The 104170-nt window shown below is 37.2% G+C and overlaps 8 protein-coding genes across 17 annotated transcripts; 5 read left to right on the top strand and 3 right to left on the bottom strand.

Moving 5' to 3' along the window:
* Nucleotides 1-2235: 2235 nt before the first annotated feature.
* On the top strand, nt 2236-6998 carry LOC306859249 (ras-related C3 botulinum toxin substrate 3-like). Its single transcript, XM_079400191.1, has 6 exons — nt 2236-2385; nt 3947-4018; nt 4112-4229; nt 5075-5137; nt 5244-5403; nt 5729-6998. Exons 1-6 carry the CDS (start codon nt 2351-2353, stop codon nt 5857-5859), a joined length of 579 nt encoding a protein of 192 aa, XP_079256317.1. The 5' UTR covers nt 2236-2350; the 3' UTR covers nt 5860-6998.
* Nucleotides 6999-7634: 636 nt separating this feature from the next.
* Nucleotides 7635-17189, top strand: LOC306857144 (COP9 signalosome complex subunit 1-like). Of its 4 annotated transcripts, none has more exons than XM_079396879.1 (15): nt 7635-7871; nt 8690-8882; nt 9090-9182; nt 10048-10229; nt 10345-10509; nt 10605-10740; nt 12230-12307; nt 12402-12462; nt 13074-13159; nt 13280-13374; nt 13488-13593; nt 13723-13803; nt 14228-14365; nt 14650-14784; nt 16200-17188. In XM_079396879.1, exons 1-15 carry the CDS (start codon nt 7690-7692, stop codon nt 16272-16274), a joined length of 1806 nt encoding a protein of 601 aa, XP_079253005.1. In that variant the 5' UTR covers nt 7635-7689; the 3' UTR covers nt 16275-17188. The 4 variants fall into 4 exon arrangements, with proteins under 4 accessions (XP_079253005.1, XP_079253007.1, XP_079253008.1 ...); XM_079396880.1 differs by lacking the exon at nt 7635-7871 and adding an exon at nt 8011-8140; XM_079396881.1 differs by lacking the exon at nt 8690-8882 and having other exon boundaries at nt 7767-7871; nt 16200-17189.
* Nucleotides 16942-24027, bottom strand: LOC306857170 (tRNA-dihydrouridine(16/17) synthase [NAD(P)(+)]-like). Of its 5 annotated transcripts, none has more exons than XM_079396918.1 (14): nt 23880-24027; nt 23023-23321; nt 22833-22941; nt 21419-21469; nt 21225-21337; nt 20900-20982; nt 20714-20817; nt 20459-20606; nt 19807-19903; nt 19612-19697; nt 19224-19387; nt 18631-18668; nt 18409-18484; nt 16942-18101 (listed from the first exon to the last, which is right to left on the bottom strand). In XM_079396918.1, the coding sequence occupies exons 2-14, from the start codon at nt 23257-23259 to the stop codon at nt 17989-17991; spliced, it is 1419 nt and encodes a 472-aa protein (XP_079253044.1). In that variant the 5' UTR covers nt 23260-23321; nt 23880-24027; the 3' UTR covers nt 16942-17988. The 5 variants fall into 5 exon arrangements, with proteins under 5 accessions (XP_079253044.1, XP_079253042.1, XP_079253043.1 ...); XM_079396916.1 differs by having other exon boundaries at nt 23892-23944; XM_079396917.1 differs by having other exon boundaries at nt 23023-23264; nt 23861-23933.
* A 3848-nt stretch (nt 24028-27875) lies between these two features.
* On the top strand, nt 27876-54344 carry LOC306853181 (casein kinase I). 2 transcript variants are annotated; one of them, XM_079390395.1, is made up of 10 exons: nt 27876-28363; nt 39765-39875; nt 43532-43680; nt 44023-44251; nt 44422-44592; nt 45042-45190; nt 45306-45477; nt 46142-46254; nt 47450-47518; nt 52329-54286. In XM_079390395.1, the coding sequence occupies exons 1-9, from the start codon at nt 28288-28290 to the stop codon at nt 47480-47482; spliced, it is 1203 nt and encodes a 400-aa protein (XP_079246521.1). In that variant the 5' UTR covers nt 27876-28287; the 3' UTR covers nt 47483-47518; nt 52329-54286. The 2 variants fall into 2 exon arrangements, with proteins under 2 accessions (XP_079246521.1, XP_079246520.1); XM_079390394.1 differs by lacking the exon at nt 47450-47518 and having other exon boundaries at nt 52329-54344.
* Nucleotides 54345-55426: 1082 nt separating this feature from the next.
* On the bottom strand, nt 55427-62480 carry LOC306850746 (monocarboxylate transporter 4-like). Its single transcript, XM_079386587.1, has 5 exons — nt 62374-62480; nt 60643-60879; nt 60074-60217; nt 59202-59990; nt 55427-58076 (listed from the first exon to the last, which is right to left on the bottom strand). Exons 2-5 carry the CDS (start codon nt 60863-60865, stop codon nt 57772-57774), a joined length of 1461 nt encoding a protein of 486 aa, XP_079242713.1. The 5' UTR covers nt 60866-60879; nt 62374-62480; the 3' UTR covers nt 55427-57771.
* A 2880-nt stretch (nt 62481-65360) lies between these two features.
* Nucleotides 65361-77623, top strand: LOC306845123 (cytosolic endo-beta-N-acetylglucosaminidase). 2 transcript variants are annotated; one of them, XM_079377719.1, is made up of 14 exons: nt 65361-65572; nt 67229-67305; nt 67386-67587; nt 67689-67837; nt 72182-72336; nt 72424-72572; nt 72681-72852; nt 73435-73538; nt 73673-73784; nt 74352-74536; nt 74608-74750; nt 74857-74956; nt 75776-75893; nt 76594-77623. In XM_079377719.1, exons 1-14 carry the CDS (start codon nt 65472-65474, stop codon nt 77002-77004), a joined length of 2178 nt encoding a protein of 725 aa, XP_079233845.1. In that variant the 5' UTR covers nt 65361-65471; the 3' UTR covers nt 77005-77623. The 2 variants fall into 2 exon arrangements, with proteins under 2 accessions (XP_079233845.1, XP_079233844.1); XM_079377718.1 differs by having other exon boundaries at nt 65363-65572; nt 67193-67305.
* LOC306845137 (retinoid-inducible serine carboxypeptidase-like) lies at nt 77506-82274 on the bottom strand. The gene is made up of 13 exons (XM_079377739.1): nt 82074-82274; nt 81175-81314; nt 80902-80991; nt 80553-80708; nt 80395-80469; nt 80159-80231; nt 79839-79876; nt 79178-79306; nt 78977-79064; nt 78781-78894; nt 78567-78704; nt 77961-78124; nt 77506-77763 (listed from the first exon to the last, which is right to left on the bottom strand). Exons 1-13 carry the CDS (start codon nt 82132-82134, stop codon nt 77701-77703), a joined length of 1329 nt encoding a protein of 442 aa, XP_079233865.1. The 5' UTR covers nt 82135-82274; the 3' UTR covers nt 77506-77700.
* Nucleotides 82275-82338: 64 nt separating this feature from the next.
* LOC306848364 (coilin-like) lies at nt 82339-87574 on the top strand. The gene is made up of 7 exons (XM_079382867.1): nt 82339-82644; nt 82742-83759; nt 84341-84430; nt 84564-84611; nt 84688-84757; nt 84898-84986; nt 86812-87574. The coding sequence occupies exons 1-7, from the start codon at nt 82394-82396 to the stop codon at nt 86869-86871; spliced, it is 1626 nt and encodes a 541-aa protein (XP_079238993.1). The 5' UTR covers nt 82339-82393; the 3' UTR covers nt 86872-87574.
* Nucleotides 87575-104170: the final 16596 nt, after the last annotated feature.

Here is a 104170-nt window from a genome sequence, read left to right as displayed (position 1 = left end):
TAATTTATTTAGACTTGAAGCTCAAGTAATTAAGAGTTTATTTAACTGAACTGTCCCAAAATTGCTATGTTAATTAAAGAAAGGCGCAAGTGAACTGACCTAGATTTTGTTTTTATCTTCAATATTTGACTTTGACCTACTGACCACATGGAGGAATTGTTTTCTTTTTACTCTCTGACACTTGATTTAAGAGCCTTACTGCATTGCCACTGCAGTTGTCTGGGAAAAGATGCTCATTCATTGATTCTGCCCCTTTTAGACTGGATTATAATTTCAGAATCAGTCAAATCTTGGTGCTGTAGCTTTAAAGACACAATCTGCACCCTTAACGATATGTAAAGAGTAGCCTTTGATTAACCGTTCGACTGTCTTTTCTCTGAGTGGTTTATGCCTTATGATGGGGTTGAATAAATAAACATGTTGAAGTTATTTATATAGTCCCTAATGTTAACTGTGACACCATTTGTTGGGCATAAAATGCTAAATGGTGTACTTGTTATTGCTCATATATGTATTGCTTTGTTCATTTAACTTCATTTGGCAGTGCAGAATTGCTCAAATGAACCATAAATATTTCCCTGTTTTCTGTCAAATGCATAATTTAAACTTTATTGTAATTCTCTCCCTTTTATGAATAATTAAGTGATTTGTTCCACTGCTAATGAAGTTTTCTGCTTACTTTTATTATGATTTATTAACAACTTCAGGCCCTGTTTCTTGAAGAACATTCATTGATACACTAGAAGTGTGTTTGTATTACCGCCCTCAACCTTTTTTTTTTTTTCTTTCAAGTTTGCTTTTCATTCCCTGGTTGTGACTGCCAATGGTGTTTTCTTCTGAGGTCTTCAGTGAAATTGTGTTCTAGTATGTACAGAGGAATTGATATATTTGCTCATAGGCTTTGTCATCAAGGCTTAGAGACTCATGTTCACCCATTCTTCAGTTTGTTAAGCCCTCAGCACAGAGAGTTATAAAATGTCAGAGGACCATTTTTCTATTATTCTTTTTCTATAACTGTATACGGTTTGATTTCATTGGATGTGCTCAAGTTGTAAACCTTTTGGTATAGATTGTCCCAATGGCAGGTCAAGCAATAAAATGATTAATTCTTGAATATGCAAGTGTCTTGTGTTTCCTGTACTGTAGAGTATTTCTCTCAAGGACTACAGATTCAAATATTAATTCTACTTGCGGCCTGTAATACATGGTTTTTGGGTTACATATTTTGACATAAAATACATTGAATTAATCATACTGGATCAAACGTAAATCCTGGATCATTTACTTTTTAATTCCATAAACCACAGTACATCCCCAATAAATAGGCTACTAAAAGGTGTCCTTGTTACTGTGTAATTATACATTTAAGACTGAGTAATATTAATTAACTACATGTACTTATATGATTAGGGTTTGGTTTAGGGTTACTTTGCATAATTATTTGTTATTATAAAAGTAAGTACATGTAACAAGGACACCTTAAAATAAAGTGTCACCATAATATATGTATACAGTGAAATTACAGCAATAATTCATTGGTAACACTTTATTTTAATGGTGTCCTTAATGGTGTTAATAGCAATTAATTATGCATAATTATATGCAAGTAACCCTAAGCCACACCATAATCCTAACCCTAACCATATAATATTACTCAAATAATATTACTCGGTACTTAAATGTTTAATTATACTGTAACAAGGACACCTTAAAATAAAGTGTAAGCTTGTAATTAAAAAAACAAACAAAACATTTCTAAGAGGCTATTTTGCAGAAATATCGATTGGATAACATCTCACTGTTAAAATGGCTGTAAGGTAGGCTATATTGATTTTGACAACTGTTATTTAAGGACTCTTCATATTATCTACCCCCAGGGAGTTGACTCTTCCCAAAATACTTGTAGTCATGTACATAAATGGCATTTTTGTATCATTTTGCCCCACCCCTCCACACCCAATACAACAACTGTCTGGCACTGGAATGACAGTTGTTCCTGTAAAATAAATCTCAGTTCCGTTCACTACCTCTTGTTTCATTAAATATGTTAACCTGTTTTGTTGTTTTTAATTTCAACGTGCAGTGTTTACTTCTTTAACTATGAAATTAATGTTATTTTCACAGGCGCATGCATCCTACTGTGACATGGAATGAAAGGGAAGCAGGCAGACTCACGAGATCTCCGAAAGCGTACGAACCTCGCGTTCGTCTTTTTCCGGAAATACCCCCGACTGCCACCGACCGCTGCTGCTGCTGCAGCTGGACTGCAATCGTACCAACCCACCTTAACATCACATTTCAGGCTATTTCTTTAGATTCTCGCTCGTCGGATACTACTCGTGCACTGCAAATGCAAGCCATTAAGTGTGTCGTTGTGGGCGACGGGTAAGATGTTGAAGAATAAATGCTAAAATTGCTTATTTTTGTACGGGGGTTTTCTTTTGGGCAAAAGCAATTGTTGCGAGGAGCTGGGGAGTGGGGATTGTGGTTTGGCTCAGCTGATGAGCGAGATCTGCTCAGACAGAATTGAGGGTTTTATAACTATTAAACATTTATATATATTACCGTGTCATTCTCCGAAACACCGTAGTTGATATCATTATGGTTTAAAATGAGATTGTAATGAGCATAGGCTCTGTTTAGTGATGGCTGTTTTGTTAAATGAATGCTCAGGCGTTTACAATTGTGTGCATTTGTTTATTTCAATTTTAAATGAATCGATTTCGCTTTAAAGCACTGTGGCAATGATAACATGTAAACCGTGCAAAGATTAAACGCATCTCGTGCAGTGTAGAAATGAGATGCGCGTGGACGATGGAATAGCTATGTAATGATGTCATGTTTTCACACCTACATCAGTGGAAATTATCGTGTGCTCGTGAGCCTGAACTTTATCGTTAACCTTTTCATAATTCATTCTTTTTTATCAGAGTGCATCATAAAATCAGCCTAATCCTTCCTAAAAATCCTTCCTAAATTCTTAAAACGGTATTTTTCCCCGCGATGATAAACATGGAAACAAATATTTGCATTGTAATTGGTATGCATTTGGTAGATATCAACTAGCACTTGTTTTTATGATCTTTTAATTACCCATTACCGGTTATTTTTAACATTACAGTGTCACATAACCACTATTAATCAGTTTTTGATTTTTTTTTTAAATAACCACTACACAATTATTAGACTACAACAGTAGAATGTAATATGCACTATGAAATTTTAACAATAATAATACTAGTACTATTTTATCTTAAAATACATGTCAAGCAGAAAAATATATTGGCCAAACCGTTTATTATCTCTATAGTATTTGGTTTGATTTGTACTTATTTCATGGTATTAGTTAAATGTACGTACTTTATTCATAGTTTCTTGTAGACCTTTGAGAATTAATATTAGCTGTTTCATGGTAACCATTTAAGGTTTATCCCCTGTCTCATGGTACACACTTTCTGTCATTTGCCATGTGAAACTTCATTTCACAGCCTACTGATCTAATGACAGTCTGGAATACAAATTCTCAAACATACTCGCTATTTTTGTCTGCTTACTTTGCTTTTTCTTTTTACCCCTTTTATTATCAGACTTCCTCACTATTACCCTTCCTTTTCTAATTTTTTTTATCAATTTTCACCCCGCCACTGCATTTCCTGTCGATGCTCTTTACTCCTCTTTCTATGTAAGTGCATGCAGTGTGTGTTTTTCATGACAAGAAGCTGTCACCCTGTATTCACTCCTCATCCAGCAGGGCAGTGCATTTGGGAACAGAGCTGTGAATTAGTGACTGCCAGTGTGCCATCGAGCCCAAGACTGAATGTAATGCCTGAATGAATAACCACAGGCCTTTCTGCCTGCTTTCCACAATTGTTTCCTTGATGTGCTGTGTATGTGCAGTCCTCAGTACTGCAGTCACCCTTACCACTCGGCCTCTTTTGTATTTCAGTGCCGTGGGTAAGACATGCCTGCTCATCAGCTACACCACTAATGCCTTCCCAGGAGAGTATATTCCCACAGTGTGAGTACAGAAATGGGAATTATTCCTGTGTGTGTCAGTTTACCTCTGTGGATGTGTTTCTGAAATGTTCTGAAAAATCTGTGTGACCCTCAGATTTGACAACTACTCTGCCAATGTTATGGTGGATGGCAAACCTGTCAACTTAGGCCTCTGGGATACAGCAGGACAAGAGGACTATGATCGCCTTAGACCACTCTCCTATCCCCAAACGGTGCGTACATATCTCCGTGATTTGATCTGTAATCCGGAGTTGAAAACTTTTTCTTTTTACAATTTTGACAGTGTTTTTTGTTTAGTCAAGATGCTTATTTTTTTTTCTTTTACTCATTAATAGACTTAATTAATTACAATTTTTGAACTCACTCATGCATTATTATAACCAGTAATATATTTTGTTACAGAGACTAGTTTTGTCTGTAGTTGGATCTTATTTCTTTTGAGCACTGGGCAGGGATTTGGGCATGTAGCCAAATTAATTATTTGTTTGTTCAAATATATACAATAGTTTTGAAAAATATGAGTCCCCCGACCTTTCCGCTGTTCTTCATTAAGATTTTTTCAAATACTTTCATTCAGCAAGGACTCGTTTAACTGATCAAAAGTGTCAGTAATGACATTTATAATGTTACAAAACATTTCTGTTTCAAATAGATGCTGTTCTTAACTTATTATTCATCAAAGAATCCTGAAAAAATGTATCACTGTTTCAACAAAACAAATTCAGCTATGCCATTACAGGAATAAGTTACATTTTAAAATATTAAAACAGTTATTTTAAGTTGTAATAATATATCTCAATATAACTGTATTTTGGATTAAATGAATGCAGCCTTGATGAGCTTGTTTTAGTGCATTAATAAATCGTACAGACTCCAAACAGTTGAGCGGTAGTGTGTTTTCTTCAAATGATAAATTATTTAAAAAGGTTATAAAAAGTTACAAAAAAACATTATTCTTCCGTTTTCTGACAACCTCAGCATTATATAACGCAGTATAATCAGAAATGAATAATTGATGACATTGATTTTTACAAAGAGTCTCCTTTGCTTTCTACAGGATGTGTTTTTAATTTGCTTCTCACTGGTGAGCCCTGCCTCCTTTGAGAATGTAAGAGCAAAGGTTAGTATCCACTGAAGAATAAGAAATGTATCTTGAACATTTGGATTCCTTAACAAGATCCACAAGCTGTTAGGGCGCCTTGTGTTAATCTGATTTCTCTTTGTAGTGGTACCCAGAGGTTCGCCATCACTGTCCAAACACCCCCATCATACTTGTGGGCACTAAACTTGATCTGCGAGATGACAAAGACACGATTGAACGTCTGCGGGATAAGAAACTAGCTCCCATCACTTATCCACAAGGGCTTGCTATGGCTAGAGAGATTGGTAAGAACGTTTTGTTATATGTATATTGTTTATTTCCTTTTTTGAAAACACACCCACACTGAAAAAAATTGGTGTAGAAACAATTTTCATTAAAAAATTGCTAGTAAATTTTAGTGCAATTAATTAAACGTGAAAATTCAAAGTACAAAAACTGAAATATATATGTATAAATCATGCTTAAATAGTCTTTGTTTACAACTTTTAAAAATGTATATTTTTTACAGTTTAGAACTTTTTCAGGTGTGCTATAATTGTGTTTATTATAGCATTGCCATGGGGAATTGTACCATGTACAGTTGGCTCACTGAAATCTTTGGCTTTGTAGGTGCTGTGAAGTATCTGGAGTGCTCTGCTCTTACTCAACGGGGTTTAAAAACAGTGTTTGATGAGGCCATCCGCGCTGTTTTATGTCCTCCACCTGTAAAGAAAAATGGCAAGAAGTGTACTGTATTTTGAGGAACACCGCAGCTCATTTCTTCATTGATATGCCATGTAAACTGCGGGCTCTTGCTCTTCAGCTCTGCTGCTATCAACAGATAAATCCAGCTTGTGAGGTGACAAACTGCAGAGACATGCATTTCCATGGTATGTCTGGTATAACAGATATATCAACATAAATATGCCAAATTTGCTTTGTTTTATTAAACTTTGCCTTAAATTGTTGGTTTAATGTGAAAATTTATTGGAAGAGAATGACATAAAGCCATGGCATCAGGATGAATAATCAGTTACTAACGAACACGCATAGCTAACTGTAAACTTCTTTGTCCTGTTGCAACAAATGTTACATTTTTCAGAGCTTATTTTGTGGAAATCATGGCTGTTCATTTATATCTGCACATAATTTTTCCTTTTGGGATCTGTGAATGTGTCAGAAGATCGTGCAAATAGATATTTTGCGACTTAAATGTGTGGCCATAGTTAATGCTCTCACTTGAGGGGTGATGGTAAATACATTTTAAGTATTTTACTTTCAGCTTTTATTGCCTGTTAAACATTTCACACTGTACCTGTGTTTTAATGTGACTCCTGTATGTGATAATATGTTGAACAATGACAGAAATATTACACACTGAAATATTTGTTTGCCAGTAAAGTACTATTATTAGATACTATAAACAAAAATAATACTATATAAAATAAGCTGTAATCACAATTGACTGTAATGTTTAATGGACTACATACTGCAACTTGCAATGAAAACCATTTTGTGTATATAGTACATTTAGTTTAAAAGTCTTTTGTATTTTTTTTTTGCTAAACTTTTTCCTACACATATTTATATATGTTTAAAACACGATGAAATGTGCCATTACTGATTTTTGTGCTGGGCTAACAAATTGTTTTAACAGTTGTAAATGTTCAGATGATTCTTTGAAATGTTCTTTTACCTTTTAGTGATTAATATTTTTAATGAGATTAAAATATGTGTGTATGTGTGCCAGCATTTATGTTTTGTTAGTAAGCTTTAGCATCGGCCATTTTTGTCTTTATTGAACTAATGACTGAAAATTAAATCACTGGCACATACATAATCTCAGTCGCAGTTTCAGTTCTTGCCAAAAAATAAAGTACAAGTGTCAATGTCAATCATTATGAAGGTATGGTTGTGGCTGTTATGTGGTTTATTATTCTTAGGCTAAGTAACATCAGGATACTGTACAGCCAACTGGTCAATATCTCAAAATAAACTCTATCCCTGTACAATATCCCTTACATAACTAGACTTAACCAACACCCAAACTAAGGTGACCAGATTTCTGACATGGGAACTAGGGACATTACCTAGTTCAGTTGTAAAAAAAAAATCTCACTGTTATTATCTATAGATTAAAATACAAGAACAATAGATTTTTTTTATATTGTTGTTGGTTCCATTTACCATTATTATAAATAATAACTATTATAATGTTTGCAGTTCAAACTGACACAAACTGGTTTTAATACAATTCACTAAAAATCAAAGTAAAAATCGAATTACTATTAAAAATAGTAAATAATATTTTAAGCATTTTAAATAGGCTACTAAAGAGGTCATTACAGTATTATGTCGGCAAAAAAATTGACTTTACAAAAAAACTCACAAAATTTAAATAAATATGAGAACATATGATAAATAGAACTATTTAGCAAATATTTTCAGACATAATTATTAAGTATATTTAAGACAAAGTCAGAAACCCAAGCAATAAAGATGGTCGACAGAATTCACATCATTTTAACAGACGTGTATCAGACGCTGCTTCAATATAAAATCAGCCACTCATGTTAGAGCGGCCACTGTAAATGTGTTTTTGTTATTATTTTATGGCCTTGAGCCTGCAAAATATATCATACAGTGACTCGCGCTGGAGTGTGAAGGTAGTGACGTCTCCGCGCTGCACTCTCATGCCCCGGATGTGTTTGTGTGCTCTGTTTCTGCAGAGGAGGAGGAGATGCCACTACCCGTGCAGGTCTTTAACTTTCAGGTAAATTAGCGCCTTTAAATGCTTTCCCGTCATCTTCCACAACACGAGAGTAGCTAGAAGAAGCGCGCCGAGTTGAAGTAGCTCTGTTTACAGCGTCGGTTCCTCCCCTATCGCAGCCGTCTAGCATGAGCTCGTCAGTCAGAGCGGCCCTCAGGACGCGACAAGTTTAGCGACAGCGCGCCTCTGTCCGCCAGAGGAGCGAGGCCACTGCAGTTTCGACAGTGAATACATCCAATAGGGCTGTTTTGGTTCACACCCAAAGTGGTCCAGTAGGTTTTCTCGGGGTTGTTTGTGAAACACTTGGGTAGAAACTTTCTTTAGTGTATTTAGCAAGCTATCTCGTTAGCAAGCTGTCTGTTTTGTATCAGTTAGCTAGTGTGCTTGAAATTCAGACTGTGTTTCAAAGCATAGTACATTTTGCCTGGCTAGAACGTATTTTATGCTTGGTTTAAGTGCTCTACAACTTCATATGAGGCTCTAAAATACTGTCTAGGTAGGCTGCTCACTAGGTTTTGAGACATAGCCTCTATCAGATGCTTGCAGAGGTTAATATAGAGCACTGACTATTTCAATGTAAGCCTGATCTAGTTTTCTTGACCAAAATGATTGAACACTTTGGAGCTGCTAATATTTTATTGAACAGTATTTCATTTTTCATCTGATGAATATCTTCAAACCCTCTCTTCTAAAGTAGAAACATTCTTCAATTTGTTTGGTTTATATTTATGTGTTAATTTCAACAACTTTGACATGCTTTTGTCTCGGAGCTGCTGCCACCCCACCCCAGTGTGATTTTATAAGCATCCACCTTCTTGCAGGAGTATTTTCAGTCAGGTCAGCAAGATGCAGAAGGGCAGGATCAGGGAAAGCTTGAATTTGCCAGTCAGGTCAGCCTCATCCTCATTGGTAGAGCTGAACTTCAACGGTCAAAGCAGCGTGTCTGATCCGTTCATGGATTTTACTACCGGATTCAGTGTGTACAGCGCAAGCTCCTCATCATACTCACTGGAGGTAACCACACAATGAAGGCAGATAGGATGTGAAGCCATCTGAAAGCCTTGGAGCTGTCACTCAGTGTTGTGGTACTATGTTTTGTTTCCACAAACAATTTGTTTGGTGGTAAGGATATTGGTTCCTCGATGTCCAATTTTGTTCACCTACACTTGAATACATTCCTCCAGTGCAGAGGGTTAAACATGTCGTTTCCTGTATTAACAGGGGTCTGTAGAGCCCATGCAGATAGATGCTGACCCTCAGGACGACCAGCAGAATGCGCCTGACAGCAACTATGTTGTGGAAAACCCGACGTTGGTATGTATCATTGTATGTAATTGTGTACTCGCTTCCTCTAGCTGTTCACTATTATAAATCATTAATTTCCTATTTTTAAATAATTTTTAACAAAATATCATGCAGCATCTAAATTCTCTTGTTTCGATCATTTTCAGAATCACAGAAAAAGTTGTACCTTTTGGTAGAGATTCTGTCCAACAACCAGTAAATGGCTGATATTAAAATTATATATTGTAATAATTTTATATTAAAAATACAAACATGCAGTTTTTAAATTTAGGGATCACAGCATTATAATTTAAAGTACAGAAGATTTTCAATTTGAGATTTGCTAAAGATGCATTTGACATTTAAATTATTAATGTAATTTGTATTTACCTCAGTGTTATTTTAATATTATTTATATATTGTTATAGCATTTATTAATATGTCAAATTAGTAGTTTTTTATACTGTTACATTCAATTATAATGTTTAAGTTTTAGTGACTTTATGTGCTTTTTGTAATTTTTATTATTTTATTTTTAATATTTCCATTTAGCTTTAATTTATTTTTATTAAAGTTTTAGTAATTTAAAGTACTTGTATTTAGCTTCCAAAGCAACATATCTGTTTAGTTTTTGGTTGTTGTTTTTCATCTTACATTTATACTTTATTTCAGCTTTATTACAATTAACAAAACTATTTTAATAGTTTTTGTTTAAACAGTAACAACACTGCTTCAACATTGCCATTATCTAATGCTCATTTAATTTAAGTATAAAAATTGGGGAAATGAGCATCTGTCATATTGTTTGGCTATCAATATAGCGCTGATATTATGCGAGTCACAACCTTTTTTGGGACTTTGATGAACTGAGGGCTGACTTTATTTTTGGGCACAGGATCTAGAGCAGTATGCCTCCAGTTACAGTGGGCTGATGAGGATCGAGAGGCTGCAGTTTATTGCAGACCACTGCCCCCAGCTACGAGCGGAAGCACTGAAGATGGCCCTGTCCTTTGTCCAAAGAACCTTTAATGTTGATGTCTACGAAGAAATCCATCGCAAACTCACTGAAGCCACAAGGCAATTCAAGTTCATTTGTTTTCTACAACCTAACAGTGTTTCCTCATGGAAATATTACATGCATGACTTAGTTTGTACTTGAATAAGTTTGTACTTAAAATATTTGTGAACACAGGGATGTGCAAGGTGTCCCAGATGCGGTACCGGAGGGGGCAGTTGAACCCCCTCCTCTCGACACAGCCTGGGCAGAATCCACCAGAAAAAAAGCCCTGCTCAAACTGGAAAAGCTGGACACCGACCTTAAGAACTACAAGGGAAACTCCATCAAAGAAAGCATAAGGTGAGGCCAGATTGAATGTCTGTCTTTTTTTTTTGTCTGTGGTGCTGTGCCTGGTTTTACAATCTTTTTTTTTTTTTACACCTGCATGTGTTCAGGAGGGGTCACGATGACCTTGGAGATCACTATCTTGACTGTGGTGACCTCAGCAATGCCCTGAAATGCTACTCACGGGCCAGAGACTACTGTACTAGCGCCAAGCATGTCATCAACATGTGTCTTAATGTAATCAAGGTATGGGCTCGTTGTCTTCTCTGACTGTCAACTGATGTGTTTGATGATGATACAATATTCATGAAAGAGCATACAGTTTTTTTTTTTTTGCTTAAAGCTTAATTTCATGCTTAAAATCTCAGGGTGTATTCACACCAGGAAAGTCCGCTAGTTCAATTGTTTTGGTCCGGACTAAATTCATTAGTCTGGACATCCATTCATTGGATAGAAATTCTCAAGCAGGGAAAACAGGAAGCGCTAATCATGGAGATCTTTCATAGTGGAATTTTTATTCTTTTACTGATTTGGTGTTATCAGATACTAACGCAATATGAATAAACTTATGAGCATCATATGAGACAATGTCATACGATGTTGTAATTACGGCTTTCCGGAAATAAAATAGATATAAAATACTTAAAGCATATCACAATGTTACTTTAAACATTTAACCTAGATAAATGTGCACCATTAGGCGCATATCCAATCGTTTGTGCGGAGAGTGGAAGCTGAAGCGTGCTTCAGGACATCAGTGGAAACCAATTAAATACACCGTCGTTTTTGCTCATAAATGTAAGAGTAATACATCGTTGGGAACTGTAAAGAGTCTATGTGCACTCACAATATCAACAAAACGTTGTGCGTTTGTAAAATAAAGAAAACAAATGGGATGCAATTTCTCTCATCTCGGTCTTAAAGGAGTGCTTCTCAAAAATGCACTAAAACTCAGCAAATATTTTCCTACCAGACATGATGAATATATCTATAGAAATCTTTAAATGCCTACAAAATGAAATAATTCAAATCCAAAACAAAAACTCTTTCATTATGTAATCCATAAAGATGCATTTCTTTCTAAAGGCGCGTCTAATGATGAGATGGTAAATCAGGCTCAATTTCATCTTTGCGACACTGATTCAGAAAACACTACTTTATTAATAAATAATTCAAAAATCTCCTTACTATTTCCCCCCAACATATACATGGACACTTTTGCGGCAAGCTTATTTAGCGCGCTCACGTCATGGTGTGCGCCATGATCACGAAAACTCATCATTTGCATGCGTTTTTAAGCATTGTGGTTTAAAAACAAGTGATTGAAATGCAAAAAAACAGTGCTACGTGTGCAAGCTGTCGGTTTCTGAGCGTGATTTCTGCAATTGGGTCGGATTGAGGTCGGGTCATATTCACACCTTATACAAACCGTACCAGAGTTCGTTTGGAAGCGGACCGAGACCACCTCTTCAGCTAGGTCTCGGTACGGTTGTTTGGTCTGCACCAGATTGCGATTGCTGTATTCACTCCTGCCCAAAAGATCTGCACCAAGAGGGGAAACGAATCTGAGTTTGATTCAGTCGAACCAAACAAGACAAGTGTGAATACACCCTCAAAATTCAGCCTGCATGTAGCAGAATTTTCTGTTTTACGGTTATGAGTCTTTTTGGTGCGGATAGCTTAAAAATTCAAGCAGTCTCTAACAACTCATCCAAACAACCTTAATATTTTATAGGTTAGCGTTTACCTCCAAAACTGGTCCCATGTACTTAGCTATGTCAGCAAGGCTGAATCCACTCCAGAGATAGCAGAGGTAGGAGCAACCTTTCATTCTGGTTTACTAAGCTGAGAAATTTCAAAAGAGAATGAATCTACAATTATAATTTTTGTGTATCTCTGCAATCTAGCAACGAGGAGAGAGAGATAGTCAAAACCAAGCTGTTCTAACCAAACTGAAATGTGCTGCAGGCAAGTACTTTATTTGTATTTCAAGCTAGTTAAACGATTAATCGTGATTAATTGCATCCTAAATAAAAGTTTTTGTTTCCATAATATATGAGTGTGTACGGTGTATATTTATTATGTGTATATAAATACAAACACATGCATGTATATATTTAAGAAAAATATGCTATGTTTACATATTAAATATATATAATATTAAATATATTTGTGTATTTATATATATATATATATATATATATACACATAATAAATAAACACAGTACACATACATATAGTATGTAAACAAAAACTTTTATTTTGGATGCGATTAATCGTTTGACAGCACATTTCAAGTATGTGAAGTGTATTTGTCTTTGAAATGTAGAAACACGCTGAATCGTTATTTTAGAGTGTTTTTACAATATGTATACATACTCAAAATGTATGAACAATTTATGCATGCATATATGTGTGTGTGTATATTTGTATATGTATTTATTTCATGAGGAATTTGTGTTATTGTATTATTATTGTAGTCACATTTTGTCAGTTACTGAGATTTGTATAGTAAGTCATGTAAAAATAGTTTTGCCCTTTCTTGTGATTTGATATCATCATCTCTCTCGTGACAATAGGATTGGCAGAACTTGCCTCAAGGAAGTATAAGCCGGCTGCCAAGTGCTTCCTGCAAGCCTCATTTGACCACTGCGACTTCCCTGAGGTTGGTGTCCTTTTCAGCTTTGTTCTAATGCCACACCAGATATTTCTAATAATACTGTTGAAGATAAATAAGATGGTGTTTTCCTACAGTGTGTAATGAGATGCTCTGTTTGCTCTCTAGCTACTTTCCCCCAGTAATGTAGCAGTGTATGGGGGGCTGTGTGCCCTAGCTACATTTGACAGACAGGAACTGCAGCGAAATGTCATCTCAAGCAGGTGAACGTTTTTCACCTTCAAACTAGGTGTTCTAATTAACACAGGTAGATTGTTACTGGCTACATGTGGATAACACCTCATTGATTTAATTGTACTCGCCCTTTGTTTTTTAGCTCCTTTAAATTATTTTTAGAGTTGGAACCACAAGTCCGTGATATTATCTTCAAGTTTTACGAGTCAAAGTATGCATCTTGTCTGAAAATGCTGGATGAAATGAAGGTGAGTTTATTGATGTGTGCTGAGCAGTTGCTAGGTTTTGATTCAGCAAAGTTTCAGACACTGATACTTTCTGTTGTCATTTTTGTAGAGATGTTATGATTCATTAGTGTTTTATTTTATGTATTCTAGGATAATCTCCTCCTAGACTTGTATCTGGCCCCTCATGTAAGAATACTGTACACACAAATCAGGAACAGAGCCCTCATACAGGTATGCAAAGGGATATGTGGTTTTGGTCTATGAATTTTATTTAGTTGCCGAACTTTGACGACTTCTTAATCTGATTCCTTTAAAGGAATAGTTAATCCAAAAATGATAATTGGATGCGTCAATGATGACAGAATATTCATGTTTGTGTGAACTATCCCTTTAAATCAGTAGAATTCACAACAGCAGTGTTCAATATGTGCTCCAAACTTTTGCAAGCCATATTGACACATGCACATGATCAGTGAACATCAGGTCATCCCTGTTTTTGAGCCCTGCTTGACATAATTATATTGATATAGAATGCTGCATGTGAGTTCAAGTTAAAAGTGTAATGGCCATAAGATTATATTGACTCCTAAAGTATTAACATAGTTGCACTTACATGAACAATTGATTAACTTTGTCTTGTATTTCCAATGGGCAGTACTTTAGCCCCTATGTGTCAGCAGACATGAACAAAATGGCCATGGCCTTTAATACCACAGTAGCAGCTCTGGAGGATGAACTGACCCAGCTGATCCTGGAGGGCCTGATCAATGCTCGTATCGACTCCCACAGCAAGGCAGGGCTGCACTCTCTCATTTGTCACCCTGACACTTCTTTTTTCTGGAACAATGTTCCCTTTTCTTGTCACTAAGCTAAAATACTTTGGCTGATTTTTGTATCAATACCTTTCAGCATTTATAATCCACTTTTCTCTTGCTTTGTCATTAAACACCTTACCTTGAATAAAACATGCCATATTCCCTTTTTGCCTAAAACAAGGGACTGTTTTGAAACAGGCTTTGGTGAAGATTTTGCATTGAAACTTGAGTTTCACCTGTGAATTGAAAATTGTCTTTGTAGATCTTGTATGCCAGGGACGTGGATCAGAGAAGCACAACCTTTGAGAAGTCTCTACAGATGGGCAAAGAGTTCCAGAGACGAGCGAAAGCCATGATCCTGCGGGCAGCTGTGCTTCGTAATCAGATACACGTCAAGGTAACAGGGTCCCCAGGGTAACGTGTCCTCGCTTTGCTCTGCTCTTTACCTCACCATCACCTGACCATCTCCTTCCCCTCAGCATGAGTGTCTCAGAGCTGCTCAGTCAGTATCAGAGCACTGCATTTATTAAAGCAGTAACACATCTGAGGATGTGAGATGAAGCCGTTTTCTTCACATTGATGTGACTCATATAAAGTTGCCTCAGCTGTATTACTGCACTTATAAGCAAACTGCGTGTAAGTTTTGTTGTACTAAGAGAATGTTAAATCAATATTCTGGGTTCACTTTAGGCTAATCTCAATTGACAGCACTTGTGTCTCTCATTTTCTTAAAAAAAAAAAAAAAGCAATGAAATCTGGGTTACAGTGAGGCACTTGCAATAGAAATGAATGCGGCCAATCCAACAATGTTAAAGTACTTCAGAATGTGGTCAGAATATGCTGTGCCTTTGAACTTTCTATCCACCAGAGAATCCTGAAAAAATGGATCAGTTTCCACTTCAATACAAAGCGTCACAACTGTGTTTAACATTGATAATGATAAGAAATGTTTCTTGAGCATCAAATCAGCACATTAGAATGATTTCAAATAGATCATGTGAGTAATGATGATGAAAATTTAGCTTTGACATCGGAGGAATAAATTAAATAAAATATATAAAAAAATTGGTTGTGAATGATACTGTTAATGTTGCCATGAATACAGCCGTTGTTGCTGATATGGCATTAAAATATAAATAAATAAAAGTTAAAATTTGAAACCGATAAGTTGTAATAATATTTGACAATATTACTATTTGTACTGTATTTTTGATCAAATACATGCAGCCTTGATGAGCGTGAGAGACTTCTTTGAAAACATTAAAATACCCTAAACCTTGGAATGGTAGTGTATATACAAATTTACAATTGTTGCAAAGATAGCTTAAACCATAAAATGACTGTATAAATCAGAACAACTTTACAGCTCAAATAAGAAACAAATTTGTATTGAAGAATTAATGCCTGTGCTTTAAAAAACAAGCTATGGTTTGGCCCCATTTGCTTCCATTGTAAGTGTCTCTCCAGAACCTCAAATTTTGCATGGATTTTCTTTATATAGTCTTTTTTTTTAATCAATATTATGGCACAAATGCTGTCTAGCTTAATTTGTATTGAACCTGGAATTATGTATTAAATCAATCCACTAGCTTATTGCATTTAGGGAATCAACTAGATGCAAGTTGATTTAATATGTGTGGAAAAACGGTAAGCTCTGAGATTTTGTGAGCTTCTGTTCCCTGAGAAAGAGCTTTAAGAACACCCCTAGTCTTCATCTGTCATTCTTCACCAACACCAGCATGCGTTTCCCTCTCAGTCTGTTTTCCTGCTCTATGTGATGCTTCTCGCTGATCCCTCTCATTCCTTTCGCAGTCCCCTCCAAGAGAAGGCAGTCAAGGGGAGCTCACATCTGCCAACAGCCAAACACGAATGAGCACCAACATGTGAAGACTCGACCAAATGCCTCTCCTAGGAAAGTACACGGGGCCACTGCCGCATCTTAGGCCTCTGTTTAGAAATCAATTATTTCCCTGCTGAAGAGAGAAAAATCACAATCTAAAGACTTTATTTAAGTTGGGAAGAAGATATCTGTTGTCTGTATTAAAGACAAGCACACCCTGTTGCTCAAATGAAAAGGAAAAAAAAAGATAAAAAGAGAAATGCGGCACTTAAGCTGTACTGGCCTGTTGTTCTTTGTAAAGGATGCACTTTCCTCTGTATCTTGTGACAAACCTTGATTACACATTGAGAAACCTCATCACAAAACATGCTTTTAAAATAAACATACATTCAAAAAGATGCTTCAACCCGGAAAGGTTCTTTCTCCATCTGTTTCTGACGCTGCAGTCGGAAATGCAATTAGACAGCTTTGAACACTTTCAACAATTGCAGCATCATCTCTGTTTAACAACATTTAGTTTTTTCTCTGATGTATTGTGTTCTGCTGTTTTAAGTAAGATTGTTACTCCGGTGAATCATCACCAGCTGGTCGGTGATCTTTACAAAGGTAGATTTTATTTGCTTTTATGGCCTGGAATAAACGATAACCTAGAAACGTTTACAAACTATTCAGTTTCTTTGGTCATATTTTTAGAAAAGGAGAAAGGCAACTTTTAACACTTTGAAATTTATTTGAGCAAAATTTCCAAAATGTTTTAATTCTAAGCCCAAGGAACTGATGGGGGGGGGCATCCAGTATATAGCCACAGATCTGTACACACATTTACATTTAGGGATTCGTTCAAGGGTGTTTGAGTAACTGCCCCACATCTTTAGAATAAGGCACTGAGTTGAGTCCTGATGCTTTAAAGTACTGTGTGGAAAAATAAACATGTTGGCCTATAATAAAATGTCATTATATTGAAACAAAGTTGTATTAGAACTGCATACTTTTTTTTTTTAAACTAAAAGAATGAAGATAAGGCAGTACAATAATAGCAATTGTTGGGTAAGGCATCTGAATTGACATCTTTAAAAAAAAAAACAATTTACTGGGTCAGGAATCTTTGTAGTATAACGGTCCTCATCTCTAAAATAAATGTCAGAATGTGTGTGAAATAGTCACAAAGATCATACAGGATCATATCCACAGGAAAATACTCGGATTAAAAGTGGATTTATATACATGTTAAAAAAAAAAACATACAAACATGGCCGATCTTTCATTTCGGAAGACAATAAATACAGTAAAAATACAGTTCAAATAATGTTTGAGTGAAGATGTCCATTAGTGTATTTCCACAGAACATCCCGAGGTAAAAGTCTAGCTCTTCTATCTTAGGTGTACAGGGAGCAGTGCAGGATTGTGCATTCAGAGCGGCTGCTTCATATACCATGTACCCAGTAAATATATTACTCTAAGCAATTTTAAAATATTAAGACTATGGAACTATTCACCCGACAGCAGTCCAGAAAGTGGTACTTTGTTACAGAAAAGAATGACTCTTCAAATGATCTAGTGTAAGTAACAGTAGCACTGATCTTACTATGTCTGTTTCTTTGCATGTTTAGTTCATTTGGAGTCATATGGATCCAAATCACATATCAACAGTGAAAAACCAGGTTTGGCCTCAAATGCAGTCTTGTACTTCTAATTCAGTGCAGCAATGGTAAGTGATAAACCAGTTCAACGTGTTTTCCATATCCAGTACACAAGTCAGCTTTACAATGGACCATGGGCTGCAGTAGAAACGGTCTGAATGTTGGGATTCCCATTCGTCAGCCCACCACCCGTATCAGAGTTTAAAGCCTTGGTTTTGAATTTCAATCCATGGCCTGTAACCCAACAATGAACAGAGAGCAAACAGTTAGTCTTATAGAAGTGGTAGGACATTACAAGTTACATTCACATACATGCTGGTAAGGAGATTAACATCAGAACAATAGTGTTTTCATTTAAACATTCTTAGAAGTTAATGCTCAATATTTACACAATGATAAAATATTTAAGCAAATGAAATTACAGTATTAAATCACTAAACATCTCCCAGCTAACTTGCTCACTTGTGAAGCTATTGAGAGTATTACTGATCAAGTCACTGTGCGGTTCATACACAGTGAAACAGCTGCTTGATATACTAACCAGGACAATCAGCCACTTCCTTAAAAGCCTTCCTCTTGCAGCAGCCACGGCACAAGTTGAACACACATTTATTCCCCTGTTGAGGGTGTAGAATAAAATTAAATTTACCTTGTGTACATCTGTGAATTTAAGATTTTTAAAAAGCACACAGAATGGTTCTGTAAACACTTCAAAACAGAGTACATTATACCATTAAAATCATCAGATGATCAAAAGTCTTACTTTAGGGTTTCCACATTGCTCACACTTGATGTATTTTGCTGCAGAACACAGGGACGCAAAGGCAATGTTATTTACCTCAATCAATACATGTTAGCAAATATGACATACAACCATTTAGAAGTTTGGGGTCTGTATTATTTTTCATAAAAAATAATATTTTTATTCAGAAAGGACACATTACATTGATCAAAAATGACAGTAAAGACGTTCATAATGTTACAAATGATTTCCATTTCAATTTTACTATCCAGTATCCAGAAAAAAAATGTTTCACAGCTTCCACAAAAGTATTAACCAGCATAACTGTTTCCAACATGGATAATAAGAAATGTTTCTTGATCAGCAAATCAGCATATTAGCATGATTTTTGAAGGATCATGTGACACCCGAATAAAATGAAATAAACCTTACTGACCCCAAACTTCTGAATGGTAGTTCATGTCTAATAAAATAAACATTTTTTATCATTTCATATCCTTTTTTTTACATTTTTTTTCTAGTTTATTATTCAAAGGTTACAATAATGTGCACTGTGGCATCGCCCCATTAGGTCAGTGGGCTTTGGGAAATATTGGGAAAAGATTTATCCTTACGTTTCAGCTCTGGACAGAAGTTCTTGTGGGGGTTGCGGGCTTTCTTCTGCTTGTTCTTGGAGAGCGAGTCGTTGGGTCCATCACTGTCCTCCAGTGCCCTCTTTACACTCACAGCTTTGGTTTCTGATGTTTTCTGCCCATTTTCAGTGTTTGGATCCTTGGGCCTGCATAATATACCAGCTTCACAGTCATGTCCCAATATTATACTCAAACTAGTTCATGTCTATCATGGGCAGAAATTATTTCTTTGGTCCATTCAGTAAGTGTCAAAGATTATGACTGATATTACACTGTTTTGCTGAGACCACAGAAATACTATAATTGTGAAAGTTTCTTCATGCTCACACAAGACTCAGAAATCTCTCATGCTCAGAAAACATGTCCTCACGGTGGTCTGACGTAGGGTTGACAGATCCAGTGAGGGAGGGGAAGTCCAGTCCGAGTCCATTCTGATTCATCTTTAGCCATCTCCTCCTGTAACAGTAAAATTAAACTCTCTCAAACTCTGTCATAAGATTAGTAAATATTTCTATCTGAATAAAGCTGGACTATGATGAATTTGAAATCAACAAAGTTCCTTTACCTGGCAACGTTGTTTCAGCTGTCTGTTGACCTCTGCAATCCCAGCTACGTTTTTCGCTTTGGCCAGCTCCTCCCTCAGGTCTTGATGTATCTGTAAGCTGTTGTAATAAAAATACACACTTATTATAATACAGTTCACCAGCAAGATTTTAAAATGTTTTTGAAAAAAGCCTTTATGTTCAACAAGGCTGCATTAAAAACAGTAATAATGTCAAATTAAATATTTTCCACTGCACTACATTTTACAGAGCAAATTATTCCACTGATGTCAAAGCTGAATTTTCAGTTGCTATTACTTCAGTCTTCAGTGTCACATCTGACAGACATCTTACAGAAATAAACATTTCTTATTATTATTATCAATGTTGAAAACAGTTGTACTGCTTAATATTTCTGTGAAAACTGTTATACATTTTTTCAGGATTTCTTGATTAATATAAAGTTCAGAAAAACAGCATAATGTAATTTAACTATGTTTACTGTCACTTTTAACCAACTGCATGAGCCCTTGCTGAATAAAAGTATTAATATCTTAAAATCTTACTAACCCCAAATTTTAGAATGATAGTATTTAATGAATTCTCTCAATTAATTAAGTGACTACAATCTCAAGCCAAATATCAGCGTCAAGTATCAAATGTGAAGGAACTTACGTGTGGTGCCACAGTTTGAAGATGTGAGCACGGACGTAAGACAGACTGCAGGGTGGGTGTTTCTCCACAACCTCCAGGTACTCCTCAGCCATCTCCCACACAGGTGGACTACGGCCTTCAAACAGAGCAGGATTGTGGAGATTCCCTTCTGTAAATGTAATGAGTTCATATTTTTCTATTACTGCATTAAGAAATATCAAAGTGTGAGCCTTTCTATACAAGCATGTTTATGAATCTTGTCTTTGTATGCGTTACCTGCACTCATGACACCTTGTACTCCAGTCTCTTCCATGCAGCGCTGAACATCACTCAGGTACTGGATGTTTCCATTGGCGAAAACGGGAATGCTTACAGCCTCCCTACACAAATACAATGAAGGTACCCCATCAGGACAAAACACTAAGAACAGTCAGCACCAGTAGCAAGTGTTGCATCTCTTACCGTACAGCTTTGATGTGCTTCCAACTTGCAATGCCAGTCAAAGCCCCCTTTTGATCTTTAGTTCTCCCATGAACTGTGAGGAGCTGTAAAAATTTTTTAAAGATACTAAACCATCAGCAGCTGGTTTAAGAAAATATGAATTGCATTAGTTTGAGATTTGTGGGAATGTAGTGCATACAGGTGGTATAACAAACGTTTACAGGTTGGAGAGACGTAAGCCTCACTCCCTCACATGGGCTCCTGAGAAAAGTGCTTAATCCCAGGTTGCTCCATGTGCACTTTAGATAAAATATCTGCTATATGATAAGCAAGGGGAACACTTTACCTGGCATCCAGCATTTTCCAGCATTTTGGCATACTTCACGGTTTTCTCAATCTCTGGGAAGACACGGATTTTGCAAGTAATGGGCACGGAGAGTTTTTCATTGGCCAGTTTAACTGTAAACGACAGCACCTGAATAAGACACATTCTCTACATGCTTCACATCTGCACAGAGCTATTAAAATACGACAACTTACTCATTTTCTCAAGAAGGTCCCACTCATCTTGAAGAAACACACCATAATGGCCTAGGAGAGAATTTATAAATGAGATTTCAGTGAATGCATGAAGGAAATGTGTGACCCTGGAGCACAAAAGCAGTCTTAAGTCGCTGGGGTATATTTGTAGCAATAGCCAAAAGTACATTGTATCGGTCAAAATTATCCATTTTTCTTTTATGCCAAAAATCATTAGGATATTAAAGTGAAGATCATGTTTCATGAAGATATTTTGTAAATTTACTGTAAATATCAAAATATATCAAAATGCATTGCTAATAACTTCCTTTGGACAACTTTAAAGGCAATTTTTTCAATATTTAGATTTTTTACACCCTCAGATTTTCAAATAGTTTTATCTCGGCCATATATTGTCCGATCCTAACAAACCATACATCAATGGAAAGCTTCTTTATTCAGCTTTCAGATGATGTATAAATCTCAATTTTGAAAAATGTACACTTATGGCTGGTTTTGTGGTCCAGGGTTATTAGATCAAAAATGCAGTTAAAACAGTAATCCCAGGTGAAAAAAGTACACTTCCATGATATACTTAAAGTGCTCTGTTTTCTCACACTAATTTTGTACTTAATATACTAAAAATTATTATTTAGTACCTCTTAAGATCATCTAAGTTTATTTAACTGTGCTATTTTGAGACACCATGAATATGAACTAAAATACACTTTCCATACTATCTCTGTATTTAAAAAAAAAAGTATTTAGTTACCACTTGTAGTACACTTGAACCCATCTTTCATACACTAGTACACTCAAGTGTACTACAAGAGGTAGCTAAATACATTATAGTATGTGCATTTTGGTTCATATTCACGGTGTCCAAAAATAGCACAGTTGAGTACACTTACTGTATATGATCTTAAGTATATCTTAAGTACTAAAGAATCATTTTTAGTATATTAAGTACAAAATCAGTGTTCGAAAGTAGAGCACTTTAAGTACATTATGGAAGTATTCTTTTTTCACCTGGGATACTGTTCAATATTATTACAATTTAAAAATAATTGCAATATATTTTTAGATATTTTAAACAATTTTTTCCTCTGATGGCAAAGCTGAATTTCAGCATCATTACTCCAGTCTTCAATGTCACATGATCCTTCAGAAATCATTGTAATATGCTGATTTGATGCTAAAGAAAATGTATTATCATTATCAATGTTGAAATCAGTCGTGCTGGTAATATGTTGTAATGTTTAATGCTTTTTATTCAGGATTCTTCAATAATAGGAAATAAAACAGAAATCTTTTGCAACAATTTACTCTCACATTTGATTAATTTACTGCATTTTTGCTGAAAAAAAAACTCTTATAAATGGTGGTTTATCTCTCACATACAACAGAAACGAAGTGTCAGCTGAATTTTGTGTACCTCTTTTTGCAATCATCTGAGGGCAACCCAAATTCAGATCGATGGCATCACAGTAATCCTGGGCAAGTACAGCAGCCTGGATAAACACCTCTGGATCATTGGCACAGAACTGTAAGGAGACACTCCGTATGAACACAGTCCTCTCTGTCACCTCATGGGGTTTACTGATGCCAAACAAGACAGAGCCCACCTGTGTGATGAGGGGTCGGTCCTCCTGGTGGACCTCGTTGTACAGGTTCTCTCGGCGGTAGTTGGCATCCCTGACGAACACCTGTGCGTGCAGCATGGGAGTGTAGCAGAGCTCTGCACCGTGTCTGCGGCTCAGCAGCCTCCAGGCCAGCTCGCTCTGCTCCACCATGGGCGCCACCACATAGCGTGCACCCTTCAGAGTGCTCCTCCAAAACTCGAACCCACAGGGTTTCGCCATGCTGCCTGCACAGGATGAAATCCAGAGCTGGGTAGGAACTGATCACATGAAATCTGGATTACCTAATCAGATTCCAAAAATGAAGTACTTGTGATTAGATTTGATTACATTTCAAAATACTCGTAACCAGACAATTAAAAAAAAAAAATAGATTACATGATTACATATTTACACAATAGCAAAAATGTATTCATAATTACTGATTCTCCCCAATGCCTCTTTTTCATCTTTTAAATTTTCCTTTCCAAAAAAGCCTACCTACTCAGAAAGTCTTTGGAATCGGTAACGAGTTACAATTTGTAAGTAATCTACCCAGCTCTGATGAAATCATAAATTCGCAGACATGGATCCTACTCTAAATTAGCATAGCACCTATCTTAACTGCACGCTCTGAAATTAACATTAACACGTTAGTGTTATTATTAGCACTAATTTGAATCTGTCGTTTATCACTAAACATTTTGGAAAGGTGTTTCAGCAAAAGAAACTAAAGAGTCTGAGACCACGGAATGATTTGTGTTACATATATGAAGAAATAAAGCGTGAAGGACAAACACATTGACAGAGCTTAACTAGAAGATGCAATTCTTTTAAAACAGACTGTATTGAGAGCAAAATACTTAGCCACAGACAGCAGCTCTGTGCTGCACATGAAGTGTTGAGTGTGTCGCGGTGAAATACATCCGTGAGGAAACACAAACCTATTGATTTATTCCGGGGATTATGACAAGATACAATATATCACACCGTTTGGAATAACTACTGAGTGGGTTGTAAATTATGTTTTTGTTCAAATGCAAATGTCATCTTTAGAATGAATAGATATATTATTTGTATGTGATCGTGTTCCTTTAAACTCAACATCCATATTTGCGCGAAGTCAGTGTAAAGGAATTCAGTAAAACATTCTGGAATATTGATTCTTAAAAATCAGTTTTCTTTCCTTTTTTTTTGTTGAAAATCATAGATTGAAATCATAGATTTACAACCGTATTATAATTGACCACTAGATGTCAGTGTTGACCTAATCATTCTGTGTTACGTTCTGTCACTTTTTCTTTCTAAGCTATTTCCTGTCTTGTGTTTAGTTTACATTTTAGATCTTTACCATGAATTCTCGATTAGTTATTGAAAAGATACAGGATATTTAAATGACTTCATGAATAAATAAGACAACGTTTTAATAAAGATTAAGTACCGCATTGTTTTGGTAAACAAACAAGTAAAAGCACACACACACACACACACACACACACACACACACACAGGGTTACCATGTGTTACTTATACCACTTTATCTATCTCTTTTTTTTCTACAATGTCCTCATTTGTATATCTGCATAGTTTGTATGTACATATTTAAACTGTATTTATCTGTATTTTTACGTCTCCTGTCAGTGTTTTAAATGTTAACTGTATGCACCAAAGGTCTGAGAGTTATGCAATTTCAATTCTCTGTATGTATGTGCTGTACATGTGGCAGAATTGACAATAAAGCAGACTTGACTTTGACTTTGACTTATGGGACAATTTTTTTTTTTTTTTTTTTTCTAACCCTAAACCTACCATCACAAAAGCTGCTGGCATTTTAAGATTTAAAAAAACTTAATTCTGTATCATTTATTAGCTTGTTTCCTCATGGGGACCAAAAATGTCCTCCTCAAGAACAAGAATTTTGAATATTGCCATCTTTGTGGGGACATTTTGTCCCCATAATGTAGGGTATAACTGAACAACACACACACACACACACACACTTATTTGCTATTTTTACTATTCATTACACAAAACAAAAATAGTCTATTTTCTACAGTCTGGCCCCTTAAACATGCTGTTTACTATGATAGTGTGCAATGGGGCCCCTAGGATAAAAGACCCCCTGGAAGTAGTTTTCTCCTAGAATAATGTATGGCTACAAAAACGCTGTAAGTAATAAGCAGTAACACTACTTTCTATCCTGAACACCTGTAATATGGCTGATGTTGGGTGTATTGGCTGCTTCAGTTACATGAGGTTTATTTGTGAAAAACATGAACTAAAATCGCAGGTCTCAGATGTACACGTTCATTAACTAATAGAAGAATAAGGAAAAAGTTATTATAAAATAGATTAAATATGTATAAATGACAAAATATTCAGAATTAATCATGAAAACATATTTTTTACTCAGCAATGTTCAATGGACCCCCCCCCCCCCCCCCCCCCAATATACAGTCTTCAGAGCAGTTTTATTGTAATTAAACACAAGGCTATGCATTGTTAAATACATCTTATTGACTTGAATACATCATTGTATTAAGAAGCACTTTGAGATGTGTTGATTTCAAGGTAGTTTGTTAATGTAGGCATTCTACATGTTATCTTGTATCTATGTTATCTTGACACTTCTCTTTATTAATAATAGAATCAACAGGCATGCGATTGCTTCCTCATGTTTCAGGACATTTGTGTTGACAGAGCACTGGTGAACACACTTTACAGAAAGTGCCAGTTAAGCTAGAATCTGCAGAAGAACATTCCCATTTTGTCAACTCTTTGTTGTGAATGTATTTGTTTTCCTCTGTTTAGATCTTGTGTTGTTTATCACTGTAGTAATACAGTGTGTTGGAGCTAGAGCTCTGCAAATCTGGTATGGCTGTTAGAGTGGGCGTTCACAGACTTTCCAGGCGCATTGCTCTCAACGTGACTGAGCACATGCAGTGGAAAGCTGAGTAATTCAGTCATGTGACTCTCACCTATACACCCTCAAGCACGGGCTCTGCTCTGACCAATCATGCTCCACTGAATACAACATCAGCTTCTGTGGGCGTTATCAGACACAAATTATCATGTTTCAGAAAAGGGGCTCAAAACACTTAGAAATGTTCTTATATTTGTTTTGTAACAAATGTATTGTTCTTTCACCGAACACATTAGGACAGTTTACTGTCATCATGTTACATGAGCTGCATGCATCTCTAAATGTGACTTTATTAAATATGAATTAAATGAAGCTTTAAAATGCTATTAAGGAGGATCTGTAATTTAAATACATGCAATTGCATTAAAAACCGTTCTTATCAGCAGGCAAAAATGTGCTCCAATGAGTCATTATCTGCATAAGTTCCTTTAACTATTGGCTCTTTCCACATAGGCTTCATATTGAAATGAGTAAATATTCTGCTTTATGTTGTCGTTTTAGTGTTATCCTTTTTAGGCGATAATTTACTGTGAAGAATCAAGTAATGTTGTGAATATATTCAGTTTGATAGATTGTATGCTTTCTTTGATATGAAATGTTATAATTAATGTTTCAGTCTATGGCCTTAGACAACTCTCTCCATAACTTTCAGAATAATTTTTGCATATCAATGCTTTGCTTGTGTAAGTCAAGTGAAATTTAGATGATTACAACTGGCTTTTTTAACATTTTAATAATATAATATATTATTTATTACAGTATACAGTAATAAATAAACAAAGGAAATATGTTCATTTGATTACGTAAAGAAAGATAAGATGTCAGTATGTTTAACATAAGTTTCGACTTCACAAACAGGTTTTGCAAGTTATCTTCCTGAAACATCATCATGAACACACCCAGTGAACACCCACAGATGTAAACTTTGTCATTTTCAGTGCTGAACTAAGTAGGCTACAACTGAGAAACCATATACATAATTCAGCAATTACATATTTAGCTGAGTTACATAGCCTATATGTGACCCTGGACCACAAAACCAGTCTTAAGTAGCACGGGTTTATTTGTAGCAATGCCAACAATACATTGTATGGGACAAAATTATAAATTTTTCTTTTATGCCAAAAAATCATTAGGATATTTACATTTACATTTAGTCATTTAGTAAAGCGACTTATAAATGAGGACAATACAAGCAATCAAATTCAACAACAGAGCAAGTGCTAACAAGTCTCAGTTAACTTAAGGCAGTACACGTTTTTTATTTTTATTATATAATAAATAAAACAAAACAAATAGAATAGAAAAAGATTAGAAAAGCTAGTGTTATTTTTTTTAAATAAAATAATAATAATAATATTAAGTAAAGATCATGTGCCATGAAGATATTTAGTAGATTTCCTACCATAATTTTTTTTTTTCATAAAAAAAGAACTTAAGAACTTAATTTGAACAATTTTAAAGGCGATTTTATCAATATTTAGATTTTTTTGCACCCTCAGATGCAAAATGTTCAAATATTTTTTATCTCAGCCAAATATTGTCCTGTCCTAACAAACCATACATCAACGGGAAGCTCATTTATTCAGCTTCCAGATAATGCACAAATCTCAATAAAACAAACAAACAAAAAACTGACCCTTATGGCTGGTTTTGTGGACCAGGGTCACATAAATGTTTATTAATTATACACAGTTATTTACATCCCTGTGCATTGTCCGGGTTTATTATTAGCGGTAAGATCGCTAATAAAACACTTAACTAACTTTTAGTAAACATTCTTCACATATTACTGTAACTACGGTTGTGGATGTTTCAATAATCTCAACCGATTTGACAATAAAAACCCGAGCTAGCGACGGTTTGTTGTCAGATTTTCCAGAGGCCCGCTGTTGCTAGGGGAAGTGACGTCCCGGCGGCCGGCTGCTGGAGGAGCGTCTGTTGGAGCAGATACACAGAGTCGATACTAGAGCCAGAGCCAGCGGGACGAGGAGGGAGCCGCTCTCAAAATCCGCCTTCATCCTTATTTAAACAGACTATTTTCAGGGTAAAAATTACTAGAGCATAAAGTTCGCACTTTACTCTTTTTAATAAGCCAAATATTTCGATATTTCCCGATTCTTAATGTTAGAAAACGACTGGTGAAAACTGGGTAGCTGCTGTGAAGGGAATTAGCAAGCTAGCAGGCTGTATAAGGGGACTCTGGCTGGGAGAGACAGAAGAATAGACGGGTAACAAAGAACGGATTTCCGTCGCTTTTATTAAATTCTCCGAACATATATAATTTAAACTAACTTACTCCCGTTAAAGCTAGCTTCATCGCTAGCTTTGTTATTTAGCCAGTTATCATGGAACTGAGAGTAGGAAACCGATACAGACTGGGAAGGAAAATTGGCTCTGGATCCTTTGGTGACATTTATTTGGGTAAGTAGTTGGTCGTTTATTGAGAGGGTCGGTATTACCTGTCAGTTTGGTAAAGGTGCACACCATATTTTGTGTTGAGACGTCAAATGGATTCCCAGTGTCCCTCAGTCAGCTGCTCTTGAGAGTCCTAATCAGTAGCTTGAGCAGCAGAAAACCCCCACTAACCTCCGATATTTTACCAGCTAGTTTAACACGACAGATTAGTCTCAGCAGCCATTAGTCCCGTGTTTGTATGTAAATCAATATTGTTACGAGTATTACATAAGAAGGTTTTCTTGAGTGAAAATACAGAATCAGGCAGCACAAGCAGTTATGCTTTATGGACTACATATTATTAGAAACTATATTGTCATGAACCTACAAAACTGCTGGGTAGATGTATGTCCCAGATCAAGCTTTGCCTTTCCTAAATGCACCGTTTTGCATTTTGTTTGCTGAACTGTCAGCTTTATTGTAGTCATGTGTCATTATGTTCATAATTGGTTTAAAATTTGTTGTAGGAGGCTCACATTTGAAAGGTGTTACTGTAATGGCAATATCCTGGTATATCCTGTCAAAGACAATCATTTGGCGAGTTAAGCCTGTGTTTTGTGTCTTTTAACGTCTAATATTTTCAAGATCAAGGTGTCAGTCAACTTGCGCTTTTTTCTTTTCTTTTTTTTTTGCCTTTGTAAAGACTTTGCAACACTGTATGTGTATTATATTTGTGATCTCCCTGATGTGTCCGGTCTTGCAGGTTTGACAGAAGAGGAAGTGAAAATAGTTACAAGTAAACACAGATAAAGCATTGGTATTGCATGCTATCTGCAACTTCTAAGTCGTTTCTACATGTTGCTAGAGGTCTTTCATTATAAGAACCTTTATAAAAGGTCTGTTATGCTCAACTTGAACAAGTTGGCAAGTTCCCTTCGTGTGCAAGTTTCAACTTTACTTCCACAGGGTCTTGTGAAAAGAATTGGTGATGTAATATTTGCTTTCGTCAGTGGTTTTGGGGGCCTGAGGCAACTAGTATTGTTGTAGGCAGCTGCCTTTAATGTACCTTTCTAGTAAGGTCTTATGTCACCACAATTAAGTTATTAAAGTTATTATATATATGGTCCTGGGCTTAGTACCAATTTCTTTTGAAGCCTGCTGTGCAGGCCTTTATGGTTTGAATTGTGATGCAAAAGTTTTTGCTTTGGAATATGGGATGCATATGGTTTCTTGTGGTTTGATGGGCTGTGTGCTCTTGCTCAACTCCTTTTCGTTTTGCAGTTGGAGTTGTGTGCAATAATCTCATCGCTGGCCAGAGTTGTTTATTATGATAGGTTCTCTGCAGTACTTTGGTGGAGAAATATTCCACGCCTCCTCTCTGTACTCTCCAGAAACAGCTTAAAAAACAACCACTAGTTCCAAAGCAAGATCCTAAATCTGAATAGACAAGCCACCCGGTATGCTCTTGTGAAATTTAGTTTTTTGCGGAAGTCCGTTGAAGTTTGCAGACAAAGTAGGAAGAAGGATTTTTGTGTGGCTATTTACATTAAAAACTGGGTGCTTTTGTTTTTGTTTGCTAAAGGATGGGGCACGATCAGTGCACTTTAGAGTTGGGTTACACATCTTATACATATCGCTGTGGCATTAATGGTCAACATAAAATCCAAGTGTGTGAATTACCAAGTGTCTATATGTTGTTATGCAACCGTGGTGATTCAGCTGGTGTACTGGAAACAGCCGTGTTCATGTACTCTCTAAGGGGCTTATGTAAAGACGCCCAATATCCCCACACTTGGGGAGGCAGAGCCTGACAAACTCCAGCTGGGGCTGAAGGAAGCCAGACTGACCTGATCAACAACACATGGTCTCTATACCAAGCCTCTTAAAAAGTACAACACCAGCCTGGCTGTGTGAACCAGAGAAGGGGAAATACTCACAGAGCTCTCATGAAAACATGTCTTGTGGCTTGTTAAATCATGCAGCTGATACTCCTTTTCCACCAAGGCAGTTCCAGTGCTGGTTCGGAGCCAGAGCCTAGTTTCAAACCGGTTCTTTGTTTTTCGACATCCAAAGCACCAGCTCCGAACCAGGAAAAGCGGTTCGTAAGTAGCACCACAACATTGCTGGGCTGTAAGAAAGAACCGCTTGCGTCAGGGGCTGGGGGCGGGGTTACCGTGACCAACAAGACGAACAGAAACTTGGACCACCATATTTGAAATGGCAGCTAAACACTAACACGTTTTATTCGTCGAGTTTGGATGACGATGTAGGTTCGCAAAGCCATGAACATCAATAGCAACGCAACGTCCCCCGTTGCTGATAGTTTGTTTAGGCTTGTCCGGGATAGATCGGCGCTGCGCGGACCGGTCGGTGCGAGGCATATCTGGGTGCTGCGGGAGCGACTGGAAAGCAGACGGCTCTTTATGCTTTTGGATCGCTCTCGCGGTGCTTTAGTGTGTTGTGTGCTGGTCGATCGATCTGCGTGGCGCTGATGCTTTGTACAGATGCCTGTTGTGCCGCACTAGTGATCCGAAACACGAAACGTATTCAGTGACGTAAGCCCTGGCTCTGTATTGGCTCTCTAGCCTGTGGAAAAGCAACTGGTTCTTAAAGCGCTCGCCAGTCGAACCAACTAAGAACCGGCTATAGCACTGGCTCTGAACTAGCACCTGGAACTGCTTTGGTGGAAAAGGGGTATGAGAGTGTTTTTAGTGGCACAATGGTTTTCCACTGTCTTCAGTAAACAACAACTTCTAAATCGTTTTTTGGAACTGTATTGGAATTTAGTTTTTTGGATATCTATTTGTGTAAATATGGGAATTGAGCACGCACACTATATATATATATATATAAAAAAAACATTCAAAAGTTAAGGGTCAGTGCTATTTGACTGACATTTTATAATGTTACAAAAAGTCAAATAAATACCTTTTTTAAACATTTATTAAAGCAGCACAACTGTTTTCAGCATTGATAATAAGAAGAAATGGTTTTGGAGCAGTATATCAGCACATTATGATTTCTGAGGGATCATGTGACACTGAAGACTGGTGTAATGATGCTGAAAATTCAGCTTTGACATCACAGGAATGAATGAGTTTTAAATTATATTTAGAAGTTATTTTAAAATGTAGTAATTCACAATAATAGTTTTATTGTATTTATCTAATAAATTCAGCCATGGAGAGCGTAAGATACCTTTTTTACTTATTTACTAACCCCAGAATTTAAAATGAAAATGTATATTTAGATTATCTTTACTGTCATCTAATATCTTATGCATTTCAATGATTGATTTGTAATTTGTTTTATTTTTTTGCTTATTTAGACAAAATATTATAGAATAATAATATCAGCCATTTGTCAGTTATCAGGCATAGCATAAAAATAATTGACTTGTCGGAATTGGTCCAAATTTGTTCAGTGTTTCCGCTACATTCATTCTGCCGTGGCGGCCCGCTACACCAAAAATAATCCCCGCCACGGCTGCAGCTTTTCAGTGACGTCACTCGATTCATTTACAGTCTGGTAACTTATAGTGAAGGAGACGTCACACACTAATTATTAAAAGGTGAGTATAATATAGCGCAAACTTAAGTGTAATCATAGTAGTGGTGTACGTTATGTGTAACGATTCGATTCAACCTCCAACATTACACAGTAGTTGTGAAACTGATCGCAGTTGATCCGTGGTCCGTACGGACCAGACCTCAAGGCTCGGTTCGCATGTGATTAACAGACTAATTGCAAAAATGAACCATCATAGTGAACGTTTATCATTTGTATGTGTTTTATCTTGCCAATTTACACATTCGAGTGATTTTAAGCCATTCCAGCGCAAGGCAAGGCGAATAGAACTTATTTCACTGTCCGTGCGCTGATTTCTGTGGCCACAGCTGCCGGACACGGCGCCCGCGCACAGATTTATAAGTGCGCGCGAACACGGAGTATATTCCTCATTCACATTTCCTTGTGTTTGAACAGATGCATACATACAGAATTATGTGAAAATGGACGTCTCAACAATTATTCTCGATAAAGCAGTCACTTATCTTCAGTGAACGAAAACAAGTTAGAAAGAAATAGCATGTGTATCATTATATTGGATCCGTGCATTCGGTCTTAAAGGGACAGCTGCCTATAAACACATGCTGTTATATATGACAGAAGAAAAGCGGCCATCGGTGACACCCCCCACCCACCCCCAGTGGAAATGCAGCCTGCCGCCACAGCTGGAAAAAATCCTAGAGGAAACACTGTTGTTACTAGGTTTTCAACCCTGTAGAACACTTTTTCCACATGCTGTTTGATTGTTGTTTAACACCCAGTGTTGTCATAAACCTCTTCTTATTGTGTAGCTGAACAGGTAGTAGACCCACACTGCTTTAACATGCTGTTCTCTCATTTACCAGAGATGCTTATTTAGCAGATCACTCACTAATGAATTGAATCTCGACACTGCAACACAAGTATCCATCTGTCTCTGCACTGCACAAACCAACAAGCTTGCGGTCACGCAAAATGAATTTGAGCATATGCACATGAATGAGATGAGTGCAACCAATTTGTTCTCCAGACAGGCCCAGGCCGAACCCTCAATCCCTCTGGAGGGCCCTGGGCCTGGTGTGCAGGCTGGGGGTTGAGAAATGTGCCAGCTGCCTGCAGTAGGGGGGGCGACTGACTTTTATTGATCTCCAAGATTACATTATGGAAGGCTTCCACAGGAAATTATTGCACTTTTATCTTAAAGGGGAAAAAATGAGCAGAGAGTGTTATGAAGGAACCAGATATTCGAGATGAAAAGAGAAGGTTCAAGAGCTCAAAACCATGATTGATATGCAGTGAATGGAAAGTCACCAAGAGCGTTAAAGTCATTTGTGTCATTCGCAGTTTAACCATGTGCATGTAGACAGCTGTGTTAAGGATGGGTTCCTGTAGTGTTTACTGATGTATTGAGTGGATGTGTCTGAACATGTTCCCTGTGCTGTCAGTATAGGGGAAGAAGAACACTCTCTCTGCTGAATGTGCCCAGGCAAAGCAAATTCCACTGTACATATCTTTACAGTCTTTGATATTCACCAGTAGTGGTGGTGTAACATGTTCATAGAGGCATGAAATGCAAAAAGATCAAGGGGAGTTATTTTATAGAAAAATGCACAATATAAGACGTACCACTCACCTTAGTCTTAACTGTGTCTAATAAAACAGGCGACTTGGACTTGGTTAAGATGGAAAATGGTTGAATGGATACTTGTTTGTTTGCTTGGGCCTAGCCAGGACTTTGTGATGAGCCTGATCAGGTGTCTAGGCTTTGCTCATGTTCATTATAGTAATATGCCTCTAATGTATCAGATGTGTTGCTGTTTCTCTTTCCTGTGAATGCACTCGAACTGAGAGGCTAAAAAAGACAGGACAATCAGGGGATTCGGAGCTCTGCAGCCTGGTCTCACTCGTGTGTGACGGGAAAATCTCATCATCCCCAACAATGGATTCAGTTCAATTTAGATGGAAATGGGGCTGATGTGAGTAGCTGTGCACACTGACAAACAGCAGTAAATCCTGACAGGAACCTTTTAAAATAAATAATGATCCCAGGCTGCACAGGGATTTGCTCTGATTTTAAGATGAGTTGGCAAACTTTCGAGTTACGTTAAGAATTGTGCCAATGTAACTCTTTTGGAAACTTGTGATGACTTGACTTATTTGTGGTTTGTTGCTGCATACAATATACAGTCAGGTCCATAAATATTGGGACATCGACACAATTCTAACATTTTTGGCTCTATACACCACCACAATGGATTTCAAATGAAACGAACAAGATGTGCTTTAACTGCAGACTGTCAGCTTTAATTTGAGGGTATTTACATCCAAATCAGGTGAACGGTGTAGGAATTACAACAGTTTGCATATGTGCCTCCCACTTGTTAAGGGACCAAAAGTAATGGGACAGAATAATAATCATAAATCAAACTTTCACTTTTTAATACTTGGTTGCAAATCCTTTGCAGTCAATTACAGCCTGAAGTCTGGAACGCATAGACATCACCAGATGCTGGGTTTCATCCCTGGTGATGCTCTGCCAGGCCTCTACGGCAATCGTCTTCAGTTCCTGCTTGTTCTTGGGGCATTTTCCCTTCAGTTTTGTCTTCAGCAAATGAAATGCATGCTCAATCGGATTCAGGTCAGGTGATTGACTTGGCCATTGCATAACAGTCCACTTCTTTCCCTTCAAAAACTCTTTGGTTGCTTTTGCAGTATGCTTTGGGTCATTGTCCATCTGCACTGTGAAGCGCCGTCCAGTGAGTTCTGAAGCATTTGGGTGAATATGAGCAGATAATATTGCCCGAAACACTTCAGAATTCACCCTGCTGCTTTTGTCAGCAGTCACATCATCAATAAATACAAGAGAACCAGTTCCACTGGCAGCCATACATGCCCACCCCAGGTGAAAAACAAGTACACTTCCATAATGCACTTAAAGTGCTCTATTTTCGCGCACTAATTTTGTACTTAATATACTAAAAATGATCCTTTAGTACTTAAGATCATCTAAGTGTACTCAACTGTGTTATTTTGCGACACCATGAATATGAACTAAAATGCACTTTTAGCATACTATCTTTTGTATTTCAAAAATGTATTTAGCTACCACTTGTAGTACACTTGAGTGTACTAGTGTATGAAAGATGGGTTCAAGTGTACTACAAGTGGTAGCTAAATACATTTTTTAAATACAAAGATGCTGAAAGTGCATTTTAGTTCATATTCATGGTGTCTCAAAATAGCACAGTTGAGTACACTTAGATGATCTTAAGTTTATTTTAAGGAGTACTAAAGGATCATTTTTAGTGTATTAAGTACAAAATTAGTGCGTGAAAATAGAGCACTTTAAGTACATTATGGAAGTGCACTTGTTTTTCACCTGGGACGCCATGACACTACCTTCATGTACTAGTGCTTCACTGATGAGGTGGTATGCTTAGGATCATGAGCAGTTCCTTTCCTTCTCCATACTCTTCTCTTCCCATCACTCTGGTACAAGTTGATCTTGGTCTCATCTGTCCATAGGATGTTGTTCCAGAACTGTGAAGGCTTTTTTAGATGTCGTTTGGCAAACTCTAATCTGGCCTTCCTGTTTTTGAGGCTCACCAATGGTTTACATCTTGTGGTGAACCCTCTGTATTCACTCTGGTGAAGTCTTCTCTTGATTGTTGACTTTGACACACATACACCTACCTCCTGGAGAGTGTTCTTGATCTGGCCAGCTGTTGTGAAGGGTGTTTTCTTCACCAGGGAAAGAATTCTTCGGTCATCCACCACAGTTGTTTACCGTGGTCTTCCGGGTCTTTTGGTGTTGCTGAGCTCACCGGTGCGTTCCTTCTTTTTAAGAATGTTCCAAACAGTTGTTTTGGCCACGCCTAATGTTTTTACTATCTCTCTCTGATGGGTTTGTTTTGTTTTTTCAGCCTAATGATGGCTTGCTTCACTGATAGTGACAGCTCTTTGGATCTCATCTTGACAGTTGACCGCAACAGATTCCAAATGCAAATAGCACACTTGAAATGAACTCTGGACCTTTTATCTGCTCATTGTAATTGGGATAATGAGGGAATAACGCACACCTGGCCATGGAACGGCTGAGAAGCCAATTGTCCCATTACTTTTGGTCCCTTAACAAGTGGGAGGCACATATGCAAACTGTTGTAATTCCTACACCGTTCACCTGATTTGGATGTAAATACCCTCAAATTAAAGCTGACAGTCTGCAGCTAAAGCAGTGTTGAAGAGCACTAGTATTGACAGTTATTGATTGTTATACCACTCTTTCACGCGGCAGTACCTACAGTGTGAGTTTAAGGTTTCAGGGACTGTGGGAAAACCACTACAGCCATGACTGAAAAGGCTCACAATCACCAGAGTCGTATCATATGGGCCCATCTAAGCAGTTGGTCTGTTTAGCTTGCTTGCCTTTTTCCACGAGCCATGACAGGTGATGGCTTTGTAGAGTGCCCTATAAAGCTGGTACTGCTTGTTCCTCCTTAGTTTCTTTTCAAAGTGGAAATAGATCATGGTAATTCAGGAAGCGCAGTGGCTGGAAATATATACATGATATGCGTATGGATGAGTTTCAACAGCAGAGTGACGGATCCAGCTCCACTGCAGCATGGTCCTGCTTATAGCACTTATTTAACATGTAAAAATAAACAGCTTGCACATCCAACATTTAAACCATATTTACTAAATGAGTTCTATAGAAACATCCTGGCACAGGCACCAACAGGATCTGATGTGTGCAGTATTTGCATTACTTGCACTGTGTGTTTTAGTTGTAGGTTCTCAATGTACTCTGGTTTCTTCTTGTATCCTGTGATATGCTTGCTATAAATTTAGTATAATAATAATATGGTTTTAATAAATTTTTTTGTACCAAAATGTATTAACGTTTAACTGCTGTGACACAGCATTTGTTTTTACCATTCTGATAAATGTTTCTATCTGATTCATGTCACTGGAAGTCTTCGTAGTTGAGCTATACATGTCTATTGTGGAGGAGCATTTAACAGTGAGATTGGTCATCAAACAAGTTGATGTAATACTCACCACCACCCTTTTAATGAGCTGATGCCAATTTATGTCAGCCATAATGGCTTCCTAGCTATTGTATCATCTCTGCAAAAGGTGATCAGGTCTTTTGTTTACAAGACAGTTTCTATGCTGCACTGTGTCATCTAGCAGAATTACAAAAACAATCAGTTTCTTTTGTTGAGAAGAAACTCTGCAAGTTCATCATGTTGATTGAAACCCAAACATTCCATCAGAATTCTGTGTGTTGTCAAAACACAGCCAGAGTTTACCTTTGTTTTACCCTGTTGTCTGTCTCGGTAAGTTGTCGAATTTTGGCCTGCACTTATTAACAGTAAATATTTTGTAAAACGCAGAAAATAACAGCATCTTTCAGCCTGTCACAATCAAGCAAACATGAATTATCAAACACAGAATAGTAGTTCATTTCTTCTTTTCCATTGTTTATTTCTATGTAAACATGCACTAGTTGTATCTCGCGTGTTAAGTGTCATTCTAAACACGCAATGCTCAAGTTAAAATGTTCAACTTGCGTCTCTTAACCTTGTGTTTTTCCCATTCTACTTATGTTTTTCAATAGGAGTGTAAGAAAATATCGATACACGCGAGTATCGTGATATTTTATCTGGCGATACTGTATCGATTCTCCAAAACGGAATATCGATATTTAAAAAAAAAAATAAATAAATCATACAAGATTCATGGCAGTTGTTTCGTTTTGAGTTCATATCCCGACCGCTAATCTTCATCTCTGAACTTAAACAGTGACAGGAAATACTAGCATCAGGGCACTCCACTAATGTTAGCGTTAATATAGTTCGCTGCCAGTAATGGAGGATGAAAGAATTGTTCCAGCTCTCATTTCGGTGTACAAAGCTGAAGTGTGGCACCATTTGGGCTTTTGTGGTAATGTCCGCCCCGGGACCACGTCGTGAGCGCAATCTCGGTTCTGCCGCTTGCCGCGTCCCGTGTTGAAGAGCCTTTGCGCAGGGCGCGGCGGGCGGTAGAGTCGCCACGCAGCTGCAGCTTTCTCTCGTAATTCGGGGGAGTTTTGTGCAGTTGGGGCGGTGCTCGCATCGCGGTCTCGGCGATTCCACGCGAAACACAAACTGAAAAACCTGTGAAATCCAAGTTGAAAAGTTCTGATAGTTTAACATCTGTATTTTATTGTTTTACAATTGTTTAGTTTTCTTTAGGAATCCTGCAAGCACTTTATTTTTCATTGATATTAAGCAGATGTAATTTTGTTCAGATCAAATGTTATGACATTGCATGTCACAATTATAAACTTAAACTGTGAACCTTTAAAGTAGAGTCTATAAAAATATTTTTTATCTTTTTATAAAATACATTTTATACATGCGTTTAACTGAAGAATCATGCAAGCACTTGAATATTTCCCCCTTTACTCATACTGCACAAAAAGTGGTTCAATAATGTTGAATGTTACAGGGACTGATTATTGCAAATACAGATCCCAGTGTGTTCTGGTTAAACTATTTTTATTTATTTTTTGCTAAGGTTTGCATATGGTGGTGTGTTCTTAGTGACAGCTTTCCTAAAAAAATATATATCCTATTCCTAAAATAAGAAATATTCCAATATATCGCCTTGCTTACAGTATCGCAATGTATCGTATCACAAACCCTGTATCGTGATACGTATCGTATTGCCAGATTCTTGCCAATACACAGCCTTATTTTTCAATGCAAAAACACATTGTGTGAATAGCTGCTTAGGCTAGCGATACAGTCTATATTACAAAGAGCACAGCACACACAAGCGGTTAATTAGTTGCGCCATATACATTAAAATCTAATATGTATAAATGAACAGTGTTGCTCTTCGTTTTGAAAGGCACAGCTCTTATTCAAATAAATTGCAGGTCTTGCAATTTGATAACCACCCCATATCATAATTTTGATTTTATTTCAATTAATTTTTCAGATCTCTTATTATACAACAGTAAAATTCAGATCAGTCAATGTATATGTTGCTTTACAGTAGACCACCTGCATCTCTGACATTAGTGGTTAGTAGGTTTTAGGGGTCACTGCAGAGCTGATATTTCCATTTTAGATTGGTCTCGGTAACCTGCCAGTATGTCAGGTGTTTTTTTTTTTTTTTTTTTTCTGAATGGTCTCCTGTCTGGAGGCTGGAAGAGCAGTACTGGGTTAAGAGTACTGAATAAGAGAGGGAGTAAAGTTAACTATTTTATTTTTTTTAACCAACTCATTCATCCTGTCTTTCATGTCACATCCCTCAGGCATAACACATACGCATAGCCTAGTCCTTGGGAATGCCACAGTCTTATCATTCTCCTTAACCGTTTCACTGGGTATCTGTTACAGCAGATGACTGTGGATGATTTTCAGCATCCTCTGCTCAGGATGTGGAGTTGAGGCAGATGGTGGGCCGGAAAGGAGGTGGTATAGCAGTACACGTAGATAATTGTGCCCACTCCCTCATGCTGGAAAGCTGCATGTGTGAGTCAACCTTAGATATGTAGAATTTCTTTTTTTTTTTTTTTCATCATAGTGGGCCTGCATATTCATTATATTTTTTGGTTCTATTTAATTGTGTCCCAATGACTCATAATGCACTGGAAGCTAAAGCGTATTTAGACGCAAAGCCTCTCTAGTTGAGTGGATTTATTGCTCTCATGCTCGTGTATGCATGTATTATATGTCACAGAAACATGAGCAGATATTTTTTTGTTAAAGCTCAATACTTTAGACATCAAATAATTTGGTTGGTTATCCATCCACTGTCCATTTTTCGCTTTTATCTTTTGGTTATATATAGTTTTACTGACTTTTCTCCCTCTTTTCTGATTTTCCAGGCACAGACATCTCCGTGGGGGAAGAAGTAGCCATCAAGCTAGAATGTGTGAAAACGAAGCACCCACAGCTGCACATCGAGAGCAAGATCTACAAGATGATGCAAGGAGGCGGTATGTGTTTCCACACTCAGTTGATAGCTCCTCGTGGTCTCCATCCGGCTTCTCCATTAACACAGAACTATGAGTCACACGTACACACCTCACACTGCTGCCACATACATAAGAGCCTGTGTAATATTTTCTCTCTGCAATATGATCAGTTAGGTGTTAAGTTGATATTTACCTTATTAGTTTTCTTTCTTTGTTTGTTTGATAGCTTATCATTTTAATCATTGTGAAATGTTAAAAGCAGAGCTTAACATTATAGAAATATAAAAATACATATGGCCATTCAAAGGTTTGGGGTTGGTATTTTGTTGAAATATATTTGAAAGAAGCTCTTTTTTCAGTCAAAAAATATACACCAATTGATCAAAAATAGTTAAAACTGTAATATTGTAAAATATTATTAGAATTTAAAAGGACTTCTATTTTTAACTTATCACTTATCTATATTTTAAAATGTAAGTTATTTCTACGCCAGCAAATTGAATTTTCATCAGCCATTACTCCAGTCTTCAGTGTCACACATCCTTCAGGAATCATTATAATATGCCGATTTGGTGCTCATTTTTTCTCATAAGCCTTGAACACAGTTGTGCTGCTTAATAATTTGTGGAAACTGTGGTACTGTTTTTTTTTTTTTTTCTGAATAAAGTTCAAAACAACTGTATTAATTTGAAAAAATTAATCTTTTGCTGAATGAAAGTATTAATATATTACAAAAAAAATCTTACTAACTCGAAACTGTTGAACGTTATAGTGTAGATAAATATGGGTCATTTTGTGCTGGGGCCAGTGGAAATTTAAAACGGAAACTACTGGATGTCCTTCCTGTTGATCCCTGGTTAGAAGTAATAACCTCTAAAAGCCTCTATAAATTATTACCATTTTATGTTTGCGTAATGTTGTACTTTTGATGAGCTCCTGAGTAATTTGTTTGAGTAAGAGGGTTCTCTGGAGGTAAGGTGTAGTTCACAGGGTCTCCATTTCTTAGATTGTGTTACAGAATACTGTAGCAACAGTGGGCGGCAAACCAATCGTGACCAGTTCCCCTCGCTTCATCAGTCAATGAGTCAATACATCCTTCTCCAATGAGAGTGGCATTATCAGATCTCTACTCGGTGATCTGTCACCACCATTAATCGTCTTCTCATTGGCCTTGCGTGGCTGTGAAGGAAGTAGGCAATTTGTATCCTCAGCGTTGTTATCGTCCTGTAATCAGTCACAAAATCAGGTTTTGTTGAAATTTTGTTGCTGTTGTAATGTATGGTGATGGTTTATGAATATACATGAGATGCCTGAAGGATGCGTTTCCCCCGACCGGCCCCAGCCGGGTTTGGCCCCGATTGCTTTTATTCTAGATAGATGTATGACAATCCTGTCGGGGTGGTTTTATGGTGCCAGCAGCAAAAGTGTGTCGTCTATGGCATTCACTTTCAAACCCGCTCTAGTTTGTCCGCTCGCTCGCTCCCAGCATGACTGAGCATGCATGACGTTTCACGCCGCCGCGGCCAAACGTTGTGCCTCCCTCTCAGCGCTTGTGCTCTACTATGATCACATGGACCCCGGGCCAGATGGTGCGTGTGGGGGGGGTTCTGTGCATTCCATCTCCTATCCTAACTGGGTCTCTTGCACCACTCGCAGCCTTATTTAGCACAGCATGAACAAGCATACGCACTGATAACTTTATCGAAAAAGGTGCGGGTACCTGCATGTATGTGTGCATGCATGTTGTAGATAGAAAGTGAATCTTTTATGCCATTTTCTTTTGTATGTTGTTATTTCTGCATGTTTTAGCAGCACAGTTACAGTCTTTTTCGAGTCCATACATGGAGAAGCACAAGGCTTGGCACTTTTCTATTTTAATTCTTGTTAATATAGACCATGTCAGAGCTGTCCTGATGTGAGAATGGAAAGGCGTGCTGGACGGCTCAGACCAGGAGATATATTTAACCTCCTGAGTTTGCGCAGGAATAGCTGACCTGGAGAATGTTTTCTGGAAAGTGCTGAACAGCAAAAGCTCTGTGTTCTCGAAGGCATCGGCCAGGCTCAGGGTGCACACGGCCGTAGACACGACAGCAGCTGCCGAGAGATCTTTGACCTACCAGAGCTCTGGTGAACCCTCGGTCTCTTCCTCTCCTTGATAATCCTGAAAAAATCTTTAAAAAAGCTTAGGCTTGACTAGGCTAGCTGTTTGTCTGAAAGAGTGGCTTTCAAGAAACCTGTTTGAAAACCGTCATTATACTGTAAAATGTATGCCAATACATTTACTATGGTGGAAAAAGGCAGCTGTGGATGCCATGAACTTGCTGTAAAAAAAATACTGTGACATTGTTTCAGGTATTACTGGAAAGTATATTGGTGCCTGTGTATTCTACTTGCAAACATTTAATTCATAAATCATTTTAATTTCAAGATATTTAAATTACCGAAATCTGCTATGTGGCATACTGATAACCACCATGATGGGTGGGGAAGTAGAAAGCCACATGATTAATCAGTTAATCTTAAGTGGCCTGTCTATAAAACATGGCCAAAACTGAATATTCAAACACACAAAGATCAAACGGGTAACAAAGGGTAACACACCATAGATTAAAAAATGCAATAAACATTAACAGAAAATGTAAACATGCTAATATACATTACTCGAAAATAACCCCAAAATTTTTAAATAACTTTTGAGATTGTCCTTTTTTCACCAGAAATTATTACAGTAATTCATAGTATTTACCTGCAAAAGCCATAAGCATTGTACAGTAAAATTACGCCATGTTAAACCATTTACATTTTTATATTGTGTATGGTAACTTTAACCAATTAACAGGTTTTACTGTAAGTTATTACAATATTTTTGTAAAGTTACATAATGAGTATTCTTAGCATTTTTAATAACATGTATTTTTCTACTTGCGTAAATTACCCAAATTGAGAAGGGTTCACTCCAATCTCATGTTGATTGCATTGACCAATTAATTTTTTTAATTTCTGAAAGGTTCAAAGTGAGAAACAATGCAGCATTCAATAGAACTTAGTTTATATTTGCAGATTGCCAATATAAACTAGCATTTTATTGAAGCTGGTAACTATAATTGTATCACACGAAACGGTTGTCTTTGTTTAACTGGAAGATTGTGTATTCAACATCCATTGTATCAGTACAAATTCAAATTATATTATAGTGTTGTGACGGCTGCCTTTCCTGGTTCACATGTGGCTGAATGGTAAGAGGGGGCAGGAAAAAGCCCTTGAAGTGATCTAATTGGGTATCAGCTGTCTTTCCCTGACAGCCCATATCTTTTCGTGCAACACTTCAAGGTCATCCTAGAGATGGTTTATGGCTGATGAGTTAGTCCTTTCTGAGTGTGACCAACCAGGACCGCTGGTTTACTTAAGCTGAAGCTCTGCTTGGGTTTTATCACATCACTGCCCTACTGAAACAAACGGGCTCCCAACCCCCCACCTATTATGTTGTAGGTCACCTTCGCTTTCTGTCAGTCAGTCCTTCAAAGATACAAATACGTATTAGTCAAACTTTCCCCTCTATTCTGTAATTTAAACTTTCAAGATCCTTTTGGTTGGCAAACATTTCCTTCATAAACCAAATTCCCTTTTACAAGAAAAAAGTCATCTGTACTAATGGTAATTTCTTTCTTTTTTTACAGTCGGTATCCCAACAATCAAATGGTGTGGAGCAGAGGGAGATTACAATGTGATGGTGATGGAGCTGCTGGGACCCAGTTTGGAGGACCTCTTCAACTTCTGTTCTCGCAAGTTCAGCCTAAAGACTGTTCTTCTGCTTGCTGACCAGATGGTAAGGCTTGTAGACATGATCACTGTAACCTTTGTCCTCTCCACCCTACCGGTCTCTTGTTCTAGGACACCCAAAATGGGATAATGTTGTGTTCTTGTGACATGACAAGCTTTACTGTCATCCTTTCAGCTGTTTTACTTAGTCAAACACAAGTGAAAAAGGATGCTGGCTGTCTGAGTATTAAGTGCCAAGAGGCATTGTGAAAGGAGGCATAATGTGAAAGGACTGCTTGCTCAGCGGTTGTCATGCCCTCGTTGCTTTATTTGAATTGGTGTGTTAGGTTTGCATGGAGTCTCTCATTCAGTCATTTGACCTGCTGAACCTGTTCTGTTCTGTCCTCAGATCAGCCGTATCGAATACATACACTCCAAGAACTTCATCCACAGAGACGTCAAGCCCGACAATTTCCTTATGGGCCTGGGGAAGAAGGGCAACCTTGTTTACATCATTGACTTTGGCCTGGCTAAGAAGTACAGAGATGCTCGCACCCACCAGCACATCCCTTACCGCGAGAACAAGAACTTGACTGGCACTGCTCGCTACGCTTCCATCAACACCCATTTGGGCATAGGTACCCTGACACGTCTTTTGAATAAACTTATTATATCATCATATTGAAACCTCTAGTACTTTCAGACCTGACCTGTCATCACCCTAACATTTGTGATTTAAGCCATTTCACCTGTTATAGTCTGGCCATCGAAATGACATAGTGTTTATCATCTGTGTTTTTGTTCACAGAGCAATCCAGACGAGACGACTTGGAGTCTCTTGGCTATGTGCTCATGTACTTCAACCTGGGCTCTCTGCCATGGCAGGGTCTGAAGGCTGCCACAAAGAGACAGAAGTATGAGCGAATCAGTGAGAAGAAAATGTCCACTCCTATTGAAGTCCTGTGCAAAGGATACCCATGTAAGCTTCTGCTTATAAATATAAGGCTTTTTTAAGTAGCCAATAGGCTTAAGCTACATTATATCACAGCCATTGACCATAAGCTGCTTGCTAGTTGGAGGCAGGTGGTAGAAGAGAGCATTTGATTGGACCATTCATTGACGCATCACATTGATCAGATGTGGCAGCGAGGACATTTGTTTTGTATAAGCGCTTTTTTTTTTTTTTTTTTTTTTTTTTTTACAATTATAATAATATTTCAATATTACTTTTTGGTCAGATAAATGCAAGCCTTAGTGAGCATATGAGACTTCTTTTAAAACCATCAAAAAAATCTTACTAATACTAAACTTTTGAACTGTTTTGTTGATGACTTCAAATGCAACAAAAGTGACTGAAAGCCTCAACTTTTCATTAAACTTTTTTTTTTTTTTTTTTCATTTTCATTGCATTTCTTTGTTTGTTTCCAGCCGAGTTTGCCACATACCTCAACTTTTGCCGCTCCCTTCGCTTTGACGACAAGCCCGACTACTCTTACCTGAGACAGCTCTTCAGGAACCTTTTCCACAGACAAGGCTTTTCATACGACTACGTGTTTGACTGGAATATGCTCAAATTTGTGAGTGACAAATGGGTTGTCTTTGCATGGATACTGTATTTCTTAAATTTGTTGTTGGTTTTTATTGTGGTCTATTAAAGACTTAATACTTCTTCTAATGTGTTGTGCTGTTCAGGGTGCGAACAGAGCAGCAGAAGATCCTGAGAGAGAGCGGAGGGACCGAGAGGAAAGATTGCGACATGGGCGGAATCCTGCGGCCCGTGGCATGATGCCTTCCAGCTCAGGTAGACCCAGAGGAACTCAAGAAGTAGCACCTCCCACACCCCTCACGCCAACCTCACACACAGGTAAGATGTTCACTGTTGCCTGTCCGTGCTTGTTTTTTAATTCAAGTAAACATATGAAGATCTTTTTTGGTTGTGCATAAGGGTTTTTTTGATTTGCAAGATACACAAGGCTTTTCTTTCTCTACACTGCTTCAGAACAAGACAGACTACTTTCTTCCCTGCCATTTGTTGTCGTCTTATTAGCTTGCAAACCTTTAACCACTTCCTGTCAGCTATTCTCAGCAGGATGTTTGCTAGACATGACTTAAATTTACTAGCGTTTGCTTTATCGAAGGGCGGAGGTTCACACAGATATTTCTACAAGAAAGACACTTAAACAGTGACCCTGCACTGGTCTTGAAGTGTATGGCCTCAATTAGGAGAGCTTCAAGGAGTCAAGCGCAAAGACTCATAAACCCACCATATGTCACCAGTCCCAGTAAACTTAAGTTTTTTTTTTTTTCTTTTGTTATTCAAATAACATTTATTCTCTGTGGGGCCCAAAGCTCAATGCAGTTTTTTCAGTTTGGTGCAATTACTTTGTGGTTCACGTTGGAAAACGGAAGGATTTTTGTTTAGGTGGACACAACCCAATGTGTGGTGTCACTGTCCGTTTTTTTTTTTTTTCTTCCATTTTTCCATGCTTTAAATGACACGTGTCTTCCTTCCTTTGTGTTTTTGCCAGGAATGGAGCGAGAGAGGAAGGTCAGTATGAGATTGCACCGCGGAGCCCCTGTCAACATTTCCTCCTCTGATCTAACTGGTCGACAGGACACCTCACGCATGTCCACATCACAGGTACCAATGTTATGAGATGAAATACTATGCATTTTTGCCCACTGTTGCCTGTGTGTTTGGCAGCATTGTTAGTCTCTGGCCCCAGCTCCACTGCTCTTAAATGACCCTGTCTTTATTTCCAGTCAAGTCTGACCACTAAATAGATCACTTTGGTTAGAAAACCTTTATAAACAAACGCCTCCACAGTTGTTTTCCAGCAGAGAGACAAAGTAAATGATGATAGAGAGTGATAGCTCTGAAAGAGTGCTAAGATGGAGCTTGTGTCTGCTGTGGCCTGTCATGATATTGAGCCGATGTCATGGTCTACAGGGCTTTTAGCATGCCATTATAAAAGCACTCTGCTCTGAGAGGTGTTTTTGGGCTACACATGCTGTATATCTGATCTTTAAATTTGTGTGCAATAGTGAAATTGACAGTATATGAATAAATGAACAAAAGAGTAAATAACCTGGTCATTTTAACCTTTTAAATAACTTAGTAGGATTTGAGGAATAAGGAAATAGAAGTTTCTTTTAGAATATAATTCTTTTTTTTTTTTAAGTCATTTTTATTGATCTTATTGGACTTTTCTTTCTTAATCCAATGATGTTTTTTTTTACAATTTTTAACACATTTTAACTGACAAAAAGCATAAAACAAACCTAAAAAGCACTTTTGCTGGAAAAATATGGAACGTGGTCCAAAATGTGGTGTTTGTTTTTTAGCCTATTTAAATGGCTCTTTCAAGACTTTCACAAATCACTCTCTCTATAATGCTGTCAGCCAGCTAAGTAACAGTGCATTGCTGATGTATTTACATGAGTTGAATTTGCAAACAGCATTGTTCAAACATCACAGAACACTGAAATGTGACATTTGCAAAGCATTACATAACTTATAAATGTAAGGATAGTTGAAACGTAAGCATTGGCCCTGGGCCATTGGGCCATCCTTATTGTTGAGCCCTGTATTGTGTAACCACTGCCACATATTTTGGATCTTATTTGCATAGTTCTTTTCAGAACTTCACACACATTCTTGAAATGCTGCCCAGAGTCATAATGTCTCTGGTGATTTTAATATTTACTGTTAAAATGCAGATCTGAACAGAAGCGTTTTGAGGTGTTTACCACATTGTTGTTGGTGTTTTTATTATTTAATTTTTTTCACCACAAATTAATGTTTCCCCCTCCAACCACCCATCCACCCACTTCAGAATAGCATTTCCTATGATCACCACGGCAAGTAGATGCTCGCCATGTTCTGGTATGAGAGACAGCACTGGGTGAGTGACAGTTGGGTGTCTTTTATTTATTTTCTTTTAATACCTGGACTACCTCCACTTCCCTTCATTGAGTAATAGACTCCCTGTCCCACATCACTGCTGTACGGCTGTTATGCAGCACATCACTCACCACACAGAATGAAGAGAGACTTCACTACTTCATTCCTAACTGTAATTTAGATGAAGCAGTCAGATGTTTACCAAAGGCTCTTGACGTGTTCAATTGAAAAGCAATATGGTGTTATTCAAACAGAGCGCAAAAAGTCACAGGCTTCGTTTATCCCATGCGAATGCGCCACACGAAATTCAGATGTGGGGGAGTAATTTCAAAATCACACATGGTCCCCAGATAATACTAATCCCGTGCGAATAGGGCTATTTTCTCCATAGAGAAACACAAATCTACCATCTTAGAATATTATGCTTTCAACTTAAATTTTTTTTTTTGTGCCTGACTCAGTGGTGTGATATTGTACCGATACTGTTTGAAAGGGATAGTTCACCAAAAAAATGAAAATTGTCATTAATTACTCCCCTTCATGTCGTTCCAAACCCATAGGACCTTCGTTCATCTTCAGAACACTTTTTTTTTTTTTTTTTTTTTTTTTTTGATGAAATCCGAGAGCTTTCTGACCTTCTCATAGACGGCAACATAACTACGACGTACTCTTTTGAACATGCGTCGACTGACGTGGAAGGGAAAAAATTTAGTAAAGTCGTTATTTTGTGGTTTGTAATGAAGATTAGGGGTGTCAAGGTACACCAAAATGACTGTACATAACTTGGTTTTGAAGTCGCATGTTGAGTTAGTTTGAAGCAGTTAATATAAAGCATGTTTTATCTTTAGGACAACTTGCATAAGCTCACAGCAGATCACTGTGGTGTTCTGCATTATATTTCAGATGTGTTCACAGTATCAAAATATATTGATATAACTGGTACTGGGGAACTCAGTTTCGAATTATGTTCCACACACACAGAAGTTCCACACGTGCAGTGGCTAAAACAGCACTGCGTTTCTTTGGTACACATGCTTGCTCAACCAGAAGACTCATATCGAAAAAAGTTTGGTACATTTTTATTGTGGCTCCTAATTTAAGATTTTTTTGACTGTCTATGGAGAGAAATTAATGGGAAAATATTTATGGATCCAAGGCTACACCAAAACCACCAGTATTCATCATAGCCTGGGATACTTGCATACTTTATTCTGGCTTCATCCCGGTTAGCAATTTATGACCTCACGCCCCACTCTAATGACTCAGATGGTGTTTTTAATCTTTGCACCGAAAGTAATTCATAACACCAGATGATGTGATCCTCTAAGCTGAATCTAGACAGTTGGGCTTTTGCTTATTTTTACTAAAAAATGTGCTAAAATATCAGTCTCCAGAAATATTTCCCTGCTATAAAAACAGTTTAAAGCATAATTTCAACCCTTGATGGGTTTGAGGATGCAATATCATTCCTTTTTAGTCATGTGAATTTCTGGCCGACGTATCTCCATATCCCAGTGCTTAGATTTGATCAGATCAAGAGTTGTAAACACAAGGCGCTGCTTTCATTTAGTGCAAAAATAAGTAGTACTCACATATACCCAACAGACCATCTGTCACAACTGTCCGATAGCAGGCTACACACAATCACCGTGTACTCTTACATTTATTTAGAGAACACAATAATTGATAAATTTAATCTAGTGTTGGAGAGCTAATTCAGAATCAGTCGCTGAAGCAGAAAGGAAACACAAATGCCGTGCAGCAGAGTGCTCTTGATTGTGTGCTGTGCAGCGCCCTCTGCTTGTGAGTGTTTCTACACTCTACTTTGTGATGCATCCATAACCTCTAGTTGCCTGGGTGTGGATGCCTCTTTCTGTCTCACTCTTTTAACCCCCAGTGCTTGGTTTTGGCTCTCTTGGCATGCAGTGTGACCACCCGGATTGTGCTCCTGTGCCAACTTAAACAACTAAAAGCAAAAAATGCTTTTAAGTGTAAAGCTGCACTGATTAAGTGTAAAACTGCTGCTTATGGCCTCAGTTTACAAAAAAAAAAAACTTCCATGCAATTCCTTTATTATTATTTGTGCCCTGAATGAATTGTTTACTTGTAGTCTCTGATTTGCTGAACGGCTCACCTCTGCAGCTCTTTTGTTCCCTCTGTAACGTCAGAGATGGATTCACCCCCGCCCTTTTGAGAGCGGTCGTCACATGATTGGCCCTAGAGTCCTCGTGGGCCCCCCTTGCCTTTGACGGAGGATCATGAAAAATGTATCCCCACCTAGTAATTAATCACCTCAGATTTTATTGTGCATCTGAAGGTGCAAGACATAATTGGCTGTCGCCCCTCCTCCAATCTTGAAATAACCTGCCATTTGTGTTCCTGAGTGGAAACACAAAATGCAGTATGCATATTTTTTTTCTCTTTGTGTTTAGTGTTATAAATCTTGTTCCCCCCTCTCATGCCATATGCCCTCTACTGTGGCAGGCCATGGGGGAGCTCAGAGGACAGCTCCAGGACCACCTAAAATATTTAGGACTCCGTTACCACCCTGTAAGAACTAGTGATGCACCAAAAATATTTGGCCAAAAGTGTTATTCCTGTTCCAGTTTTTTGTAAGGTTGAAAATGAATGATGTTGATGAATTTTCGTTGATCAATCAACTGTGAAAAGACATCAATAAAACAGCTTTTATTTACCTCAGGAAAGCCATTTCATGTCCATAGCTCATTAGTTAGCTAGAACACAAAAATATCACTCTAGAGCGATGCATTATGCTAATAAAATGCAGTATATTACATATGAATTTTATCTTAACCTGTTATTAATTAACATTTTTAAATCTATAATAAAGTTATTACAGCCACCATTTAAATGTTTATATTTGAACACCAAATTGGAATAGAAACACAATTATATAATTTAAGTTGATATAAAATCTGCCGAATGTGCAATTTAAATGTTTATGTAACTCAGTTTTTATAAGGAAAAAAGTTAATTATTAAACTTGATTAATTGATTATTAAATAAACATTATTTTCTGTTTTTAGCTAAATTGAAATCATTTGGATGTCAGTGTTTGGGTAAAAACAAATCAAAACAAAAACATTTTGGTGCATTACTAGTAAGAACCGTATACTTCGGAGAGTTTAAGTTGACCCAGGCTGATAATGACTTATCCTAAGGGCAAAAAGCTAAAATTCATGATGACGCTTATGGCTTGACATCATGAATCTGAAAATAAAGATTCTGAGAACCGAACTGACCGTTTACACCTGGTACTAAGATCTGTCTTGGTTGAGCCAGAACATTTGTGCATGTTTATATAAATGCACTTTTATTTAACTTTGGAGTTGTCATAACTGGCAACATTTTAAACTTTTATTTTTAATTTTTTTTTATTTCTGTGACTGACTGACAGGTAAATGGGCAGTCCTTTGAGATTGGGATACATTAAGATGGATTCATATTCTCACATACAATGTGATCACATGTTTGCGACCACCTTGTAATGTGCTTGGAATGATCAGATCACAAAGTGTTTTGGATCTTTCCCTGTTTACACGTTTTTAGTGCTGTCTGCTTGTGATTGGATCACCTAAGACTGCCCCATCTTTATACTAGATGTAAACGGGACATTCTTCTGTCATTGGTATCCTACACATTCCCATGACAGTCAAACTGAGATGACTCATGGGAATAGGGGAATGGCTAGGAACAATGGCTATGTTCACACAGCAGAACAATATGGTTGTCAGTCCTGTTTGGAGTGTTAAATCTGACTAATCACAGTTCATTTAAAAAAAAAGTGACATTCCGTAACCAGTCTTAAATATGGACAGTCATAAATACTCATGAATCACTGGCGAAATAAGAGAGCATATTGATATATGAATAGAACCATTTGAACCAGTTGACAGTAGTGTCACATTATTGACATGAAGTACACTATGCTTAAAAGTTTAGGGTTATTAAGATATAAAATAATTTGTGAAAATTATAAATTATTTCAGTTTTTAGTGTATTTTTATACTTTTGAATTCTTTTATAGACATTAAAAAAAAAATCTGTCCCACCCCATACTTTTGAACGGTAGTATGTGATTCAAATTATCTGGGTAGTGGTTTGTTATCATTATACGTTTCTGTGGTTACGGGCGTTATACAAGAGTTCGTGAAGCAATAGAATTCAGTGATGTCTGTAAAGACATGATCTAATCCGCTCTCATCTTTTTAAAGAGTCACGCCTAACAGATGCCACTCCAAAATACTGACGGCTTGAACATACCCAAACTAAAATTGCACTGTTAAAGCCAATTCACAGTGTACCGACAAAACAGCAACAGACACATTCATCAGGGTTTGTCTGATCATGACATTGTTCAGCGCTTGTTTTCGCTGATTAAACATGTTGACTCTGTGTTTGTTGGGTCTTGGAATGTCCGACAAGTCACGTACTGTTCATATGCATTTCTTCGCATTCGTCATCCTAACATTTCGTCACACAGAAACCTTGCACACCTTTATAAAAACACCTCTCAAAATGCTTGCTACAGATGTGAAAAACACAGTAAATTGAACCCGATCCAAATGTTTTTTTTTTTTTGTTTTTTTTTGACGTGATTTGACACCTGTGAAAATTTTGGATGAGAATTTCGGACTCAATGTGCGAGAACCGTTAGTCCTTGTCTATCAGTGCAGTGTGAATTGGCCTTTAAACAATTAGGAAGCTACTGAGATACTCTCAGCAACAGTTTGCATTTATATCATGTGGCTTTCAGAAACTGATGTGTCTGTCTCTCCTCCCCACTCCAGGCTCTTTCTCGCGTCACCCCAAGTGGCCTGCAGTCTGCCGTACCTCGATGAGACCGTCCACACGCCTCAAGAGCAGACCAACCACGGCCCTGATCTGCACTAGGACTTCTCCAGCAGCCTCTAACCATGTGAAATCAACCTCAGCAAATCGAAACAAGAGACTTCATTTCTTCCTTCAATGCAATTAAGCATACTTGAGAGTCACGCAAACTCGTGAGATGGACAGATTTTAGTTTTCTTTTCTTTTTCTTTTTGTGCACACCACACACATTTCCTTACCTACACTACTCCAACAGACACCTGGGCACATCAGTTGTGCTTGTTAACATCAGTTTTTGCCAGACAATTGCTGGCGAGATGGGAGGGACGGGGTGGGGGGGTGTGATTCTCGGCCATTGCTGCCTTGGGCCCTCTGACACACACCAGGAGGAGAGGGCCATCCTCTTGCCGTCCAAGGGCCTCTTTGCAAAGCAGAGCGTCTTGGCAAAAGCCATGTACAATGGCTCTGATAGCGCGACACACCCTCTCCTATTGCAAAAAATTACTTTTACACAGCTTGGAATGCAGCTGTACTGATAGCCATTGACATTTTGCTTACCGTAAGCTTTTATTTTTGTCCTTTTATGTACAACAGAGATTAAATTTATTTCACACTGGCTACAGTCTTTTGCAGGTGAATCTTGTTCTCTTTTTGTTAGTTTAACAGCGTTGAGCTTGATGTGCAGAATTGAATCGAAAGTTTGAAAGCCCATTCGTACATGTGGCAGGATTTATACCCACGAGTACTTATACCCACAGTATCACCTTCACACTCTTTTAGATGATTTTTAGTTTTCGTTGCACCAATCAACCTGGCCCCCTATATCATTTTTTTGCTCATTGATTTTATTGCATTCCCTTATGCTTTTCTTTTGTTTCTCGAAAGCTGTGAAATGCCTGTATTGTAGAGTTGTTGATGTTATTAATGTTGTTGTTTGTTTCTTTTTACCCCCTGAACTATGCTTAGTGCTTTTACCGTAATGCAGGCACACGTGGTTGGATCAAGACTGCTGACACATTTATAGCAGGAAGTCGCATAATGAGAAAAGGGCTTTGTTTTTCTGACCTGAGGGTATAAATATGAACAATTTGGGGCATATGTTGAGACAAACGGGCACCTTTTCTTTTAACATTTGTGTTTGGATTTGGAAATGGATGTCCTGAGCCCGGCTTGTCTCATTGAGAGTACACCAGCCATCATTGAAGCCATGAGATGCAAGGTTTTGTTTTTCATCAACTTTATTTACGGAGTATTACCAATGCTTTTAGTACTACTTTTCCCTTGTTTCAGAAGTGTGGTTCCTTGAATTACTGGTGCTATAAGTCACAGAGGACGTGGAAGGTGAGCTGCCTGTCCATATCATTCAGCATAGTAGAGCGTAGGCTTTTTCTGTAGTCATGGGGTTGGGGGGACTAGTGGTGAAACTCTCTTAAATTCTGTTGTCGTGTATATAGGATGTTTCTAGTGATGGCAAAGTACCATTTTTTTTTTTTTTTTTTTTTTTTTTCATAGCCTCTGTCTGTCTGTCTGTGTGTGTGTGTGTGTGTGTGTGTGTTGTGAGTATGGGGAAAAGGCTAGTCCTTAGAGATGTGCGAGGGACTTTGTTCCGTTCTAGATTTGATAAGTTAGTAATTCTTTCTCTCCACTGGTGGTCTCACAGAAACAGCCGCTCCAGTACTGGTGTTGTTTAAATGTAGGCACAAGTACACTTTGTCGGGGATCGAGCTATTATGGATTTCTCTATTTCATTTTCTGGTTCATTCTACACACGACTGCTTGGCCAGTCCTTCTGCATCACACTGTGCTGTATCAGGTGGAATTATGGAAATCTTCCTTCCCTGGAAGATTTTGTTTCTCATTTGTATTGCCACTGTATTTGTGTATTTTAAAATGTGTAAATAAATTAATAAGTACTTGTAAGTTGTTTTTTCCCTTTTCCTTTCACCACATAAATGTTTCTTAAAGACAGTTCATCCAAAAAAGAAAATTCTGTCATTAATTACTCACCCTCATGTCATTCTAAACTCTTAATCTTCAGAACACAAATTAAGATATTTTTGATTAATTCTGAGAGCTCTCTGACCCTCCCATAGACAGCAATGTAATTATGATCAAGGTCCAGAAATTTAGCAAGGACATCGGTGGTTCAACCGTAATTTTACGAAGCTATGAGATGCTGCACCACGTGGTAGGTGACCCAGAATGTTGTTTATCTTCAGAATGGCGCTATAGGGTGACGCGGAGGAGACGAATTGTTGAATAAAGTCATTGTTTGTTTTCTTTGCGTACAAAAAGTATTCCCGTAGCTTCATAAAATTACGGTTGAACCACTGATGTCATATGGACTATTTAACCGATGTCCTTCCTATGTTTCTGGACCTTGATCGTGGTTATTACATTGCTTTTTATGGTAGAGTCAGAGAGCTCCCATTTGGGGCCTATGGGAGTCTGCCTACATGGGTTAGTAATGGGACCCAGCTAGGCCACAACAGGTATGCATATGGGCTAAAAATATTAGTCTGTTTGGGTTACCTCATTTTACAGTAAATCCCTAAATACAAACATTACATTAAATCCACTAAAATGCTAAAAGTATTCAATGAACAGAAACCAGTATTCCATGCTTTTAAGCAAAGTTTATTTGGAATACTACACTTATTTTCATTCCAGTCAAAAATTAAGCTAACGTATGTTCTTGAAACACAAATATATTTTAATGAAACTTTACAGATTAAAAGTACGTTCCACTTTAACTTTGGTCATAAAGAGACCGTTTTGTAAAAGTGTGACTGGGTTACTTTTTATTGAAGATGCACAGTAGCTTATGATGAACATTTATTTCAGGCTTTAATTCACATAAATATTGATCAGTGCACAGAGCTCATCTAAACGTTTTGAAGCATTTAAGTTCAGACTTCATGAGTTAGGAACGATAAACGGTGTGTGACGAGACCATTTTTTAGAGGGAATGAGTGCAACTGCAGTTCACTTAATAAATGATAGATGACGCTATTTGAACACCTTTTAGTAACTTAACTTGTAAAATAAGACAACTGTGCTGTGTTCAACATTTATTAAGCAGATGTTTTGTTTTCAGCAGACGGAGATAAGGTCATTATCAAATTACACAGGCAGTCTGAAAACTGAAAATAAATATTGCAAATGTTTCCCAGATCAACTCAGACAGGCACAATGGAAGGGCAGTGAGACTGATTCTGGGTTACGGAGTCTACATTTCTCATAGCTGCACTTGTAACAGATGTATTAATGTAAAAATCTTTGACGTGGCGAGTAGCTTAACCAGTAGTAGAGCTGTCTCCTCCAGATGCCGGTATAAAATGAAAACCAATGCCACCAGGCAGTGCTGTCAAACCTAATTTCTATCACATAGAAATGAAGGGACACACAGCATGCTTTTGTCGTCATTGTTTCCTAAAAAAACCACCAGCAGTTTCACCACATCAATTGAGTTGAAGCACTTATCATTTGGCCTCTAATTTGGTATTGCAATTGGTGCATTTCTGTAAATAAAGAATATATATTATTTGTTGTGATCAAACTAGGTTTGTTAAACATTCAGAGTAGGACAAAAATAGGTAAATGCAAATATTGCTGAAGTACTCTTCATATGAAGTCATAAACGCAGAGATACCTGCTCTCTACTTTTCTATGACACTCTTAGCATAACGGTAAAAAGTTAGAAGTCTTGGATGACAAACGTACGACAGTGTCAAAAAAGAAATTCACAGTACAACTAATACTGACTAACACAGCTATGTTCCACTAACATTAAAAAAGCTAAGCTTTTAACATTGCCCATTAGCATTGAGACATACCAAAGAACATGGTGGCAGGTGTCAATCCAGCAGGATTACAGTAGCTGTCTATCAGGAATGATACTGAACAATATAACGGTACTGATCATGGCATTATCAGAAGTCTACTACAGCCATTGGACCACACTGCTCACAACACAAAACAAAGCGTTTCACATAGTGTATGAGGGACACATACTATTACAGAAGCGTTTGAACAGAAGGTGCATTTTGTGTGAGAAGTGGAAAGACTACAGATATCTGATGTCTCTGCTGATATCTATGAATATGATCAGACTTTATTGTGCTCACACTTTCAGTTCCTGTGATAGCTGTCTGCTTTACTTGTGTGATGTTTATTTTACCCTTAGTTAAAGATGCTGTAACAACGATAAACCTTTAAGACTTCAGACATGCCTCCCCTTTCTACAACTCTGCCATTTTGGCATAATCAATGTGAACAAGCTATATATTTAAAAAACAAATTCAGCATCTGTATCTTTAAAGCTTTCAGTTTCCTCCAGCGATAAAAATCGATCTATTTTCCTTTTAAGGCATTTGGTGATGTCAAAATCGAACAACCCTTCAAACTCAAGAAAACCGCTCTATAAGTTCACTGTAACATATACGGCTGCTGTAAACATACAATTTAATTGAAAGGTGCAAATTGCTTAAAATGCATTGTAATTGGCTTAAAAAGTGTCTAGAGCCAATTTTCCTTTTACTGTTTATAGATGCTAGGACCAGTGTTGAGAAAAGTTAACTTTTAAAAGTAATGCATTACAATATTGTGTTACTCCATTAAAAAGCAACTATATTGAGTTATTTTTATAGAAATTACTTCATTATGTTACGTCTATGTTACTTTTTGTCACCTGAGCTGGGCTTTCTTATTTTTTTTTTAATAACAAAAAACCAAAAGACATATTTTTGGCAACTGTAAAGGCCCTTTCACACCAAAAGAAAAATGAATAAGCCTCAGACTGCACCTCACTCTTAATTTCTCTCAACTCGGGAACAGGAGAGATGTCAGTGAATAAACAGGAAAACAAAGTTACTTGCGTTATTTATTTGAAAAAGTAACTCCGATATTTTCTTGTAAATTTAAAAGTAATGCATTACTTTACTAGTTACTTGAAAAAGTAATCTGATTACATAACTCATTACATTACTTGTAATGCGTTAACCACAACACTGATTGGTGTGATGTCTCAGGGCAGTGATTTCAGTGAGGAGGATCATTTTCTGCGTACAATTCCATGACAAAAATCACTTACAGCACCTTTAACCTTGGTAACGTTGGTTCAAGTCAAAGAAATGTCTGTGGTTTTGAGTTAGATGTATTAAGAGTGGCCTGTCTAAATCTCTCTGTGTGGCAGTGCAAATGTGATTTTGAACAGCATGAATGCAGTGTAGGTCTCTATTATTGATTAAATATTCATCTGTCAGTAAGTAGCGCACACATTAGGACATCAAATTGGACTACACAGTGACACGCATCAACATTGCAGTTCTCCTCAATCTCCTCTTATTTGTGTCTTTCAACCTCTTCTTAAGCAGAAATGTCCGTCAGAGGTCGGTTTCTGGTCTACAGGTGATTCTGCTCATCTTTATCTTTAAGAAATGTTGTCACTTCCTTTGGATCCTTCATAACATTCTCGGCTCTCTTTTCTGAGTTTCCATTGGCCTTGTGAGGCTCCTCTATAGGTGGTGTACTGGAGTGATTCTTTGCCTCCACTGTCTCTCCATTTTCTATGGCAGTCTCTGGTGCCTCGGGCTTCTTCTTTATGAAAAGTAAGTTGCATATGGCCAGCACTAAAGCCGATATCACAACCTCAATCCCAGCCAGCAGGAAAACATACGTGTAGTTCTTAGTGGAGTCCAAAAGGCGCCCTTGACAAAGTGAGAACAAGGATTTCAACAACGTTCAAAGATTCTCAATAGATTACAGTAAGTGTAGCAAGGTTTATAAATTAGTGATGTGTAAAATATCTACTCTTAATACATACATAATTGCTTCAACATTCATAATACATTTGACTAGTTGGTGGGTTGTCTGAACGTTCTGATTTATTGCACAGTAGCCTTTTCTCCAGTCTTCACTGTCACATGATTCTTCAGAAATCATTCTAAGCCGATTTTCTGCTCAAGAAACATTATAATTATAATTATCAATGTTGAAAAAAGCTGAGCTGCTTAATATTTTTGTGGAAACTGATTTTTTTTTTTCCTTCGGTATTCTTTGATGAATAGAAAGTTGAAAAAAACAGCATTTATTTGAAATATTTTTGTAACATTACAAATGTCTTTACTGACACTTAATCAGTTGAAGTATTGATATTGATTTCTTTCAAAATACAACATATTAATGATGATTCTGTTGACTATTGAATTGTAGTGCATATTTATTGATTGATAATATTGATTAATTGCATCCTAAATAAACGTTTTTGTTTACACTATATATATATATATATATATGTGAGTGTGTGTGGGAACTCTGTATAAATTTCTGTATAAATACATACACATGCATGTATATATTTAAGAACATTTTTATAATTATAAAATATTTATATTTATATAATACAAATTATGAATATACATGTAAATATAAATAAATATATATATACATGCATCTATGTGTATTTATATATACATAGCACATTTACACAGCACACACACATATATAAACAAAAACATTTATTTTGGATGCGATTAATCATGATTAATCGTTTGGCAGCACTAATTCAGTTACAATAATGTTTGTCAATCTATGTGACTTTTGGAGCAGAAACATGCATTGTGTGTTATGCATTATTGTGCTTGTCCTACTAGTATTTCCCCACAACCATGTAATGTTCTTTCATGTTTTGGGGCAGTTAAATCATTCAAAATCTAAATTCACATAGGGAGTAACATATACGATTCTATATTTCTCACAGCCTACTTTAGTTTAAGAGGAAGCTACCCTACAGTATAAATCATTTTAGTTTCAAATAAAATGTAAACACTCACCAGCAGATGGAGGCCCAACCAGGACAGCAATGGCTTCAAGCAGGAGAACTAAACCAATGGCGCTCGAGAACTTCTCTCTACCCACAATAGTCATGAGAACCTCGAACTGCAAGGCTCCCACCATGCCATAAGAGATGCCAAAGAAGATGCAGAACACCACCAGAGAGGTGTAGTCTTTAGACAGGGAGCCCACCAGATCTGTGGTGCCATTGAATATGAGAGCGAAACTGAAGAGGTAGACGCATCGAGGGCGAACCCACTGGAGTCCAGCGATGATGCCACACGTGGGCCGTGCGAAAATGTCAATGAAACCCAGAATGGTAAGCAAGAGGGCGGATTTCGTGTCTTCGTTTCCCAACTCTTTGGCATAGCTCACCACAAACACAGGAGGCACAAATAAACCGAGGACCATAATGGAGGCAGCGACTGTATAAATGACAAAGCCTGGGTCTCTGAAAACACTGAAGTCCAGCATCTTGGGCTTGGGCTTTGCTTTCTTGTTACCATCATCTGATGTGTTTTCAATCCCAGGGATCTCTGAATTCTTTGGTGGGACCAAAGGCCTCATTAAAGCCCCACAGGCACAGCAGTTCAGAAGTATGCCTCCCAAGATGAGGAAGCCCCCTCTCCAGCCATATTCATACTGAAGGACTTGCCCCAAAGGGGACAGACAGCACAGAGCCACTGGACTCCCAGCTGCAGCCAGGCCGTTAGCCAGTGGCCGCTTTTCACTGAAATATCGATTCAACATAATGAGCGACGGCTGGAAGTTCAGTGCCATTCCAAGACCTGGAATCAGAAGATAGAGATGTTTAAATGTCCCTGGATAGACATCAATACTTCAGTAAAAGAGTAAATGATGGCTGAGGTACCTGTAATGACTCCTGTACACAAGTAAATGTGGATGATGCTTGTGGCAAATGATGCCAAGACCATTCCCAATGATGCAAAGACGCCGCCCACCAACATCACTGGACGGCATCCAAATCGATTCACTAAAATGCTGCATAAAGGCCCTGCGAAGAGGAATTATATGCATAAACTCTATCTTAACTATTTGAATCCAGTTTAAACTAATTGGAAGACATTAAAGGGATTGTTACTCAAAAATGAAAATTCTGTCATCGTTTACACCAGTGCTGTTTTAGACTCCATCGACAATGTGTTACATGGACAAAAACAGTTCAGACATTCTGTTCACATGAAGAAAGAAAGAACTACAAATTTGGAATGACGATGACGGAATGTTCATTTTTGGATGAACTACTCCTTTGTTTGCTGGTCAACTCAATTCAAGTCACCTTTATTTATATAGCGCTTTTTAACAATACAGATTGTGTCAAAGCAGCTTTACAGTATTAAATAGGAAAATAGTGTGTCAATAATGCAAAAGTACCATAGTAAACAATCAATTTTCAGTTAAAGGCAGTGGTGAACATACCAGTGCCATAAAGCATAGCCAATAGGATGGAGGAGATCCAGGCTGTGTCACTGTAGCCCACCTCAAACTCTCTAATCAGCTCCTTGAAGAAAACACTGACAGCCTTGGGAAAAGCGTAGGAGAAACCTGTGATGACGAAGCAACCAAAGAGCACGGCCCAACCCCAGCCACCATCAGGGGCCTTCACTCCACTACTGCCGTCATCCAGTGCCACTCCACCCATAATGCTCTACTGCTCTGTGGAGAGAGGAGACACTCATGTTCTCAGGGGAATATAAGTTAATAATAATACATTTATTTTATATAGCGCCTTTAAAAGTTGCTTTCTCAAAGCGCTGGACATAAAAGCTTACATAAAGGAAACCACAACAATAAAAACAATAAACTATAAATGCAACAAAAGATAAATCACAAAAATCAATACAACAAAAAACTAATCAAATAAAAGCATTCCTGAAAAAGAATGTTTTGAGAGAGGTTTTAAAATCAGCTAAAGAATTAGCATCCCTAATGTCATCTGGGAGAGAATTCCACAGTTCAGGAGAATATGTATGCAAGTCTATTATGATGCCTTCAGGACCTTAAGGAATCACATTTAGTCAAGGCATTCGATTTGGACAATGGCAGTTATAATAAAATGTTTTAATTGTATGGGTCTCACCTAGCAGTTAATAAAACGCCCAAACTGCACGCCACACTGTAATGAAAATAATGTCACTATATGCAAAAATATTAATGATCCCAAAACAGGCTTTATTGTCTTCTGAGACTCAACCTACAACAGACCGAGAATTTAGTGAGAATGTTATTATGAATTTGATCACATTTTATGATTGTCTAAAATATATTTTAATTTAATAACTATATAATATATAAAAATGTATATGTGAAATTTGAATGTTTTCTAGTTTATATTCCCTTGTTAAGTGATACATGTTTGAGTCTTTGTAACCTATATTTTATATATTTACAGTTAATTTTAAAAATTTAATTACTGAATTAATAATTTTATTTATTTTAATGCCATATTTTCATAGATTTACTATTAAATAGTAGCTAATAGTATAACATTTGGTAATGAAATTGAAGCTGTGTTTACCATACTACATTTTGTGATGAAATTGTAAATTGCACCTAAATGTCCTTTTGTATCGCCTACAACTGTTTTGACGTCCTGTCAGACGCGTAATATCCGCACCTTTACGCGGTTCCTTTCTGTAAAAACAAGCTTCTAATGATTTAATCTTTAATTGGATTAATCTAGTATCACTGTTATTTTATGTTATGCTACACGTTCCGTAATTCTTCCGTATTTGCGAGTGATCACCTGTTACGTTTGTAGGCTGTATGGATGCGGGACGGATCATGCGCAGTCCACATTTATCAATGTGATGCAAGGTTATTTATTCAAGTTCATAAATAGCGACTGCATCATTCATCTTGCACGGTGTCTACATCTAAGAGCATTTTGGTGATTAGAGGCTCTATGTGCAACTAATGTCAGTTATTACTAATCAACAATAACGTGCAGATTTAAATATAGCTAGTACATCAACTCAACTTCATTACATCTAATTGACATTTAAACTCGGTCCTAAGATCTGTGCAAATATTTATCTTCTTCTGGAGAGGCTAATTAACGTCATTTTGGCATTACGACATGTTTACCCAAATCTTCTAATTGCCACAATAAGCTTCCGGGATATAAAACTAACTGTAAATGGTACTTACTAAAAATATGATGCTCTGCCACCTTCAGATTTCAGTTCTGTTCACCGGAAGACGCTTCTAGCAGCACCTATGACATTACAGACGCAGCTAAAAAGAGAAAGCCGACTGGCCGACTCTGTGGACTGGGTCCTAAAGTCTGCTTCTCTCTCTCTCTCTCTGAGGTTCAGTAAATTGTGAGAAATTAAAGTCGCAGAATAGGAAATAGCCTTGTGAGTGGAAACTGGAAATTTCAAACTGAAATGTTATTTCAAATATGCCAAATATCTCTGAAAAAGTGCATACTGAGTTTCTGGAGAAGCTTAAAGGGTTACTCCACCCCAAAATGAAAATTTTCATTTTCCCCCAAGTCGTTCCAAACCCATAAATGCTTTGTTTGTCTTCGGAACACAATTTAAGACGAGTCGTTGTTTTTGTTTTCTTTGCGTACAAAAAGTATTCTTGTCGCTTCATAAAGTTCAGATTGAACCACTGATGGCAGATGGAGTATCCTGTCGATGCTTTTCATACTTTTCTGTGCCTTGACAATGAGAGTTACTTGGCAGTCAATGGGACAATCACAAGCCTCCCGGTTTTCATCCAAAATAACTTAAGTTGTGTTCCGAAGACAAACGAAGCCTTATGGGTTTGGAACGACATGGGGGTAAGTGATTACTGACAAAATTTTCATTTTGGGGTGGAGTAACCCTTTAACATGCATATCCATCTCAAATAATTGAACAAGTCACATGCAGAGTCAAATTCATGTATAGGTATCAATGCTTGTTTGAAAAAATCAGGCCTGGCTCGATAGGACATTTCCACACACATTAAATTTTCTTGTTCTTTCATTTTAATGCCAGAAAAGAGCATTTATGGTCTAGTCTGCTCCATATAGCTTTTCACTGCAGAACACTGAAGTTTGTTTTGAACTTTCCGGCGGGAACCGGACTGGCCTCTGTAATAACCTGCAGGGCATCAGAGGATTGATCAGTGCTGTGGTAACACACAGATCTAATGTGGGTCATGAATATATTAAGCCCAACACTTCCACAGTGGCTTGAGCAAACCATGCAACGTTGTTCAATGCGTATTTTGCATATTCCATCAGAAAAAAAATTAAATTTAAAGTCTAATGTTTTGGCTATACATTGAATGCATACACTTACGTTAAATATACATCCTTGATGCAACTTACATAGACATTCTACAAGCATTTAAAGAGAGAAACTAACAACATGTAGCTCATTTACAGGAACTCGACTTGAATGTGTCGAGTCACCCCAATCATTTCCTGTCGTTCTTTTCCTTTTTCCCTTTGCATTGTTATGCTTCTATATTAAGTCATCGAGTTTGTTTACAATGATTCTAGCAACATGAGCTACATGTTAGTTTCTCTCTTTAAATGCTATGTAGAATGTCTATGTAAGTTGCCTCAAGTAAACAGATGTATATTTAACGTAAGTGTATGCATTCGATGTGTTGCCAAAACATTAGACTAGTGGTGATACTAGTTTTGATTTATGTATACCAGAATAATTGAAAGACAATATACGCAAATGTTATCATGTGCTCATGAAGCTGTGGGTGAAAATGAATTTTTACTACATTAAAGTCTGCATCTCAGTAACTGTTAATGAGAGTTTCATGGCACCCACAGTATCCCTTCTGCTTTCAGACTGCAGGCCCTCATGACTACTGAAAGAAGAAAAACAGATGAGAATCATTGTGCCAGCAACAAATATGAGTGTTTAGACACATTCTGAATGAGACAACAAGGACAAAAAGTGTGAATTATTTATGAACTGATATATTTTAGCTCCTCTCCTCTCTATCTGGTTATTTGAATACTTTTTCTAGATTGAAACATAAAAGCGGTGGTGATGGCGCAGTGGATAAGACACATGCCTTTGGTGTGAGAGACCCGGGTTCGAATCCACTGTTAGACACCAATGTGTCCCTGAGCAAGACACTTAACCCCCTAGTTGCTCCAGAGGCGTGCAACCTCTGACATATATAGCAATTGTAAGTCGCTTTGGATAAAAGCGTCAGCTAAATGAATAAATGTAAAATAAAACTACCACTAAATAATCCTGCAGGCATACAATTCAAGTTTATTTATATAGCGCTTTTTACGATACAAATCGTTGCAAAGCAGCTCTACAGGAATTTAAGTTTCCACAATATATTTATATATTGCAGAACCTTAATATATTTAACTTATGGCAAAATGTGGTAATTCTGTGTGTTGTCTGAGCATTGGCATCCTCCGAAGTCCTCTGAGGGGTTGGCATTATCTTTTCTCAGGTGTTCGGTCATCTCAGATCATTTAAGGGTTGGATCCAGACTGAAGCTTCTGTCATTCCTAGTTACCACGGGATGTTAATCCTGTGGCAGAAACAGAGAAACAAATAGAGACATAATTAGCATAGCTGCTGTTCCATCTAAGCAAAAATGATTTGTTCAACCCAAGCTAAAGAATAATAATAAATGTACATTTGATCAGATATAACTGCAGTACAAGATTATAAGATGCATTATGTGAATGCTTGGCTAAAGAGATGTGTCTTTAATCTAGATTTAAACAGTGAAGCCATATATTGACTGTTCACCAGGGCCTACCCCAGAATTCAAAATCATGGTCACTTAATAACGTAGGTAATTGATTATTTATTTCTAATATTTTTTCCATGAGTCACAGTTATATTTATCTTGCAGCATGCTTTGTGTATCTTGTCTAGGTCAGTGCATGTAAGAAGGCTTGATGTTTCACATCTTTTTTTTCACATCACAACTTTTCATGAGTGCTAACATAAACATGAATCAAATGTTTTGATATACATTTTAAAACAGGCTGTTTAATTTCATAATATTCCATAATGGGTAAAGCAATTACCTGTCGCCTCTGTTGCCAGTCATTTTAAAGGTCTACTCTACTGCCCTCTAGTGAAGCTTTAGAGCAACACCTTCACGCAGGAGGACGTACAGACACTCTTTCAGCCAATCAGCGCACAGCCGGAAGCTGGTCGCTCTTTCTCTGCTTCTAAAAAAACTCGGGGGTCTCACTGCTGCCAGAAGTTTCTGCTTTATCTGGAAACTGGTTATCCGTTGACCTTTTGTAAATGGAAAGTGTTTCTATAAAAGAGAAAGATAACATGACATCCCGCAAACGAAAAAGGGAAGAAACTACAAGCAGTAAGATTCCTAAAACTGAGGAGAACAGGTAACTTTGACTGATACATTTTCATAATCGTATCTGCTTGCTATGTAACGCTTTTATTGCCCTTATAACTTAGTTATATGTGACCCTGCACCACAAAAAACAGTAATAAGGGTAATTTTTTGTGAAAACATCTGAAAGCTGAATAAATGAGCTTTGCATTGATGTATGGTTTGAAGTGAAGTGACATACGGCCAAGTGTGGTGACCCATACTCGGAATTTGTGCTCTGCATTTAACCCATCCAACGTGCACACACACAGCGGTGAACGCACACACACAGCGGTGAACGCACACACACAGCGGTGAACGCACACACGGCGGTGAACGCATACACACAGCGGTGAACGCATACACACAGCGGTGAACGCATACACACAGCGGTGAACGCATACACACAGCGGTGAACGCACACACACAGCGGTGAACGCACACACAGCGGTGAACGCACACACACAGCGGTGAACGCACACACACAGCGGTGAACGCACACACACAGCGGTGAACGCATACACACAGCGGTGAACGCACACACACAGCGGTGAACGCACACACACAGCGGTGAACGCACACACACAGCGGTGAACGCACACACACAGCGGTGAACGCATACACACAGCGGTGAACGCACACACAGCGGTGAACGCATACACACAGCGGTGAACGCATACACACAGCGGTGAACGCATACACACAGCGGTGAACGCATACACACAGCGGTGAACGCACACACAGCAGTGAACACACACACACAACGTGCACACACAGCAGTGAACACACACACCGCAGTGAACACACACACACAGCAGTGAACACACACACAACGTGCACACACACCGCAGTGAACACACACACACAACGTGCACACACACACCGCAGTGAACACACACACGGTGAACACACACACAACGTGCACACACACTGCGGTGAACACACACCGCAGTGAACACACACACAACGTGCACACACACTGCGGTGAACACACACACCGCAGTGAACACACACACAACGTGCACACACACCGCAGTGAACCCACACCGCAGTGAACACACACACGGTGAACGCACACACACCGCAGTGAACACACACACAGCAGTGAACACACACACACACCGTGAATACACACCCGGAGCAGTGGGCAGCCATTTATGCTGCGGCGCCCGGGGAGCAGTTGGGGGTCCGGTGCCTTGCTCAAGGGCACCTGAGTCATGGTATTGAGGGTGGAGAGAGCGCTGGACATTCACTCCCCCCGAGACTCTTTGGATTACGAGTCCAACTCTCTAACCATTAGGCCACGACTTCCCTTTGTTAGGATAGGACAATATTTGGCCGAGATACAACTATTTGAAAATCTGGAATCTGAGGTGCAAAAATACCAAAGTATTGAGAATATCACCTTTAGAGTTGTCCAAATGAAGTCCTCAGAAAGGCATATTACTAATCAAAAGTTTTGATTTATTTATGGTAGGAAATGTACAAAATATCTTCATGGAACATGATCTTTACTTAATATCCTAATGATTTTTGGCATAAAAGAAAAATGGATAATTTTGGCCCATACAATGTATTGTTGGCTATTGCTACAAATATACCCCAGTGACTTAAGACTGGTTTTGTGGTCCAGGGTCACAAATGTTCAATGTGATGGTTGTTTGTTCAGCTCTGAGTCTTGCCTCAGTCAGCCAAGCGATCAAAGTGGTCATGAAGTCATAACTTACGAGCCATCTACGTTGCCAGGTACTGATCATATAAGCTGCATTTGAATCTTTTTAAAAGATTACTGACTCTTTTAAAAGTCTTTTTTGTGATCTTAACAGCAATCCACTATGACCCTGACACAACTGAGCCCATCAGCTGCAGTCTGAAGTCTCTTGATGAATTGTTGTCGTGGAAAAGGAATGAAGCAAGTCCCTTTAATGTGGCCAGTGTGCCTTTGGCTAGCAGGTATCCGCCACTGCACAGCTGCCCTAGACGGACATTGGTGTCCCATGACATGATGGGTGGCTACATTGAGGACAGGTACAACTCAGAGTTTAACTGATTTTCAAGCGTTTTATGTCGGTTTCATTAGTTGTTTGGCCAGCCTTCAGTATCTTCATGGTCCTGTCATTTCTTCTGAGGTTCATTCAAGGTGCAGAGGTGGAGACGCCATATGCCTTCTATCACTGGGAGTATATTGACATCTTCAACTACTTCAGTCATCATATGGTAACAATTCCTCCTGTGGTTTGGACGAACGCAGCACATAAGCATGGAGTGCTCTCTATAGGTCAGTCTCTTGGTGGGATTTTAAGGACTTGCTGTAAAAAGAACATCTTTGTAAAAAAGAAGTATGCTATAGCATACTTTTAAAAAGATTAATACTCTATAGTTATTATAAGTATTAATACTCTATACCTATTATAAAAGAATACACCTAAGTGCAAACTGAATGTAATGGTTCCTGACACTAAAATGCATATTAATTGCCATTAAATGAAACACTATTATAGTTTAAATGTATACTATATGCTTAAGTAGGACTTAAGTATCTTTCATGTAATTTCTTAATTCTATTGAAATGTCTATATATTGGTTTTAAATATATTTGTTGTTACACATTTGCAACGATGAAATGTATATTTAGTACATTTTAGGGCTGCAACTAACGATTATTTTGATAATCGATTAGTTGGCCGATTATTCTTTCGATTAATCGGATTAAAAAATATTGACCAAAAAAAACACTATTCCACATTCTGCCCAATGTCCTTCAAACAAACGTGGCAACTGAATGCTATGAAAACATACAGTGCTTAATTTATTAGACCACTTATCATAATAAAGAGAAAACATATTTTAGAAATTTGTCAAATTTGTTTAAATTTAAAAATGTTATTGTCATTTATTGGACATAATAATAAAAAATGTCCTCATAACAGCTTGCATTCTTGCTGGTATTGTTTATGTACTTTTTGACTGCAATTGGTTATCGCGAAAAAAAAATACTCAAATAAAAAATACAAAAAAAAATAAGTGCTCTGGTTTTCTTTCATAGATAACAGCAATAATGATATTATAGCATTAAAAATAGCCTACTACTGTTACTAAAGAGCTTACACATATTGGAGTACTAACCAGTACAGAAAGCCGAAAAATGATTTTGGTTATCACCAATACTGTTACTTTAGAGCAGCAGTGGCACAAACCTTACATAAACACATTGTTAAAAAACTTACATAAATTTGTTAAGCATTGTAAAAATTGAATATAGTTTAAACCTCTATTAAAAATTAAAATAATAAAGATAATAATAAAGACGAATAAAAACACAAACTCAGTGTTAACCAACAGGTAAGAGTAATGTTCTGCAGGAACTACTTTGATCACAGTCACCTCGTCATTTCTTTATCCTGTAAAAGGCCGTTATGGAGCGTCTCATGTTTATATTCAGACAGACAATTACACGCTGTTATCCCTTTAAAGTGCCTACTCTCATAAAATATTTTAATTTATTTTAAACCTTAAATTAACTTTCAACAACAGATAATTCAGCACAGTGGATATGTTTGCGCTGAAAAGCCTATTAATTGTCTCCCTCTCTACTGTGTTCTGTCCGTCTGACGCGCGTGCGCGCGCCCGCCGCGCCGGCGCTCATTCGGTATTTTAAACTTAACACAGACTGTCAGGACGGACCTTTATGCAAAAATGGAAATGCTCGCGTGAATTTGTGGCATTTATAGATAAGGATATGACCGTAAACTGAACGTTTTTGCGCTGAGGACGCACACGCATCTGTCAAAGCGCCTGACAGGGCAAGCCATTACTCTTATGCATTAACTTAAAGCTTAAAATAAAGAATTATCATGTTTTGGGCAGCTTGGATCACGTGCTTCTCCGGCAGAATCTCATTCTGTTTCCTCCACTATTTTTAGATGCATTTTGTCCATATAAATGCATTATTCAGTGCCGTAATTTGTCTAACCAGCTGAAGTTGGACGTGCACTGTGGGCAGACCCGATTAATCGATAATGAGAATCGTTGTCGATGATTTTCATAATCGATAATAATCGATTTTATCGATTAGTTGTTGCAGCCCTAGTACATTTCAAACATATTAATTTGAAATGTAATATTGAATAACATTACCATGTACTTTAGTTAATTAACACATCAAAGTAAGTGTACTTCTTTAAAGAATGACAAAAGTTTAAAATCTACTTTAAAGAAAAGCTTACTGACATTGTTACAAAGAGCATTTTTCTTAAAAGGGGACTTTTGTTAAGAAACATATTCTTGAAAGTGTACTCTTAAGTGACCTATTATGTTATTAATATTATCTGCAAGTAGTTTTTAACAATATTAATGCTGTCAAACGATTAATCGCATCCCAAAAGAAATGTTTGTTTACATAATATATGTAGGCCTATGTGTACTGTGTATATTTATTATGTGTATATATAAATACACACATACATACAGTATATATATTTAAAATATTTACATGTTTAAATTTATATTCATATCATTTATATTATATAAATATATTTAACCCTTGTGCATCAATAAAAAAAAGTTACACTTAGGTCCATAGTGGACAAAAATGCACATGTAAAAAAAAGGTCATAAAAAATTGGAAGCTTGGGAGCACAGACTTAAGTTTGATCTCATTTTAAAGAAGACCCATGCCAGATTATTGTTGAAGTGAAAAAAGTTCAAAAAGTTAAATAAAAAATTATTATACAGGTTTAAGTTTATGAAAATTATTTATGAACAATATTTTATATTTTATTTTATGAGTATTTTATATATGAAACATGTTGAACTCTAAACCTGCTAGAAAATCAAAGCCATAAATCTAAACAAGTTGTGTTCCAAATTTGAGGTTGATATCTCCAAAAATGAGCTTTCAGTAAGATTTTGTTTGGGCGCAGTACCAAATTTACCCATTAGATGCCAGCAAAACCCCGCTGGTGCACACAGTGGTTGGATTTGTGATTTACAGTAGAGATTTTAAGCACACACACAATTGTTTTTATGACACACATGCAAACCACACTCTGACGTCTATACCAGCACACCCACACAATTATAGCTGCATTATTTATGTAATTGGCTCTATAATATGCAGAAGCAGAAAACAGGAATAAAGCCAGTATTACAATACTGTATAGCAATGCATATTACTAATCAAAAATGAAGTTTTGATTATTTATGGTAGGAAATGTACAAAATATCTTCATGGAACATGATCTTTACTTAATATCCTAATGATTTTTGGCATAAAAGAAAAATGGATAATTTTGGCCCATACAATGTATTGTTGGCTATTGCTACAAATATACCCCAGTGACTTAAGACTGGTTTTGTGCTCCAGGGTCACAAATGTTCAATGTGATGGTTGTTTGTTCAGCTCTGAGTCTTGCCTCAGTCAGCCAAGCGATCAAAGTGGTCATGAAGTCATAACATACGAGCCATCTACGTATAGACCCTTTATAGACCAAACCTGAAAAAATGGCACCATCTGGTAAAAAATTGTAAAAAATTATATTTTGAAGCCTTGCCAACAGAATGAAAGCCTATTAACAAACATTGCATAATTTTACAGTTAAACGGCACTGCGATTTAAAAATAGCAGTTTTAATGGGTTTCAATGGGGTCATTTTTGTCCAAAAGGTGCTGAGTGTTTCACTTTTTTGTACCTAGTGTAAAATAGATTTATTAAAGGAAATGAGGGTGAAATATTAAAATTCCAATAAAAATACACACCTGAGCCAAAATTTATGCAGTTAGCATTAACACAGGCAAAATTATCAAAAAATAAACAAAACTGAAATGTCCATAAAGGGTGCACAAGGGTTAATATATAAACATAACATATTTTTCTTATATATCTACATGCATGCATGTGTATTTATATATACAGTTCACACACATATATTATGTAATCAAAAACTTTAATTTTGGATGCTATTAATTGCAATTAATAGTTTGACAGCACTAAAAAATATATTTTCAGGATTGCGCTACCAGTGTGCATTCAATATAATTATGCAGATTTTTTTTCACAAGGGCAACTCACCCAAAAATGATTATTTTTTTTTCAACATTTCCTCAACCTGATATTGTTCAAACCATGTTCGAGTGTCAAAACTGCTCTTTTCCATACAATAGACAGCAGGTGGCGTCCAAGCTCCTATCAGGATGAAACAGCATCATAAACATAATCCATATCAATTGTGTGCTATATTAAAAGTGTTCTGAAGCCATATGACCTTGAGCTTGGGAAAGGTGCTTTATGAAAATAAACATATATGTATATATGTGTATAGTGATTCCTTTTGAAAGAGTCATAATATAGCACACAAGCCATATAGACACTTTGAATATACATTTTTGTTGAAGGTTGACCGCTAGTGTTCTCAGTGTAATGCATGGAAAAGAGCAGCTTGGTCATACTACAAAATTTCTGCTTTTGTGCTCCGCAGAAGAAAATCTAAATGTTTGCAATGACATGAGAATGAATAAATGACTCTTTCATTTTTGGTTAACTATCCCAGTAATTAACCACAGCACCTCTATCCACAAGTGAAACCAGAATTGATGTATTAAAATAGTCCTAATCCCCTCTAAGGCACATTCATCACAGAGTGGACAGATGGAGCGAAGACATGTGAGGCCTTCCTTGCAGATGAGGAGAGTTACCGTGCAGCTGCTGATAAGTTGGTTCAGATTTCCCACTGCTACGGCTTTGACGGCTGGCTCATTAACATAGAAAATGTGCTGAGTGTGAGTAATCAAGGCATATCTGATTATATAGAGGCGTATGTGGACATAATGTGGGGAACATTAACCCAAATTTCACTCAATCCTCAGGAGACTGCGGTGAAGAACACTGGACTTTTTTTGCGCTACCTCACAGACCAGATACATGAGCGCGTTCCAGGCAGTGTGGTGATCTGGTATGACAGCGTGCTGAAAAACGGCTCGCTCAACTGGCAGAACGAACTCAATGACGACAACAGGCAAGTGATGGTCTTGAGGGATTATAGAGGGGCAGATAAGGTCTGTGAGATGTATGCGGTGGATATTGTGCAACTTATGCCATAGGCTTCCTTTTGTCATGCTATCAGAATGTTTTTTGATGCCTGTGATGGAATATTCACCAACTACAACTGGACAGAGCAGAGTCTGGAGTGGATGAAGTCCTACTCTGCTGCTCAGGGCCGCTTTGCTGACATCTATGTTGGTGTTGATGTGTTTGCGAGAGGGAAGGTGGTCGGAGGGAAATTTGAGACTAATAAGGTTAGTGAAGTTTTAGCTAGAGAATAATGTCAATATACGAATTCTGCTGTTTGTAAGGTGTTTAAATTGTTTTCTAAAGAAGTATCTTATATTCATCAAGGCGGGATTTATCTGATCAAAACTACAATAAAACAGTAATATTGTAAAGTATTATTACAGTTTAAAAAACTGGTTTCTCTTTGAATATATTTCAAAATGTAATTTAATGTGATGGCAAAGTTGAATTTTCAGCATCATTACTGCAGTCTTCAGTGTCTCATGATCCTCCAGAAATCATTCTAATATGCTGATTTGCTGCTCAAGAAACATTTCTTATTGTTATCAATGTTGAAAACAGTTGTGCTGCAACTGCAACCAAAGAGTATTTTTGTGGAAATTGTGATGCACTTTTTCAGGTTTATTTGATGAATAGAAAGTTCAAAAGCATTTATTTGAAACAGAAATCTTTGTTACATTATAAATGTCATTTACTGTCGCTTTTGATTCATTTAATGCATCCTTTCTGAATAAAAAATTGAACAATATTTCATATCTACAATATCTCTGACACTTGAGTACAATCCTTTTTGGTTTTTTTATTAGGCTCTGGAGCTGATTCGGAAGTATGAATTTTCAACAGCCATATTTGCTCCTGGGTGGGTGTATGAATGCCACGAAAAGGCAGATTTCCGCCAAAACCAGGACAAGTAAGCTCTTTAGAGCACTCCACTTGGACTGCTCATAGTTTGCTCACTGTTTTGTGATGGAAAGTGTTTTTAAGTGCGCACACACACAAGCAAACGTCCTAGTCACCAATGTATATTCTAACCACTCATTTCAGGTTTTGGAATTTGCTGTCTGATTTCGTTTATATCCACCGGCCCTTGTCCAGTCTTCCATTCATCTCCTCATTCTGTCAGGGCTTTGGGAAGAGCATGTACTGGAGGGGACTGGTAAGCTGCACACAATAAGTTGCACTTTAATACCTGTGTGACTCCTCTATCTTGTTCAGTTTGAACCATTCATCTTAAGTAGCTACAAAATGTAAGAGCCCAAACAAATAAAATGTTTTCATGGTTTCATAAGATGTGAAGTATTTTTACATTATTTTTAGGCCTTGACCCTCAGAAGCAAGCAGTCTCAGTTATGGCTTATTTTGATTTGTTGAATATTTGTTGAGTGCTACAGCTATAGTTCCAGTTCCAGTTCCAGCTCATATATCTGTATCATTCTACGTTGGTTATTTAATTGTTCATGCCTATATTTACATTTAGATTACAGTTTACTGTTAAAACTTGTAATGTTAAATTAAATTTTTAGAAAATCTCTAAATGAATATCCTTTCTCATATTGCAATTTATAATGCCTAAATTCACTTGTAGCATTTAAGACAATCAATTTTAGTATTTAGTGTTTTATTTTTAATTTATTTAGACAAACTAGTACTGAATTTACTTATCGGCCATTTTCAAATACTGATGCATCCCTGGTAGTTTCTTAGTATTTTTTGTATGATGTAGGTGGAGATGAAGAGAAGCTGGTTTAATCTACATGCTCAGGAGATCCAGCCTCTGTACCTTTTTGAGGACTTGAACAATGGTGGCTGGCTGAGAACCCGTGGATGCTCAGAGGATGCTTGGATTGGAGGCAGCTCTCTGATGGTGGAGGGCATGATTCCATCTGGACTTTCTAAAGTCTGTGCAAGGTACTGGAGGTTTTGTTTTCACTGGAGTACAAAAAACTTCAACCAAACACCTTCTTTCTGCCCCTTTGTAGGATATTTTCTCTCCATATTCCCTTGGCCCCCAAGACGTTTGTTTCTTTTGTCTACAAGCCACCAGTGGGGGTGAACCTATCTTTGGAGCTCAAAACGATAGATGGTCCTCTGTGCACGTTCGATGGGATGGAGGAAATAGCATGTAAGTGGTCTTTCGGGCTTTGTTCATTGGATATCTTAGAGTCTCAGTCTGAAGCTGTCACATTTAAAAATGTGTATCTAATCTGCTTAATCTGCTGTGTGTTTAGCTAGCAGTGTCTTTCCAGAAGCATTAGCAGAGGATAATCAGTTGGTTGGGCAGTTTGCACAGAATTGTGGCCGTTGGACTTTGGATGGCTGGACTACCAGGTAAGAGTCTACAAAAAGGGGTCGGCAACCTTTTTGTCTGGAAGTGCCATTTTTTATTTTCCTAGTTAATCACTGTGCCAGGATATACCCACCAATTATATGTTATGAAACCTGGCAGTCCATGTTAACCTGGCAGTGCGTATTAACAAACCCCAATTAGTTTGGCTGCCATACAAATAGTGCAGAAAATTTCTGAAGTAAACTTTTTTTTTTTTTTTTTTTTTTTTTTTTTTTTAAACATTTCTCGAAATCCTATTTCCCCCTCTGATCTCTGAATAACAGATTTCCAGTGGCCATTCTGAACCCCATAGTACATATATGTGATTTGTTTGTGGAATGTGCAGGACTACATATACTGAGCTGAAAATCTCCAGTATTGATAGTGGTAACTTTTTTCCTGAACGCTAAGTGCAACAAATACATCTACGCAGTTATGCAGCATGACTGAAGTGAAACAGACTTAACTTATGCCAAAGAACAGTGCCGCTGCCTAGATCTACATTGAGCATGTATGCACAGTTGTTGCGCAGATGGTTTGTTGCAGCTGTGTGCCCCTCCTGACTAGCGCATCTCACAGTTTAAATAGTATATATAGCTGTTAACTTATTAAAACAGGCTGTGTGACAGTGAGGAACAGTTACCTCGATATTTATGTCGGAATACATGTTTGACTCTTCGCCATTGTTTACATGCCAATGATTATTCAAACGCCTGCATGCTATAGGTTGCTGACCCCTGCTTTCAAGTCTAAATGTTTTTAGGAATACCAGACATATGTAATACCTTCTGTAATCAAACTCGATGTGGTTCTATGCATAGATGTTTCCTGTTGAAAATGATTGGCTGCTCATTGCGAGAAGTGTGTATTCGTGTTTCCCGAGATGAAGGCGATGAAAAAGGCGATGTTTCCTTTAACTGCAGGATTGGAGAGATTATGGTGAGATACACATTACAAATGTCTTTTGTATGAACGTATTAAAAATTGATTTAATAAAGACTACTTCTAAAAATACTATTAAATTAGTATTTTTATAAATTGACTTTACAGTAAGCAAGCGTTATATGACAGCAAAGGTAATTAAAATGTAAAAATATTTGAGCAGCACAATTTAAGAATAATATAAATAATAATATTTAATAATTATTAAAAGTATCAACTGATATCAGTAAATTAAATAAAAACAGGCCTTTAACTGATAGAAAAGTTCATGTATTGGTACCCTATTTTGTTTTACAGCATAATTAACAAACTTAATATATCAAATGTGAATTTAGAAATTTCTTTAACAATATACAGTAAGTTGCATAATTGCCTTCCAGGTTACCCTACAAATTGACTTCATTACTGAACATATAGTACACTACCATTATGTTGGGGTCTGTAAGATGTTTTTGTGTCTGAAGTCTCTTATGCTCACCTAGGCTGTATTTATTTGATCAAAAATACAGTAAAAGAGCAATAATGTGATATTACAATTTATAATTAAATTGTTTTTACTGTCACCTTTGAGTTATGCAGCCTTGCTGAAAATAAATGATTAATTATTTTTATTCTGACCGCCTAATTGACAGTAGTGTACATATAAATTTGGTAGTAGCTAAATGGTCTGCTTCTGTTTCTTTTTTTTTTTGCACAGCTGTTGGATGCAGAGCGTCTTCAAGCACCCCTGCAGTCAGTTGAAGGCATCTGCGTGACTGATGTGGTGTGGCACACAGGTGCTTTGAAGGGAGATGGACACACACTCAAGGTACTTTTGAATGCTACCTTACACTGGCAATATCCCACCCAGCAGGTCCGCCATTTCCGGATTCACTGGAGGCATCTCCGTGGTCCTGACCCTCGCATTCCCCCTGGTCCATTGACTCTGATTGGCAGATCTTACTCTAGCCTGTACCGTGTGGTGGACCTGGAGGTGCCTGCTGCTCCGGGTCTCATAGAGCTGGTGGTGGAGCCTGTGAGCAGAGAGGGATTCAGAGTGCCTGAGGCCCAGTGGGGCCGACAGACACTCAGCTACAGCGCCATTTCCTCAGAGAGCCCCTCATTGTGAAAGGCTATTGCCTAAATACTCTATAACCCACACGCTGTTTTCATAGTATGAACAAATCTCTCTTCTATTTGATATGCAGTATAAATGTGATGAGTTGGTGCTAAATAGGTATTCCGTATTTTGTGAGTGACTGAAAACTTAATTGAAGAAACAGCAAATTGATTTTTAAAAAATAGAGCGAGGACCAGAGTGGCCTGTTTCTTTTAGTGATTGCACATATATTCTACAGCTTTATAAGTTCATAATTTAACTTTCATTCATAAATAGTATGCACACCTCATGAAAATAATCATGTACCTTCTCTAAAATTGTACTATTTTATTTTACCGCAAGTCTAAATGAAAATCCCTTGTTTATGCATTTTACATGAAAACAAGAAAGGAGTTGATCCTAGTTTTCCTTCTTGACTTGCAGATACATTATTTGTGTTGCAAATAAATGGTCATTTTAAACAATTTTAAAGTTAGTTCTCTCTTATTAAATGTAGATTTCAGGTAACAATTCAAACTGTATAAAAAAATTATGACTTTATTGTTTGCAGGCATTCAAATTTACACATTTTTACAAGACACGGGCATTTAAAAAAAAAAACTGATTAAATGTCATGATCTCAACAAAAGATTTTGGTGAAATTTGTGTGTTGATTGTCTAAAGGTGGTTAGCAAGCCATTCCAGTTTGTATCTGAATAAGATCCATCACTCCTGCTGAGTCACCATCTTCAACATCCGCAGAGCCATTGGCCCCTGGTCAGATGGGATCTGTGATGATGTAATGGATAGAGATAGTCACATACACTCATGAAATAAATACTGAGAAATGCATTTTCCCTTCAGAAAAATGAAGCTAAACCACCTTATCTTCTGAAGGTAAGCCATGCTAAAACTACCTGAATATAACAATATTGAACAATGTTTTACAAACATTAAAATTAGTGCAAAAGAAGAATACTGTGTACCATATGTCCAGCTTTGAGGATCCAGTAGAAGGCAAAGTTCTTGTAGGTCTTATAGAAAGCTCCAGTCTGGCTCTGTGTTTGTGGGTCCTCCAGTGCCGTCCATTTCATTTTGTTGAAGTATTGGAGTCCATCCCATTTCAGCTGTTTCACCCACAACTCCTGACCTGCTCACAAATAAACATCAATTATCACTGCAGTGCAGAAACAGTATCCTGACAACACCCAATAATAATGGTCTTCCTAAATATGCTTGGTAAAATGGATTATAAAAAGCTTATTGACACCATCTATTAACATCCGACCCGGGTGATTTGATCACAAGCGGTCAGCTGTGGCACATTACCAATTACACCGGGCATCAAAAGGCATTGCGTATGACCACTTGAGATCAGATTTAATGGACAGGATGGTCTCTGGTTTCATGACTACATAAATCAGCGTACAGCAAGTAGACAGACTGTCTTGGGATGGATTAGTTTTGGCACTACACATAATAAATGGTGACGCACACAACTATGAAGTGTACATGGCCCAAGCAGTAGAGTCTAAAATGTGTTGGTCAAGAGTTGCCATTCTGAAATGTTTCCTAATGGTTCACATCCTCACCCATTGTGTCCACAATGAGATCCAGCTGGCCATTGTAGATGGTGACATTGACCCCTGCAGCCAAAAGCTGATCTACAATGTCCACCACAGGCTTCATGAAATCTCCTGCCATGCTTTCAAACACTGCCCCAGCTTGTCCTGAAGAAACAGGAGAACACTTGTAAGAATCATAATGTCACACAATTACCTCTGTAAATCATAAAAGAATAATGACCTCCCCATGTGACATTCTTTGGTATGACACCAAGCTTCTGTCTGATTGGCCCATTCATCAACTCTGAAAGGGACTGACGGTGCAAAGGGCGAATGTGGCGACGCTTCAGTGAGACTGTAAAAACAAAACAAAATGATGACCAAAACATTTCCATTTATGTAACAAAGTCTGAATTTGTGCATGTTGAGTTTCTCACAGAGAAATCCATTGGTTTGATCTGAAATGGTCTTCACCTCATCTGAGTTTTGTGTGAGGATGTTATAGAAGTTCACACCATTTGTGTTCTGTAACAAAATAAGTTGAACTGAATGAAGCATACATATCTAATTTCTTTAATTAAACAATGCATTAAGGCCTCTACTTGAATTGAATCTTAAGCTATTGGTGCTCGACTCACCCGTTCGACTACATTCTCTGTGATGGACCACAAGTCTGTGGCTTTTTGGTACTGGCCCTGTCTCACTGCCTCCTGCACTGCCTTTGCTGCTTTAGTCACCTCGTCCAGTCCATTGTCATCCAACAGAGACTAGAAACCACAGCGCAGACACACATCAGCAGCATTAAACCCAAATCTCATTCAATCTCATGCACTGAATTCATTATACACTATCATTCAAAAGTTTGTGCATTTGAAATTAATACTTGTAATGGTGCATTTAATTGATTAAAAGAGTGAAGAAATTTTTAATGTTACAAAAGATTCCTTTTTCAAATAAAAGCTTTTTCTTTTATTTATCAAAGCAGCACAACTGTTTTCAACATTGATAATAAGAAATGTTTCTTAAGCAGCAAATCAATATATCAGAATAATTTCCGAAGGATCACGTGACACTGAAGACTGGAGCAATGGCAGCTGAAAATACAGCTTTGCATCACAGGAATGAATTAGATCTTAAAATATATTAAGATAGAAAACAGTTGTAAAAATATTTTAGTGTGCTTTGGACCAAATAAACCAAACACTTTTGAATGGTAGTGCGTTGTTTTGATCAGGCTAATGCAATCATGCTTAATCTCTCTGAAGAGATGGAGGTGTTGTGTTATGATGAATTACTCACAGTGCTGTAAAGATAAGGACCCCATGTCATGACTGAATCTGCATAAAGAGAAAAAGCAATCAGATGTGTTGAGTGAATGAATGATGCATTTATATAGCGCTTTGTGTATTGCTGTACACCCAAAGCGCTTTACAATCATGTGGGGGGGTCTCTCCTCAAGTGCTGCATTGTAATGCGTTACACGTGGTTTATGCTGTCATGTGAGTCAGGACTGTATATGAAGAATGTGCATAATAATTAGTTAACCAAGATATGATAACTTAATAAAAAAAGACACAGCTGTAAACAACCAGACTAAATTTGACAGGCTTTTTACAGACCTATAGGAGAGATCCAGGAATCTCCCAAAGCCACCCCAGCAAAGTTGCATTTGATTGAACCAGCTTGAACAGCCTAAAGAGAGAGGAAATAAACATTCAGTGCAGATTAAAATTAGTTTGAGGTGTGGTCTGTAAATTAACAGCAAATAGAAACTAGTAAAAACTAGTATTTTAAACTGATGCCAGATTAAAATGACCTCTCGTGAAGCCTAAAGTGAGAACAATTATTTCAGTACCTTTGTGAGCTCGAGGGAAATAGCTGCTGCCATTTTGCCTCCATAAGATTCAGAAAATATATAGAAGGGAATACTCTGTTGGTGAGAAAAGTGAGATACTATGACAAATGTTGAAAATATATTAAGTTCAGTCTTTTAGGTATTTTTGGTTTGCTTACTTGAAACTCTGTCTTTAGAGAGAAAAAGCTCTTGAGGAGGACCATCATGTCTGATGTCACCATTGCAACGTCCTTGGTGAGGGCATCTTCAGTGTCTGTGTAACTGTATCCGGTGCCCACTGGGTTATCCACAAATAGCACACTGGCAGCACGCAACTGCATAGACAAATATTTTAGGTGAATAATAAATTATTCACAAATTCCTTTTTTTTTGTGTACAATGAGTATATTAAAAAGTTATTTATAAAGAAACAATCAAAAGAGGCAATAAAATATTCTGTATTTCCCAAAATAAACTCCTCAATCAGTATTACAGATATGGAAGTCAAGAAAATTTTCCTTTACATACCCAAGAGGTTTCTCTCGGCTTAAGGTCTCTGTCAAGAGGTCCAATTTCCTCAAAATTGCCAAAACCACAGCTAGATCCACCAGGACCTCCCTAAAATAAACAGGAGCATGAGTGACCTTAGATGTACTTCAGAAAAGAGAGGGGGGGGGGAATCAAGGTGGAAAAACAGAAACGGTATAACAGCTATGTGAATGTGGACTGAAGGAAGCTACCAAAGAGATATGATCTGGAGAAGATATATGACAGGTCACACTGGGCAGATGAGTGACAAACCTGCAGCCACATGACCAGAGGTAGATCTTTATAACTGGCACTGGAGCTATTGGCGTAATAGAGCCACCAGAACATATGAGCTCCATCACGGACATCCACATATCCCCATGACTCTTTGGCTTGAACTGGAACACAACTACCTGTGATAAAAACAACAACAAAAGTCTGAAGATTGCACAAAACGATTCTTGTTCTGAATCTGATTCTTTTAAACGATTCTGGTTCCTTATCGATGGGAAAAAATATTTCGGGGGAAAAGGAATGCAATTCGTATAGCAATTTCTCCCCTTGGATATATTTGAACAAAATATCGGTAACAGTAAAAGTTTGTTCGGACTTACTTGCGGTGCAGCATATATATTCAGTTTTTAGAGAAATGTTGTACAAACGAGAATATAATACACAAACACATACACACGTGTTAGTTGTATAGCACATACAGCCTAGTTCGCAAGTTTTTGCTTTTATATGTTTCCACATACGTTTTAATGTCAATGTTATACAATTTGTTCAAACATAGGAATTATTTAATTCCATTTGACATTGTGAATAATATAATAACCAGCCATTATAACAATAAAATCAAACGGCCTATGTCTCTGATTCATTCAAAAGAACCGATATGAATCGTCGCGTTCTTGTGCATGTTAGAAAACCCCCAACAGAACCTAAATTGAGGAAAATCATTCGGTTTCTTTATTATTTTAATAGGATGCAAATGAAAAAAAGGACATTATCGCTTTCACTTTGTAGCTAAAGTTACAAATCATTTCAGTGTATCTTCTCATGTTGCAATCACACTCCTTAATACCTACAAAAAGTATGACTGAGCCTGAAAAGATGCACATAATTTTCCAAAAGGTAACATTCAGCAGCACACAGATATATATATTCCATACCTTTATAAAAGCTCACAGCAAACAGCAGCACAGAAAGCATCCCGATCAACGAGCACGCCATTATTATCGAGCTCAAGCTCTCTCTCTCTCTGCCACATGGGCTGTGTTCGGACCCACCACCGGCTATAAGCACTCAAGCCCACACCTCTGGACACTGTGATGTAAGGATCAGTATCATATGACTTCAGTCAGCTGACGGACAGGGAAGGAAACTGCACTTATTCTCTTCCACACCAATAGAGAGCAGCAGAGTGTGTGACAAGCCCTGTTTAAAACACTGAGCGCCTCCATCGTCCACATTGACAATACACTGCTCCAGCATGGCCACCTCCAGTCTCAATTGTGTCAGGGTTAGATTGTACTTTGATTATCCTCCTCCCGCGACACCTGAGTGTCGGATGTGCTGGTTGCTGGTGGACTTAAACAAATGCCGAGTTGTCGCAGATCTTTCCAGCATCATAAAGGAAAAGTTTGGCTACAGTCGTAGGACTGTTTTAGACTTGTTCATTGAGGATTGCTACCTGCCTTCCGCAGAAAGTATTTATATTGTGCGTGATAATGATAGCGTAAGGTAAGAACTGTATTGTGTAATAATATGGCGAACGTTTATTCTAGTTTAAATAACCTTTTTATGTTGATAAGTATTTATTTACTATGTCTATTGACAGGGTGAAGGCATCCAGTGCTGTTTATATTAATGAAGCAGAGGTTTACCAAAACTCTGAAGCACAAAACTCAAAGACCAAGAAAAGAGGGAGAGAGGATGAGACGCAGATCAGCGACGGTCTAAGGAAAAAAAAGAAGCATGAAGATGTGCAAATCAATGGCTCGGCACCAGCAGATGATGCGAAGAAGAAGAAAAAGAAGAAGAAAGAGGTGAAAGAGTCAGCCACCAAACCTGCCACCCCTCAAAAGAAAACTGAAACCCCGTCTTCTACTAAAAACAACAGAAAAAGCATTTCTGTTGTCCCTACCAGTGACAAAACAACTCATACAAAGACTCACCAACCAACGTCAAGTTCTTCGGACAGCAGTGAGGGTGAGTCTCACAGTAAAGCCCCTCCACCAAAACCTAAACCCAAGCAGAGTGGCGCTGCCAAAAAGCCACGGAAAGAAAGCACAACGTCTTCGGATGACACAGAGAAACCCAAACGCAATGCTCCTGCACGGCCGCTTCCGGCTACACCTAAACTATCTAGTACAACCTCAAAACTTCCACTACAGACCCCACGACGCAGAGAGAGCTCCACAGATTCCTCTTCCTCATCCTCATCACCCAGCCAAGCCAAAACTACAGCTAAGGAATCACAAGCAGCAACTCAGCCCTCCTCAGCTACAGTTCAGTCTGTCTCGTCTTCGGTGAATAAAAAGCCCCAGGATGAGGCAGAGAGCTCAGACTCCGAGGCCAGTGATATAGAGCTTGTGATTAAGAAACCAAACCTGCATGGGATGGGATTGAAGATTGCTGGTTTGAGCCCTGGTGTTAGTGAAGCCGCAGGCAGAGACAGAGGAAACACAAGAGGTCAGGAGAAAGGCAGAGGTCGAGGTGCGAACCGAGGCAGTGGGAGAGGAGGTTTTGGTAGGGCCAAGGGAACCCCGTGGAAACAAGACTTTCATTACGGCTATGAAAATGGCGAGCGACAGAAGCAGAACGATTCTCTGGCTAATGAAAGTTTTATTCTGCAGGTGAGGTGAAAGCGAAGATGTGGTTTATGAGAAGCTACTTTTATCCAATTTTTTTTGCAAAGGAATTGCAAGAAAAATGGCCTCTAAATGTAGGGTTTTCAGCCAGGGATCTGTGGTTAAGATATACAAATCATAATCAGTTTTCTTTAAAAAAAAACAAAAACAAACAAGAAACTTCTTATTTGTTTGTTTATCAGGTCATTATGTAATGATAATCAGTGTGGGGTGGGGGTTACACAAAAAACTAGATTTTCTCAGTAACTTTTTTTTTTATTTTTTTTTTTTTTTTTTTTATATACATTATATAATAAACATTTTTGTAAAAAGAGACACTGATTGAAATCTAGCTTAATCAGTTCATTCAAAGTAAAGGTTGAAAACCCTAGCTCTAGATAAAACATTTTCATATGTCCAGACCGGAACAACATTTTCTGCTAATGGTTATTAGCTTTTCATTTTTTAAATTGGGTCATTTATATTAATTAACAATAAATATTCTAAATAATAAATACATAATTATATTGATGTATTTTTTACATTTTAACCACTAACCATACAGTTAATTTTTTGTGTTCTTGTAGAATCCACCTGAAGCGGCTCCCAAACGAGACTACTCAGCTTTACCCTTGCTGGCAGCTCCCCCTGCAGTGGGCCAAAAAATTGCCTTTAAGGTACAATGTGATTTGATAATTGATAATAGATATACTTCAGTTTTTTTTTAAAAACATCTTGATAGTTTTTCTAGGTTCAGTGACCACATGTAAGTTGTCTTTAAGTTTTTCATGGTTCTCTCCTGTCTTAAAGCTTTTGGAGCTGACTGAGAACTATACACCAGAGGTGTCTGATTATAAAGTAAGGCATTATACACTTCTTTAATGTAAACTGTGTTGTGTGCAATGTAAATTAACAGTTTGCTGTTGTTATTTAGGAAGGGAAGATTATTGCATTCAATCCTCAAACAAAAGTGATGGAGCTTGAACTTTTTTCTCAACCTCAAGGTATCGCCAGAACATTTTCTTTGTTTGCCACTATTTCGGTAATATAAATTTGACGCCTGGAGGTTTGCAGCTGCTTTATTACACACTAGTTTTCACTCTTCCTTCTGCAGCAGTACCTTATTTTATTATGTGTTTTATAGCACCAGCTGAACCTGGCAAGTTTGACCTGGTATATCAGAACCCTGATGGATCCGAGAGAGTAGAGTATGCTGTCACACATGGATCACAGGTACTGAATGTTCTCTTAAAGAAATGGGCATCCAAAAATTAAAATTTACTTGCCCTAAAGTCATTCAACATGTAGATGCATTTGTTTCTTCACTCCATGGAACAGATTTGATGAAAATTTAGCATTACATCACTAACTCGCCAATGAATCCTCTGCAGTGAATGGGTGCCGTCGGAATGAGAGTCCAAACAGCTGATAAATGATTTGACGATCATTTGCGATTTGACATTATCGAGTATTTTGCAAAAACCATTCAAAACACCCCTACAGAGTGCATGCATACATTACGTGAAGTCTAGTCTGGTGCTCGTGCGCATTCAGAGTGCGGTCTTCCACTGCATGATTCAGTCTATTAAAATACATTTAGAACGATCACAAATTCAAGACATGGAGGCAGAAAATGTATACATTAATATAATTAATCTATTTCATACGAAGAGTGGCATTTTTTTTTTTTTCTAAAAATTACCATGTTTACAAATGCGAGATTTTTTTTTTTTTTTTATTGATTGATTTTTTTTTTTTTAACAGTTCAATAAACAAGAAGTTAAGTAAGAGACTTACATTTTAGACACAATATTGACAATCTCACCAACAAAACTAAATCCAAACACAGTCACAGCACTGTTTTGCATCTCTGAGCAACATGACGGTGTTTCGTTCCTGAATGAATCAACCGTTTATGATTCGGTTCAATCGCAATGACTCACTTATTAACAGTGACTTGATGCTACTGGAGTTTTTAATTTCACATTTAAAGTATCTTTTTTTAATTTAAATTTAAATTAGCAGTATTCAAAGTTTTAATGTTTAATATATCAATACATTATTTCTGCATTTGTAACTGCATTCATTTCCTGCATTAAACAGTGTAAACATGTCTAAATGCTACTTCAGATGTAGCTTCTGTGTTACCTCTGCATTGCAAAGATTAATTTTTTGAGGTAAAAGCCCAAATGTCTTATTATTCTAATCCACTGATTAAATGTATGACTCAAAAGATAATGCACACTTTTAGAAGAAAATGGCTTTATAAAGGTAAAAAATGCCCATAAAAGGTAAAGATCGGTTTAAACTTATTGAAAAAGACTAATTTCTATCACTGCTGTGAACGGACCACCACACAGAATGAAGAATATCAAAAACTTTAGGAGTGAGTTGAAGATACCAGCACAGTAACACACTCAGCAAAATATAGTCTATTTATCATTATCGATAAAATTCCAGAAAATGTCAAGATGATATTTTTTTTTATCAATATTGCACAGCCCTAGTAAAGGTCATTGCACACTTTTTGTACGAAATTTTCGCACCTTAAAAAATAACTATGACCTCATGTTGTCAATCACATTTACACACTGCCTTTGAAACTTTCATCCGTCATAAATTCAGATCAGGTTTAATTTTCTGCGTTTTCGCATTCCTAGCAAGCATTTTGATAGGAAAGGATGACGAATTTGAAGAGAAGAGTGTTTGTGACTAATTAGCTCCATGACAAATTATTTCTCAGACTCGTGTTGTATTTTAAATTCAGATTATGGATCATAATTACAACACTTGCTGGGTAAGTGCATTTGACACAGAAGTTTCAAAGGGATATCAATGTTTAACACATGCAGTGTCCTGACAGTGCTGTTGCGAGCACTGTTTGGCAAAGCTCTAAACCCTCTTTTGTAGTTTGGGTTGTAACCCCATCCCCCGCTCCCACACAAAAGTTGCTTTCTGATTATCCCGTATAATTGTTGAAGTGAATAAGGGCAGTTCTTTGTGCAAGTGTATGCTGTTGTAGGCTAAAACAAGCCTTTCTTTGATGTCTTTCCTGCAGCTGACTGAGCGCTGGGATTCTCTTTTGGAGCCCCGGCTCATTGTGGAGACTGTTGGATGATGGTCATACAAAACATGCTAACTGAGCCAGACCTTTACGGACAACCTTTTTATTTTAATGCTGTTTTGTTGAAACGGATGATTTCCATATTGTATTGACTTTTAATTTTATCCTCAATGTCAGTTAAATAAATATATTTTTTTTTTATAGGAGTAGAGGTGATTGGTTTATTATTAGTGTGTGTTTATAAAGTGAGTGCGAATTGCCAACAATGTTGGCCTTGGCTGTTTTTACTTACTATGAAGAGACAGAATTATGCGATTTGTACTAAAACCTTTTTAGACATTATGTGAGTATCACCTGTCACAATTTGCACTTAGTGTAAACAACATTCTACTTGTTGCTTTTGAGAAGGAAATTGTGTGTTAATTAATTTGTTCAGTTTAATAATAGTTTACACTCTTCAACTGAAAAAATAGTGAAGCAGTATGCCTGCTATTGATACAACTCGTCTTATTTTAAGTGAATGGTCAAAATAACAGTAGCATAATCACAAAAGCAAGTAACAGAACTGAGAATAAATCGCATGTGTATCGTTCTTATTTCTTTTTGTCCTATATGATATTGTTACATTGTGCAAAAATAAGTGATCTTGTTTGATATGTGTGTATATGCTTGAAAATTTTCCTCCAAGTTGTTCTGTTTGCACTGTTCTTGCAATATTGAAAAAAAGAGAGAGAAAAAGGCACGCTCTCTTACCTCGCAGGAGTGTTTTATTTCAGGATCATCCTTGGTAGGTAAAAACAAAATATACACTTTCAAAAGCCTTCATTGCTTCAATTAAGATTAAAACATTTAATTTTAAAGCGCAGCCACCACAAAATCAGACTTGCTTTGAGATCATTCTGAGGTTAAATACAGATTTAAACCCAAAACATGATATTGTTTAATAGCAATGATGCTGTTTTTGAAATCAAATCTTTTATAGTTAGGACAGGAAACACTGGCATCTAACAATGCCTTGGGAAAAAAACAAATAATCTTACAATTAAGCATATACATAAACCCAAATAAACAGTTATTGAATAAGCATGTGTCCTAAACTTCTAAAACATTGGTGTCTCATATTTTAGAGCAGTCACTGCAATTTATGAAAGAAATCAATTAAATCTGTGTGTGTGTGAAAAAAAATCAGTTGTAACCCCATTGGTAATCGTTAACCTTTTCATAAGTAACTAATTTAATTACAATTTGTCTCATGTAACTAACTGATTACAATTACTACATTTATTTTGTCATTAAATTACGTAAATTAGTTACATGTAACTAGTTACTTCCCAACATGATGTATGAACTGATATCCATTCAGCAGTGCTGACACCCTGAGCAAGAGAACAGGAACAGATATAGTTGATAATGTGTTCACTGCATCTTTTGAAGAGTTAATTTGCAAAAACAGATAACTCCATTTTTAACAATGTTCAAAAATCATGTTTTTTTTACATTGTGCATTCAAATTAATCTCAATCAAACTGCAGTTGGGTTATTGGTGCTGCCAAATGATAAATTGCGATTAATCACATTCAAAAAAAATTTGTTTACATAGTATATGTGTGTACTATGGAAATGTATGTATATATAAATACACACACATGCATGCATATTTTAAAAAATGTTTGCATGTGTATATATATATATATATATATATATATATATATATATTAATATATAATTTATATTATATATAAATATTTTATATATAATTATAACATATTTTTCCTATATACATGCACGTGTATGTATTTATATATACATAAAAATTAAGAGTTCACATATTATGTAAACAATTTTTATTTTATTTTGGATGCGATTAATTTTGATTATGTTCAATGTTGTCACAATGAAATCCGAGTTTCTTTGACACTTATGTCAGTCGCGTGAACCAATCAAAGCGAGCTGAAGGCGTCTGCGTCACACGCGACGTCAAAGCCAGTCTACGCCCCTCCCCTCCGCTGCTTCTCCTCGTCCTCCTGCTCCTGCTGGACTGAAGCGATACTGCTGCTGCTGATGACAGAGCGCCGAGGCTGAGGCTGAGGCTGAGGATGGAGAGCGCACTCGCAGCTTCGCAGTCTCTCTAATACAGCGCCTTTAACAGCGCCTCTTCATAAGGATGGACGGCAATGTTTTCCCCGACCAAGAGCAGCTGCTGGTTTTCCTGAAAAAGCTCAAAGAAGTGTTCGACGTGTGCGACGAGGACGCAGACGGATATATCCGTGTTGAGCACTTCGTGGATCTCGGTCTACAGTTCGGCCAAGGAGATGAAGTAAGCACCTCTCTTTAGATTCTCGTTTCCTTCATTCTGGAATGTTTGGCTTCTGATGTTGCAGAGCACTTTTGTATCTTACAGTCTCTTGGATTAATTAAATAAAAAACTTTCTCCAAATTTGTGCAAACAGGTTGGTTTATCTTATTTTCTGTAATTGGTGCCAGACCGGTGCTATAGATTTATGATTTATAGGCTCTTAGCAGTTTAATAATTGCACTTCTGCCAAGTAACCAAGACAACTGTCTCCTCACTCTCCCTCATCAACTGTGATGTCATCAGGCATCACTTACAGATTCCACAGTTCATATATATATATATATATATATATATATATGGGATTTATACATTGTCTGAAAGCTGAATAAATACGCCTGTACGTTTGTTAAGATTGGACATTATATGGCTGAGAAACTATTTGAAAATCTGGAATCTGAGGGTGCCAAAAAATCTCCTTTGAAGAAAATCACCTTTAAAGTTGTCCAAATGAAGTTCTTAGCAATGCATATTACTAATCAAAAATTAAGTTTTGATATATTTACATTAGGAAATTTACAAAATACCTTCATGGAACATGATCTTTACTTAATGTCCTAATGATTTTTGGCATAAAAGAAAAATTTTGACTCATACAATGTATTGTTGCCTATTGCTACAAATATACCCGTGCTACTTCTGACTGGTTTTGTGGTCCAGGGTCACACACACACACATATATATAAATATATATAATGTTGTATGTATATATATCAAGAATATATCACAATATTAATTGCAATAGGCCATTTAAAATGAGAAAATGTATAGTTGACTTACTGTCCAGGACATGCAAAGGTAAAATTCATAGAATTAAAAATTATTCTATTTGTTATTCCAAGAATTCAGTTATATCATGGAAAATGTATCTTTCCAGCCTGTCAAATATGGTAAAGTTTGGCCTGATGTACCATCTTGCATTATTTGTTCAGAGGAGAGTCAAGTTACTTGAGTCAAGTTATTTTCCCAAATGAGCTACTGAAGACATTGAAATTCTTGGCTTAAACATCATACAGGATGCATTAAAAATGACATATTTATCGAATAAGTTTTAGTTAGTTAATTAAAATAACCATTGATTTCATTTTTAAAACTGATCATGATGCCATGTATGTTCTATTATTTTAGAATAGCTCTTGTCTCAAGCAGTGAGCAGTACTGGATCTCTTAACTGTAGATCTTGACCTTGCATTTCTAGCTCCGGTGCTTTGGCTGTGTAGCTCAATGTGTGCTTCTTGATGGGCTGCCAATAAATGCTTTTGTCTAGAAATCTGTCTAATGGAGAGCATCTCTCCTCAGAGTGACTAGTCAATATCCACTGCCCTGTGTGAGTTCTGCTCCTGCTGAATATCAGTTGACTTTGTGTCTTTCATTGCATTCAATTGCGTTAAGCTCTCTGATAACAAAATATAGCATGTGTCTGTGGACTGTCTCAATAACGTAGTTCTGCTACATTCATTAATTAATCTATTTAAAGTGGCAACATAATGAAAATATGATTGACTCCCATAAGGATTTATTTAATGTTACAATAAAACGTGTCATTGCTTTCCCGTCACTTCAGCTTATCTGCTTCAGAGAACTGCCTGTATTTAGAGCGTGACTAAAACAACCGTCATAATGACAGGAATCACAGGTGCTTTGGCTAATCCTCATTATCTTTTTTCTCATTTGCAGAGACGTCTATTATTCTTTTGCCCAACTGGGCCACACTGTGTTTGTCAGGAGGCCTTTTTTAATGTTTTCTTTTTAATAAGACTCACTTGGGAGAAGATGGACCCCTGAATGTGCTTTCTCATGTCATTAGGCTGTATATGAAGGCACAATGCAAATAGCAGAAATTACGGCTATAAAAATGCTCGTTTCATTTACTGTCACCATGGCAATCCATGTTTTACAATCTAAGGATGCTGAAGAGGCCTTTCCTTTCAGTTAAAGCAGGATGCAGTGCAGGTTGTTTTGGATCTGTAGGTTACACAGACTTTAACAAAGATATCTGGATTTATCAGGGTTATTTTCAGATTGGCTTGAGATTTTGGACGTAAGTATTTTCTCTACACGACGCAAATTATAGTCTTTAATTCTGCATTGTGTGCTGCTCAACCACGTGCAGCCGTTCTTGGTTGACGTTTGTTTTTTTTTTGTTCAGCTGATTAAGATGTTTAATTGGCTTCCTTTACACATTCAATTTAATCCATAATGAATTGTGGTGCCTCAAGGCTCTTTGACATTTAAAATGAGTCTCTATAGTCTCAGTGGACGGCAGTAATGAAAACGAAATGAGCAACCTGCCTCAGTTTGCCTACATCTTTTTCAGGACATCTTGATGTTGTGCATGGCAAGTTAGTTTTATTCCAAGTTAGGCCGTGTGACTGTTTTGCTTGCTAAACACGGTGAGCAGTATGCAGGAGTCAGCAGTGGTGACATGGGTGATTTTATCTGATTGATAGTGGGCACAAAGGGGAAGGACTCGTCGTCTTTCTAAACCTTCGGTACAGATTCATACAAACCATTAGTGCTGCACAGGACAAACGCACAATGTTTAGCTGTATCTAATCACCTCTCAATGACTTGTGTATTATAATGTGGAACTGTGCTATTACCTTATATTTGATGTTTTAGGTGTTAGCTTAAAACATTGTTTGACACTGATGATTGAAACATTTGGTAAATGTTTTATATGTTATGTACATCATGATTTAGTTGTTTTTGTAGGTTTTTTATTTTTATTGGTTAGTTTTATTTTTTTTCCTGTTATTAATATACTCTACTGTTTGGGGTTGGTAAGATACGCACTAAACCTAGATGGCAAATAATGGATTCTACATACTGAATGTTTGACGATGGGCTTTCAGTTGGGCTTGTGTTTTAAAAAAAAAAAATATTTACATATTGTTTTAAAGTTTGGGGTCGGTATGATTTAAAAAAAAAAGTCTCTTACGCTCATCTAGGCTACTTTTATTTGATCAAAAATAAAGTAAAACAGTAATACTGTGAAATATTATTACAATTTAAAATAACTGTTTTCTGTTTTAATATGCTGTATTTTCAAATGTAATTTATTCCTGTGATGCGCAGCTGAATTTTCAGCATCATTACTGCAGTGTTCAGTGTCACATTATCCTTCAGAAATCATTCTAATATGCTGATTTGCTGCTCAAGAAGCCTTTCTCATTTCTTCTTCTTATCATTATTATCAATGTTGAAAACAGTTGTGCTTAATACTTTCATAGAAACCATACTTTTTTTAGGATTTTTAGGATTTTTTGATGAATAGGAAGTTAAAAACAAAAGCATTTATTTGAAACATAAATCTTTATTTTAGGGTTTTAGTTTTTAATAGAAAACATTATGAATGTCTTACTGTCTCTTTTTATTAAAAATTAATGTGTTCTTGCTGAATAAAAGTATTTATTTCTGAAAAAAATAAATAAAAATCTTTCTGCCCCAAAACGTTTGAACGCTAGTGTGCATTATTTTTTTATTTGTATTGCATATATCTCTATTTAGCGGGATTCTATCACGATATAATATAATTGAATATGGCAACAACAAAAAAATAGTCTTGTAAAATGTTCAATGAACAAAATGGCTATAAAGTAGTGTATTTATCATTAGTCAGAAGCAAATGTTTTTGTGCCAGATTGCACCAGTTGCAGTGCTATAGTTGTGTGCTTTGTGCAGAAGGAAGTGATGTAACAGCATGAGTGTGTGAGTGTGAGGTACAGACACAGATGACTGGTCCCTCTGCGTGGTGCTAGTCACAGATTCTGACTCACAGTTGTGAGGAGCAGTTCATGATAGCAGCTTGAATGTTTGTGATGACCGTCTCCTAGCTTCTCGCCAATCCCTCCTCCATTTCTTTTCTCTAATCCATTATTTACATTTCTCTAAATGTCATCACCTTCTATCCATCCCTTATTCCATTTTTATTTGCTGTTATCTCATACCCTTTTCTTTTCCTCTTACGGCTCACCTTTTTCTCCATCCTCCATCTAGTCTTCACCTTCATTCCTTATTCCTCCCTTTCGTCTCTCCCCTCTCCCCTCCCCTTCTCCATCTCCTCCTCCAGTCTGTTTCCTGATGATGAGGTTGCTGTGATTGGTATGCGTGAAGAGCACGAGGATGTTTCAGTGCAGAACGTGTGGCGAACATGTGTTTGGCTGCTCTCCATCCCCTCCCACAGGCTGCACTGGGGTGGCCCTGAGGAGCGGTTGCTAACATCGAGCCCTTAATGCAACACTCATTAACAACAGTACTGCTTCACAGGGACCCTGACGGAACACAGCGACAAGATGTGAGGGTCAGCTGCACATGACTGAGCTTTAATTTAATCTTTCACAGACGTTATTTGACCTTTCTAAGCTCAAACGTAACAGAATGCAAAACTGGCAACACAAATGTTGCTTAATGCATCACAAATGCTGACTGACTGTGAGGACTTTTGCTTGATCAGTGAGTTCAAAGAAACAAAGAGTTCATAATCAGCCTGCAGATATTCTGGACGTGGTGTGAATTTTCTATTTCTGCTGATGTCACCAGTTTTTAGTTATGTAAACTGAACACAACTGCTCTAAAGTACTACTTTAAAGGGACATTTCATATGAAATGAAAATTCTGTCATTGGTTACTGCCCCACACTGTTCTAACATCTATGTCTAATGCATGAATTTTTAAAGGGATAGTTCACCCAGAAATTAAAATTTACTCACTCTCAATCCATAGCTGTAGGACTTTTTTTTTATTTTTTTTTTTATCTCAGACGAATACAACTGGAGTTATATTTAAAAATGTCTTGGCTCTTTCCAAGCTTTATGTGGCAGGTAATGGCTGTTGATATTCAGTAGTCCAAAAGAAATTCAATAAAGTACATCCATCCATCTTACATAGTATGAGGGTTAATAAATGCCTCCTGAAGTGAATCGATATGTTTTTGTAGGAAAAATATCCATATTTAAAACTTTATAAACTGTAATCTCTAGCTTTAGCTTCCACACACGAGAGTGCCGTTCCAGCTGATTCACTGCTATTATAATATAGCTTGGAAGAGCCAGGACATTTTTGATATAACTCCGATTGTATTTGTCTGAAAGAAGAAAGTCATACACACCTAGGATGGCATGAGGGTGAGCAAATCATGGGTTAATTTAAAATTTGGGTGAACTATCCCTTTAATGAAACCAAAGAGATTTCTGTCCTTCAAACTTTCACACTGCAAAAAGTATAAGACATTGTAAACATAATCAGTATGAGTTGAGCAGTTTAATCCAAGTCTTTCTATGTTAATTAAAACAAAGTTTAACAAAGTTTAGGGTCGGTAAGATTTTTCAAGGTTTTTAAAGTGTTTTTTTTTTACTGTGTTTATCTTTATACAGTAAAAACAGTAATATTATTGCATATTATTGTAATTCAAAATAGTTTTCTAATTTAATATATTTAAAAAATTGAATTTATTTCTGTGATGATTAAGCTGAATTTTCAGTCATTACTGCAGTCTTCAGTGATCTTTCAGAATTCATTCCAAATATACGATATGATTTGCTGCTCAAGAAACATTTAGTATCAATATTGAAAACAGTTTCTTTGAATATCTGTATAAATCTATTTCTTTTCATTTATTTCAAAATAGACACATTTTGTAATGTTATAAATGCCACTTTTGTTTACTTTAATGCATCATGGCTGAATAAAAGTATACATTTAAAAAAAAAATGACCCCAAATGGTAGTGTACATGTTATGTTTCTCTGAATTTTTTTCCTTCTCGGCCTGAGCTGAGATAGAAGAGACATTTGGGGCAAGTGATTTATTTAGCCCATGCACGTGTGTTCCTCTTTTCCTGGTGTGTGCATGCACCGTCACAGAGATGCATCACCTGACTCCATGGCTGCTGTGCTTCAGCTCTCTGTCTTATTGCTATTGCACTACACGCCTCTATTTCTGTGGCACTGTGGTGAATCATTCTAGCAGGTTATGAGGCGAGGGCTGCAAGACTGAGCGGTTGTCAAGAACACTTCTTCTGTTCTTGGAGGAGTATATATTTAGAAAGAAGTGACGTTGTCAAGGAGCTTTGTGTGAAGTGAGAATCACAGTTACGATGATTTCTGTGTTACCATGGACTGTTTTCTCATAAACATGTCTGGCAGCCCTCTCATTACATTCTTCCAAGACCAAATTATCTGAGCTATGCTGTTGAGTTTCATTTGATTGGTTTAGACAGACAACAATGGTCTGTTTGTATTGTTTAGGAAATGTTAGACTTGAACATTTGAAAACATTAAGTCATGAAATAGCAGCCTGTGAGCAATATAGTATTTATTGTTAACAGTTACAGCTACGCTTGAGCAAGGTGTTTGAAGGCAAATCGTCTCGAGTAAGTGAGTCTTGTCACGTGTCAGCAGTATGCCGGGATCAGTCTTTTTCACCTGGACAGCTGTCCATTACAAAGACTTGCTGACAGCGTCGACACATCCTGACAGCAGCTGTTCTAGTGCTTCATCTGTGGGAGATGAAGCTGACCACTGATAATACGCACATCCTCCCATTTATTTATAGTAAGGTACCATATTGAACATGTGATCGTCCTCCTCATCAGGGTGACTTTGTGGTTACCTTTTTCACTCTGTGGGTCTTTCTCTCTTTTTTCAGGTGAAGAAGTTTGCCAAGTACCTGGATCCCAACGCTCATGGCAGAATTAACTTCAAAGATTTCTGTCATGGAGTGTTTGCAATCAAAGGTAAGAGGATGGTTTTCCTCTGAGCAGTATTTCATGTCCATAAATACCACTGATGAATCTGTTTGCATTAGATGAAAGGGATTCTAAGAACATCAGGCTAAAAATCTCTAATATAAGACTGCAAAAATACAGTTTAAAATAACATCTAGCGATATTTTCATATTTTTATGTAAACAAAAGATTTTTTTTATCAAAAATGTATTTTATTGAAAATTGAATTACTGTGTATACCTTACCTCGGGTTTCACAAACTGGGATTTGTGACAGAACTGCAGGTGGCTCATGAGAAGATGAAAAGCTAATAATTATTTAAATCATAAAAATCTCAAATTAAAATAATTTTAAAATACAAAACAATAAAAATATTTTATTTGTTTTACTGCATGTCATTTGACCACTAAACAACATCAGAGAACCATGAATGTGCAAATGTGTTTTTAAATATCAAAATATTAATCTAAAATCTTCAATTAAATATTTTACTTTGGCTCTCATAAGAGTTTGGAAATCCCTGCCCCACCCCATTGAAAAATACTTTAATAATAATAGTAATAATAATAATAGGTTAATAAAATGAACTTGCATATTTATTACTAGTTTAATAAAAAATATATGCAAATTTGCTAATCAAGTGAATGTGTCTTTCACATAAAAATATTTTTTTTTATATACTATACCTTCCTTTAATGCTCTAAATGTTCATACTGTGGCATCAAATGCAGAGCACATCTCTTCTGTTCTGTCACACACAGCTGTTAATTTCAGCACAAAGTGTGCCAAACTAGAAGGTTCTCCAGAGATAAAAGCTTAGTTGCTAGACACCATGTTCCTTTAAGACAGACACTTCCCATGATGTCCCTGAATTAAAAAGAACATGTTGCGCATCATTCTAGACATTTATGCAATTTTATCTCCAGACTAGTATTATCACTTTATTTTATTAAACAATTCATCAGAAGAACCCAAGGCAGATAATGGCACACAGCTTTGTCTTTTTAGCATTCTGCATTGACTTCTGTGTCTGGTGAAAATCTAGAAATGCAATGGATAATGAATAGCCTGAGTGAGCAGAGTCTGATTAGAGATCTCTGCTTCACCGCTGATCTCTCTAATTGAAAATAACCACATTTGAACAACAAATTGCGAGCATCTCTGGGTGTGCCTTTAATTAACCGTTTATTAGATTGAAACATTCTCCCATTTAACAACAGCATAGTAATTCACTTGTTTAGCGTGGGTTGTGCTTCTCAGTTAAAAGACGGGAGGATGTTATTCCTGATTATAGTGTCAAGCATCACTATGAGATTTTCTTAGTTATTCACAGACAAAGTTACTGCGTAGTCATGGTTCAGCAATCTAATTTCACATTATTTATAGCTGTTTTAAGACACTTATTGCCTTGTCTAGCTCATCCCTATTTCACTGTCATTATAAGAGCACAGTAAACAGGGGTACATTTGTCAGCCAGGGACACTCACGCTGCTTGGCAGAGATCTGCCAGCAGGCACAGGGACCTGGGTAGGACGTCTCTGTGGAAGCGGCTAAAGAGGGAGACACAGGCAGGCCAATGGGCTTCAGGCCCAGAGACTTTGTCCCCCAGTGTCCTGTGTTTAATGAGCCCCAGTGGTCTTCCCACTCACTCTTTCCCTAATGAATCCCCCAATCCCTGATCCCCGGCACGCACAGCAAGTCTACAAAGCCAAAGCCTATGTTTGTCCTTTTGAGGTCCCAGAGGAGACTGCGTTGTTGTGTGTGGTGTGGGATTGTTGGCACAGTTTCGCCATTGGTCTATCTTTGCTCTTCTTAACAGGTGTATTGTGCATGACTTTATATATTTATGTATTTCCCCACAATATGTTCCTATTCGGGACTTGACCATTTTTTTTCTGGCTCTCATAAGTGGAGCAAAGAATCTCTAAATTTTACAGAGGGTGCAGTTTAATAATTCAAGCCTGGTTTGAGAAAACACAAGATGTCGTCAAACAGAGAAATGAAATTTAAAGTGACAGAAGCTGATTTATACATACAGTACAATAGCCATAGTGTCTAAGTGAAAAAGCCACACTTCTTGAATTAGTCAGTGTATATATGAGAAGCATCTTTTCTCTAATGAAAAAATAAATAGATACATTAAAATCCTTCTAAACTAAATGTAGTAGTGGTGATGCAAACTTAATCAATAGCCATCTTGTTTTAGGTCTATTAACTAATTTTTATAATACACAGATCATTTTTATAATATACAGGCAACTGAAATCAATATTTCATGTCCACATATTTATTTATTTGCAGAGTAGTCATGGTGGGCATCATCTCTTTCTTGTTTGTGCTTTATGAGACGTGTCTTGACTGGACTAATATTTTTCTTTTTGTGATTCAGGCTGTGAGGAGATCCTGAAATCAGCTCTTGGGACCCCCAACATCAGTGCGCAGCCTTACCAGACGGACAATGGCTACTACTATCAGGTGGGCAGAAGTGTTTGGCTAGTGATGCTGTTGTCTTTTCTTTCCCACATGACGTGTCTAATTATATCGTTGACCGAAACTTATCGCTTGCACATGTTTTAAGCGTTGCTGTTTTAAAATAAGTGATTTAAGCCCTTAAAGCAATCAGCAGCCAAAGAGAACTCATTTTGCTGTAGCTATGCACCCGCTGTCTTGAGAGACTGTTAGACTGAGTGCTGTTAGAGAGGTGCGCACGTGTGAAGACATGCTCATTGAGTCCGGGAGTATTGAACAGTTGTTTTTGCCACTTTATAGGCCTAGGATGGTTACACACATATATATTTGTCAATATCTTTGCAAGTATCCTTGTAAACACAATAATTTAGGTCTTAAATGAAAGCAAGCAGCAGAGACACGTGTAACTGTATATTGGATCCGGGCAGCTCTTAAAGTGACAGCGGTCTAAAATTCTTGCTGTCTGTCATTCATGTTACTCAAACAACAAAAGAGAGAAAATCTCTCACTGCTCTTGACTAACTTTAACAAGAAGAAATATATATTTAATTTAAATTTAAAAAATATGCACTGTTTTTATATAGTTGATTACTTTATAAAATGTATGTACCATTTCTTATTTGTTGTACTCTAGTTTTTTTTGTCCTGTTGCTTGCAATTAGTTTATTTTCTTATTTAATTGCTGACTGTTTACTTGTCTTTAGTGAGCTTTTTTTTTTTTAAATTTAGGCTAGTATTAGTTTTTTGTGATATTGACACTGAAGACAAGAATTGTGAAATTTCTATGGTATCCAAATTTTTGATATCATAAAGACCTTATTTAAAGCAAAAATATCTTTATCATGATATATATTGTTACTGTGAAATAAAATTACTCGTATATGATATAAGATTTTGGTCATATCACCCACCCCTACTAGAACTCTAAATGTTGTTGATAAAGATGACTTTATGTTTTAGCACAGAGAAATACTTTTTCTGTGGATATAGCATGAATAATGTAGAAGAACGTGCTTTTGTGTTTGACTGAGTTTTGCTATATTTGTGAAGAGAATAACCCAACAGCAAGCCAGAAAATATAAGCACTTCTGTTGGCAGTGTGTCTAGACGCATTAGGACACTTAATGGGGAGAGGCATCTATTGTTCTCCGATATAACAAGGAACGACCTTCTTTTCATCCGTACATATTCAGTGCTTGGCTTGTGTGAACTTGAGAGATGAGAGTAAGTGGAGCCAAAATGCATTCCCAGCATGTCAGCTCTCACTCACATATGCACCGCAATCCATACTGCCACTGTTTCACAGGCTTCTGCTTGAGTTAAAGTTTAAGGCTTGTAAAACATAACCTGACACCGGACATTTTAATGGCTTCTGTCAACATGTTGTATACGACTCAATGGAGCTGTCAGTCAAACAGCCAGAGTAGAGAGGAATTCTGACATCCATAGACACTTACTGTACACAAAGACATTTAGATGTATTATTATGCAATCAATCATACACTTTGTTTTTATTAGAGCTTTTAAAGACCTTTTGATATCAAAATCTGAATGCATATGCATTGGCTATGAGGTCGTTGCTATCTATGCAGGGTCAGAAAGCTCTCAGATTTCATCAAAAATATCTTAATTTGTGTTCTGAAGATGAACAAAGGTCTTATGGGTTTGGAACGACATGAGGGTGTGCAATTAATGACAGAACTTTCATTTTTGGGTGAACTACACTTTATTAATACCAGAATGTATTTGCTGGTAAACAAACAAAACTGTAACTGTTCCAGTGTTTTTATTTTTTTTTTCTTCATCCATCTTTCAAGCTGGAAGGTGTTTTTGCTGGACTCTGATATAAAACTTTTCTCGTTCTTTTTAATGAACAAACATTTAAATTTGCTAGTAACGCCTAGTTTTGAAAATGTTTTCACTGTTATTACTCAATTTATAGATTTCCTCATTATAGAAAACATCACACGGTAAGCACAAGGGCTGTTTCTAATATTAAACAGGTTATAATTCTAAAACAGGTTGTTGAAACAGGGTTTCATCATCACTAGGTGGCAGTGTTTGGAAAGAAAACAGATGAATTTAGCTCAAAACGGACATAGAAAAAGGCTTTAATAAGCAATACAGCAACACTTTGGAGAAATGATATCTATGTGAAAAGCACAGATTAGAATTCTGTTCAAAAATGGCATTATGTAAATTTATTGCTTAACATATGGCATACTGATCTAAAATCATTTGCATTATGCATCATCGGTTGTAATCTAAAAGAGCTCATTAATCGTTACAGTTATGAAGTATTTTATCAGTCAGACAACACATTTTAGAGTAAAGCTGGTTCATGTCAATATTAAACACTGCAGCAGCAGCAGTAGTGAACAAACTTCCTCTACAGTATGATAAAGACACATTCATTGACACTAGGAATGTAATGATGAGTTTCATAACCATATTGCCATTTATTTTAAGACACACCGCTTACGTAAAATAACTCTCATATAAAAACCTGGAAGAGAAAAGAAGAGAAATATGAACAAATCTAGAAGTTTACAGCCAAATGTGCCGCTAAAACAAGCCATGTTTGATCAGTTCACAGCCTGAGCAGAATATTGTAGTAAATTATTCAATGTAGTGGCGTTTATACTTGATCATTTGCTGTCTGGAAAATCCAGCGTTTTCCAACAGTTACAGGAAATGTTATGTGTTTCCACTCAAACCGAAAAAGGGTGGTGCATGTATTAGGAATATTTCCAGGGTATCTCCTGCAGTACAGTTTATTTATTTATTTTTTAATTTTGTTTTAAATTGTGATGTGCAAATGAAGTGTGTGCCGTCTACTGCATTGCTCTTAGCTCTTTCTGTGCTCTGCTGCAAGCGGTTCTATTAGCACTTCAAATGAACACTGGACTGAAGCGCTGCATTGATCTTCTGCGGAGCACCTTTCTTTCTCTCCCTCTCTCTCTTTCCAAAAACAAAAACTATTAAGATGTTAATTTTCTCAGACGGTTAACACTACACCATAAGATAGAATATCTGTGATTGACACTAATATTTCATATAGGCTATTCTAACTTAACTAAAATGCAATTAAGCTGCCATTTGCTAATATTATGTCATTTCTGTCTCTTCACTGGTCAGGTGGCACAGGCATTGCAAGTCTGTCTGATTACAGCTGTGTAGTGTGATTGCTGTCACAAAGAGTCACTGTCATACCAACACATCAATGTATGTCTTAACAGTGTGCATGTGTGTGTGTTTTGTTGTATGGATCATTGTGCACACAGCGTGTTTTAGAGATTAAGGTTACAGACAGCTGATCAGATTGACGAAGCATATTACCACTCGTGTACAGGACCTGCTTGAGAGCAGTTAATGGCTTACTTGGTCTGTTAATGCTGCTTATGTGAATACTATATCCTCCACTGACACACAAACCTACTCTTTACTCATACTGTTCTCTTTGGTAACCAAATACACTAACATTTGATAAAACTATTACTGGAAAATTTGTTGTTTGTGGTGAAACAGTAGACACAGTAGATATTGAAATGATGTTTTGTGTGGTAACACTTTACAATAAGGTTCCATTTGTTAACTATATTTACTGCATTAACATTAACTAACAATGACTAATACATTTGTTACAGTATTAATTATAAAGGTGCTATGTTTTAGTAAAATCACAAAAGTGCTTCTATAGTTGAGTTTCTATAGTGTATGCGTGTACGTATATGTATTGTGTTCGGTACAGATCACTTGTGATTTGAGTTTGAACTCAGAGATGTTTCTTCTGAGTGACTGCTGCTGAATGATAGTTGAGTCAGAGCACTAATGAGCCTGTCACATTGATTACACTGATGGATAACCACAGACAGAGCGACTAGAAGAGCATGTGTTGAGGTGGTTGTCCCTTGTGAGCTCATTTTACTAAAGATATTATTCATCTCTTTTGATGTTGACATCTAATACAAAGTACATTTTTCTTTTCTTTTCTTATTGTCTTGTAGTCGCAGCTTTCTGCCTGTAATATTAGTATCTGTACACAATGCTTTGTCATTTTATATTACTGTAAAGGAAGGTGAATCCTTGGTTGGACTATAAGCTGAATCTGCAGAGAAGCTGGTAACTGGGAAAGTCAAGACTGAATGTCCTTGGCTGTCATTGAGACTGAGAGATTGTAGGGTTCCGTGATGGAGAGAGCAGAAGAATGCTCCAGACACACATCTGTCTCTGTGCGGCATTCATCAGTCCTGCTCTATTGTCTGTATCTCAGGTCACACCAACCCTAGTGTACATCGAGATATCAAATAATGGATTATACAGTAAGTACTGAAGATTCAATGATGGGACTTTTGTTTTTGTGATTTATAACCATTCTAAAGATTGGGATCGGTAAAAAAAACAGTAATATTATTGCAATTTAAAGGGTTAGTTCACCCAAAAATAAAAATCACCCAGTGTTTTACTCACCCTCAAAGCATCCTATATGTATATGACTTTGTTCTTTCTTCTTCTTTCAAAATTTTCATATAAGCCAAGAGGTGACTGGTTGTCCTTTGCTAAAGTAAGGAAACTTTGCTTCTTTTGCTCCTGTAAACAAACTCTCGAAACTAAAACTCAGAGGTGCGCGCGACGCAGTCATCCGCCGGAAGGGCTTGCATGTATGACAGTCATCGGAAATGAGAGAAAGTGTTTATTACATTTGAAATAGGCATATTTTTCTTACAAAAATGTTACAGGAGGCCTTTATTGATGCCCGGAGCCATGTGAGGCACATTTTATTATGGATGCGCACACTTTAGTTGATGTCTCTTGGACTGTTGTACAGAAAAACCCACCCACTGCAATGATAACGCTTGGAATAGCCAGGAGAATTTTTAATATAACTAAAGTCATATATACCTAGGATGCCTTGAGGGTGAGTAAATCACAGGCTAATTTTCATTTTTGGATGAACTAACCCTTTAAATCACTGTTTTCTATTTTAATATTTGTAATATATTTGTTGTAATTTATCAATGCTCAAATCAGTTGTGCTGCTTAATATTAAGGATTACTTGATGAATAGAAAGTTTAAAAGAACAGCATTTATTTGAAATAGAAATCTATTATAAATATCTTTTCTGTCACTTTTTAAAACATTAATCTATAATACATATGGGTGTTCATGTTTTAGGTGTTCATGTTTTTTCCTGGACAATAATGTTGAAAATACTGACTTGCCCAAAGTACACGACTTGCAAACACATGCTGTGTACTTTTGTAAACGTGTCTAACCGTGTTATTTCTTTGTAGAATCATCTATTAGCAGTGTCTAAATGTGCAGCACCACAACAAACATCATCATAAAGTATCTGTATCTGCTCAGAGTAGAATGAATACAGATGATACTATGTGGCAGATTTGTGCTTAAGCAGGTGGAGAATCAAGCTGTTGGTATTTCAAGCACAGACGCATGTTGAAATGAGATGCACAGCGACAGTGTGTGATGAAGATGTTTCGGTGCGAGTAATGCACCACGGCGCTCCTTTCATCAGGAGCACCGCAACACTGCTCTATGTGACATTGAATTTCACAGGCCAGTGCCTGTTACCTGTGAGCCTAAAGGAGAGAAGAAGGATGAGATGATTTATATATTGAAAAACAGTAACTATAATTGCTTAATGATCTTGCATTTATTAGTGTATTAATTGGCAGGATTCAAAGGGATAGTTCATCTAAAAATGAAAATTACCCTTGTTCCAAACCTGTTTTACTTACTTTCTTCTGTGGAACACAAAAGAAGATATTTTGAAGGAAATATTT

The sequence above is a fragment of the Barbus barbus genome (assembly GCF_936440315.1).
Source record: "Barbus barbus genome assembly, chromosome: 3".
Taxonomy (NCBI): Eukaryota; Metazoa; Chordata; class Actinopteri; order Cypriniformes; family Cyprinidae; genus Barbus; species Barbus barbus.
The sequence above is the reverse complement of the archived record's forward strand: the minus strand, read 5'-3'. Positions and strand labels throughout refer to the sequence as shown.

Excerpts from the sequence above, each read along its gene's own strand:
- LOC306859249 (XM_079400191.1), top strand. The coding sequence starts at position 2,351 with ATGCAAGCCATTAAGTGTGTCGTTGTGGGCGACGG. Across the intron at positions 2,386-3,946 it reads TGTGTCGTTGTGGGCGACGG|TGCCGTGGGTAAGACATGCC; the intron begins GTAAGATGTTGA and ends TTTGTATTTCAG. Across the intron at positions 5,138-5,243 it reads TTGAGAATGTAAGAGCAAAG|TGGTACCCAGAGGTTCGCCA; the intron begins GTTAGTATCCAC and ends TTCTCTTTGTAG.
- LOC306857144 (XM_079396879.1), top strand. The coding sequence starts at position 7,690 with ATGTGTTTTTGTTATTATTTTATGGCCTTGAGCCTGCAAAATATATCA. Across the intron at positions 13,375-13,487 it reads CGAAATGTCATCTCAAGCAG|CTCCTTTAAATTATTTTTAG; the intron begins GTGAACGTTTTT and ends TTTGTTTTTTAG. Across the intron at positions 13,804-14,227 it reads GGAACAGAGCCCTCATACAG|TACTTTAGCCCCTATGTGTC; the intron begins GTATGCAAAGGG and ends TCCAATGGGCAG.
- LOC306857170 (XM_079396918.1), bottom strand. The coding sequence starts at position 23,259 with ATGGCGAAACCCTGTGGGTTCGAGTTTTGGAGGAGCACTCTGAAGGGT. Across the intron at positions 20,607-20,713 it reads ACAAGGTGTCATGAGTGCAG|AAGGGAATCTCCACAATCCT; the intron begins GTAACGCATACA and ends TTACATTTACAG. Across the intron at positions 18,669-19,223 it reads CTTCTGTCCAGAGCTGAAAC|CAAAATACATCAAGTGTGAG; the intron begins GTAAGGATAAAT and ends TGTGTTCTGCAG.
- LOC306850746 (XM_079386587.1), bottom strand. The coding sequence starts at position 60,865 with ATGGGTGGAGTGGCACTGGATGACGGCAGTAGTGGAGTGAAGGCCCCT. Across the intron at positions 60,218-60,642 it reads GGCTATGCTTTATGGCACTG|GGCCTTTATGCAGCATTTTA; the intron begins GTATGTTCACCA and ends TCCTCTTCGCAG. Across the intron at positions 59,991-60,073 it reads GTGTACAGGAGTCATTACAG|GTCTTGGAATGGCACTGAAC; the intron begins GTACCTCAGCCA and ends TTCTGATTCCAG.
- LOC306845137 (XM_079377739.1), bottom strand. The coding sequence starts at position 82,134 with ATGGCGTGCTCGTTGATCGGGATGCTTTCTGTGCTGCTGTTTGCTGTG. Across the intron at positions 80,470-80,552 it reads CTCTAAAGACAGAGTTTCAA|AGTATTCCCTTCTATATATT; the intron begins GTAAGCAAACCA and ends TCTCACCAACAG. Across the intron at positions 77,764-77,960 it reads TCCTCAAAGCTGGACATATG|ATCCCATCTGACCAGGGGCC; the intron begins GTACACAGTATT and ends ACATCATCACAG.
- LOC306845123 (XM_079377718.1), top strand. The coding sequence starts at position 65,472 with ATGGAAAGTGTTTCTATAAAAGAGAAAGATAACATGACATCCCGCAAA. Across the intron at positions 67,588-67,688 it reads GGTGGCTACATTGAGGACAG|GTTCATTCAAGGTGCAGAGG; the intron begins GTACAACTCAGA and ends ATTTCTTCTGAG. Across the intron at positions 73,785-74,351 it reads GCATGTACTGGAGGGGACTG|GTGGAGATGAAGAGAAGCTG; the intron begins GTAAGCTGCACA and ends TGTATGATGTAG.
- LOC306853181 (XM_079390394.1), top strand. The coding sequence starts at position 28,288 with ATGGAACTGAGAGTAGGAAACCGATACAGACTGGGAAGGAAAATTGGC. Across the intron at positions 28,364-39,764 it reads CTTTGGTGACATTTATTTGG|GCACAGACATCTCCGTGGGG; the intron begins GTAAGTAGTTGG and ends CTGATTTTCCAG. Across the intron at positions 43,681-44,022 it reads TTCTGCTTGCTGACCAGATG|ATCAGCCGTATCGAATACAT; the intron begins GTAAGGCTTGTA and ends TTCTGTCCTCAG.
- LOC306848364 (XM_079382867.1), top strand. The coding sequence starts at position 82,394 with ATGGCCACCTCCAGTCTCAATTGTGTCAGGGTTAGATTGTACTTTGAT. Across the intron at positions 84,431-84,563 it reads GCCAAAAAATTGCCTTTAAG|CTTTTGGAGCTGACTGAGAA; the intron begins GTACAATGTGAT and ends CCTGTCTTAAAG. Across the intron at positions 84,612-84,687 it reads CAGAGGTGTCTGATTATAAA|GAAGGGAAGATTATTGCATT; the intron begins GTAAGGCATTAT and ends GTTGTTATTTAG.